The sequence below is a fragment of the Copidosoma floridanum genome, unplaced genomic scaffold (assembly GCF_036245765.1).
Source record: "Copidosoma floridanum isolate Cflo_tuat_1 unplaced genomic scaffold, Cflo_Japanese_pri ptg000040l, whole genome shotgun sequence".
NCBI lineage: Eukaryota > Metazoa > Arthropoda > Insecta > Hymenoptera > Encyrtidae > Copidosoma > Copidosoma floridanum.
Genome location: NW_028321917.1, coordinates 5,526,330 through 5,670,508, shown reverse-complemented (window position 1 = coordinate 5,670,508; position 144,179 = coordinate 5,526,330). Strand labels below are relative to the sequence as shown.

At 33.8% G+C, this 144,179-nt stretch overlaps 5 protein-coding genes and 1 pseudogene across 6 annotated transcripts; 3 read left to right on the top strand and 3 right to left on the bottom strand.

The window, feature by feature from the left end:
* Positions 1-57,327: 57,327 nt before the first annotated feature.
* LOC149373137 (uncharacterized) lies at positions 57,328-58,389 on the bottom strand (annotated as a pseudogene).
* Positions 58,390-79,298: 20,909 nt separating this feature from the next.
* LOC106641531 (uncharacterized) lies at positions 79,299-92,256 on the top strand. Its single transcript, XM_014355982.2, has 5 exons — positions 79,299-79,659; positions 81,544-82,538; positions 83,758-84,614; positions 85,484-85,868; positions 90,900-92,256. Exons 2-5 carry the CDS (start codon positions 81,600-81,602, stop codon positions 91,023-91,025), a joined length of 2,307 nt encoding a protein of 768 aa, XP_014211468.2. The 5' UTR covers positions 79,299-79,659; positions 81,544-81,599; the 3' UTR covers positions 91,026-92,256.
* On the bottom strand, positions 90,735-94,308 carry LOC106641555 (coiled-coil domain-containing protein 124). 2 transcript variants are annotated; one of them, XM_014356021.2, is made up of 4 exons: positions 94,045-94,308; positions 92,696-92,863; positions 92,318-92,586; positions 90,735-92,112 (listed from the first exon to the last, which is right to left on the bottom strand). In XM_014356021.2, exons 2-4 carry the CDS (start codon positions 92,852-92,854, stop codon positions 91,917-91,919), a joined length of 624 nt encoding a protein of 207 aa, XP_014211507.1. In that variant the 5' UTR covers positions 92,855-92,863; positions 94,045-94,308; the 3' UTR covers positions 90,735-91,916. The 2 variants fall into 2 exon arrangements, with proteins under 2 accessions (XP_014211507.1, XP_089454078.1); XM_089597952.1 differs by lacking the exon at positions 94,045-94,308 and adding an exon at positions 93,490-93,566.
* LOC106641556 (UPF0235 protein C15orf40 homolog) lies at positions 93,762-96,410 on the top strand. Its single transcript, XM_089597953.1, has 4 exons — positions 93,762-93,985; positions 94,725-94,806; positions 95,935-96,062; positions 96,147-96,410. Exons 1-4 carry the CDS (start codon positions 93,866-93,868, stop codon positions 96,237-96,239), a joined length of 423 nt encoding a protein of 140 aa, XP_089454079.1. The 5' UTR covers positions 93,762-93,865; the 3' UTR covers positions 96,240-96,410.
* Positions 96,271-102,396, bottom strand: Vdup1 (arrestin family protein Vdup1). The gene is made up of 5 exons (XM_014356019.2): positions 101,935-102,396; positions 99,539-99,663; positions 99,225-99,442; positions 97,537-97,905; positions 96,271-97,241 (listed from the first exon to the last, which is right to left on the bottom strand). The coding sequence occupies exons 1-5, from the start codon at positions 102,045-102,047 to the stop codon at positions 97,050-97,052; spliced, it is 1,017 nt and encodes a 338-aa protein (XP_014211505.1). The 5' UTR covers positions 102,048-102,396; the 3' UTR covers positions 96,271-97,049.
* A 36,067-nt stretch (positions 102,397-138,463) lies between these two features.
* Positions 138,464-142,077, top strand: LOC106641547 (uncharacterized). Its single transcript, XM_089597855.1, has 5 exons — positions 138,464-138,582; positions 139,066-140,116; positions 141,209-141,363; positions 141,455-141,639; positions 141,748-142,077. Exons 1-5 carry the CDS (start codon positions 138,473-138,475, stop codon positions 141,918-141,920), a joined length of 1,674 nt encoding a protein of 557 aa, XP_089453981.1. The 5' UTR covers positions 138,464-138,472; the 3' UTR covers positions 141,921-142,077.
* Positions 142,078-144,179: the final 2,102 nt, after the last annotated feature.

The following is a 144,179-nucleotide window of genomic DNA, read 5'->3' as shown; positions in this document are numbered from 1 at the left end:
TGATGTTCCTATTTATGAAACGCACGAGCCCATTGAATTAACATGTAAATTTCATAACTGGGACTTGTGTTTCATAAATATGGACACAACTTTTTAGCTATTCCATAGTTATGGACATTTTGATCGTGTCAATATTTGCTTATAAAATTATTTTTTTACATCTAAATTTCATTTCAAAAATTCCAATTTGTTCAGAAAAGCATAGCGCTTCTATTAAAACCAAAAATTATGGACATATGACTATTTTTTATTTAATATTGGTCGATGAAACGTAACAATCGAAATTTGTATCCATAATACGTACTTTTACCTTACTCGGAGGTCCTACCTTAATTCAACGCAAAATAAGTTTTGATACGTATTAAAACATTATACCGGAAAATTTTATTTACTCAAAGCCCTGCCGATTTTTTTTTCTTTAAAAAAACCTATTAAAATCTTAAGCATCAGGTACAATCATAAAACATAAGTCATCCTACGATTTTAGGCTGAATCAGATCATAATTACTCAAGTAAGTCTAATAACTTAAATACGTACACACATTTCTCCATATACATACAAAAAAAAACTAACTCGGACCACACTAATAGTAAAAATGATTTTAAATATCAAGACATGCTTTTTATCTCAAAAAAATGTAAAGCACTTCTGTATGACTATATGTCTATAAAAACAAAAAAAAATACTAGCCTATTGTACATCAAAGAAGGTACTATCAAATCGATACTTTATTACTTCTTCATCAATATGTCAGTACATAGTCAAGCATTTAGAAAATTATTTTAAATTTTTAAATTTCAAAGCAATAAAACATTTTTTAAAACCACTGATAAAAATAAAATGAGTCTGTCTATCGAAATGTACATGCCTCATCTTAAAAAGCCACGTATAAGTTAATTAGGTAAACGAAAAAAATATAGACGGATAATACATCGAACAACGCTTGAGGACATTAGATTTCCAATTTGTCAATCCACCGTTGCCAAGAAAGATAACGTACGTTGTTTTAATCTACAAGCGCAAAGCTTTCCGTTTCATGCATCATTATCAATGTCCCTCTCATCACTTAAAATTTAACACAGTAGAAAACTGTATTCTGTGCTCGATTGCAACCGCGTGCGTCCTCTTAGTACACGTGCTACAACTATTTAACCACATTAAACACAATTTTAAATTTGTCTACGAGAAAATATATTCAAGTTTACAGTATTGAATTATTACAAAAAAGTTGGATAATCATCTATGTACTTACGGTTTTACATGTACTTATAATATTTCTATCTATTTATCAAACTTCAGTAACGTGTAAAGAGCACGTAGTTAGTTAATAGTTGAAAAAATGTCTATTATTTCACAAAGAGCCGGATGCATGATTTATTTTAAGGAAGATATTAACCATAAAAATTGCTCGTAAAACATTAAACATTCAGTTTCACAATTAAAACTCTGGAAATCAAAGGTAAGTTTATCGTTGTATGGATGAAGTAATTACTTATTATTTGACAATTGAAGTATTGACAACTTAAGGTGGCTTGGGCGGTTAGTGTCGTACATAGGGTAGGGTGCCATAGAGGCCCTTGTTAGATAAATGCCTTCCAGAAGCTAAATTTTCAATAAACATACTTATTATGTCAAAAATATAGTAGATTAAGAAATTGTGAGAAAAGGGATGGAAAATAATAATTGCTGAAATTGAAAAATTTGTTTGAGGCACCTACTTACAGTCCTTTTTTAAATATTTTTTTTTCTATTTTTTGAATACTTCCTTTTTCAATTTTTCCTAATTGAAGTGGATAAGCTCACGTTTAAAACAACTCGATGAAATCTTCATAAAAAAATATGTGAATATTTTCAATTTTTGAGATTCATCATTTACTTCCAAAGTTTTAGTCAATTTATAATGATTTCCATAAGACTGCAGGTTAGAGTTGCAAGCTTTTAGGAGAAAATAAAGAGGATAACCATGAAATTTCTTTATCGCAAACAAGTTCGGCATACTTTGTAAAAAAAAATTATCTGAACTTCATAGATTTTCATCACTTTAGTAAAAAAACGCCCATGCCAACTTAATCAAAATATGAATTACCTAAAAATGGGATGAACAAGAAAATTGAGTTAATGAGTTAGAAAATAAGCACTTCCTATGAAAAAAAGCTTTTTCAACATAACTTCCTCCTCTTGCGTTAAATAAAAAGTAAGTTATTTTATGCTTTTTTACCATATCTCCGCTGGAAGACGACTTTTTTCCCTGAAGGAATGAAAGTTTTACGTTCCTCCTGGGTAGGAATTCATATTTTTTACTCATACAAAAGTATTTTAGCCAAAATCTGGGGGGGGGGGTCCGAAATATTGACAGTTCACTTTAACTTTGTAATTAAACTATGAATATTTATTCCAGCGACATGTATACTGACGACAGCGATAGTTCAGTGCAACAACTGTTTATTATTGTGATAGCCAATCACAAGACAGTTCACTTTGACTTTCTACTTATACTGCTTCGTGATTGGCTGTCAAAATGATGAACAGTCGCGGCACTGAGCTATCGATGTCGTCGAAATACACGTCGCTAGGACAAACATTCATCATTTCACTTAAAAATTGAAGGAAACTGTCGTTATTTTGGGCCCCCCCCCCCCTTCTACCAGATATGAATTACCGTCCGAGCTGGAGGAGAGGTTGGCAAACACCTGGAAGATGATGCAGTACTTTCTTTCGAAGGCTTGTAAATGTTTTTTTTTCTCTTCCATTGCCCAAACCCGATGTTTTCCTGTGAGTTCAGGGAGAAAAAAGGAACACAATCTCTCAAATAGAAATTGCATTTACTGCTTATTAGGAAAAGCATTTTTGCATTTTCTACAAGGAAATAGAGAAACATACAGAGGATATCAATAGTTATTTAGGTTACTAGTGCGGAAAAGACCAACTCGTGGCCGGTGGCGGTAACTCGTACCTTGCGATCACACTAGTGCTACGCACTCGTGTGCCCTACTGGTACTCGGTCCGGTCAACTCCAGCCACTTGTGTGAGTCAATCACTACAAGGTTTTTTGCAATGTGTGAGGGAAATAGGTACAAATTAGGTATGAATTTTGATTTCCAGTGTGTAGCAAAATTTTTTTATCGGTGTGTTGCAAGACCTTTATCACACACTGCGCGGCAAAAGCTTTCCGCACACTATGTGGGAAAATCGATTTTCCACACTAATACCAGTGCGGGAAACACCCATTTTCCGGACGCTTTCGCGTAATAGTAGTTTTTCTACGAGTTTGAAAAGTCTTTGTTTGCAAACCGAGAGGTTTGCGGCCCGAGCCGATGGCGAGGTCCGTAACGAGGTTCGTAGCGGAGACTTTTCGAACGAGCATCGGAAAACTTCTTTTTTGCCCGAGGAAGTACCAGCCTCCCAAACCCACCTGAGGGCGGAAAAATACTTTAACTACAAGCAGAACGTATGATTTTCTACCTGGAAGGAATGTTTCACTTTGCTACTTGAAAACAGAGAACAAAGTCGTTCTTCCGGCAGAGATATTCCATATTCTCTGTTTTTGGCGGAGGTATGGAAAAAAAAGTTTTTGCCTCCTCTAGGCCTAAATTGATAAACTGGGCGCAAAGTGTGTTGACGGACGCAGAGATGCACTTTGTGCCTTTAGTACAAAAAACCATGTACTTAACTTGGGCACAAATATACAACAACCACACCCTTTGGGTGCTCATGTTTGTACTTTGTGCCCTAATGATATAATGCATTATTTTTTAAGTATGTAAGAGCGCTGGCATTTTAAGTTATTGGATTCAGTCATCCCATTATTAAATTTATAAATTGTAAATTGTTCACATAATTTCTTTTAACTTAAAAAAAAACACTATTGATGCATCATAAATTCATTCACGTAATAAAAATATAAATCGTATAATAACAATTACATCTTGTCCATGTTAAACAGAGAAGCAACATATCAACGGAAACGTCCTCGACATCTTATTACAACAAGAGCATTACGTACAGTATGAAAAATAATCAGTACAAGGACAAAAATACTACTCTTAAGTTAATGAAATCACCACTGATGTAAGTTTCTGTATACTATCCTTCACAAATACTTATGGCCGAAGAAAGCAGTTCTTACACTTGCAATGTGTGCAGTAAAAGTTGTAGAACAAATGGTTTCCTGAAAGAGCAACACCTCCATACTGGTAATAAGTCATATTGTAAAGTGTGTTACGAAACTTTCATCGTAAAAAGTTATATTACAACAAACGAGAAGACTAATACGCAAGATAATCCCTACAAATGTAAAATATGTTCAAAAAGTTATATTAGTAAATCATATTTTACAGCACACCAGCGGATTCACACTGGCGATAAGCCATACATATGCAAACTTTGTTTAAAAAGGTTCACTTTTAAATCAAATCTTACAGAGCATGAGCGGATTCACACGGGAGATAAGCCCTATAAATGCAAACTGTGTTCAAAAAGTTTTAATCAGAAATCCAACCTAATAGTGCACCAGCGTATTCACACGGGTGATAAGCCCTACGAATGCAAACTATGTTCAAAAAGTTTTCTTAATAAATTTAATCTTACACAGCACCAATCGATTCACACGGGAGATAAGCCCTACGAGTGCAAACTATGTTCAAAAAGATTTACTCAGCTATCAAATCTTATGAGACACGAGCAGGTCCATAAGGGCAGTAAGCCCTACGAATGCAAAGTTTGTTCGAAAAGTTTTACCCGAAAAGAATATCTTACGATACACGAGCGGAATCATACAGGTGATAAGCCCTACGACTGCAAACTATGTTCAAAAAGATTTACTCAGCTATCACATCTTACGAGACACGAACAGGTCCATGAGGGCAGTAAGCCCTACGAATGCAAAGTTTGTTCGAAAAGTTACACCCGAAAAGAATATCTTACGATACACGAGCGGAGGCATACAGGTGATAAGGTTGCCTACAAGAGTAAACAATGTTCAAAAAGTTTTAATAGCGAATTACATCTGAAAGTACGCGAAAGAAATCATATGAGCATGAAGCCCTACATCTGCAAAATTTGTGGGCAAGATTTTAATATTAGGAGCAATCTAGTTGTGCACGAACGGATTCATTCGAGTAATAATTTCTGCGATTATGAACAGTGTTCAAAATGTGCCACCCAGAAAAATCATTTTGGGAAACACGAACGGACTAATACAGATGATGAGCCCAGCAGCTGCAAAATGTGTTCGATAGGTTTCATGCGGAAAGAATGTCTCATAAGCGATGAGCGAGTTTATTCGGAGAATGAGTTCTACGACTGCAAGCAATGTTCGCAAGGGTTTAGTTATGAACCAAACCTTACAAAGCACGAGCAGACTCGAGCAGATAACTCGCTAGGGGCATGTTCGGTATTGCCTTCATTTTCCAGTACTTTTTACCTAAAATCATCCGGAGTGAAATTTGCGAAAGCGGCTGCCGTTGGCGTTATTGCAAGACTTTACGACAATAGCACATGTTAAAGTGACATCCAGTACCCACCTTCCACTTCAAAGACAACGAATAACTCTCCAACAGTAGCTTCAATTTTTAGATATTATAGCTTCAATACCACTGTAATAATATCTAGGAATATACTAGAGTAAAAAATTTTGAGGAAATAATTGTAGACATTCACGTCATCGTTTGCAAGATTAAGTCAAGGAGGAAGTTGGAGTTCGAAGTAATCTTGAGAAGATTAGATGGTAACAAAACAGCATGAAGTACTCAACTAAATTTTCTTTTTAACCCTAGCGTCAGCTTCAGAAAAATGTAACACATTACTATATTATTTCTTACTTTTGTTGATTATGTAGAAAAAAAAGTACTTTTATTCGGAAAACGAATTTCGGCACTTTAGATGATTATCTGCTCAACGCTAAATCCTGTATTATTGTAATAAAAGTACTTAACAAAAAAAAGACTTGTTTGTTTAATTTCATGAACTGCTTATGAAGTAGTACAGTAGTAGGACATATATTTGCTTTATGGAAAATTTGACATCCACAGAGGTTATGTAATGGAATCAGCAAATATAAATTACATTTTCAACTTGCCGTGGAACGAATATTTGTACCTTATACTAATGTACCCTACACTTTGTGCAATTGGTGCAAAGTACAACTTACATGTCCCAAGGACACGATTGTTGTATGTTTGTGCCAGAGTCGCGAGGAGTCATTTTTCTTATAGAGGGCACAAAGTGCTATTTTGCGCCTGTAGGTACAAAGTCGGTTGACCACTTTGCATTGTAGGAGAAAATAGTAGTTTTCAGAGCATTTTTTATCACATTTGGACGTTTACTGTGCCCTCGGAAGAAAAGATAGTGCTCGCTACAAGCGCCACCCAACTGAAGCTACCTTACGTCCTTACGGTCCCTTGGGCCACAAAATAGCCATGGTGGCGGCACTGGCGATGGCGCTTCTATGGCGCTAACTACTTATTTCTATCGGTTGGTATGGAGTGCAGCCAGAGAGAGCAAAGCGATTGTTAATACACTTTGTGCCGTCAGTAAAAAAACCATGTCCGTAACTCTTACCGAGTTCGGGCTTCATTCATTTTTTAAAATATCAATAGTTAACGTCAACTCATATTTTTTCGATAAAATAGCTTATTTTTTGATGAATATATAATGTCATAAAACTAGAGAAACAGATTGACCTTATCAATAAGGTAAGAAAACTTCAATTATCTTTGGACTTTCTTTAAGCATTTTTATCATTGGCGAGCATCTTCTTCGCAAGTAGCTTTGGGTCCGGTGATTGCCCTGGAGTTAATTAGGTAACATAACGTAAATATTTAAAGAAAAATTTCATTCAGAGAATCTGTTGACTTCGAAAAATTCATGTGTCGGGTAGCATTCAAAATTTTTCAATAATACTAGGTTCCATAAAATTTTATCGTTAATTTATAATTATTATTTCCTGCTAGAGATTCAGGACAAAACTATGGAGAAAAAATATTTATGGGTCACATTAAATTATTTTGAGTCAAAATTGTTTTAAGCGATTTAATTTAATTCATTCTAAACACATTTTCGAGTTAAAAAAGTTTTTTGTAAGACCGTAAGGTGAAAAAACCAAGCCAAAATATGTCACAAACTTAACGCGAACCACTTAGAAATCTAATTTTCAGCAGCTCATGGCGTCTAGTCATTACATTTTTTATTTTGTTTATTCTTTCTAATCCAAAAGTTTAAAGCATTGGAGTAGATTTGTAGTGTAAGATTAAATAAATAAAAGATGCAGTTAGTTAAAAACAAATAAAAATAAGTATATGAAAACTATGAGTTGAAAAATAAAGCAACAAAAATTATTTTAAAAAAAAGTGTAGGAAAAATATAAACAGTGGTAACAAGATCTGATGGGTAAACTGAAATATCTGAAAAAAAGAAAAGAACTGAGATCTGATGTTGTGCTAAAAAAAGAAAAAAAAAAAACGATAGTAACTAGAAGGAGAACAGATGAAAAAAATAAAGTATTAAAATGACGTGAGCAAGCTAAATAAAAACCACCCTTATTCGAGGTAAATCAACATTTTGACTTCAAACTTCAATAGAACTTGGGTTCTTAATTCTTATCAATCCCACGAAATTTCAAGACAATTGAATGCAAACTTTTTGCAAACCGAAAATAAACCTTCCAAAAAACAGCTCTAAAAAAGTTGTTAGATCAGATAGAGCCGTTTTTCAAAATGTTGTCCCTCTGTAAGTAGTTAATCTAACAGTAGTTAAATTTTCGTATGCCTAACTTTTTCGTAAATATCCTAAAGTTGTATCGAAAAATAGTGTTTGTTCCCAAAGTACCAGCTGCAGCGCTGTCATGAGCGCACCGCTGATTTAGACCACGCCCTCTTCCTCGTAGTGCAGTCGCTGCGGCGTTTTCGAGCGAGTTGCTTCAAACTGACGTGGTTGGCAAAATTATCGATGTTGATCTGAGCATCGTCAGTTGACAATTGTATTTTTTAATACGAAGTAGCTTGTAATAATAAGGTTGCACGTGTCAACGATATTCTTGTAATAAAAGTGAGGAAAATTCTCTAGAAAATTTAATCATTCTATAATTGCATTCATCTACAATTCTAAAATTTTATTACTGGAATTCGGAGATATTACAATTGTAGTAGTAGAATATAGAGAAGCCTCCATTGATTTGACCAATGTAATGGTAAAAAATATTTAAAAAGTAGGCTTCGATTTAAACGAAAAAAAAAAAAAAAAAAAAAACGAGTACAATGATTTTAAAAAGGGTTAGTCATGGTAACAAGAATAAACGTTTAGTATTTTAATATTAGTAAGATCAAAATCAACTTTGGTTATTATTATTCATTATTCGTGCAACGCCTACGCAACAATATCATCTATTACCACAATAGAGAAGCTAACTACTGCAAAACTATCCTTTATCTGCCTCTTACTTATTAAAGACTTTCTTGCTACAAAAATCCAACACAGTGTTTTCGGGATCGCAGCTGAACAATAAAAAACAACGGAGTTTCTTTTAAATTTACAGCACTGTAAATCTAAGTGTGTTAAAGTACATGTTTAAAATGTGTAGTTGAAATTAGTTTTTTTTTGTATAATCATGGTGGTGTGGATAAGAATTCGAAGAACTACCAGATCTATGGTGCACCAAGTGATTAGTCAGTTTCACTAAACTAGACGCTTTCGAACAGAAAAAAACCAACAAAGGGAGGCTATGGAGTAAAAAACTTGGCTGTCACATACTTAAAACGTTTACAAGTGGGTAAAATCTGTGACAGAAATGTTCTATTCACCATACCCGAGCCTTCTTGTGTCGATCATTCAAGAAAAAAATTTACGAAGCATCGATTTGATTTTTTTTAAAACATTTATCAAGACTACTGCAATACATTTTGTAAAAAACACTAATACGCTTCAAACATGTACTTAAATACACTTGGATTTACATTGAACTTTTCTTAACCTTACATTATTCGTAAATATCAAACTGATGTTAAGGCTATTGTGTTCTAACTCATTTTATTAGCTAGTTTTAATGATTAATAAATTTTGAAGCCTCAAAATCATCAATTCTGCTAATAGAAAACAGTAAAATTTCTGCTCATTTTTTTTTTGTAAATCAACAGCTTTTACTTGTATAAAATTTTAATAGCCGACTTGTGAAATGGGTAAAAAAAACTTAACTTTTTTTGTGATTGTTCCACGGAGAAAAAAAAACAGAAATGTTTAACGTAAAAGCGACGGTAAAAGAGTGACGCTGTGACAATGACTATGTTTATCTTGATGTGACTGTAATTTTTCTTGTAGTAGCAATTGTAATTTCTAGCCTGATGGGGAGGTAAAGCTAAAACCACGTGCTATAGGGGAGAAGGACAGAACAGATTCCTGAGCTACAAAGCTATAGTGATTTCAAGGTAAATTTTACTGAAATGAAAACCACCCTCAAACTACGGTAAAAAGTAGGTATAGTGGTTGATATATATTTCAACACAAAATCGTTCTAACAAAATCTCTAACTTTTGTCAACTATGCATAACTTACGGACATATACTTGTATTACAATATCAATGCATTCCTATTTGCACTTATAGACATTTGGATTCTACGGTCATTAACCTTTCAGAACCCTTTCGATCAATAAGGGGCCATTTGCGAGCATTTTGCTAGCCATATTCGTTACAAGCGCACCCAAAAAACATGGGTACATCAATTATCACTTTTTATCGACGTAATTTCTAATCGGAAGTTCATCCCGAATAAATGTTACGACAGATGTGTGTGTGCGTGTGTGTCATACATAGATCACATAGTTAGACCAGTCTTCATAATTTAGTACATACAAGAGAAGAAGAAAAAGGCGTACAACCTAAAAAGTAATAACTTCCTGCAAAGCCATTATAAAGTTTTTACGGTCACGCATTAGTAATATGCGTGTATGCGTCTTATCATCAAATTGGTCATTAAAATGAATCACACGGTTAGGATGGTAATTAAAATGCCCACAGGAATGGCTTAATGAGCTCAATCACGACGAAAAGTACCTATTTGTAAACATGCCATAAAAATTGTACAATCTTATGCTATTTAAGTCGTAGGAACTCCAATTAATCGTCTAATTTTGTTATTAAAATTCAAAAGCATCAAAATCCTATAAAACTTGTGCTATAATTATGAACCTTTCGAGCCGAGAGCCGGGGGTAATATCCTCGGAGCACAATATACTCTGCACGGGGTGACATTCCAAAGTATTATATGACCACAAAAATCAGTGTGCAAGAGTATTTTCCCTATTATGAGCAGCTTGAAGCTCGTCAGAGCAGTGTATAGTAGTAGTCGTAACCACCCTCGTCTACAAAACGTTGTTATTTATACCACATTAAAAAAGAACAATACGGTCCCTCCAACTGAGCCGAAGTCTACATTTTCCGGCGGAGTCAAAAAGACGAGCAAACACGACGGAAGCGTCCGGAGCAATAAAGCAAGGCGCCACACGAGCGTGTCGATAGCTTTTCCGAGTTAGCAAACTATACTTATCTCTCGCGTGATACCCCCACATAGTCACGAGAGCGTGGGCAGACAGGCGGCAAGGGAATTACTTAACATGAAGGGAGAGTCTAGAATTCGTCTTTGAAGGCGCCTCGTCTTCTCGAAAGAGAGAGAGAGAGAGGGAGCCGGGCGAGGAATTCGTAGTATGCAGCTGGTCCGAGTGAGGATAGGTCGGCGAACGGTAACTCCTTGTTATTGGCGCTCGTACTTTTATAATATCTGGCACGGTAGGTACGAGGTGTTTTCGCGTTTCGACACTTTTTATTGCAGAGGAGAGCTCGTTTTTACAAACGCAGACGCAGTGGCAAATAAGGTGTGTCGTTGCCTCATCGGGCGTCGTTTCAAAAACCGGACAATGCATTATGAGAATATTAATAATAGGTATCGCGCGCTTGTGTGACAATAGAATACACGTGGGCGCACCGTTGTTTTACGACGTCTATGTTTATTCGAAGGATAATGAAGTTGTTGTCGCGCGTGAGGTAATTTTATTGAAATTTGATTGGTATATCAGCCGAGAAACGGGTGGATTTGGAACCGGACGAAAAAAATAAAATGTATTCGTTCACTATTTTTCATGCAAATTGTTCATGTATACAGGCTGCATGTGTTAAAAATATCTCCTGGTAGGTATGTGTTACTTACGATCATTTTTATACTCATGCAGTTTCGTTGGTTCGAATAAAGAAAATTGCTTGTATACCTGAAACAAAAAAAAAAGATGGTTAGGCAAATTTATATAATTTTAACATTTCATTTTATTTTTTATTTTATTCATAACCAGAGTATACAAAACATACAGAGCAACAGAAAATGCAGAGGTACATGCAAATATCTGATCGCAGGCTAGTTTACCTTAACTTTAATTACAATGTATAAGAAAAAAAAAATAATAATAATAATCTTGTAACCTACCATAAGCTTAAGTGCCAGTTTGTCCAACATAAACAACAAAATAACATAATGGTCTTTGGAAGAGTTAATGCAAATTTTTATTTAATATAATTAGTTAGTGATAACATTACTGTTTATGATGGAGCTAATATGTTTACAAAAGCTTATTAGTGCATATATATCTACATATATGCACATTAATGGATGACATTTTACGATTACTGAATTTTTCAAGATAATTTGTGATTATATGCAGTGATTACATAACTACGAGAGTTCGAGTTTGCATACGCATGGTTGTGTAACAACGCTGATATTAGAAAGCGTTGTTTAAACTTGGAACTAGACGGCGCCGTGGTTCTATGCAAATCCCAGGGTTTCGTCATACGTGTCGACGCTCTAAAATTGGCGCATTATGTCAAATTAGTGCTCGATAATCGGATATAACAGCTGTTTCCTCAGTCTCTCGTCAATGTTTCGATTGCTAAGTGAATTAGAACCACCTACGAATCAATTTTACAAACCCCGACAAATCGATCGAGTATCGTTTTTTTTTGAGAATAGTACCTGTTGACTAAATCGACAAAACATGCAACAATTCAAACGATGTTTATTTTCCAAGTTCTCCGTATGCGCTTGGCAAAAAATATAAACAAATCCCAAAAAAAAAAAAGAAGAAAAAAAAAAAATGTTGAACAAAACAAAGAAGCTCGAGTAAGAGCAAGAGTAGCAACAAAACTTGGGAGAGTTCAATAGCTCTCGGTGAACAAAAGCCATCCTTTACCTATACGCGCAGGTATACCCACATAGTATTCGCTTCTCATAATTGAGCTCCCAACGTACTTTCGAGAGCCAGCCCATCCATGTACAGCCTGGACTAGAGCACTCGAGACGCAGCTTGACGTGTAGTTATTATACTCTCCAACGATGATTTCACGGATGACCGAATACGCACTAAAAAAAAAAAAAATTAACTCGAGGGCAGAATAACCAGTCGAGAGAGCAAACATCACATGCACGCCGTGGTCTCACTTTGTACACGCTTGCATTTGGCTTTTGTTTGAACGTTGTCGCACAGAGCTCGGGATAATCGGCAGCACTCCTGCTTTTTAATTAAGAGGAATAAGCTTGTGCCTCTGTCCGCGGAGCGCATACATACACCGATGTAAGCAAACATTCCGGTGTTGTTTCGCGGTGTCGGTTATTACTCGTTGATAAATTTTTTGTTTTTTCTTCAGAGTCGGGAGTTGCCAATGGGAAGTCACGAAGGTGTCGCTGGGATGTAAGAGCACGTGCATAGGTACCGCAGCTGTAATTACAGGAATTAATCGTTGGAACTGCACAGTTACATGCAACGCGCGTGGACGTGACTTGCTCAATGTGCCAACGGGTGGAAAAAAAAAGACTACCCACTCAAATTCTAATGCACCCAATCGAACTTACGTATATAATCCGGTGAACCAAGTGTTATGTACCCTCATCCAACAGTGGAGGGAACCTGTCTGTGACAGGATGTCACGAATCCCTCGATAGGCCCGATAAAATTACGTGACAATATAAAGTGAATATAACATGAGGTGCAGCAATGCACTCCTGCACTATCGAATACGCCAATAATAGACGCATGTGAGCACCGTACATCGCAATAGTTGCACATGTAGCTTATTGTTGCAGAACACAAAGCGTATACCGGCGTATACAGAGATGATTTCCTTGACTTGAGACTTCATTTAAACATTTACAAAAAATGAGCATTTTGCGATTCTTCGTTCATTGAGTTGTTTTTTACAATGAAACAGCGGAAATTGAGTTCTTAACATGGGAAAGATGGGAATTGTCATACCAAATCGTGACAAATATAAAATATCTCGAAAACGAGATTTACATTTGTATGAAATTTCATCTTTACTGGAGAGAAACAAATTATTAAAACTACTGTTCTAGAACGGCAATCTGGTACGTAGTCTGGAGATTTTTTTTTTTTACTGTTTTGCACAGTGCCTAAAAATTACTGTTCAACCAGTAAATGGTGAAAAGTAGCTGACCAAAAAACGGAAAAGTAGTACCACATTTCCATTCTAGCAAAGTAATTTTCATAATTTTTTTTTTTCTCAGTGTACCGATCAAGAGTTGAAAGACCATGACATTTCCAAAATCATCTGTTTGCAAACAAAGAAATGAGAAAAAAAAAAAAAAAAAATAGCTCGTCACCATATCTGCTTCATGGTAACTTAATTTGAAATTTGATGCGCTAATTCTGATATTCTACAAGAATACTGTGAATACGAAATGTTTTTGACTTTACAAAAACTCCTAACGCACTTGGCTGGTTACAAACAGGTTATACAATTTTTCCGAGTAAAATGAAAGGGAATCTAAAATCTTCAGACACAATTATTAGGAAATATAAGAGCATCTCTGAGCATTTTTTAATATCAAATTGCCAACTGGCAAGATGAACATCATTCGAGACCTGACCAAGGAAATCACCTCAATCGATGAAGAGCCAGTGAGAGACCTAAAATAGTTTCCCCAATTTTTCCCAATAACCCATAATAAAATCCAAAATCTCAACTTTGCGCAACACACACAGTCGCTAAACAAAAGACCGTCTACGTCCCAATCCCAACATCAGCCCGGCAACGTGCGTATAGATCAGAGCGCAAAAGCTGCAAAACAGCCTAAAGCTCGTCACCCCCGAACAAAGCGCTCCCTTTCTCTCGACTGCTCCCGAAAGAAGCCCCAATCCCATTAAACGCAACGGCCCTCCACGGCTTCCCCGAGACGTTACACAGCCACGCGCGCTTCTATACACCCCGTGTACAGGTAATACGCCACCTCCCATGGTCGGTTCGTTCGTCCCGGACCTCCTTGTATATACTCGAGAGGCCCCACCCCCCTCGTCCAACTCGCTGTGGTGCAACAATAGACCCACTTTTCCCACCGGAGACACGCAAAAAGACGACAGATAGACGAACGGATGGGCGCACACGCGCGTCAAGAACCGGACGCCGCAAGAGTCGGCATGTCGTGTACATGGGGGACCTCCGCGAAGGAGCGGAGTACAAGGGAGGAGGGGGGCACGTGCCACCGGAGTAAGTATATATATACACATGTGGGGCCGAGTTGTACTCGATGCAACGGGTGGCATGGTGTATATATATATATACAAGCACCGCAGTCGAGCATGAAAATTTAATAATGTCTCCTCCTCCTCCTCCTTCTCCTGTTATGAAGTGCATACACGGGCAAGGAAGAGGACGAGAAGGAGGTACCCTTTGCCTTCCAGGGGGGCGGACTCGGCTCGCATCCGGGCTAGGGTAGCGGTCTTGTACAGTTATGCGCTCGCAGATGTACCTATATATACGTTTATTACATGGTATACATTATACGTATACGTATACACACCCAGACCCTTTTCTTCTCTCTTTGTCTTCTTGTTTTCACTATTTCATTATTACATGATGCCCGACATAACCGACGGCTCTTCTTTTGTCCTCCTCCTTCGAGACTGACTGAGTGACTCCGGGGACTACTGCATCAGGTATATATATGGAGAGGAAGGGAAATATTATATATGACACGTACGTGTACTTGGAGTGACGTTTGGAAAGTCGGTTGTCGTCGACGAGGGAGAGACACCGTCGTTTAATTTTGTAAGTGCGGTCATCAGCTTATATAGAGACTCGAGCCGTTCGTGACGAAGTATAATTCGTATACTTATACTCCCCGAGGGGTATGGAATTGAAGGAGAGGCATCGGGGGTTAGCGTATATATACAACTACTCGATGAGACAAAGCGAACGTGTGTATAAATATGTATACTACATATGGAGGAGGAATTAGAAGAATCGATGTTACAATAGTCATCGACGGTCGCACGATTGAACTGCGGTTCTGGGGACATGCACATCGATACGTTTGAGTGGTATACTTTCATGACGCGTCAACGGATGATTGGGAATCATGGTAATGTTGTTAAGTTCGAGGATTCATCAACTGCAACGTTCAATTTATCACAGATCTTAATTTTATTTCATTAGTTTTATTGATGATGATGGGAGGGTGGTATGAAAACTGTGCAAGAACTAACATTTGCAAAAATTCCATCAAATATGTTTTACTAGGTGACTGAGGTCAAAATCTGTCCAGAAATTGTATAGATGCACGGTCACCAAGTATGATTTTTATGTCTATATTGCATAGCAGAAAGATAATAGCTTGTACCTTTTAGAAGACACTAACTTTGTCTAGGAATGTCACAAAAACTTGTGCTACAAGATACTGGGTTATTGAAGGCGGTAAAAAAATCAAATTTTTGAAGTAAACTATTTTTAGTAACAGCATAAATTTACAGGGAGACCGATGATTTGCTCGACAATGGAAAATTGCCGTGATAAATTTTTATTCATCCTATACGTATACCTACGTTGCGAATATCGCCATTGCTCAATTATTGGTTGCACTGTAATAATAATACCGTAAGTTTTATTGGCCAAATCAGGTTAACCTTCAGCTGTACTGAACAGCAGAATATTTTTGCTAAGATTTTCCAAACTTTGTAGGAATTCAACAGCTGCAGTGATTGTTTCTCATTAAATAAAGGTGTTAAAATAATATTTCTAACTTTAATTTTTGTAAACATCTCATGAAATTCAACAGCAAAATTACACAGCCATCGTTAAATCAAAGGTTCATTAAACCAATGATTTCTCATATAACATGCATACACGTAGCTCGGAACAATTACAGCAAGTGCATCAATTCAATTAGTGAGAAATAATTGCTCTAACACAAGCAATACGGGCCACTATTTGACAATATTCACGAAACTCCCTCTCACGTATATGATTTAAAACTACAACTCATTTATATTTGCCCGCGAGTGCAAACAATGGAATTTCACAAATAACGAAAACAACAACAACAACAACAACAGGAACAATAACAACCAATACAACCGAAGCACAGCCATCAGCGCCGGCGCGGTTAATTTATCGATCCATTGTGAGCGATAAAAAATTTTCCCCCCCGTGCAATAATAAAGCGAGCCTTTGCTACGGCTGCCAGCGGAGTGCTTGCGTGTATTATACATGTATACCCTTATGCCCACAGATGCAGCCATGCACGCGCGTAACTGTAAAAGCGCGAAAGATCCGCATAACTCTTCGAAATCACATCGGCCGATGCCGAGTGAACTGACCATTAAAAAGTGCACACCTAAATGCGCCGATACGTATACATGTTAGGTATATACATATATGCACTGCACGCGCGAAGGAAGATGTTATTGCGCGATACGCCTCGGATTGTAAAGTTGAATCTCCTGCGAAGGCTTCATCGACGTCTTTTTATTTATTTATCTTTACACATAATATGCCTATAATATGTACACGGGAGATCATCCCGCAAGTTCATCGCATAACTTTCCTCAGTCCGCCAGTGTATATGCATGCAGATGTCTCGTTGCTGCCGGCATTCCCACGACTGACTGAAATAACTAGAGAAAGAGAGAGAGAGACACTGATGTGCTCGATCACTTTCGCTATTATCTAATGCTCGCGAGAGACGCTCCGCATCGCGTGCCTGGGACGTTACGAAAGCATACACTTTTAAATATATGCCCAATGGAGCTAGCGCGTTATACCCTACATACACATCCTACGTTGCGTTACGGGTTCGCGTGTCGGATGGATTTTCATCTCCGTGGCTATAATATAAATATATAAACTTATGTTACCTGCTTGGTTATATATACCTATATTACACACTTACATGCGTTGCGATCCTCATATTCTTCTGATGCACTTGCATTCGAAAAGTGTTAATACATAATATAATACGTGGTGGTGTTGATTTCGTGATTCTGATTTAACATGCTTGCATGCATATTTGTTGCAGGCAAATGTATACCAAAAGGTATGTGGTCTCTTGTATAGCATAAAAAAGGAGGGAGGGAGGACGGAAATTTCTGAGCGCTTTTACATGTGCTCCTTATTGAGCTATGAAAATATATTGTGGGTATAATAACAGTACACGCTTACATTAGGCATACTCGTATATAATGTGCAGTGATATGGATCTACGATTTCGAAAAATGTTGCGTGGCTAATAGGCATTTCACGCGAGTGTGTTGAATAAATCTTGGGGTCTCATTCAATATGTTAAAACAGTTTTGATCTGTTGAAAGCGCTGGGTGAACTAAAAATTTATGATGCCCAACGATGATGCAGATTTTTTTTTTTATCAAAAGTGTAAAAAATATAATTCTGAAAGATGCATGTACAATACTGTTAGGTCATCCGAATTGGTTACTTGGTGTACGTATGTATATGAGCACCTAATCAAGTTTTTTAACTAACTCAAATAATTAAAGTAATATTACTATTTGAATAGGCTCGAATTGCGTAGGTAGCTTCAGAATCAACATTAAAGCTGATTGTTTGCATTTGGAAAGTTTTTAGCAAATACAAAAATTTTGTCAGCATAATTATTTACTGTAAAAGTTTAACAAGGAAACACTTTTTCGTTATATCTTCTTTCACGTACATTTTAAACGTTTGCGTTCAGAGACAAAGTTGTAGGCCACAATACAATAAAACTTTTTCGTATCATACGTCTTCGTCTAGTGAGCAACTTCGATTATACTGAAAAATAGATACGAAATCAGCGAAAAATAACTTTTATTTCCGACGGAAGATAGAAATTAAAAATTTACGACAAACTATTGAATAAAAAAGTTATACAGGTTCTTAAAATAAATAATTTTTATTTCGTAAATTTTTCTCTGCGGTGTCAACACTCAAAATGGCTAAAACCGTTTCAAAAAGCCAACTCGCATCATCTTTCCACATACCAACTTTTCTAAATAGTATTTGTACTCAGAATGATAAATACGAAAGTTATAGATTTTATAAAAATACGCTTTTCTGCATTGACCATTTTTGTTCCCATTATTTTCCTAATACTTCAATAAAAAAAAAAATGGGTTAGAACAACGAAATAATCGTTTACTAGCATATAACTTGTTTTTTTATCTTATTTGCGAACAAAATTTTCCATACAAAACTTGTAGATTCTATTGAAATACTTTTTTTTGTGTTTGCCGTTTTCATATAGTGCAGTTATATCACAAAAATTAATGAAAATCGTTTTAAAATACGGGAAAAATCATTTTGTGATAAGTTTTTAGGCACTACCAATGTATGGGAGTGCCTTGTAATTTTATCAGAGCAAAAAGTGTAACAACTTAGAAATCGTCTATTTTTAAAACAATATCAAAACGAAAAAAATAAGTTTTAGGCTGCTAGAGATTTAGTACAATTTTGTTCAGATGCTGAAAGCTTTTTTTTATTTTTTAAAGAAATTCTTCCCGGTATTAATAATCCAAATGAATTATTTAGAACTATCATGAAAGTCATTTTATAAACCACGTTTTGAAAGACTCATTCATCCCATGTATCTGAAAGATAAAAAAAGATGCAAATGGTTTATTGAGATGATAACCAATAAAAATTAGAGCCAAAAGCCTTTGATAAGGCAAAATTTGAAAATTTTTTTAATCAATGCTTCCTTTTTATTCAATCAATATACGTCAAGTATTTAAAGATTGCGCTACTAAACATAATGTACCATATGAAAATATAAAAACTATGCAAATCAGATGCACTTTGTATTTTATGAGAAAATGCAAAGAATTCATTGGAAGGATTCCTGAAAATTTGAAAGTAGTTATCAACTGCAGTATTTAAATCCTTACCAAATCGTACGAAAGGATACATCTAATAAAAAAATTTTGAAAAATCGCCTGGTTAATGAAATCGTATGTACGTCAGAGTGTAAAACATATTTTTTTTAAATCTCTTCATAAAAAATTAAAATAACTTTGTATTTTCACATAATTTCGATGAAACTTTTTTTATAAATTCAGTGATGCTGTTTTTGCTCATTACGATTATACGATATTTTGCCTGACTTACATCTCTGATATCGTCTGATTAGTAATTGGATTCTGTTAAGCTTTAAGTCGAAATAAAAAAAAAATTAAAAAAAATTTTAATGGACAGCATGCTTTCTAATAGCATAAAAACATATTTTTCGCAACTTGTTGTACTGAAACATTCCTTGCCGTATACTTGGATACTCAGCCTATAGTACGGAATTCCAACATTTCCAACTCGCTTGCCCTGATCTAACAATTGTGATCAAACATCAATCGACTTTATTTTTCCGAGATGCCGAAGATCTAAATTTGTTGATAAAAATCTTTAGAACTATTGTGTAACTTTTTTTTTTAACAATTTGTGTTAAATGACATAAGTTTTATTTTAATAATGTTAATTTTAAAAAGTTGAGATCAAAATTTTTCAAAAGTATTTTATTTATTGCCAGTATACAAAGGCTGAAATGGTGCGTAACTAGTATTAATCTTGGCATGAAATTTCAGACTTTAATACATTATATTTATAGTATAATTTATTAAGGTGTCGAAGATAACGTTGAAGAGGCCGCATGGGGCCTATTGATCAATACATGAATTCATCAACATATTCATTAACTCATTACAGCTATACAAAAACAAAGTAATCTGGAAGCTGTCGTTTCTCTGGTCTTATGGCTGTCATCTTACGCTGGTCTCTCTTCAAAAGGTTCCAAAAGAGTCTGAACTTACAAAAACTGAGGGTATCTATCCCACGCATTCCCTCTGGAAGTTGATCGGACATAATAAAAAGATTATTTTATATAATAACGTAGTAATTTGAATCGAATCGAAAATTTATTAGACAAAAAGAAAGAAAATAGGAAAATATAAAATATTCACTATAATGTTCAATAAAATAGAAAAAGATATTCACCTTTAAGTTTTTACTGCAAGGAGAAGTGTATGAAGAATTTTCATAAATACACTGATGTCTAAGATTACAGAAAATATCCATAAAATGAAGGATCTCTCAGGATCAAGAATATAAGGATACTGAATTCGAAATAACTTTAACGTATAATGTACGAATAAACAATAGACAATTGCTTATAGAAATTGGAAGATAAACAAGACGGTATAGAGGTCCCAGTTTAGATAAGTGAAAAAACAAAAAAAAAACAGATGTACTAATACTTCATATAGGTTTGCAGATATGTCAGGATTAACAAGTTACAGATTAGTGTCACAAATGTGTGAATTAATTTGAAATGCGTACGTTTGTTTAAACAATAAAATATCCTTATGCCTTGTGATTGTGTCAGAATACGTGTATGAACCGCATAAACCAAATTACGATATAAATATAGGGTGATAAGCGCGTAAATTGATAGTCAGAGAGCACGTGCCTAAAGTTTGTCGTGAGCTGACACTTTGCTCAGTCATTACAGACAAAGGGCAGATGATATCTAGCCACATGTAAGGGCCAGTTTATAAACATGTGATGCACAAATAACCGATGGCCAATGCAACATGTCTGAAGTAAAACTTCTTACGTTGGGCCGTGAACTACCGTATGAGGGTAAATGCGTTACAAAAAAAACGTAGCCATCCACCCTGCTGCCCATTGCTTCGTTCACACATTTTACTACCCATCAGGTGGCCTCAAGCGAAATTTAAAAACAGCGCCCTCCAACGAGGAACTTGAGAACGATTTGTGTGTACACCTAGCACCTTACCAGTATATCTTTTTTTTTTAATATATATTCAAGTGTACTGACCCACTGGGTATGTTTACTATATACCCAGATAGCATCACGTGGAGAGCAGGGGGTGCGCTTGTGTGACCGCATGCTGTGCTGTCAGTCTGTAGTCATGGTGCCGTCATAGCGTGTCAAAAGCATACCGTGCCGTCAATCTGCAGCAGGTACTCCGTACGATGTGCAGTAGCCTGTGCGCGCACGCAAAAGCATTTCGTGCTCCAGATAAGTTGCAGATCGTACCTTTAGGCCCTTCAGCCGTATATCGCATCGCGCGGAGAAGCAAAGGAGAAACGATCGAGGAGTACGAAAAAACTTCCGCAAATTATAATTTATTGATCGTCAGGACTATTGGCAAACATTTGCAGGTCATCGGAACGTAGTAACGAAGCACACGCAAAAGAAAAGTAAGTGTTTTTATTCTCAACACATGGCTTATGAAAGTTTTACACGGATTTATTGCTAGAAGAGGTTATGATCTCTCTCGCAAAAGCTGAAATTTAATCAACATGCCAGACAAGAGTTTATAAATGTATACTCAAACCGAGACAGCGTCACGGCTGCAGAGTCATTTTTTTGTCGTTGTTAACCTTCGTGAATGGGATAGCTATAAGTATTTCTTTTTATCTCGTCGTCGTGACCGGAAGATGTGCTGGAGGCAACCCTAGATTTCATGTACTTTGTTAGGCTTCAGACAATACACCGGGTCGTTCTGCATGGATTTTTTCTGAGCGGCTTCCTCACCCACAGGACTTGTCTGCATTAAAAATTTTATTTGTGAAGAAATGAGCCAAAGATTAGAACGTCTCGAATTAAAAGTTGAGTAAGTATCCATATAGAAGCAATCAGTTACAATAACAGCATTGTAGCTTATAAAATATAAATACATCTAAACATTTCAGGGCCAATCACCAAATGATGTCACGATTAATTTCAACAAAACGAGGAGGGGCAAGAGCAGAGCCACAGTTTTTGCACAACATAAATACTTTTGATGCTTTTGATCAACCTTCTCCATAAAGAAAAGAGTAAGTTTAATTAATAAAATCAATTTTAATAAATTTTCTTTTAATGATTGTGACATGGTTTTGCTCATGAAATAAATTATTACAGGGCTTAAGTAAGCTCAAACTTCTATAAATCCTAAAAACGAGATTGGAGTTAACTTTATACTTCATTGTGGCAGTGCACTTTAATTTAAGTTTCAGTTTTTTTACTCAACTTTATTTATGTATCATACTGTGAACAAAAACTTGTAATATTATAATTTTAATTATCGCATAGACGTACGGTTTTGATTGTCTTGTAAAATACAGTGCAACATTGCTGTACTTAAAAATATAAATTATTTTATGTGTAACAACTTTTTTTTTATTTACAATACCCATGTAATTATTTACTAATAAAAAGAGGTTATGTCGGCTACACACGGCATGCATACCACCTCGCGTGAGCGCACACTGCAGCCCTGGTGTACGCACAATGCAAGCAGTCTGACAGCATAACGTGCTCTTTCCACACCATGCTTGCAGTGTGCGCTCAGAAATTACGACAGCTGGACGTCACGGTGCTGCCACGCGTGCTACACGCCGTGCTCCACGCTGCGGTCACAGTGCCGTCACGATGCTATCTGGGTACATATTACCAGTGTATCTATATGACCGACTGCAGACACGTCGGTCGGACAGATAGATATATTGACTACAACGCTAAGCAATTAACACATTCACAAGTGTCTTGCTTAATGGCATTTTTTATCTATGCTAGCTTCAGAACGACTATTTAACGAATTGGAAAACAAGAGCTCGGTGGTCGAGTGGTTAAGCGCGTATGAAGGCGCTAGTCATATTAAACATTGAGTTGCCAGGAGATACCGATGGTACGTGACCCGTCTAGGGGTATAGAGAATCTTGTCTCAGATTATACCCCTCTTTGCGAACGACCTCACCTCTTCGAACCCCTTGTGATGCACCGAGTGCACACACATTTTTTTGTAATCAATTTATTTATTTATTTTTTTTCCTGATAAAAACGCACTCACATGGGGTCGAAACCCATCAATGACCAAATTTTTTTTCTCCTATACATATTTTTATGCGACATCACTTAAAAAAAAACAAAATTTCTAAATATATTTCAGTTTTTTCTGCAAAAAACGAATTACTTTTATTTTTTCTGAACAAGGTAATTCCATAAGTCTTACTTTAGACACTGTTTTTCGAGATAAAGTAGTTTTAATGTTGCAAAGAAATAATATTAATAACTAATCGTGCAGGTTCTCAGAGCGAGGATACTAATCTCGAAAGATCTCTTATGTTTGTCCTAATGGATGCCTCAAGAAATAAAAATTAATGGTCTCGTACAGATTTTAAGCACTGTTAATCGTCTCCATACTTTTTTTTCAACATGAATATGTTTTAATCATCTAAGCATCATTTTTACGGGGAAGCGTGTCAAAAAATTTGTTGTTAGCTATTCGTTGCATTCATCAAAAGTAACTTCCAGTGGGCAGAAGAAGGGGGTCAAATTCATCTGAGACCTACATATTAGTTAAATCTTCGTTTGAATATGAAAAAAAAATATAGTCTTTATCGGAAATTTAAGTATTATTCAAAGCATTAGCTTCTTTTGTCATGAATTGGGTGACTATTTCGTCAACACAGCAGCTTTACAAAAATGCCTTATATTTTGACACAATGACACATTTTCTAAGTACATATATATGCTCATTGGTCGTTAGAGAAAAATATGATTTAACAAAAAGGTTTTGTGCACTGTGTGTGAGTGCATACAAATTATTTATATCTTTACTACAAAGATGCCAATGCAAAGGATGTAAATTCTAAACGAAGAATTTTCCATATTTTTATGTGCTTTTTTCCAAAGAGTTGCTTGATACCCTTAAAACTGAAGAAGATATGTGCACACATGCAATATTCATTATTTTGCTACAATTTGTTTTACATTTATCACTGGTCTAAATTAAAAATGATATTTCTCAACATTTTTGTAATACTATTTTAAATTTCAAACGTTATTCTTACAAGTCGATCTACAATAAATAATAGGGCGCTATGCACTTGAGCCCATCTACTGAAAAGATACGCAGTGGTGCATACATCGGAATACGGCATTAACAGACGCGGAAAGTTATTTAAATCACATTTCTAGTGATACGGCAGATGTTTTGGTTTACCAAACAATGATGGGGTTTAATTTTTCATTAATCATATGCCTGATCACAGATATTTATATATAAATTTACAATTATTTTTTATTCTAAACGTTATTTTAATTGTTTGCTAAAAAACAGTATAAACCCGGGCCGGCAAGTTATACAGATTTATTAACTTTCCAAAATGTTGACATTTTTTGCTTTTATAATGAAAATAAAACATGAGGCTTGACTATTTGTTATTCAGTACCTTAAAAGTATCATAAAAATTAATACATAACTTATTTAAGTATTAAAATATATATATAATGTCAAAAACTTGACTTTTACTTTTACATCTCATTACTTTCTAAATCTTCCATTTCGTTTTGTGAAATTTTTAATGCACTCAGACATTTTTATATAAATTTTTATTTAAATACTGAATAATTTTTAGTAAATTATAACTCTTTCATGTATCTTATAACTATTATCATTGTCATTGTCATTATCTTTATTGATTAATATTTCATAGTATGTATAATCTTACTTGGAAATATGACTTAAGTTTAATGGATTGCAAGTAAATTAATCTAGGTTTTGTCTTGTCGATGCAGAACCACAAGTAGTATAGTAAGTTCTGCAATCCAAAGAGTAAGACGAGCGTAAACGTGGCTCGCACCCATTTAGTGTAATCCATTTTTGTTTTTTGCTGCCGTTCGAGCTATAGTTTCATCTTTACGTACCAAACTCGAGATATTTGAAGAAAAAAAAAAAATCATCTGCCAAAGGATTTTATAAAATTGTTTTCGTTCATAGCTAAGAAAAATTTTTAATTAAAAAAATTGATACACTCACAGCAAAAGTCACAAATACTGCCAAGGCAATGAATATGACGGTAATGTCGTGCTTTACCCAATAGACATCATTGAAGGAAGAATAAAGATGCAATATTATACATGGAGTGGAGTACAAAGCTTTTTGAGCATCACAGATCGTTCTTTGTCAAAGCTGCTACATTGCCAAAATGTATGTTCTATGTCATCTATATATACACCACATTCACATAAATTGCTGTTTACAATATTAAGTCTATACAAGGCACAGTTGAGTGACGTATGGCCACTTCTTATTTGATTCAATGAAACGATGGCTTTGCGTGAAATGTTAAAATTAAAGAACCATGGTTTTAATCTAGGTTTGTGAAATGATTTGTAGTACCAAGTGCCTTTTGTTTCAAACATAGCTAACAAGCTCGACTCATTATACTTTTGACACATCTTTCTAAATCTAGTGATAAGATCAGTCGCAGGGATTTCAACATTGAGGGGAGGCCCGTTATCCCCTGCTAATTTGGCTAATTTATTATTTTTTTCATTTCCTACTATACCTAAATAGGCAGGAATCCAAACTAATCGAAAATTCCTATTACGTTCTTAAGCCTCGTAAATTATAAGAAATTCGAGGGCTTTTAGTAGCGCTAAACATTCTGCTAAGAATATGATTTACTTTTATAACGTTAAAAGAAGTGGCTCCATCTGCAGGGGTAGGGGGACTACATTTGATCGTAAGAAAGAGGCGCGTAATACAAAAGCTATAATTGATAATAAAGTAGCTATAATCATGTGCAAGTAATAAATATTAAAAGTAGGTGTTTGCAGCTATAAATTTCGCGCGAATTTCAAACAACAAAATTCATTTAATGATCCGTTTTTTTTAAGGTATATCAGCCAAAGTAGACGCCATTCTCCGTATGATAACACCAAATCGGGGGGGTTTAAGTATCTATTAACAATAAGCAAACAAAAAACAGGTTTGCTGTTTAAATAAATGACTGATGTAGTCTTAAGACTCTAATTTTGACGTTACTAAAGTGATTTTCGCATGTTTCAGTGTTCTTCTTGTAAGTTCTACTAAAAATGAACATCAAAATCAACTATGAAGTCTTCTTCAAGGAAATAAAGCAATATTTGTTTCGTGTGGTTTATTTTAAATTTGTTGTTTTCTAATTTCGTGGTGAAAAAAATGAAGCACAATGAAATATCAACCTATTGTAGCAAAAAACAACGTTGGCGTAAGTAACGCAACCTTACCCAAGCGACTTAAACAGTATACTTGTGTATAATAAACTAAATAAGGATAATTTCATAAAAATACCTTAATAAACCTGTAATTAAATTATGGTAATGCTGTTCTCTTTCTAAAGCAACAAACAATCATGTTTATATTACGTCAAGTTTTTGTAAACTTTACGAGCCATTATGTGGGAAAATTTTTTGTCTCAAATTTATTTCACTTGGTGAAGTCAAACATCCTACAATACATTTTAAATACAACAAATCGCTAAATGCTGGATAATAATGTTGTTGATAAGAATAATAGCCAATTACCGACTCACTGAAAAAAAAGTTTCAATTCCTTACAGTATAAAAAACAAATGGTGTCCAAAATATAAATAGGCTTGTAAATCAACAGCTTAAATGCTACTGACATTTGGAAATAAATGGACATTTTCTGAATATGGACTTCTGATTTAAAAAAAAATTTTTTTTCTCAATTTTTTAAAGACATCTCCATTACAAAAATAATCATTGAAGATACTGTTACGTAGGATTATCGTTACTCGGGTGAGTCAATATGATATGCCCAGCATATCGTACGTAACAATACAAAAAATTAAATTAAATCCTGTGAATCGAAAAACGCTTGTAATGGTCAAGATCTTCGTTACGTTACAAATACATAAACACCTTTTTTTTTTAAACTGGAGAGAACACCAAAAGTATGGTTTTTTTATTAATTTCATTTCATTTTCGGAATTTATTTTATTTCAATTGAAACGTGATAATGAGTCTAAAATATGTATCAGGTGTAGATAACTTTTTTTGACAAGTTGGCGCTTAGTACGAAAATAAAGATCATACCGTTAAGCTGCTTAACCTTATATTATTATATCATTATATTATATATTATCATTATATCATTATCTATATACATAACAAGATAGCTTATAAGTAAGAAACTAATTTTACTCGCAGTTTCACTAAAAATGACTCAAGAAATCTTCCAGTATTTAATGAGGAAATTATTTTCAACTTAATTGATAATGATTTTCATTTCAATTTATCATAAGAACAAAGACTAAAAAGTGCTGTGTAAGTAAATATATTAAGTTTTATTGTGTTTACTTTGATAAAACTTCAGTTATTTCTTTAATTGTAGCTCTGCGAAAGAAAGTTATCGATATTATAAATATGCTGTAAGTGACGTATGTGTCAAAAGAGAAAATTACTAATGTACCCTAAAATCTCACATTTGACTAGAAATAAAATTTTCATAGTAAGAGCTATATTGTGGAAAAATATAAGTATTGATATAGAAATAATTTTTTTTTAATATTTTTGTAGATTATAATGTCTTGAGACGTAAGTCGAGCGTGATCAATCATTAAAATATGTGAAATGTATTCATATAATTGTAAAGTCGATTATTCATTTTCTTATTTATTTGACGTGAAAACTAATCAAATACATTATGGGACTCGGGAAATGTGCATGACTCAACTTACGATTTTGTCTGCACATGCGTACAATGAAAATCTGTTGGTTTTTTCTTTGCAATTCAATTTAATTATTAATATATGGTTGTGTTGCAGGTATCAATGAAAATTTTTAATTAATTTTAAATTTCATAACAGTTTTGTTGATGACTACATGACCGACTGCAGACACGTCGGTCGGACATACAGATATATTGACTACAACGCTAAGCAATTAACACATTCACAAGTGTCTTGCTTAATGGCATTTTTTATCTATGCTAGCTTTAAATCGACCATTTAACGAATTGGAAAACAAGAGCTCGGTGGTCGAGTGGTTAAGCGCGTATGAAGGCGCTAGTCATATTGAACATTGAGTTGCCAGGAGATACCGATGGTACGTGACCCGTCTAGGGGTATAGAGAATCTTATCTCAGATTATACCCCTCTTTGCGAACGACCTCACCTCTTCGAACCCCTTGTGATGCACCGAGTGCACACACATTTTTTTGTAATCAATTTATTTATTTTTTTTTTTTCCTGATAAAAACGCACTTACATGGGGTCGAAACCCATCAATGACCAAATTTTTTTTCTCCTATAAATATTTATATATTTAATTTTTATACGACATCACTTAAAAAAAAACAAAATTTCTAAATATTTTTCAGTTTTTTCTGCAAAAAACGAATGACTTTTATTTTTTCTGAACAAGTTAATTCCATAAGTCTTACTTTAGACACTGTTTTTCGAGATAAAGTAGTTTTAATGTTGCAAAGAAGTAATATTAATAACTAATGGTGCAGATTCTTAGAGCGAGTATACTAATCTCGAAAGATCTCTTATGTTTGTCCTAATGGATGCCTCAAGAAATAAAAATTAATGGTCTCGTACAGATTTTGAGCACTGTTAATCGTCTCCATACTTTTTTTTTCAACATGAATATGTTTTAATCATCTAAGCATCATTTTTACGGGAAAGCGTGTCAGAAAATTTGTTGTTAGCTATTCATTGCATTCATCAAAAGTAATATCCTGTGGGCAGGAGAAGGGGGTCAAATTCATCTGAGACCTACATATTAGTTAAATCTTCGTTTGAATATGAAAAAAAAATATAGTCTTTATCGGAAATTTAAGTATTATTCAAAGCATTAGCTTCTTTTGTCATGAATTGGGTGACTATTTCGTCAACACAGCAGCTTTACAAAAATGCCTTATATTTTGACACAATGACACATTTTCTAAGTACATATATATGCTCATTGGTCGTTAGAGAAAAATATGATTTAACAAAAAGGTTTTGTGCACTGTGTGTGAGTGCATACAAATTATTTATATCTTTACTACAAAGATGCCAATGCAAAGGATGTAAATTCTAAACGAAGAATTTTCCATATTTTTATGTGCTTTTTTCCAAAGAGTTGCTTGATACCCTTAAAACTGAAGAAGATATGTGCACACATGCAATATTCATTATTTTGCTACAATTTGTTTTACATTTATCACTGGTCTAAATTAAAAATGATATTTCTCAACATTTTTGTAATACTATTTTAAATTTCAAACGTTATTCTTACAAGTCGATCTACAATAAATAATAGGGCGCTATGCACTTGAGCCCTTCTACTGAAAAGATACGCAGTGGTGCATACATCGGAATACGGCATTAACAGACGCGGAAAGTTATTTAAATCACATTTCTAGTGATACGGCAGATGTTTTGGTTTACCAAACAATGATGGGGTTTAATTTTTCATTAATCATATGCCTGATCACAGATATTTATATATAAATTTACAATTATTTTTTATTCTAAACGTTATTTTAATTGTTTGCTAAAAAACAGTATAAACCCGGGCCGGCAAGTTATACAGATTTATTAACTTTCCAAAATGTTGACATTTTTTGCTTTTATAATGAAAATAAAACATGAGGCTTGACTATTTGTTATTCAGTACCTTAAAAGTATCATAAAAATTAATACATAACTTATTTAAGTATTAAAATATATATATAATGTCAAAAACTTGACTTTTACTTTTACATCTCATTACTTTCTAAATCTTCCATTTCGTTTTGTGAAATTTTTAATGCACTCAGACATTTTTATATAAATTTTTATTTAAATACTGAATAATTTTTAGTAAATTATAACTCTTTCATGTATCTTATAACTATTATCATTGTCATTGTCATTATCTTTATTGATTAATATTTCATAGTATGTATAATCTTACTTGGAAATATGACTTAAGTTTAATGGATTGCAAGTAAATTAATCTAGGTTTTGTCTTGTCGATGCAGAACCACAAGTAGTATAGTAAGTTCTGCAATCCAAAGAGTAAGACGAGCGTAAACGTGGCTCGCACCCATTTAGTGTAATCCATTTTTGTTTTTTGCTGCCGTTTGAGCTATAGTTTCATCTTTACGTACCAAACTCGAGATATTTGAAGAAAGAAAAAAAAATCATCTGCCAAAGGATTTTATAAAATTGTTTTCGTTCATAGCTAAGAAAAATTTTTAATTAAAAAAATTGATACACTCACAGCAAAAGTCACAAATACTGCCAAGGCAATGAATATGACGGTAATGTCGTGCTTTACCCAATAGACATCATTGAAGGAAGAATAAAGATGCAATATTATACATGGAGTGGAGTACAAAGCTTTTTGAGCATCACAGATCGTTCTTTGTCAAAGCTGCTACATTGCCAAAATGTATGTTCTATGTCATCTATATATACACCACATTCACATAAATTGCTGTTTACAATATTAAGTCTATACAAGGCACAGTTGAGTGACGTATGGCCACTTCTTATTTGATTCAATGAAACGATGGCTTTGCGTGAAATGTTAAAATTAAAGAACCATGGTTTTAATCTAGGTTTGTGAAATGATTTGTAGTACCAAGTGCCTTTTGTTTCAAACATAGCTAACAAGCTCGACTCATTATACTTTTGACACATCTTTCTAAATCTAGTGATAAGATCAGTCGCAGGGATTTCAACATTGAGGGGAGGCCCGTTATCCCCTGCTAATTTGGCTAATTTATTATTTTTTTCATTTCCTACTATACCTAAATAGGCAGGAATCCAAACTAATCGAAAATTCCTATTACGTTCTTAAGCCTCGTAAATTATAAGAAATTCGAGGGCTTTTAGTAGCGCTAAACATTCTGCTAAGAATATGATTTACTTTTATAACGTTAAAAGAAGTGGCTCCATCTGCAGGGGTAGGGGGACTACATTTGATCGTAAGAAAGAGGCGCGTAATACAAAAGCTATAATTGATAATAAAGTAGCTATAATCATGTGCAAGTAATAAATATTAAAAGTAGGTGTTTGCAGCTATAAATTTCGCGCGAATTTCAAACAACAAAATTCATTTAATGATCCGTTTTTTTTAAGGTATATCAGCCAAAGTAGACGCCATTCTCCGTATGATAACACCAAATCGGGGGGGTTTAAGTATCTATTAACAATAAGCAAACAAAAAACAGGTTTGCTGTTTAAATAAATGACTGATGTAGTCTTAAGACTCTAATTTTGACGTTACTAAAGTGATTTTCGCATGTTTCAGTGTTCTTCTTGTAAGTTCTACTAAAAATGAACATCAAAATCAACTATGAAGTCTTCTTCAAGGAAATAAAGCAATATTTGTTTCGTGTGGTTTATTTTAAATTTGTTGTTTTCTAATTTCGTGGTGAAAAAAATGAAGCACAATGAAATATCAACCTATTGTAGCAAAAAACAACGTTGGCGTAAGTAACGCAACCTTACCCAAGCGACTTAAACAGTATACTTGTGTATAATAAACTAAATAAGGATAATTTCATAAAAATACCTTAATAAACCTGTAATTAAATTATGGTAATGCTGTTCTCTTTCTAAAGCAACAAACAATCATGTTTATATTACGTCAAGTTTTTGTAAACTTTACGAGCCATTATGTGGGAAAATTTTTTGTCTCAAATTTATTTCACTTGGTGAAGTCAAACATCCTACAATACATTTTAAATACAACAAATCGCTAAATGCTGGATAATAATGTTGTTGATAAGAATAATAGCCAATTACCGACTCACTGAAAAAAAAGTTTCAATTCCTTACAGTATAAAAAACAAATGGTGTCCAAAATATAAATAGGCTTGTAAATCAACAGCTTAAATGCTACTGACATTTGGAAATAAATGGACATTTTCTGAATATGGACTTCTGATTTAAAAAAAAATTTTTTTTCTCAATTTTTTAAAGACATCTCCATTACAAAAATAATCATTGAAGATACTGTTACGTAGGATTATCGTTACTCGGGTGAGTCAATATGATATGCCCAGCATATCGTACGTAACAATACAAAAAATTAAATTAAATCCTGTGAATCGAAAAACGCTTGTAATGGTCAAGATCTTCGTTACGTTACAAATACATAAACACCTTTTTTTTTTAAACTGGAGAGAACACCAAAAGTATGGTTTTTTTATTAATTTCATTTCATTTTCGGAATTTATTTTATTTCAATTGAAACGTGATAATGAGTCTAAAATATGTATCAGGTGTAGATAACTTTTTTTGACAAGTTGGCGCTTAGTACGAAAATAAAGATCATACCGTTAAGCTGCTTAACCTTATATTATTATATCATTATATTATATATTATCATTATATCATTATCTATATACATAACAAGATAGCTTATAAGTAAGAAACTAATTTTACTCGCAGTTTCACTAAAAATGACTCAAGAAATCTTCCAGTATTTAATGAGGAAATTATTTTCAACTTAATTGATAATGATTTTCATTTCAATTTATCATAAGAACAAAGACTAAAAAGTGCTGTGTAAGTAAATATATTAAGTTTTATTGTGTTTACTTTGATAAAACTTCAGTTATTTCTTTAATTGTAGCTCTGCGAAAGAAAGTTATCGATATTATAAATATGCTGTAAGTGACGTATGTGTCAAAAGAGAAAATTACTAATGTACCCTAAAATCTCACATTTGACTAGAAATAAAATTTTCATAGTAAGAGCTATATTGTGGAAAAATATAAGTATTGATATAGAAATAATTTTTTTTAAATATTTTTGTAGATTATAATGTCTTGAGACGTAAGTCGAGCGTGATCAATCATTAAAATATGTGAAATGTATTCATATAATTGTAAAGTCGATTATTCATTTTCTTATTTATTTGACGTGAAAACTAATCAAATACATTATGGGACTCGGGAAATGTGCATGACTCAACTTACGATTTTGTCTGCACATGCGTACAATGAAAATCTGTTGGTTTTTTCTTTGCAATTCAATTTAATTATTAATATATGGTTGTGTTGCAGGTATCAATGAAAATTTTTAATTAATTTTAAATTTCATAACAGTTTTGTTGATGACTACATGACCGACTGCAGACACGTCGGTCGGACATACAGATATATTGACTACAACGCTAAGCAATTAACACATTCACAAGTGTCTTGCTTAATGGCATTTTTTATCTATGCTAGCTTTAAATCGACCATTTAACGAATTGGAAAACAAGAGCTCGGTGGTCGAGTGGTTAAGCGCGTATGAAGGCGCTAGTCATATTGAACATTGAGTTGCCAGGAGATACCGATGGTACGTGACCCGTCTAGGGGTATAGAGAATCTTATCTCAGATTATACCCCTCTTTGCGAACGACCTCACCTCTTCGAACCCCTTGTGATGCACCAAGTGCACACACATTTTTTTGTAATCAATTTATTTATTTTTTTTTTTTCCTGATAAAAACGCACTTACATGGGGTCGAAACCCATCAATGACCAAATTTTTTTTCTCCTATAAATATTTATATATTTAATTTTTATACGACATCACTTAAAAAAAAACAAAATTTCTAAATATTTTTCGGTTTTTTCTGCAAAAAACGAATGACTTTTATTTTTTCTGAACAAGTTAATTCCATAAGTCTTACTTTAGACACTGTTTTTCGAGATAAAGTAGTTTTAATGTTGCAAAGAAGTAATATTAATAACTAATGGTGCAGATTCTTAGAGCGAGTATACTAATCTCGAAAGATCTCTTATGTTTGTCCTAATGGATGCCTCAAGAAATAAAAATTAATGGTCTCGTACAGATTTTGAGCACTGTTAATCGTCTCCATACTTTTTTTTCAACATGAATATGTTTTAATCATCTAAGCATCATTTTTACGGGAAAGCGTGTCAGAAAATTTGTTGTTAGCTATTCATTGCATTCATCAAAAGTAATATCCTGTGGGCAGGAGAAGGGGGTCAAATTCATCTGAGACCTACATATTAGTTAAATCTTCGTTTGAATATGAAAAAAAAATATAGTCTTTATCGGAAATTTAAGTATTATTCAAAGCATTAGCTTCTTTTGTCATGCATTGGGTGACTATTTCGTCAACACAGCAGCTTTACAAAAATGCCTTATATTTTGACAAAATGACACATTTTCTAAGTACATATATATGCTCATTGGTCGTTAGAGAAAAATATGATTTTACAAAAAGGTTTTGTGCACTGTGTGTGAGTGCATACAAATTATTTATATCTTTACTACAAAGATGCCAATGCAAAGGATGTAAATTCTAAACGAAGAATTTTCCATATTTTTATGTGCTTTTTTCCAAAGAGTTGCTTGATACCCTTAAAACTGAAGAAGATATGTGCACACATGCAATATTCATTATTTTGCTAAAATTTGTTTTACATTTATCACTGGTCAAAATTAAAAATGATATTTCTCAACATTTTTGTAATACTATTTTGAATCTCAAACGTTATTATTACAAGTCGATCTACAATAAATAATAGGGCGCTATGCACTTGAGCCCATCTACTAAAAAGATACGCGGTGGTGCATAAATCGGAATACGGCAGTAACAGACGCGGAAAGTTATTTAAATCACATTTCTAGTGATACGTCAGATATTTTTGGTTTACCAAACAATGATGGAGTTTCATTTTTCTATCATATGCCTGATCACAGATATTTTATATATAAATTTACAATTATTTTTTTTTCTAAACGTTATTTTAATTGTTTGCTAAAAAACAGTATAAACTCGGGCCGGCAAGTCATACAGATTTATTAACTTTCCAAAATGTTGACATTTTTTGCTTTTATAATGAAAATAAAACATTAGGCTTGACTATTTGTTATTCAGTACCTTAAAAGTATTATAAAAATTAATACATAACTTATTTAAGTATTACAATATATATGTAATGTCAAAAACTTGACTTTTTCTTTTACATCTCATTACTTTCTAAATCTTCCATTTCGTTTTGTGAAATTTTTAATGCACTCAGATATTTTTATAAAAATTTTTATTTAAATACTGAATAATTTTTAGTAAATTATAACTTTTTGATGTATCAATAAACTTGAATAATTTTAACTGATCTCATCACTTTTCAAACATTCAATTATTTTGTGAAAAAATTTTTATTTAATTAGATATTTAAATTAAGATATTTATTCTAGTCATAAATAATTTCATGTTTATAAAAACTCTTTGACGTGGCAACAAAATTGACTTTGTTTTGTTGATCTTATTACTTTTTGAATATTTTATTTCGCCAAATATTTTTAAATAAGTATTATTAGAAACATATTAACTGAAACACTTGGAGATATTACAGTCTTTGCTATGAAAATAACTTTTTTTTTACTGTATAACGTTATTAGTTTTGTAAATATAATTATTTTGGATGTATTTGAAACAAATTAAACTCGCCTAACCTTTTACTTTATATAAAAGTTAGTTTTTTTATGGGGATTTATATAATACTCAATTGAACGGAGATTGCGTTAGAGTAAATATTGAGAATTATAATTACAGTGTTGTTTCGTAATACCAGCCCAGATTTTAACTTTCAATATCAATTTCAAATTACATATTTTTGAATCTTTTTTATCTAATATGTACACAAAATAATAAACATAAACAATACAATTTTTTTAACAAAAAACTGAAAGAACAATGTTATTTGAAAAAAAAGTATGAATCTTTATGCAGCATCAAAATTTTAACTTTAGTTATTTTTAGTGTAATTAACGTGATTTCTTTTGACTTTTTTTTTTAACGTTTAAACGTTTAACTTTTTTCACAAGGATTATTTTCGCATCAATTTACGAGTACATAAATATCTTTTCTTCAGTTTTGAATCTTGATAAGAATACATATATTTGCGTAATAACTTTTCAAAATGCGCAATCATTGATTTCCATTGAAAAATTGTCAAATAAAAATAGACAGTAGTAGAAAAAAAAGAGACCTGATTTGGCCGGAGTTTATAGGCTGTACATGATCATTAAAAATAAAATGTATAATTTCATAGTTTAAAAAAAAAACCAAGCATACTATACACCATACAAAAATCCACAAAAAATACGTGTAAAAAATCCTACTGTATACATTTTACAATAAATTTTCGCCCTTAATGCGAAGAAAATCGATACATATACTTTATGTTATTAATAAATTATACGAATTACGGGAACAAATATAAACATATTTCCTCAATCAACAGAAAAATTGTGCAGAAAAATCCACTAGTCCTATTGAATCTGTAGAAATACAATTGTACGAAATAATGAGAATGATGAACAACTAGTAAAAGAATTAAGTGTAAGTAATGGCCTACTTTCAAATTTTCATACTCATTTGGAGATTGAATTTTAATTTATATATTACTCGTGCCTAAAAATTTATACGGATTGTAGATACACTCGAACTATAATTTTCTATTTATCTTTTTTCCAGTTTTTTACTTTTAATTTTTTCCTTTGATGTCTCTTTGACAATTATCCTTTAGAGAGATGGGATGGTCTGATATTTTTAGTATTGTTGTTATTATTATTTGACGAAAATAAATTTTCCCTCATAACTGCTTGGACTTCGTCGTTCAAGAAGCAGTAGATAAAAGATACGAAAGCTCCCTGAAAAACAATATTCTTATAACTATTATCATTGTCATTGTCATTATCTTTATTGATTAATATTTCATAGTATGTATAATTTTACTTGGAAATATGACTTAAGTTTAATGGATTGCAAGTAAATTAATGTAGGTTTTGTCTTGTCGATGCAGAACCACAAGCAGTATAGTAAGTTCTGCAATCCAAAGAGTAAGACGAGCGTAAACGTGGCTCGCACCCATTTAGTGTAATCCATTTTTGTTTTTTGCTGCCGTTCGAGCTATAGTTTCATCTTTACGTACCAAACTCGAGATATTTGAAGAAAGAAAAAAAAATCATCTGCCAAAGGATTTTATAAAATTGTTTTCGTTCATAGCTAAGAAAAATTTTTAATTAAAAAAATTGATACACTCACAGCAAAAGTCACAAATACTGCCAAGGCAATGAATATGACGGTAATGTCGTGCTTTACCCAATAGACATCATTGAAGGAAGAATAAAGATGCAATATTATACATGGAGTGGAGTACAAAGCTTTTTGAGCATCACAGATCGTTCTTTGTCAAAGCTGCTACATTGCCAAAATGTATGTTCTATGTCATCTATATATACACCACATTCATATAAATTGCTGTTTACAATATTAAGTCTATACAAGGCACAGTTGAGTGACGTATGGCCACTTCTTATTTGATTCAATGAAACGATGGCTTTGCGTGAAATGTTAAAATTAAAGAACCATGGTTTTAATCTAGGTTTGTGAAATGATTTGTAGTACCAAGTGCCTTTTGTTTCAAACATAGCTAACAAGCTCGACTCATTATACTTTTGACACATCTTTCTAAATCTAGTGATAAGATCAGTCGCAGGGATTTCAACATTGAGGGGAGGCCCGTTATCCCCTGCTAATTTGGCTAATTTATTATTTTTTTCATTTCCTACTATACCTAAATAGGCAGGAATCCAAACTAATCGAAAATTCCTATTACGTTCTTAAGCCTCGTAAATTATAAGAAATTCGAGGGCTTTTAGTAGCGCTAAACATTCTGCTAAAAATATGATTTACTTTTATAACGTTAAAAGAAGTGGCTCCATCTGCAGGGGTAGGGGGACTACATTTGATCGTAAGAAAAAGGCGCGTAATACAAAAGCTATAATTGATAATAAAGTAGCTATAATCATGTGCAAGTAATAAATATTAAAAGAAGGTGTTTGCAGCTATAAATTTCGCGCGAATTTCAAACAACAAAATTCATTTAATGATCCGTTTTTTTTAAGGTATATCAGCCAAAGTAGACGCCATTCTCCGTATGATAACACCAAATCGGGGGGGTTTAAGTATCTATTAACAATAAGCAAACAAAAAACAGGTTTGCTGTTTAAATAAATGACTGATGTAGTCTTAAGACTCTAATTTTGACGTTACTAAAGTGATTTTCGCATGTTTCAGTGTTCTTCTTGTAAGTTCTACTAAAAATGAACATCAAAATCAACTATGAAGTCTTTTTCAAGGAAATAAAGCAATATTTGTTTCGTGTGGTTTATTTTAAATTTGTTGTTTTCTAATTTCGTGGTGAAAAAAATGAAGCACAATGAAATATCAACCTATTGTAGCAAAAAACAACGTTGGCGTAAGTAACGCAACCTTACCCAAGCGACTTGAACAGTATACTTGTGTATAATAAACTAAATAAGGATAATTTCATAAAAATACCTTAATAAACCTGTAATTAAATTGTGGTAATGCTGTTCTCTTTCTAAAGCAACAAACAATCATGTTTATATTACGTCAAGTTTTTGTAAACTTTACGAGCCATTATGTGGGAAAATTTTTTGTCTCAAATTTATTTCACTTGGTGAAGTCAAACATCCTACAATACATTTTAAATACAACAAATCGCTAAATGCTGGATAATAATGTTGTTGATAAGAATAATAGCCAATTACCGACTCACTGAAAAAAAAGTTTCAATTCCTTACAGTATAAAAAACAAATGGTGTCCAAAATATAAATAGGCTTGTAAATCAACAGCTTAAATGCTACTGACATTTGGAAATAAATGGACATTTTCTGAATATGGACTTCTGATTTAAAAAAAAATTTTTTTTCTCAATTTTTTAAAGACATCTCCATTACAAAAATAATCATTGAAGATACTGTTACGTAGGATTATCGTTACTCGGGTGAGTCAATATGATATGCCCAGCATATCGTACGTAACAATACAAAAAATTAAATTAAATCCAGTGAATCGAAAAACGCTTGTAATGGTCAAGATCTTCGTTACGTTACAAATACATAAACACCTTTTTTTTTTAAACTGGAGAGAACACCAAAAGTATGGTATTTTTATTAATTTCATTTCATTTTCGGAATTTATTTTATTTCAATTGAAACGTGATAATGAGTCTAAAATATGTATCAGGTGTAGATAACTTTTTTTGACAAGTTGGCGCTTAGTACGAAAATAAAGATCATACCGTTAAGCTGCTTAACCTTATATTATTATATCATTATATTATATATTATCATCATATCATTATCTATATACATAACAAGATAGCTTATAAGTAAGAAACTAATTTTACTCGCAGTTTCACTAAAAATGACTCAAGAAATCTTCCAGTATTTAATGAGGAAATTATTTTCAACTTAATTGATAATGATTTTCATTTCAATTTATCATAAGAACAAAGACTAAAAAGTGCTGTGTAAGTAAATATATTAAGTTTTATTGTGTTTACTTTGATAAAACTTCAGTTATTTCTTTAATTGTAGCTCTGCGAAAGAAAGTTATCGATATTATAAATATGCTGTAAGTGACGTATGTGTCAAAAGAGAAAATTACTAATGTACCCTAAAATCTCACATTTGACTAGAAATAAAATTTTCATAGTAAGAGCTATATTGTGGAAAAATATAAGTATTGATATAGAAATAATTTTTTTTTAATATTTTTGTAGATTATAATGTCTTGAGACGTAAGTCGAGCGTGATCAATCATTAAAATATGTGAAATGTATTCATATAATTGTAAAGTCGATTATTCATTTTCTTATTTATTTGACGTGAAAACTAATCAAATACATTATGGGACTCGGGAAATGTGCATGACTCAACTTACGATTTTGTCTGCACATGCGTACAATGAAAATCTGTTGGTTTTTTCTTTGCAATTCAATTTAATTATTAATATATGGTTGTGTTGCAGGTATCAATGAAAATTTTTAATTAATTTTAAATTTCATAACAGTTTTGTTGATGACTACATGACCGACTGCAGACACGTCGGTCGGACATACAGATATATTGACTACAACGCTAAGCAATTAACACATTCACAAGTGTCTTGCTTAATGGCATTTTTTATCTATGCTAGCTTCAAATCGACCATTTAACGAATTGGAAAACAAGAGCTCGGTGGTCGAGTGGTTAAGCGCGTATGAAGGCGCTAGTCATATTGAACATTGAGTTGCCAGGAGATACCGATGGTACGTGACCCGTCTAGGGGTATAGAGAATCTTATCTCAGATTATACCCCTCTTTGCGAACGACCTCACCTCTTCGAACCCCTTGTGATGCACCGAGTGCACACACATTTTTTTGTAATCAATTTATTTATTTTTTTTTTTTCCTGATAAAAACGCACTTACATGGGGTCGAAACCCATCAATGACCAAATTTTTTTTCTCCTATAAATATTTATATATTTAATTTTTATACGACATCACTTAAAAAAAAACAAAATTTCTAAATATTTTTCAGTTTTTTCTGCAAAAAACGAATGACTTTTATTTTTTCTGAACAAGTTAATTCCATAAGTCTTACTTTAGACACTGTTTTTCGAGATAAAGTAGTTTTAATGTTGCAAAGAAGTAATATTAATAACTAATGGTGCAGATTCTTAGAGCGAGTATACTAATCTCGAAAGATCTCTTATGTTTGTCCTAATGGATGCCTCAAGAAATAAAAATTAATGGTCTCGTACAGATTTTGAGCACTGTTAATCGTCTCCATACTTTTTTTTCAACATGAATATGTTTTAATCATCTAAGCATCATTTTTACGGGAAAGCGTGTCAGAAAATTTGTTGTTAGCTATTCGTTGCATTCATCAAAAGTAATATCCTGTGGGCAGGAGAAGGGGGTCAAATTCATCTGAGACCTACATATTAGTTAAATCTTCGTTTGAATATGAAAAAAAAATATAGTCTTTATCGGAAATTTAAGTATTATTCAAAGCATTAGCTTCTTTTGTCATGAATTGGGTGACTATTTCGTCAACACAGCAGCTTTACAAAAATGCCTTATATTTTGACAAAATGACACATTTTCTAAGTACATATATATGCTCATTGGTCGTTAGAGAAAAATATGATTTTACAAAAAGGTTTTGTGCACTGTGTGTGAGTGCATACAAATTATTTATATCTTTACTACAAAGATGCCAATGCAAAGGATGTAAATTCTAAACGAAGAATTTTCCATATTTTTATGTGCTTTTTTCCAAAGAGTTGCTTGATACCCTTAAAACTGAAGAAGATATGTGCACACATGCAATATTCATTATTTTGCTAAAATTTGTTTTACATTTATCACTGGTCAAAATTAAAAATGATATTTCTCAACATTTTTGTAATACTATTTTGAATCTCAAACGTTATTATTACAAGTCGATCTACAATAAATAATAGGGCGCTATGCACTTGAGCCCATCTACTGAAAAGATACGCGGTGGTGCATAAATCGGAATACGGCAGTAACAGACGCGGAAAGTTATTTAAATCACATTTCTAGTGATACGTCAGATATTTTTGGTTTACCAAACAATGATGGAGTTTCATTTTCTATCATATGCCTGATCACAGATATTTAATATATAAATTTACAATTATTTTTTTTTCTAAACGTTATTTTAATTGTTTGCTAAAAAACAGTATAAACTCGGGCCGGCAAGTCATACAGATTTATTAACTTTCCAAAATGTTGACATTTTTTGCTTTTATAATGAAAATAAAACATTAGGCTTGACTATTTGTTATTCAGTACCTTAAAAGTATTATAAAAATTAATACATAACTTATTTAAGTATTACAATATATATGTAATGTCAAAAACTTGACTTTTTCTTTTACATCTCATTACTTTCTAAATCTTCCATTTCGTTTTGTGAAATTTTTAATGCACTCAGATATTTTTATAAAAATTTTTATTTAAATACTGAATAATTTTTAGTAAATTATAACTCTTTGATGTATCAATAAACTTGAATAATTTTAACTGATCTCATCACTTTTCAAACATTCAATTATTTTGTGAAAAAATTTTTATTTAATTAGATATTTAAATTAAGATATTTATTCTAGTCATAAATAATTTCATGTTTATAAAAACTCTTTGACGTGGCAACAAAATTGACTTTGTTTTGTTGATCTTATTACTTTTTGAATATTTTATTTCGCCAAATATTTTTAAATAAGTATTATTAGAAACATATTAACTGAAACACTTGGAGATATTACAGTCTTTGCTATGAAAATAACTTTTTTTTTACTGTATAACGTTATTAGTTTTGTAAACATAATTATTTTGGATGTATTTGAAACAAATTAAACTCGCCTAACCTTTTACTTTATATAAAAGTTAGTTTTTTTATGGGGATTTATATAATACTCAATTGAACGGAGATTGCGTTAGAGTAAATATTGAGAATTATAATTACAGTGTTGTTTCGTAATACCAGCCCAGATTTTAACTTTCAATATCAATTTCAAATTACATATTTTTGAATCTTTTTTATCTAATATGTACACAAAATAGTAACATAAACAATACATTTTTTTTAACAAAAAACTGAAAGAACAATGTTATTTGAAAAAAAAGTATGAATCTTTATGCAGCATCAAAATTTTAACTTTAGTTATTTTTAGTGTAATTAACGTGATTTCTTTTGACTTTTTTTTTTTAACGTTTAAACGTTTAACTTTTTTCACAAGGATTATTTTCGCATCAATTTACGAGTACATAAATATCTTTTCTTCAGTTTTAAATCTTGATAAGAATACATATATTTGCATAATAACTTTTCAAAATGCGCAATCATCGATTTCCATTGAAAAATTGTCAAATAAAAATAGACAGTAGTAGAAAAAAAAGAGACCTGATTTGGCCGGAGTTTATAGGCTGTACATGATCATTAAAAATAAAATGTATAATTTCATAGTTTAAAAAAAAAACCAAGCATACTATACACCATACAAAAATCCACAAAAAATACGTGTAAAAAATCCTACTGTATACATTTTACAATAAATTTTCGCCCTTAATGCGAAGAAAATCGATACATATACTTTATGTTATTAATAAGTTCTACGAATTACGGGAACAAATATAAACATATTTCCTCAATCAACAGAAAAATTGTGCAGAAAAATACACTAGTCCTATTGAATCTGTAGAAATACAATTGTACGAAATAATGAGAATGATGAACAACTAGTAAAAGAATTATGTGTAAGTAATGGCCTACTTTCAAATTTTCATACTCATTTGGAGATTGAATTTTAATTTATATATTACTCGTGCCTAAAAATTTATACGGATTGTAGATACACTCGAACTATAATTTTCTATTTATCTTTTTTCCAGTTTTTTACTTTTAATTTTTTCCTTTGATATCTCTTTGACAATTATCCTTTAGAGAGATGGGATGGTCTGATATTTTTAGTATTGTTGTTATTATTATTTGACGAAAATAAATTTTCCCTCATAACTGCTTGGACTTCGTCGTTCAAGAAGCAGTAGATAAAAGATACGAAAGCTCCCTGAAAAACAATATTCTTATAACTATTATCATTGTCATTGTCATTATCTTTATTGATTAATATTTCATAGTATGTATAATCTTACTTGGAAATATGACTTAAGTTTAATGGATTGCTAGTAAATTAATGTAGGTTTTGTCTTGTCGATGCAGAACCACAAGCAGTATAGTAAGTTCTGCAATCCAAAGAGTAAGACGAGCGTAAACGTGGCTCGCAACCATTTAGTGTAATCCATTTTTGTTTTTTGCTGCCGTTCGAGCTATAGTTTTATCTTTACGTACCAAACTCGAGATATTTAAAGAAAGAAAAAAAAATCATCTGCCAAAGGATTTTATAAAATTGTTTTCGTTCATAGCTAAGAAAAATTTTTAATTAAAAAAATTGATACACTCACAGCAAAAGTCACAAATACTGCCAAGGCAATGAATATGACGGTAATGTCGTGCTTTACCCAATAGACATCATTGAAGGAAGAATAAAGATGCAATATTATACATGGAGTGGAGTACAAAGCTTTTTGAGCATCACAGATCGTTTTTTGTCAAAGCTGCTACATTGCCAAAATGTATGTTCTATGTCATCTATATATACACCACATTCACATAAATTGCTGTTTACAATATTAAGTCTATACAAGGCACAGTTGAGTGACGTATGGCCACTTCTTATTTGATTCAATGAAACGATGGCTTTGCGTGAAATGTTAAAATTAAAGAACCATGGTTTTAATCTAGGTTTGTGAAATGATTTGTAGTACCAAGTGCCTTTTGTTTCAAACATAGCTAACAAGCTCGACTCATTATACTTTTGACACATCTTTTTAAATCTAGTGATAAGATCAGTCGCAGGGATTTCAACATTGAGGGGAGGCCCGTTATCCCCTGCTAATTTGGCTAATTTATTATTTTTTTCATTTCCTACTATACCTAAATAGGCAGGAATCCAAACTAATCGAAAATTCCTATTACGTTCTTAAGCCTCGTAAATTATAAGAAATTCGAGGGCTTTTAGTAGCGCTAAACATTCTGCTAAAAATATGATTTACTTTTATAACGTTAAAAGAAGTGGCTCCATCTGCAGGGGTAGGGGGACTACATTTGATCGTAAGAAAAAGGCGCGTAATACAAAAGCTATAATTGATAATAAAGTAGCTATAATCATGTGCAAGTAATAAATATTAAAAGAAGGTGTTTGCAGCTATAAATTTCGCGCGAATTTCAAACAACAAAATTCATTTAATGATCCGTTTTTTTTAAGGTATATCAGCCAAAGTAGACGCCATTCTCCGTATGATAACACCAAATCGGGGGGGTTTAAGTATCTATTAACAATAAGCAAACAAAAAACAGGTTTGCTGTTTAAATAAATGACTGATGTAGTCTTAAGACTCTAATTTTGACGTTACTAAAGTGATTTTCGCATGTTTCAGTGTTCTTCTTGTAAGTTCTACTAAAAATGAACATCAAAATCAACTATGAAGTCTTTTTCAAGGAAATAAAGCAATATTTGTTTCGTGTGGTTTATTTTAAATTTGTTGTTTTCTAATTTCGTGGTGAAAAAAATGAAGCACAATGAAATATCAACCTATTGTAGCAAAAAACAACGTTGGCGTAAGTAACGCAACCTTACCCAAGCGACTTGAACAGTATACTTGTGTATAATAAACTAAATAAGGATAATTTCATAAAAATACCTTAATAAACCTGTAATTAAATTGTGGTAATGCTGTTCTCTTTCTAAAGCAACAAACAATCATGTTTATATTACGTCAAGTTTTTGTAAACTTTACGAGCCATTATGTGGGAAAATTTTTTGTCTCAAATTTATTTCACTTGGTGAAGTCAAACATCCTACAATACATTTTAAATACAACAAATCGCTAAATGCTGGATAATAATGTTGTTGATAAGAATAATAGCCAATTACCGACTCACTGAAAAAAAAGTTTCAATTCCTTACAGTATAAAAAACAAATGGTGTCCAAAATATAAATAGGCTTGTAAATCAACAGCTTAAATGCTACTGACATTTGGAAATAAATGGACATTTTCTGAATATGGACTTCTGATTTAAAAAAAAATTTTTTTTCTCAATTTTTTAAAGACATCTCCATTACAAAAATAATCATTGAAGATACTGTTACGTAGGATTATCGTTACTCGGGTGAGTCAATATGATATGCCCAGCATATCGTACGTAACAATACAAAAAATTAAATTAAATCCAGTGAATCGAAAAACGCTTGTAATGGTCAAGATCTTCGTTACGTTACAAATACATAAACACCTTTTTTTTTTAAACTGGAGAGAACACCAAAAGTATGGTATTTTTATTAATTTCATTTCATTTTCGGAATTTATTTTATTTCAATTGAAACGTGATAATGAGTCTAAAATATGTATCAGGTGTAGATAACTTTTTTTGACAAGTTGGCGCTTAGTACGAAAATAAAGATCATACCGTTAAGCTGCTTAACCTTATATTATTATATCATTATATTATATATTATCATCATATCATTATCTATATACATAACAAGATAGCTTATAAGTAAGAAACTAATTTTACTCGCAGTTTCACTAAAAATGACTCAAGAAATCTTCCAGTATTTAATGAGGAAATTATTTTCAACTTAATTGATAATGATTTTCATTTCAATTTATCATAAGAACAAAGACTAAAAAGTGCTGTGTAAGTAAATATATTAAGTTTTATTGTGTTTACTTTGATAAAACTTCAGTTATTTCTTTAATTGTAGCTCTGCGAAAGAAAGTTATCGATATTATAAATATGCTGTAAGTGACGTATGTGTCAAAAGAGAAAATTACTAATGTACCCTAAAATCTCACATTTGACTAGAAATAAAATTTTCATAGTAAGAGCTATATTGTGGAAAAATATAAGTATTGATATAGAAATAATTTTTTTTTAATATTTTTGTAGATTATAATGTCTTGAGACGTAAGTCGAGCGTGATCAATCATTAAAATATGTGAAATGTATTCATATAATTGTAAAGTCGATTATTCATTTTCTTATTTATTTGACGTGAAAACTAATCAAATACATTATGGGACTCGGGAAATGTGCATGACTCAACTTACGATTTTGTCTGCACATGCGTACAATGAAAATCTGTTGGTTTTTTCTTTGCAATTCAATTTAATTATTAATATATGGTTGTGTTGCAGGTATCAATGAAAATTTTTAATTAATTTTAAATTTCATAACAGTTTTGTTGATGACTACATGACCGACTGCAGACACGTCGGTCGGACATACAGATATATTGACTACAACGCTAAGCAATTAACACATTCACAAGTGTCTTGCTTAATGGCATTTTTTATCTATGCTAGCTTCAAATCGACCATTTAACGAATTGGAAAACAAGAGCTCGGTGGTCGAGTGGTTAAGCGCGTATGAAGGCGCTAGTCATATTGAACATTGAGTTGCCAGGAGATACCGATGGTACGTGACCCGTCTAGGGGTATAGAGAATCTTATCTCAGATTATACCCCTCTTTGCGAACGACCTCACCTCTTCGAACCCCTTGTGATGCACCGAGTGCACACACATTTTTTTGTAATCAATTTATTTATTTTTTTTTTTTCCTGATAAAAACGCACTTACATGGGGTCGAAACCCATCAATGACCAAATTTTTTTTCTCCTATAAATATTTATATATTTAATTTTTATACGACATCACTTAAAAAAAAACAAAATTTCTAAATATTTTTCAGTTTTTTCTGCAAAAAACGAATGACTTTTATTTTTTCTGAACAAGTTAATTCCATAAGTCTTACTTTAGACACTGTTTTTCGAGATAAAGTAGTTTTAATGTTGCAAAGAAGTAATATTAATAACTAATGGTGCAGATTCTTAGAGCGAGTATACTAATCTCGAAAGATCTCTTATGTTTGTCCTAATGGATGCCTCAAGAAATAAAAATTAATGGTCTCGTACAGATTTTGAGCACTGTTAATCGTCTCCATACTTTTTTTTCAACATGAATATGTTTTAATCATCTAAGCATCATTTTTACGGGAAAGCGTGTCAGAAAATTTGTTGTTAGCTATTCGTTGCATTCATCAAAAGTAATATCCTGTGGGCAGGAGAAGGGGGTCAAATTCATCTGAGACCTACATATTAGTTAAATCTTCGTTTGAATATGAAAAAAAAATATAGTCTTTATCGGAAATTTAAGTATTATTCAAAGCATTAGCTTCTTTTGTCATGAATTGGGTGACTATTTCGTCAACACAGCAGCTTTACAAAAATGCCTTATATTTTGACAAAATGACACATTTTCTAAGTACATATATATGCTCATTGGTCGTTAGAGAAAAATATGATTTTACAAAAAGGTTTTGTGCACTGTGTGTGAGTGCATACAAATTATTTATATCTTTACTACAAAGATGCCAATGCAAAGGATGTAAATTCTAAACGAAGAATTTTCCATATTTTTATGTGCTTTTTTCCAAAGAGTTGCTTGATACCCTTAAAACTGAAGAAGATATGTGCACACATGCAATATTCATTATTTTGCTAAAATTTGTTTTACATTTATCACTGGTCAAAATTAAAAATGATATTTCTCAACATTTTTGTAATACTATTTTGAATCTCAAACGTTATTATTACAAGTCGATCTACAATAAATAATAGGGCGCTATGCACTTGAGCCCATCTACTGAAAAGATACGCGGTGGTGCATAAATCGGAATACGGCAGTAACAGACGCGGAAAGTTATTTAAATCACATTTCTAGTGATACGTCAGATATTTTTGGTTTACCAAACAATGATGGAGTTTCATTTTCTATCATATGCCTGATCACAGATATTTAATATATAAATTTACAATTATTTTTTTTTCTAAACGTTATTTTAATTGTTTGCTAAAAAACAGTATAAACTCGGGCCGGCAAGTCATACAGATTTATTAACTTTCCAAAATGTTGACATTTTTTGCTTTTATAATGAAAATAAAACATTAGGCTTGACTATTTGTTATTCAGTACCTTAAAAGTATTATAAAAATTAATACATAACTTATTTAAGTATTACAATATATATGTAATGTCAAAAACTTGACTTTTTCTTTTACATCTCATTACTTTCTAAATCTTCCATTTCGTTTTGTGAAATTTTTAATGCACTCAGATATTTTTATAAAAATTTTTATTTAAATACTGAATAATTTTTAGTAAATTATAACTCTTTGATGTATCAATAAACTTGAATAATTTTAACTGATCTCATCACTTTTCAAACATTCAATTATTTTGTGAAAAAATTTTTATTTAATTAGATATTTAAATTAAGATATTTATTCTAGTCATAAATAATTTCATGTTTATAAAAACTCTTTGACGTGGCAACAAAATTGACTTTGTTTTGTTGATCTTATTACTTTTTGAATATTTTATTTCGCCAAATATTTTTAAATAAGTATTATTAGAAACATATTAACTGAAACACTTGGAGATATTACAGTCTTTGCTATGAAAATAACTTTTTTTTTACTGTATAACGTTATTAGTTTTGTAAACATAATTATTTTGGATGTATTTGAAACAAATTAAACTCGCCTAACCTTTTACTTTATATAAAAGTTAGTTTTTTTATGGGGATTTATATAATACTCAATTGAACGGAGATTGCGTTAGAGTAAATATTGAGAATTATAATTACAGTGTTGTTTCGTAATACCAGCCCAGATTTTAACTTTCAATATCAATTTCAAATTACATATTTTTGAATCTTTTTTATCTAATATGTACACAAAATAGTAACATAAACAATACATTTTTTTTAACAAAAAACTGAAAGAACAATGTTATTTGAAAAAAAAGTATGAATCTTTATGCAGCATCAAAATTTTAACTTTAGTTATTTTTAGTGTAATTAACGTGATTTCTTTTGACTTTTTTTTTTTAACGTTTAAACGTTTAACTTTTTTCACAAGGATTATTTTCGCATCAATTTACGAGTACATAAATATCTTTTCTTCAGTTTTAAATCTTGATAAGAATACATATATTTGCATAATAACTTTTCAAAATGCGCAATCATCGATTTCCATTGAAAAATTGTCAAATAAAAATAGACAGTAGTAGAAAAAAAAGAGACCTGATTTGGCCGGAGTTTATAGGCTGTACATGATCATTAAAAATAAAATGTATAATTTCATAGTTTAAAAAAAAAACCAAGCATACTATACACCATACAAAAATCCACAAAAAATACGTGTAAAAAATCCTACTGTATACATTTTACAATAAATTTTCGCCCTTAATGCGAAGAAAATCGATACATATACTTTATGTTATTAATAAGTTCTACGAATTACGGGAACAAATATAAACATATTTCCTCAATCAACAGAAAAATTGTGCAGAAAAATCCACTAGTCCTATTGAATCTGTAGAAATACAATTGTACGAAATAATGAGAATGATGAACAACTAGTAAAAGAATTAAGTGTAAGTAATGGCCTACTTTCAAATTTTCATACTCATTTGGAGATTGAATTTTAATTTATATATTACTCGTGCCTAAAAATTGATACGGATTGTAGATACACTCGAACTATAATTTTCTATTTATCTTTTTTCCAGTTTTTTACTTTTAATTTTTTCCTTTGATGTCTCTTTGACAATTATCCTTTAGAGAGATGGGATGGTCTGATATTTTTAGTATTGTTGTTATTATTATTTGACGAAAATAAATTTTCCCTCATAACTGCTTGGACTTCGTCGTTCAAGAAGCAGTAGATAAAAGATACGAAAGCTCCCTGAAAAACAATATTCTTATAACTATTATCATTGTCATTGTCATTATCTTTATTGATTAATATTTCATAGTATGTATAATCTTACTTGGAAATATGACTTAAGTTTAATGGATTGCTAGTAAATTAATGTAGGTTTTGTCTTGTCGATGCAGAACCACAAGCAGTATAGTAAGTTCTGCAATCCAAAGAGTAAGACGAGCGTAAACGTGGCTCGCAACCATTTAGTGTAATCCATTTTTGTTTTTTGCTGCCGTTCGAGCTATAGTTTTATCTTTACGTACCAAACTCGAGATATTTGAAGAAAGAAAAAAAAATCATCTGCCAAAGGATTTTATAAAATTGTTTTCGTTCATAGCTAAGAAAAATTTTTAATTAAAAAAATTGATACACTCACAGCAAAAGTCACAAATACTGCCAAGGCAATGAATATGACGGTAATGTCGTGCTTTACCCAATAGACATCATTGAAGGAAGAATAAAGATGCAATATTATACATGGAGTGGAGTACAAAGCTTTTTGAGCATCACAGATCGTTCTTTGTCAAAGCTGCTACATTGCCAAAATGTATGTTCTATGTCATCTATATATACACCACATTCACATAAATTGCTGTTTACAATATTAAGTCTATACAAGGCACAGTTGAGTGACGTATGGCCACTTCTTATTTGATTCAATGAAACGATGGCTTTGCGTGAAATGTTAAAATTAAAGAACCATGGTTTTAATCTAGGTTTGTGAAATGATTTGTAGTACCAAGTGCCTTTTGTTTCAAACATAGCTAACAAGCTCGACTCATTATACTTTTGACACATCTTTCTAAATCTAGTGATAAGATCAGTCGCAGGGATTTCAACATTGAGGGGAGGCCCGTTATCCCCTGCTAATTTGGCTAATTTATTATTTTTTTCATTTCCTACTATACCTAAATAGGCAGGAATCCAAACTAATCGAAAATTCCTATTACGTTCTTAAGCCTCGTAAATTATAAGAAATTCGAGGGCTTTTAGTAGCGCTAAACATTCTACAAGGATATGATTTACTTTTATAACGTTAAAAGAAGTGGCTCCATCTGCAGGGGTAGGGGGACTACTCACTACATTTGATCGTAAGAAAGAGGCGCGTAATACAAAAGCTATAATTGATAATAAAGTAGCTATAATCATGTGCAAGTAATAAATATTAAAAGTAGGTGTTTGCAGCTATAAATTTCGCGCGAATTTCAAACAACAAAATTCATTTAATGATCCGTTTTTTTTAAGGTATATCAGCCAAAGTAGACGCCATTCTCCGTATGATAACACCAAATCGGGGGGGTTTAAGTATCTATTAACAATAAGCAAACAAAAAACAGGTTTGCTGTTTAAATAAATGACTGATGTAGTCTTAAGACTCTAATTTTGACGTTACTAAAGTGATTTTCGCATGTTTCAGTGTTCTTCTTGTAAGTTCTACTAAAAATGAACATCAAAATCAACTATGAAGTCTTCTTCAAGGAAATAAAGCAATATTTGTTTCGTGTGGTTTATTTTAAATTTGTTGTTTTCTAATTTCGTGGTGAAAAAAATGAAGCACAATGAAATATCAACCTATTGTAGCAAAAAACAACGTTGGCGTAAGTAACGCAACCTTACCCAAGCGACTTGAACAGTATACTTGTGTATAATAAACTAAATAAGGATAATTTCATAAAAATACCTTAATAAACCTGTAATTAAATTATGGTAATGCTGTTCTCTTTCTAAAGCAACAAACAATCATGTTTATATTACGTCAAGTTTTTGTAAACTTTACGAGCCATTATGTGGGAAAATTTTTTGTCTCAAATTTATTTCACTTGGTAAAGTCAAACATCCTACAATACATTTTAAATACAACAAATCGCTAAATGCTGGATAATAATGTTGTTGATAAGAATAATAGCCAATTACCGACTCACTGAAAAAAAAGTTTCAATTCCTTACAGTATAAAAAACAAATGGTGTCCAAAATATAAATAGGCTTGTAAATCAACAGCTTAAATGCTACTGACATTTGGAAATAAATGGACATTTCCTGAATATGGACTTCTGATTTAAAAAAAAATTTTTTTTCTCAATTTTTTAAAGACATCTCCATTACAAAAATAATCATTGAAGATACTGTTACGTAGGATTATCGTTACTCGGGTGAGTCAATATGATATGCCCAGCATATCGTACGTAACAATACAAAAAATTAAATTAAATCCTGTGAATCGAAAAACGCTTGTAATGGTCAAGATCTTCGTTACGTTACAAATACATAAACACCTTTTTTTTTTAAACTGGAGAGAACACCAAAAGTATGGTTTTTTTATTAATTTCATTTCATTTTCGGAATTTATTTTATTTCAATTGAAACGTGATAATGAGTCTAAAATATGTATCAGGTGTAGATAACTTTTTTTGACAAGTTGGCGCTTAGTACGAAAATAAAGATCATACCGTTAAGCTGCTTAACCTTATATTATTATATCATTATATTATATATTATCATTATATCATTATCTATATACATAACAAGATAGCTTATAAGTAAGAAACTAATTTTACTCGCAGTTTCACTAAAAATGACTCAAGAAATCTTCCAGTATTTAATGAGGAAATTATTTTCAACTTAATTGATAATGATTTTCATTTCAATTTATCATAAGAACAAAGACTAAAAAGTGCTGTGTAAGTAAATATATTAAGTTTTATTGTGTTTACTTTGATAAAACTTCAGTTATTTCTTTAATTGTAGCTCTGCGAAAGAAAGTTATCGATATTATAAATATGCTGTAAGTGACGTATGTGTCAAAAGAGAAAATTACTAATGTACCCTAAAATCTCACATTTGACTAGAAATAAAATTTTCATAGTAAGAGCTATATTGTGGAAAAATATAAGTATTGATATAGAAATAATTTTTTTTTAATATTTTTGTAGATTATAATGTCTTGAGACGTAAGTCGAGCGTGATCAATCATTAAAATATGTGAAATGTATTCATATAATTGTAAAGTCGATTATTCATTTTCTTATTTATTTGACGTGAAAACTAATCAAATACATTATGGGACTCGGGAAATGTGCATGACTCAACTTACGATTTTGTCTGCACATGCGTACAATGAAAATCTGTTGGTTTTTTCTTTGCAATTCAATTTAATTATTAATATATGGTTGTGTTGCAGGTATCAATGAAAATTTTTAATTAATTTTAAATTTCATAACAGTTTTGTTGATGACTACATGACCGACTGCAGACACGTCGGTCGGACATACAGATATATTGACTACAACGCTAAGCAATTAACACATTCACAAGTGTCTTGCTTAATGGCATTTTTTATCTATGCTAGCTTCAAATCGACCATTTAACGAATTGGAAAACAAGAGCTCGGTGGTCGAGTGGTTAAGCGCGTATGAAGGCGCTAGTCATATTGAACATTGAGTTGCCAGGAGATACCGATGGTACGTGACCCGTCTAGGGGTATAGAGAATCTTATCTTAGATTATACCCCTCTTTGCGAACGACCTCACCTCTTCGAACCCCTTGTGATGCACCGAGTGCACACACATTTTTTTGTAATCAATTTATTTTTTTTTTTTTTTCCTGATAAAAACGCACTTACATGGGGTCGAAACCCATCAATGACCAAATTTTTTTTCTCCTATAAATATTTTTATATTTAATTTTTATACGACATCACTTAAAAAAAATAAAATTTCTAAATATTTTTCAGTTTTTTCTGCAAAAAACGAATGACTTTTATTTTTTCTGAACAAGTTAATTCCATAAGTCTTACTTTAGACACTGTTTTTCGAGATAAAGTAGTTTTAATGTTGCAAAGAAGTAATATTAATAACTAATGGTGCAGATTCTTAGAGCGAGTATACTAATCTCGAAAGATCTCTTATGTTTGTCCTAATGGATGCCTCAAGAAATAAAAATTAATGGTCTCGTACAGATTTTGAGCACTGTTAATCGTCTCCATACTTTTTTTTCAACATGAATATGTTTTAATCATCTAAGCATCATTTTTACGGGAAAGCGTGTCAGAAAATTTGTTGTTAGCTATTCATTGCATTCATCAAAAGTAATATCCTGTGGGCAGGAGAAGGGGGTCAAATTCATCTGAGACCTACATATTAGTTAAATCTTCGTTTGAATATGAAAAAAAAATATAGTCTTTATCGGAAATTTAAGTATTATTCAAAGCATTAGCTTCTTTTGTCATGAATTGGGTGACTATTTCGTCAACACAGCAGCTTTACAAAAATGCCTTATATTTTGACAAAATGACACATTTTTTAAGTACATATATATGCTCATTGGTCGTTAGAGAAAAATATGATTTTACAAAAAGGTTTTGTGCACTGTGTGTGAGTGCATACAAATTATTTATATCTTTACTACAAAGATGCCAATGCAAAGGATGTAAATTCTAAACGAAGAATTTTCCATATTTTTATGTGCTTTTTTCCAAAGAGTTGCTTGATACCCTTAAAACTGAAGAAGATATGTGCACACATGCAATACTCATTATTTTGCTAAAATTTGTTTTACATTTATCACTGGTCTAAATTAAAAATGATATTTCTCAACATTTTTGTAATACTATTTTGAATCTCAAACGTTATTATTACAAGTCGATCTACAATAAATAATAGGGCGCTATGCACTTGAGCCCATCTACTGAAAAGATACGCGGTGGTGCATAAATCGGAATACGGCAGTAACAGACGCGGAAAGTTATTTAAATCACATTTCTAGTAATACGTCAGATATTTTTGGTTTACCAAACAATGATGGAGTTTCATTTTTCTATCATATGCCTGATCACAGATATTTAATATATAAATTTACAATTATTTTTTTTTCTAAACGTTATTTTAATTGTTTGCTAAAAAACAGTATAAACTCGGGCCGGCAAGTCATACAGATTTATTAACTTTCCAAAATGTTGACATTTTTTGCTTTTATAATGAAAATAAAACATTAGGCTTGACTATTTGTTATTGAGTACCTTAAAAGTATTATAAAAATTAATACAGAACTTATTTAAGTATTACAATATATATGTAATGTCAAAAACTTGACTTTTTCTTTTACATCTCATTACTTTCTAAATCTTCCATTTCGTTTTGTGAAATTTTTAATGCACTCAGATATTTTTATAAAAATTTTTATTTAAATACTGAATAATTTTTAGTAAATTATAACTTTTTGATGTATCAATAAACTTGAATAATTTTAACTGATCTCATCACTTTTCAAACGTTCAATTATTTTGTGAAAAAATTTTTATTTAATTAAATATTTAAATTAAGATATTTATTCTAGTCATAAATAATTTCATGTTTATAAAAACTCTTTGACGTGGCAACAAAATTGACTTTGTTTTGTTGATCTTATTACTTTTTGAATATTTTATTTCGCCAAATATTTTTAAATAAGTATTATTAGAAACATATTAACTGAAACACTTGGAGATATTATAGTCTTTGCTTTGAAAATAACTTTTTTTTTACTGTATAACGTTATTGTGACAAAATCAAAAAACGTAACAAAAAAATACAACGGCAATCCTTTGTAATTAATAAATAATAAACCATTATTTATGGTAAATAATAAAAACTTGTTTTCGTAGTTTAATAAAATTTAGATGGTTATATTTTATTCACTTTGTGATTTTGTGTCTATTCCTATGACTTCATTTTTTATTTTGTTAACTTGTGCATGTGCTTTTTGACGCCCGCCCTCCGACCTGCAAGGCCTCGCCCTTAAGTCAACACACACATGCACGGCATCCAGCAGCAAGCATAATCGAGCAACGAGCTGTCAGCTCGTAAGCTCATACTGGTTGCGCACACATCCTTAATACCTATACATATCAGCGTATGCAGGTATTATTAATTAAAAACGTACTTTCGACTAGGGGAGGGAGAAAAGTACTATACGACACTCGGCTGGACAGTTTGAGTCGATGGCATGCAACTTATAACGGCCCCGGCTTCGCCTCGGCCGTCATAACCTTGCAGCCATAAACTCCAACTTTCCAGCCTAGTGCCGTAGTCTACTATATGAATCTTGTTAGTTAATTAATAGGTTAGTTGTTCATACGTGGCCAATGTTAAATAAAAGTTGTATAAAAATTGTATTATGAAGTGATTTAATACAATTCTCAGAAGAAATGTAAATTGCTAGAATTCGCAAAAAATAAAATAAATTTTATAAATTTATATTTTTATTTGTTGACAAATTGTCAACATTGCAGAGAAATATTGTATGCCTTCAGCGATGTTATTCCGTTTTATTACACCTTGCTCTTTCAATTCTTTTGGAACATTACATGGCTCTAGATACATGGTTATGGTATCTGGAACAACGACTGGATATTCGAAGACATCTTTATTCAACAAACAAATGTTGTGCAGTACACAACAACTTAGTATGATGTATCGCACTAAATCTGTTCTTCTCGAGCATAATTTGTCAAGTAAACATCTCCATCGAATTTTTAACAGACCAATGCATCTTTTCACCATGATTCTTGCTGCTGATAATTTATTATTAAACATTATTTATCCATCACACATATGTCCATCATCAGGATAAGGTACCATTACACAATTATGGAGAGTGTAAGCAGAATTACCTAATAAATGACTATCTTGGAAAAAGTGATTTTCGTTACACATATCCTGCACGCCTGAATATTTGAAAACCCGCATGTCATGAACTGATCCGGGTAGGCCAGTATAGCAATGCAGTAAATGTAATTTTTTGTTACATATTACCTACAATTCAAAAAAATTAATGAGCAATCTAAATTGTGGATTATACAGAACTACGTCCATAATTCATAAATTTGTCACTGATAAAACCAGCATCAGTATTGCGTGCAATTTTTAACTGTTAATAACACAACTATTACAAGTATCTATCAGTTTACTTGGAGTTGAATCACATGCACTCCTTTTCGATTGAACTTTGTGAATCTTTTTTAGGAGCGGAGATTGTTATTTGGGCTCCATCTACTGAACCTATTACGCGTGGAAATTTATAAATCCAACATTATTGAAAAACTCCAAAGCTTCCTCTTCGCTGGGCCAGCGAATGAAAAAATTGCGAAAGAGACAAAGACCTTTAATTACTCGTATCACTGCTCGCCATGCTGTTGCTTTGCCTACATCAAATTTATTTGTAACTGACCTACAAAAACTCTATTTCATTACACTTAGGAAGTAGATGTCAAAATAGGAATAATTAATTACTTAAGGATTCATTGTGCTACCTGGAAGACTCAGGAGTTCCCAAGTAGTACAAAGGTATAAATAGCTGTTTATCTGGACTTACAGGTGTCCTACCGACTCCCTCTCCTTCTGAATATGGTCTGAGCAACATCAATAAGTATTCGAAGGTTGTTCTACTCATCCTGTAATTGAAAGTATTTTAATATTGCTTGCAAAATTCTCTCACTTGTTATCAAATAACTAAATGAGAGTATCATATTGAATGAGTAGTTATGGTATTCACTTAACCGATTATTTTCTTTAAACTCTTTAGCACTGTAGTAATTTATAACAGTTTTAATAAAATTTGCAACTCGTACTCTTCTTCTATCAGGTACTCTCTGTTCACATATTTCTGTCGAACTTCTTCATCATTGAAAATTTCATCATCAGAATCACTTGAGCTGCTTGACGAATCAAATATTAGCGTTCTTAAAAGCTCAATTTTCACTTGATTCATTATTATTTGTATTTGGAGAGTAACTACAACATTTCATAAGATTGACCAAATTCAGTAAGGCTTCCTTAGATTACAAAGTAATTGAAAAGTGACAGTTAAGAGCACCTAACCCACGAGCACCACTTCACGACATTAAAGTTGTTCATAGAAAGCAACGGGTTTGGAAAAAAGCGCAGTTTGTTTTGACATTTCGGACCTCAGCTCCAGTGGTCACTTTACCTGACATGACGATCTGTGACAACAGCGTTGCCATTTACACGACAAACTTGACTTTCGGAACGCACCCAGTATTTACCAGTGACTCCGTCACTTAACGCATGAAGAAACTGACTGGTTTTCGTCGACAGACGATTTCGTTTTAAACGAATACCCCATCAGACACTTAATATCATAACTTAGTCTTATAAAGCTGTAAAATAAAAATCTAGAAATAATCAAGTTTTCTTTATCGTATTTGACTCTATACTACTCGTTGTACTAATCTTTTCAGTATTTGTTCATGAAAGAAATCCAACTGAGTAATTACTACTTTTGACTAGTGCTGCGAATGTAAACCTTATATTTAAACGATCTGTATAATACCCTAACGTTTGTGTGTACTTAATTTAATAGCTGCATCTTTCACTTACGATGACCTGTAAGAAGAAAAAATCAGGCAGTTCTATTCACTTACTATGCTTACGTGGTTTTTCGTTTGTTTCTTTAAATTCCAAATTTACTCTTGATAGATTATTTGAAAGAGTAAAATTTTGCAACAGTACTTTTTTTCAACAACCTTTTATAATAAATGTATTTAATTATCCAAATTTGAAAAGTTATTATTAATGTAGCATACTTAAATCATCCGTAATTGTTTAACTGTAATTTATATCCTAAGAAAATGAAACCATTTCCCAAATAAATTTATGTTTATTATTAACGAAATTTCAACATTATTAGTTCTCGAAACTTCTTTCAAAGGTTGTTGCATGAAATATGCTGTAGCCAGGAGAAATTTAGAAACGTTGCTTATTTGAATGAAGGGATTGCGAATGAAGGAAATATTAGCATGACAAGCAGAAAATCTCCTATCGGTTTGGTATTCACTTTTGTTTTGTCTCACTTAAAATTTTGAGGTTAAAACAAAATTAATGTACTTTTTTCTAGTTCCTTAAAAGTAAGGAAAATGGAGATTGCCCTCAGATAGGTAATTAGCGTAGCAGCAGTGTGTTCAACTGACTGTAAATATCCAATGCCAATATGTCTATAGATGTACGTAATTGTATGCGTCAGGTACTTCTTGTCTACGCGCTCTCTATCTCTCCCTACTTCTTATGGTAATACAAGAAAAAATACGTTAGATTTGTTCGAGGCTTCAGCTTGGAAGTCCTTAAAGGCCTTAATTTAGATGTGGGTGATTCCGCCATAAGTGGCTCTGTTCTCGTTATTTTTATCTTGTTTTTCATCAAATCATTGTTATTGTCGATCTATTTGTATTCTTTACTTTATTTAAGTAAGCTAACTATCAAATTAAGCACATTGAACGTAAAGGAGAGTAAGTGTGCTAGGCCACACCACGGTGGTCACAGGGATCATCCGTGGGCGCTACTCTTTCCCTCGACGGAGGCCACAATTTGTCTGTTAGTTCGAAAGTTATTGTTAATAGTTGCTATGACAACTCTTGCTTTATTTAAATAGATCCTCAGGCGATTCTGGGTCATTCTTCCTTTGAAAGTCAAATGTGAAACGCTGTTAATTAATAAAAATCAGTACTTAAAACCTTTTAAAGCTCTCTCTTGTTTCAATTTTAGCGAGATTGATCTGTAACAGGCTCAAATTGTGTCCAGAGCTCGTACGACGTTTTGAAGCTAAAATTAATTATGCTTGCAGTGCCAAGACATGTTGAATGTTATGATTTCTCGATTACTTACAGATGTAACCGATTTCTTGTCCCTTTCACGAAGAAAATTGCAAAAATCACCTCAAAATGTCAGTTCCAACCCCTGTCCAAAACTCAACTTTTCAAAAAAAAAGACTCTTGCATACCAAAATAAAGCTTTTTTCCGGACTCTTTGCACCTACATTATAAATTGTAGGTATCATAGATTATATTTATACTGAAATTACCCATGCTTTTAGCAAGTAAGTAAGAACGTATAATGCATTATTTTTGTCCCTCGATTTACATGAATATTTGGATCAGCATATATAAATAGCTTTGAAAAATACTTAATTTAGTTCTGCAACGCCCCCTCATGCTCATTTTTCGAATTACATACTGGCACTAAAAAATTGGACTGGACAATATCGCTGAAAATTAAAATCGCCGGGACTGGCGAGGGATTCATTTCTCGTTTTTCGTGTGTAGAAATACTTTGGCCAGTTCCGACCCTCCCCTAAAGCAGCCACTAGGTTTACTTGAACAGGTACATAAACTGTACTTTCTTATACTATTTGGCGATGACAGATACTGTACAAGCGAAAAAGTCAGTATGTCTCGTTCGCGGATAATCCCAGAGCTTTAAAGCTCGAAATGTCAGTTCCAACCCTGTCAGTTTCGACCCCCTGAAATTGATAATCAATTGTAATTAAGTTTTGAGTAGCAGAGTACCCAAAGCCACTAAAATCGAAGCTGACTATATTTGTTGAGTAAATAAGTCTTTTTTACCAAATATCTTAGCAAACTGTACTTTCAAGTCAATTAACTATAATTTAGTATAGGAAAAAATTAATAGTTGATGAAAAATAATGTGTTTAAGTGTTTAAATACTAATTATATTAATATCAAATATTAAATATTACTAGAATCAATGATAAAAAACAATTTTTTTATAAGTTATTGTAAAGAAAAAACTTATATTCGTGGTAGTATAAACAAAATGTTGTGTATGTAGTTACAGTCTTTATATTTTAATTTGAAACTTTGAAATATTGAGTTTTCATTGTAAAAAAGCTAATAAACCATTCAAAAGTTATTTTATTAGTATTAACATGATAAATTGTATCCATACAAGTTCCTTTCGAGACTTTTACAGTTAAAAAACGAATTATAGATATTTTTTACAAATAGGTCAGTTCCGACCCCCACCTAAAATCATAAAAGCTGTAAAAGTTTTGACACTAATAGTTTGTAGCGAATTCATCGTAGACAATTTTGTTTTTTATGTACTGATAAGCAATAATCAGCCATAAAATATTTATAAAGTTCAACTCGAAAAACCAAAAATTTTAAACTGAATCTGAGACAGTTACGGCGGAATTACCCATATAAATTTCAATGTGAAACTACAATATCGAAGTAAAATTTCTGCAGGTGCGCCGTATATTGTATTACTATATTAAGCTCATGTGGGGATAAGCCTTCTTAAATATTGTATAGAAATTTAATTGGGAATTTAGATACTCATCACTATCAGATTTTTCAACACTCTTGTAAGTAGCATGATCTATGTAAATGGGTAAATAAAACTAAAAAATTTATTAAATTATCAGCGTAGCTGAATCATTTGGTAACATTAACGTTTTTCTCAGCTGCGGTTGTAGAGAACAAGGGCAGTTAGGACTTTTTTTCACTTGTTTTTAGGCCTTGACCACTGTGAGATGGCGTTTCATCCAAAAATTTCACCCACGTTCAATAAAAAAAATTGCTGTGCATCTCATTTCTGACCATCGTACACTTGCATTAGATGAAAACAGAATGATACACGTGATGGGAAAAGGTCACTATGGCAAGGTAGGAGTTGGTAAAGCCAGCAAAGTAAAAGAACTCACTGTTGTAGCAGATTTACTTATGTGCACAGACATCATTATGAGTCCAGAACAACCTTTTGCGATTTCCAGCAGTAACAGTAAGTGTTTTTATGTTTTTGAAGATGCTTCTGAAGGTATAAACACTTCAGATAAAAGAGTTGAGAAGAAGGAGGAAGTGAACGAATCTGAAAAGGAAGAGAGCAAAGAGAAAGAGGTAGAGGGCAAGAGAGAGAACAATAGCAAGCACTAAACGCCACGTTATATTTACGATCGCGTAAAAAACGTATGTATACAAAAACGTACCACTACCACAAAAAAATTAATAAAAAAACGTCCTTCTCTATCCTCACAGTCTACAATCCACAGTTCAAGAGCAAGACTTTTTTACAGTTTGTCGATAAATTATGGAGGCTTGGTTCAGCATTTTCCGGAACAGCATTCGAGACCACTCGCTCCCCTGCGGAGAGGTACACCTTCGGACTGTCAGGTGTGCATGGTTGGCACTGTTGGGGCAGGTGATGGTCAGCGCGAGAGAGATTTTATAACGTAAGTACAATAGGTATATATTGGCACTGTGGGTAAAAGTCGTAATGATCAAGCGCTGCCCCTAGAGTCAGGGCGACCCGAGTTGCGCTCCTGCAGTGTAATGGAGTTGGGCTCACGAGGGATTGGTGTACACAATAAATAAGCATGGTAAGTGCGCGTAGGCGTTGCAGAGGTCGACGGCCGGGGTTAACGTGTTTCTCCGGCTGGAAGAGTTAGTACGGGCTATTGTGTCGAGATAAGAATGTGCAATGATGGCTTCAAATGCGAGGTATGAGGACGCTGTTCGTCGACCCGAATCAGTTGCAATAATAGGTGGAGTGGGTTTTCTAGCTTTTAAACTGTGGCAGCGTCGTTGAATCATATTCGTGGAAAATGTCGTGTAAGTAGGTCTTATCGGTATAATTACAATGCAAAATAACACCAAATACAACTTGAAATATATTTGTAAATCTTACTACTTCTGTCCAACACATTGGGTGGATGATGTAATGAATGAAATAGTTATATTTTGAAAACTTTTGTTTATTTTACGTTAAAGATTTATGCACTTCAATATGTTACTTAATTTTTTTTTTTTAATTTCTTTTATAATAATATACTTGTTGAAGAAAGTTTTAATATTATTTCCTTTAATTTGCATTCATTATGAAGATATTATTCAATAATTAATGTATTATAAAGTGTGCAGCCTTATGGAGCAAAATTTCAAAAATCGGTTTTTTCTTTTTTCTAATATTCATACGTTTGTCTCCTACAGCATTTCAATGCCTAAGACCTTGTATACCTGTGCATGTACATGAATATCGTATCACACGTGTATGGCTATGTAAAAAATTACTTACCTCGCAATCTCTTCATCTCTTAATCCAAATAACTTTTTCACAGAGATCCCAGAGTATCAAGTTCTAGTGATTGCATACACACAAGCCACTTTGTACTCTTTGTTGCATTTTTCAGTAAATATCTAAGCCCAGGCGACAGTTAAAAAATTCTAAAAATTTGGGGGCACCCTATAGGGTCGTATACAATAACTTATGGAATTTTTTCGTGCCGAAAAAAGTGACATTAATACTAAATGTTGTTATGGCTAAGTTAACTATATAAGTCAAATACCTTAACGAGGTATCAGTTGATGGTGCTTTCTTTCTCCAATTTTAAGCAGATAGGGGTATTAGTATAAGGGCAGTACGCTCCATAACACAAGATTTAATCGAAATACAATATTCTCAATAAAAAGATGTACAGCCGGCCACTACCACCTAGCAGCCTTTTATTTCAGGGTCAACATTGCAGATGAGACTTTATGCAATGAATGAGGAGAGTGTAATAATCTTGACTATGTTATATGACAATGCCCGCTCTACATTGACCAAAAACTAATATGGATAAAAAATGTTTGTAGATCTAAAGTTCAATTATCATCAAACATTGACAATATCTTGTATTATTCGAACTCTACGTTTTGTTTTTGGGTGAGGTTGTTAGATATAATTAGTTGATCAGTGTAAAAGTTTATATGTATGTTTTGTTACAACTTTTAAATAAAATTAATAGCAGATGTAAGACTCAAACGTGCCTAGTAGTTCTTAAATAATAAAAAAGGTGGCATGCTGGGAGCCCGAGTGTCTGTGTCGATTAAAGCCAGTTGCATAATTTACTATAAAGTTGTTAACTGTATTGTTACCATTATTTAAAAAAAATATTTTATGCTTAATTCAGTGCCTCAAGCAAGGTAAAAACATTGAATTAGAATTCAATTATTTTTTTATCCAGTTAAACAATATATATATATGTCTATCATGATACAATATAAAATAGAGTATAGTATTTTGTATTTAATGTTACCTGTAAAAATAACATTGACGGTATTCTTATCACTAAATATTAAAGTAGCTTATCATAGAGATTCAATGATTTTCTTAAAATGCAGAGAAAATAGTAAAACTTTTGCCAATAACTATTTAGCGTATCGAGAAACCGAGTGAATTTTTTCAATATTTTTCTACCACAAATTTTTTTTAATAATGAATAACAGTCTATAAATTCATTGCTGTCATTTAAAAACATGTAGGAAATTGAATTTCATCACTAAAAAAATTTGTTTTACTACAAAAAGCAACCCATCTTCAATTGATGCTCACTCTCGGGTTAAGTTTATTAATAGAAATAAGGCACAATAGGGGTGAAATCGTTATTATGGATGAAAAAATTTTTAAACGAACTTTCTTCAAAAAAGCTTGTTTGAATATAGAATATAACAATCAATGATTATTTGACGGTGCTCATAAGAAAAATGAAAAAGACTTCTCTATTATTTGCAATCATAGTTCTAAAGATTACGAACTTTGTTGTGCCAGAGGCACCTGCTATTGCCGTATAATATAAGTCCTTAAAAGGCTGTCTGGAGCAGCGAAATGTTGGCCAAAAATTTTTTTATCAACAAAAAGATTACAGTTATGCTGTGTCTTATTTTTGTTAATACTAAAAAAAAAAAATTTTCCTATCTCGGGCATTTTTGAGAGGCTGGTGTGCCATCGGTAGAAAAAGTAGAATTCGACATCATTTCATGACTACATTACACAAAATAACCCCGGAAACAATGGCACTTATCTAACGAAAACAACTATTGTGATTTGAAATGCTTGCAAAATTCACAGTTCCCTGAGACTTTTAATACTTGTTCTTGACTTTAAATAATTGTTCTTTATTTCCTTACCATAGGCACAAAATGCAACTACCGCTTTGCACCGTCGGGGCTACATTTTGCGACCTTTTAATCATTTAACGCCCGCAGGTGCAAAATTGCACTTTGCACCCTGAATTGTTTTCGTCCAACTCCACGAGTTGGGATTGTTTTCGTCCGAACGTAACGAAGTGGGATCATTTTCGTCCGAACGTAACGAAGTGGGATTATTTTCGTCCGAACACGACGAGGTGAGATTTTTTTCGTCCGAACGCCACGAGTTGGGATTGTTTTCGTCCGAACGCAACGAGCTGGAATTTTTTTCGTCCGAACGCCACGAGTTGGGATTGTTTTCGTCCAAACGCGACGAGTTGGGATTATTTTCGTCCGAACACGACGAGGTGAGATTTTTTTCGTCCGAACGCCACCAGTTGGGATTGTTTTCGTCCGAACGCAACGAGTTGGAATTTTTTTCGTCCGAACGCCACGAGTTGGGATTGTTTTCGTCCAAACGCGACAAGTTAGGATCATTTTTGTCCGAACGTAACGAAGTGGGATTATTTTCGTCCGAACACGACGAGGTGAGATTTTTTTCGTCCAAACGCGACGAGGTGAGATTTTTTTCGTCTGAACACGACGAGGTGAGATTTTTTTTGTCTGAACGCAACGAGTTGGGATTATTTTCGTCCGAACACGACGAGGTAAGATTTTTTTCGTCTGAACACGACAAGTTAGGATCATTTTTGTCCGAACGTAACGAAGTGGGATTATTTTCGTCCGAACACAACGAGGTGAGATTTTTTTCGTCCGAACGCAACGAGGTGGGATCATTTTCGTCCGAACCTAACGAAGTGGGATTTTTTTCGTCCGAACGCCACGAGTTGGGATTGTTTTCGTCCAAACGCGACGAGTTGGGATTATTTTCGTCCGAACACGACGAGGTGAGATTTTTTTCGTCCGAACGCCACCAGTTGGGATTGTTTTCGTCCGAACGCAACGAGTTGGAATTTTTTTCGTCCGAACGCCACGAGTTGGGATTGTTTTCGTCCAAACGCGACGAGTTGGGATTATTTTCGTCCGAACACGACGAGGTGAGATTTTTTTCGTCCGAACGCCACGAGTTGGGATTGTTTTCGTCCGAACGCAACGAGTTGGAATTTTTTTCGTCCGAACACGACGAGGTGAGATTGTTTTCGTCCAAACGCGACAAGTTAGGATCATTTTTGTCCGAACGTAACGAAGTGGGATTATTTTCGTCCGAACACGACGAGGTGAGATTTTTTTCGTCCAAACGCGACGAGGTGAGATTTTTTTCGTCTGAACACGACGAGGTGAGATTTTTTTTGTCTGAACGCAACGAGTTGGGATTATTTTCGTCCGAACACGACGAGGTAAGATTTTTTTCGTCTGAACACGACGAGGTGAGATTTTTTTTATCTGAACGCGACGAGTTGGGATTATTTTCGTCCGAACACAACGAGGTGAGATTTTTTTCGTCCGAACGCAACGAGGTGGGATCATTTTCGTCCGAACCTAACGAAGTGGGATTATTTTCGTCCGAACGCCACGAGTTGGGATTGTTTTCGTCCGAACGCCACGAGTTGGGATTGTTTTCGTCCAAACGCGACGAGTTGGGATTATTTTCGTCCGAACACAACGATAAAGATTTTTTTCGTCTGAACACGACGAGGTGAGATTTTTTTCGTCTGAACGCAACGAGTTGGGATTATTTTCGTCCGAACACGACGAGGTGAGATTGTTTTCGTCCAAACGCGACAAGTTAGGATCATTTTTGTCCGAACGTAACGAAGTGGGATTATTTTCGTCCGAACACGACGAGGTGAATAAACAAAGAAAAAATTAATATCAAAGAAAAATCATCAAGACCCAGTATCGGGACACCAGTGTCCAGGACCAACTTAAACGGAAAGGAGGTTAGGGTAGACCTAATTTTAAAATGCTTTCTTACATCTCTCAACTACTCAATGATTATAATCTTTTTCACTATATGGTATAGTTTCTGGTCATAATTCAACTTTATTTTAGTTTTCAACAGTAACATTAACATGTTATATTCAGTAATAATCAATAATTTTAAGTGTTTTTTACGGTCCAAGTACCAGGTATAGGAAAAATCTTATGTTATCAAATGGAAGCTATTCTTGGTAACATTTTGTAAGGTATGTTTCGCATTTAAAACAAATATTTTTTACTTAAAAACGAAAGAGTTATAAAGATAAATTTTTTCATCAGGCATTATTATGCATTGATGGATTATGAATAAATTTTTTTTTCTTGTTTGAAAACGTCTTCTATTCGAAAATGTTAATTATATTGGACTGTCCAACTACTTGTGCTATTTTTGTTTTCTGTCCAACTACTGGGTACTTTACCTTAAAAGTCAAGCAAAAAAAAAAAGTAAATGTTATCAAAGCATATTAAAATTTCTTGTTGTATTTTACAAAAAAAATTATGAACATCACATAGGATGAAACACAAAATGCAAACTATTCACATCAGTAAAATAATACAATTTTATTCGGTTTCCTTGCGTTGTCTCCTCGCTGGGTATGAATATGGCGGAGCTGCAAAAGAAATCGATTCCTTGAAAAATTGTGAAAAAATAAAATGAAAAAATGAATTTCATAAATAGGAGAAAGTGGAGCTATTTCGCATACTTAATATAATCTTTTTTTTTTATTTATAGTTTGTCTATTTTTTAACTTCTTAAAAGAATTTTCTCGAGAATTTTACCGTCTTTGCCGTAAAAAAAAAAATTAGCACAGCAAAAAATAGTTCTAACCAAATTGTTCTTGATTTGAATTTATCCCATCAATAAATAAATGAATTTTTTGAAAAATGCTTTTTTCAATATAACATACTTTTAGATCACCGTTTGGTTAAAACCTTGAAAATTCGTATATAATAAATTTTAATACATTTGGTAATTTGGAAAAGCCCGATTTTTGATTCCGTTCACGAGGGTTCTAAAATACTTAACATTGCCATTCCAAATTATTAGTTAATACTAAATTTCTAATTAATTATTATTTTAATGAACAATGTAATTTAATCAAAATGTAATTGATACTTGAAAAGTACAAAAATTATCTTGTCTTATCTTGTCTTGTTATTTATTTGACGTTTGGGTACTTAATTGGACTCCGTTACGGCACTTCTCATGTTTGTTTTATTGAGTATTTAATTTTTGTACCGTTTTTATAACTGACTGCGACGGCACGTTATTACCACTAAAGAGCCAGAAGCTATCACAGTGATAATGGAACATGTGGAGAAAAAAAACCCACAGAGATGCCTCAAAAAAAGAAAGAAAAAAAATTATCAATTACATTTAATTGTTGTTTGTAATGACTTTTACATAATAATAAAATTAACTGTACACTACCAATGATTCAACGTAAAGTTTAACACCAAACATCGTTTAAATAAAAATTATGTTTAATTTTAATGAATATTGTTTTAAAAGCCATTTTAAACTTAATATGTGATTGAAAAAACTTAAAATAAACAATTGAAAAAAGTGAAAAATATCCTTTTTTTGTCCCCCTTAAAGTGTCTTGGACGATTAGTACCGTAGCTAGGGTAGGGCGCAATAAGGGCCCCTAAAAAATCAAAGCTTTCTAACGGTAAATTTTTAAATAAATATAGTTATTTCGATAAAACCAAAGTACAAGATCAAAAAATTGCCAGAAAAGTACCGTGAAATTATAATTGTGAAAATTGGGAGATGTTGCGAGGCAAGCCAGATTAATATTTGATACTTTTCATTCATTCACTTTTTCACTTTTGAGTAGGTGTTAAACTGGTGAACTCAAAAGTCTGATGCAAATTAGCCCCACTATTCCCTTGTCGATACACAGTCGCACTTACGTTTCTGAGTAGTGGTGCTCTGCGTATTATTGTGTCCTGGAAAACAGGAAGGGTCGCATCTGTATTGATAGAGGAAGCACATGGAACAGTCGACCGATGGTTGCTGGTTTATCATATGTTGAATCAAAATCACGTCAAATTATCATCAGGATCACACGAGGATAGTTCATTCGCGAAAACTACATACCGGTTGTGGATATTTTGGGAAACACGGCCACGGGTACATGCAGCCTCCAACTGGTCCAGCACCAAAACCAATGGTTATTTGAGGCATGGCTTGCCATGGATTGTACGGGTAATTATTGTTGCTGTTGCAATTGCATCCAGTATTAGCTGTGTGGTAAGACAAGATCAAAAGAACATAATTATGAACCAAGAACACTTATTAAGTCCAAGTGATAGATTTGTGCAAAACTTTTGAAACATATGTCCCTTACATCAAAACATGGGATGATCCAGAATACTTAGCATTTTTATTCTAAACTTGTAGCCAACAATCGAAATTCAAATTAATTTCTAGCGCTTGTACTTTGACCTCTTAAAACGATACCTATAATGTTTAAACCAGATATACAGAAAACCTGAAGTGAAGCTTAAAAACCAATCAATTCACGCGCGTACTTACGAACCTCTAAATTTGAGTCTCGCTAATTAAAGTGTTTAAGCTACTTGATGGTGTTTTAGTTTATTCTTTTACCTTTCATTTGATTTCATGCACTTGTATACTTTCATATTAGTGTTCTTTTTCATACACTGCTAACCAGTTATCCCATAAAATCTTAATCCGTAAGAGCATCCTACCCTCCTCATTATGTTGCAACCATGTACGATAATGTGTCTTCAGTTGATAAAATAAAATTCGAGTGCTACTTCTAAACTGCACATTTCGATATGTATCCTTACGAATTTTGTTATTTAAAACTGAATAATTTATGAACAAAACCATTTGATCACGAATATCTTCTTTGATATCTAGGATGTCACTTCAGCTGTCGATCATTTAAATCTGGTGAAAGACAAATAGATATTTGCATGTGATCAAGGTAAAAGCGCCAAAAATTCTTTCGATACACATTTATGTGTTTCAACTGTTCGTCACAAAGTGTTAAAGTTCAGGACCGTATAGCAAAATGATATATCGAAATTCATGACCCGGACCTTACAAGTCCTAAACAACGAAGCAACTTGAAATCCAGATCATTAACATCTTCGGATTTTGAAAAACAAAAACATCACCGATAATGAAAAACTCACACAAAAGCTGCAACAAAAGCATGCAAAGCACTCACGACACGGGCAGTCCTGGTCCCGCGATCCATAGTGGTTATTGATCTCGTTATGAATGTCAATCCTGGGTATACTGTAGTTCTGCCCACCGGGCAGTCCAGCGATTGGACCATGCCCTTCAACAGTAGTGGTACCCCCAGTGCCTCCTTCTCTTTCTCCTCCTCCTCCCCCTCTGGACGTCGGTCCCTGGAAGGTCGTCGACGCTTTGTCCGTACAGTTGGTCACGTTCGGCAGGATGTTGTGGATGTGGATGTTCGTGGTGATGTTGGGCACCACAGCGCCGCTTCCGCCCGTCTTGCACTCCTCGCCGTTGCAGTCGTAGATCGTCTCCACGACTTCCCGATAGGTAAGCCTCGTCCGACAGCGCTTGTAACAGTCCTGGATGCAGGCGCTCGTCGTACAGTTCGTCTCGAAACACTCGTTCAGACAGTTGCGCTTCAGGCCTCCTCCTGAACAATCATCAAGACGTCTTTTTCACACCGAGTGATCCGATTCGACGATACTCGCGAGTCAACTTTGCAAACTTTGAAAAAAGCATAAAAGCAACCCAACGTCCTACCTAGCCCATCGGTGTGCTGTCTCTTCTCGCGTTTCAGGCACTTGATGTACGTCCTGTAGTCCTCGTGCTGGCACTCGATCAGCAGCTTGTGTTCCCTGTCCGTCTCCCCCTGCATGTCGTGAACCTCGTTGTTGGCTTGGTGCTTGTGGCGCCTGTGGGCAACGTTGGCCTCCAGGACGCAGACGATCCCCAAGAGCACCCCGACCGCGAGATAAGCCCTCGAAAGTTTCATGGCTGGCGTTTGGGTCGCACTCCCGCGCCGACATGCCCGGGGCCCGCATTTATACGTCTCCCAGGACGGGAGGTAAACGACCCGAGGTGGCCGATTTTTATTTTCGCCCCGTGCAGCCAGATAAGCCGATTTCCCGTGTGCTCGCGCGCTGTTTGTTCAGCGTTTGTCTCCGCCTCCCCTCCGAAGGGGGTTGGCAAATTTGCACTGCTTATCATCCGCCGTGATGCGGAGGAGCTAGACGGGCCAGCTGACGTGCAGGCGCCTCCTGCCTTTGGATTGTACAACGCGGCTCTTTTTTCCCTCCCGTTCATATATAGGTACGCCCGAGTGATGTGTTTACGTATGCGCGCGTTGACAGAATACCTTATTATATATACTCACTTGGTTGTGTGCCTTTTGACTATCCTCCGCGGAGAGTCTCGCCGCGAATTTTGCGCGTTTATGCACATTCATGTGTGTGTGTAATACATCATTCGTGCTTGCGTTGCGTAATGTGAGTTCTCTGCGCGTTGCGTTATTAGCTAATTTTCGTTTGTGATGATTTATACACAAAAATTCGAAGTTCGAAAAATTATTTTTTATTTTAATCATCGGAAGCAGTAATTGTATGTGCATTAATTTGATGTTGGATTGTTGAAAATTTTATGGTCACATGGAAAAAGAAAAATTAATAACTTTCTAAAATTATAAACAGGAGCTTTTGGTTTGAAAAACAAACGTATCCTTACTTATAAACTGAGCAGAAGATTCGATTCCAGTTAAAAGCACTGAGCGGAAAAAAAGCACGCAAGTAAAATTGCAAAATTACCAGTCATGACTCTCAGTAGGTACGCCATCTTGGACACGTTAATTTATGCTCCATGGTTTTTTTCCATTTTTTTTTTCCTAATCACAGAAGCTGCATACGTTTCAGTACAAACACGTGGAGTACCTTTACGGTTTGTCTTGAGAAAATATGAAGGAGGAAATGCCAAGACTGGAGGCAGTATTCACTGCATATGTTTATAATTACGTTTTACAAGATAAGCTTCGGCAAGTATGCATTTCATTTTTGCGTTCCGCAAGAACTAAAACAACTCGTAGAGCGAAACGAACTGATGTCACCGGTAATTTTTGTTAATTATACAAGGTTGTGGTTGAATATTAATTAGAGTAGGAGGGCGTGTTTGTTTGTTTGTTACGGAAATAATAAATCTCAATTATTTACCAAATGACATTTTTAGGTCTACGTACGGATGTAATTTATGAAAATGTGTAAAATTTTGCACCTTTAGGGATTTTGTGCCAAAAGTTGTTTTCTCATAGAAATTTTGCTGGAGGGAGCATGCAATGCTTCGACTGCAAGACTAACAAAGAAAGAGAGGGCCCGTAAAGCAGGACATGCTTTCTCTCTCTTACACTCCGATGATTGGCTACATACTCTGCTGTCGTTTAACTAGTGGATGAACGTGTCAAAATGACACAAAAATTTGGTCTATCTCCATTGAGATAGTAAAGCCTAATATCTTCATTTTGTTACTATTATTTTAAAAAGCAATGAAAATGCGTGAAATATTTCTACGCTTCATACATCAACATATAAGGAAAGCTCACACTTTAAAAGATATTTGTTAATAATAATGCTTAAGTTTTTCCAAATGTAAGTTTTGTAATGTAAGTTGTGTTGTTGGGTATATTTCCGTATTAATTTTAAAAACCTATCAAGGATTTTTTTATAAAATAGATAACTAACTGTAAATTGTACAGGTTGGAAATGACTGAGGGGTGCTGAAATGACATAGGTACAATACATGTACATGTAATTTCTCCGATGGTTACGAGTATCTATATTGACTTCAACGTGAGTTAATATTTGACATCTTCGAGTTCCGGGTACATGAAACTTGGTGAAATATTTGATATTGCTAATAGTAATTACTATAACTATAATGTTTGTTTTCAAACAAAAGTGTAGATTACTCTAAGATATACACAAAATATTATTTTTTTTTTAAAAATCTGAATGTCTGATAGAAAATCCGAGAATAAACTCAATTTAAAGGCAGAAAATATTTTATTTTGTTATTGATAAAACAGATTAGAATAGTAAGTAAAACCATGCAACGATAAGTGAAAGTAAATGATAAAAAGTGCCTGTTATTTGTCCATGAACAACAGCAACGCCCACTAATAAAAATAATGATTTGTATTTTTCTCATGACTGATTATGATTGACCTAAAGAAGATACTCAAAGTACACGGATAACATCATGCACCTCAAGTAGTCCGAAAATTCAAATTCCATCGACAGTATGACCCGATTCTTTTGTACAGTTACCGATGATGGTGGCGATGATTCAGACGTTGGTAATATTCAGGTCGGACACACCAAGCCTTTTGTGAGTCAATAACCTTATTATGTATCCTAATTCCTGACTTGATAAAGTCAGATTAGATTCGTATCTATCCTTAGTGAATTATACGATTGATTGTTACAGTTCGAAAGTGAATAAGTTCAATTAAATGTAAAAGAAAATGAAAATCATAGTTATGATTTTTGTCGGCTGAAATTTAAGATCTGTTGGAAATATTACGTTATCGTTAAGGAGGTTCATCTCATAAAGTTATGTAGGAGAAGAATCGAACAAAAATAAAAAATTTCATATTTTAACATACGTAAGGCCTCATGAGAAACAAAAGTTTTTTGACTCGTGACAACGAAATTCAGATTGATGAGATGATGTATGATCTTGATAAAAATCTGGAGTCGTGTATCTTATTTAATGTTTCACTCCTGTAGTAATACATGTTGTGTTGGATGTGCCCGTAAATTCTCAATTATGTTTGAGCATGATTTTTTTTACTCATCACATATTGATGGAGTTATACTTTGAAAAGTAAACGACATTGCTTGTATCGTTCAAATTAAAGTCACTTTAATTTTCCGCCTTGGTTCTACACTATCAGACAAGTAATTGCTCCAAATATTATTAGTATTGGTAAAAAATGTATCGAAACAATTAATTCACTCGATTAGATTTCCACTGTTTTTCACTCAAAGTGTTTGTTAGTAAAAAAGAGCTTGTAACAAAAACCCTTCGACAGAATACCGTGCAACTTTATTCGGTAGGCGAATGAATTATCGTATAACATATTTGTTGACATACATCGAAGGGTGACATCAAACGAAAAACCGTAATTTTTCTCAACACCTCTTCAATCTCATCATCCCCATACCTTAATAAACCATCAAAACCAAGCCCGCCCAGATGGTCTTTGAAAATTCATCGAACATAATTCAGGTCAATCAGCCAAATCCGAGTGTCACGCCCTCTCCTCGCGAGCACGACTTATATATATATATGCCCATCCGCATCCGCACCAACTCAACATACACGCGTGTGCCTAATACCTGACCAGAATAACAAAAAGTCACTCACGTTCTCGCGTCTCTATATATACCGACGTGCTCCAGCCACACGGCTCCCGGCAGTTCTTCATACATCTACTCCGCGCGCTGTACGCATACTAATGCGATACAAAGCACCAAACTCGCGGACAATAGGCAAAAGTACATGCCCACGAGACGCTCTTTCAAGGCCCAAAGTCTGATGTACACATGCGAGCTCTCAAAGTGACATTTGCTCGCTAATTTTCGCCTCGTAAAAAATTGACTCCCGCGACACTTGTAAGCGCGAATGTTACGCAGCGAGTTGTCGTTTCAATGGGGAGCCTATATCTAGCGCAAACAATCGCTCGTATCGCGGCTGATCAGGAAGTGGGACGAGCACTGGCTCTCTCTGTGTTTTGTACATTTTTTTTTTTTTTCCATTATTTATTTCTCCGTCCGATATTGGCGAGCGAGGCAAACGCTATACGTGTACATAGAGTATGGGTGTAAACCGTTGTTGGCTGGCGAGCGAGCGTTATTAATTTTCAAGGGACGCAATTTACGACGCAATGAAGCACGAGTTATACGCGCCTTGTCTTCTTGTCCAGTTCTGCAGTCTGGCATTTTCACTCAAGTGATCTGGCGCGGTACACATCGAGGAAATTTTTCACACTGCGGGTATATAATATACATGGGTGTATTTGCATATAGGCGAATTTTATTGCGGGGTTTTGGTTGCAAATGAAAAGGGCGAAGTTGCTCGTTAAATCCTATTGCCGAGGCTGCTTTTTCTACCCACATTGAGTTAAAGGTACGCCGTGATCGAGTTTCGGTGACTTTTTCTTTTATTATACGTTAAAATTGTGGTCGTAAAAGATCGTTCGAAGGTACGATTCACCCCTAATTGTGCGGCAAACACACAACGATTTTTTACTAGTGTGGATTTCTGTAGATCCTTGCACCACGTGTATGGAGTAGTGTACGAAATAACAACTTCGTACTCTGATGTACAGAAAGGCAGTTTTAGTTGTAACCTTCGCACACGGAGCGTCAAAAAACGTAAGCAGCTCATGTTTTCGGTGATGGTCGTACTATGAACATCCATCCATCAAATTTTGCATCTACGTATTTGTAATTATTTTTGTTTTACTATACACTCATTGGAAATAATCTGACTTTTGATGAGCGTATAGTGCTAGTATGTTTTCTACACCATGTGGTAAGTTTTCCACAAACTTCGTAAATTAATTACGTCCACAGTATTGTCTTTTGTGGTGGTTTCTTTTTGTTCATCTCTAGATAGTTGATAAAGTAAGCAATACAAAAGGCAACTTTAATATTTCATTGTGCGTTGATGAGGAGACCCATACATTTTTTCCACACCTCACTTATCTTCATGACTTATAAAAAATATTTTTCAAGAGCACAACACGCTTAAGACATTTACTACACCAACATCGTCGATTTGTTGCAATATTAGTTTACAAAATTACTCTGTGTATTGTAGAAAAATTACTACGTCAAGAATAGGTCAGATTATTCCCAATGCGAAGCATAGTGACATCACAAAGGTGACATAGTATTTTTATTTAATGAGGAAAACTAAAACTACCAAGAACTGCAGTAATTTGTAAAAAATTGTCTTCAACATGCAGTACTCAGATATGCATCAGATTAATCTACTTTTTGGGGTACAAATAACGTGTATATTTAAAAATCAAGTTGCTACCCATCATCGCTCAACTTTTTAATCACTGCTCCAAACCAATTACTGTCATTAATATACGCGCGCCACTGGGAGACACGTATCTCTCGTTCTCTACATATGGATAAATTAATAATGTATACTGAATATGATCATGGAGTGATTCACACGCGGAACGTATTCCTCGAATTTGTGCAGCCACGAAAAAAGCGTCACCGCAACTTTTCCGTTCACCAATAAAACAAACAAATAAACAAAAAACAGTGAATCATCGCGACGTGCGTCAATTTATTTGATAAACACGTGCTAATTTTTCGAAGCAGCAAGATTTCATGAGTAAAAAATGTTAAAAAAGTCAGTCACCAAAACGAAAAACCCTTCGTCAAAGCTCGTAAAATCAAAGAAGGGCAGCGAGTGATTTTAATCGCCGCGGAGACTTGGGTGCACAGGAAAAAGCGTCCGAGCTCCACCTCATGGCTCATAATGGTATTCCGTGCGCGCTCGGCCGGTTATCGAGCACCATGGGTGCGAATGGGCGTATGATGCGTATGCTCTAACGGTACTTACGAGCCGCGCGTGAGCCGAGACGACGCCTCTCTGTTAGAATATAGCGATGCTTTGAGGATAGGAGGAAAAATTACGCGGTGGATGCAACTTTTCCGAGGAACCTGGAGATAACATCTTTATTTATTTCTTTTTTTGTTTTTAATAGAAATGTATATTATACGTGCCTTGATTTTCGTATGAATGGTACTGATTTAGGAACGGATTTTAAATTTTAAATGAAGACTCGCACGGGTGATTCAAAGGCACACGCCGTTAATGTGAGGCAATTTATAAATTCCACCATACGAATGGGTGGAGTAAATTTAGATATTTACACACGTATGCAAGGTGATGGGTTTCTTCGGTGAGTTGTTGAATGTGAGCGTAAGAACATAAATTGATAGGAGACTGGAATAATATACATGTCTTGGGTGGAAGGAAGTTTAGAAAAACAAGTGAAGTAATAATACGGATAATGTGTGTACACGAGGTGCCTGTACTCATACGACTTATTGTTTACGTAAGAAGATACGCGCGGCCGCCTGTAAGGTAATCCCCCTTTCCGTCCAGGGCACTTTTACTTTTACAATACAATGGAAAGTCACTTCATTGTGATTAGCAAGTTTTTTTAACATCTTTCTTTTTTCCCAACAGCGGTATCGATTCACATGTGGACGCGTTGCGTGGAAGTTTGTTTACTTATTTATTTATTTATATATTTTTGTACGCCACCATTACAACTCATACATACACAGTGAGATTACAAGATTCGTAAGAACTTGCTCGATTGACTGCATTGTAGATCTTGTATTTTTCAAGGAGGTATTGATGCACCTGTACGCAGTGGTGGTTTGAGTAAACGATGGCATAAGAACACAAATTTTATGTAAATTATGGGGCATTTACTAAATATGTACGTAAATTTCAATGAGAAGCATAAAAAATGAAACTTTAATTTGTGCATGATTTCTTTTTCATTCGATAATAAGGCGAGTTTATAAAAAATTAAAAAAAATCTTGTTTATTCTGAAATGGCCAATAAAATATGTGGAAGGTATAAGGCGATTTATTGGTTAATTTAGAATAATTTCCAACGTTCGAAACTTCACAAAAATATTGTAAAAAAAAAAGTTTTGATTTGCAAATTATTTTTTAAAATACAAAAAATTTTTTTATTCAGCCGGCTATTGCGATTTGTATCGCTTCGAGCGTTTGAATGACGTTTCAGAGACAATTGTACGTAATGAAAAAATTTATTGCTTATTAATCCACAACTTTATTATTAGACATTTTGTCACAAAAACTGTCCATTTATTTTTGTGTAGTAAAAAAAAAAAAGTGTTTTTATTTTATCTCATAGAATACGTCTGACAGAAATGTTGGTAACTTTTTTTTATTCTCATCAAACTTTTTACCTTAATTTTTATTTTATGTATTGATGAATACACAAAATTGTAGAACGAACGTAAAAAAAAAAAAACTGTAGGCGCATGATTCGCTGAAAATTATGTAAAACATTGTGACCGCTCTTACTGTATCAAAATTTTCTTCACACCTAAAATAGACAATTCAGGTTTTTTTTTTTTGTAAAAATATAAGGTTCTCCCATGAAAAAAAATCATTTTTAGAAACTATTTCGTGAAGAATATCGCGTGTATCCTTTCTTATCTGCAAAATTTCATCGTTTGTCTACAAAGGCTAACACATTTGGATCCCCACTAACCCAAACACATGAATGATTCATAAGGACTTCTCACGAAGTATAAAAACTGAAGAAATGAAAAAAAAAAAAAAAAAGTTCCCACACAGTAAAAAAGCGCTACAAATCACTTTAAAGTCCTACCGATCGCCCGATACAGCTACATGTATAAGCACATCAGTACATAAGTATACACCTACCAATCCTGAACGATTTCCAATAGAGTATTCATGTATACCTCGGCGGGAATGTAACATGGCGCGTTCGTCGACTCCAGCGCCGTGCTTTCTTCTAGCACCCCAGAAAGCACCTATACAGGTACATCCACGTATCGCGAATGCCCGTATACCTACTATGGTTTCTAGTCTTCCCTGGGCGCGTTCGAGTATCCTGCGGAAGAGAAGACTAGAGACACACAGGGGGCTGCATCCTTTTTTTACAATCCCCTTGACCATAATATCATATATACCCTACACAGGACTCACGCAACGCAAAGATACATACAAGCCACGCACGCTTTGGAGCTACAATATTTACACGTATATATATATATATATATATAGGTACTCCGACGCGCAGATACACACTCCATCCTACCCAAGTGCTTATGCACCGATCATCGGGAGAGCAAGTACGGGAGACAAGACGGAGCATAATACGTGAGTATAGGTATAAGGGGATAAGGAGAAGAAGAAGAAAAAAAGAAGGAAAGAGAGGCGCGGCGAGCGCCGGAGACAACGATGACGACGTCCACTACGCCAAGAAGGAGGAGGAGGAGGAGGAGAGCTGTTGTTGCTGGACAAGAGCGAGCCGAGCCTCTGGCGCGCCATCCTGAGCTAGTTGCTGCCGCGGCGCGCGCGCGGTACGTCCGCCTGCGCCGATGTTCCCGCACACCTACCCCACCGGACAAAAACACCAAAAGTGCCAGTGCTCTCTCGGGGCGACCATGGACTTACCCACCGCCGTGGCTATCCGTAATCGTACAGTCGAATACGTGCCAGCTCCCTGATACTCTTCACGGGCTGTCCATAGAGAGTGCGCTTACACCCGTTGTCAGTGCGAAAACAAAGCCCAAAGTGCTCATCATCGTTTCATGGGGGCAAAAAATCGGCAAGGAGTATCGGTGCCGACACGTGGTTCCTCGTCCTCCCGAGGTGGATGAACGACCGTCCATTGAGAACCCCTGGCGAGCAACAAGTGCCTGGTAGCACCTAAGCGTATGCATACGTATAGAGGTATATACCACTCGCGCCCAACAGCACATATATAACATAGGGTACGTAATAAATATGCTCTCTCGTGGGTCCCTCTCTCTTTCCGATCTTCCGCGGCTCGGTTCGGAAACCAAGTCCTCGCGTCGTGCGGAATCGTCGTCCGGCCATGGGGTAACTCTGGCTAACGGGTCGCCGATTTAAATCTCCATGGCGGGTTATCTCTCCCCGGGTGTTGCGATCGTACAGTTACAGGAATGTCGAGGGTCGCTAGGGGGGGGGGGGGTTAATTCGCACTTGTTGGGATATCGTAATGGTCCGACAGTCCGAGAAAAGTGAGGATCGAGGTGCAGTGACGGAACAAATGGAAAAGTGGTGTAAAGCGGAGAAAGCGCGCGATAACGACTTGGTATATCCGCTCCTTGAGGTTGGACACTCCCGGGGAAGACTTTCTCCGTTGTAAGCGCGTCCCGGTGGATCTTGTATCGGCCCATGTAAACCGATCTCCTCGGCGTTGGATGCTCGTTCCGCGCGAGTCGCGCCGCACTTTCGTTTTTTTCGCGCGTACACGGGATACGCGCGAGAGAAATCGGCGCGAGGGAAAACCACTGCAAGAGCTGCTGCTCGCGGGGATTCGAGGCGTGGAGTAGTTAGAGGCACATGCATACCTCCGGATGCTGCCGATACTTTGATTTGCGTGACGGAGCTCACAGGGAGTTTATATTAGCGTTTCAGCGGAGCGCGGCCGATTGTTATAGGGTACGTAAATGTTTTCTTGCATCTGTTTCACGTACACGTATAGGGAGTGTATTGATCTTCTTACACCAAAATGATACTTATGTAGCGCGCGTCAGCCGATTTTTGTCTCGATTTGTGTGCCGACGTAAACATCTATTATACTTTATAATAAATCCTGCAGGGCATTCTGTACAAAAATCTATGACAGACCCATTTCGCACTTTGTACAGATTTCGTTTGAAAAAAAAAATTATTTAGTTTATTACACATGGTCGAACAATCAAAGAACCGCCGATTTTATTGCTTGTAAAAACGTGGACCTCAACATACTTGGATTTACAGTGTTGCTGCAAATCAATATTTCATCATAACTGAACCAGTTAAACTACATAAAACTAATAAGAACAGAAGAAAATGATTGCGAGAATGTTGTCGAATTTGAAGAATGGCTTTACTAATTATTCGTGTAAATTGAAACCGGGCCGACACTCGTTCATTAAAAGTTAATGAACGAATGACTTGACGTGGACATTTATTCGTAAGTAATGCACCAACGTTTATCTAAATACGAATTAAAAAACTTTTCGAATTCGTAAGTCGCTTATAAACGATTTGTTTTCAATAAAATAAATTTAAGCAAAATATAAAAATAACGATTTCTTTTAGCAGATATCTATTATGGTTTTAAGTACATAATATGCGTTGTACTGATCATAACTGTTGTATGCATATATACACTTATTCACTAAAATTTTATTTTCACAGTTACGAAACAACCCAAACGCAATCATTTTCATATTTTCACGATAATTTAATGTTCATGAGAATTAAATATAAACTGTAAATGCACGATGCCCTCAGTAAATGTTCATTCCAACTAAGTCCCTTATCGAAAACACGATTCATTAGACACAAATCGTTTTCCCCACCATCATATTTTAACGTCACGTCGCAGACAACAGGAATCCAACTAGCGATTTACTCTACTTTTTCGTGCACAGCGGATATATCCAGTCGCGTCAATTTTCGCGTGGCCGGCAGCGTTTCTTATCGCCCCCGATCTCTTAATTACCCGCGAGTAAACGCTAGGCTGGCCTGCAATTCCGCGAACCGCACGTCTGAAATACCACGCGTGAAACGAAAACAAAAAAAAAAGATATGCTTCGTCGAATAGCAAAACCACTACGAAAATACTTCTGCCATTCTTCCAGCGTCGATTCCCACGACGATCTCCCAAAGCACCGCTCGAAGCCTCCCGAAAGCAACGATGGGCACGAGTCTCTGCTGCGCGGAGAGCCTCAAGCGCCTCGGCCGCCGGCGCAACCAGGTGCGGCCCACGACCCAACCGGCCGACCTGGCGGGCCGGGAGTTCTTCGAGGTGACCCCCCGGCGCGTCCTCCACGTCCTGCGCCCGGAGCCTAAGAGCGAGCGCTTCTACGAGCCACCGGCGGCCGACCGGCCCGAGTCCATAAACGACAACTTCTTCGCGCGCTGGGCTCGCCGGCCGCACCCCTCGGGGGACTGCCGGTGCTCGTTCAGGAACAGCAGCAGGCGGAGCACGCGCGGCGAGGCGGCCATCTCGCGGGAACTGCAGAGGATCCGGGCGAGCTTGTGCGAGGCAGAGGAACGCGGTCGGGGGCTGGAGGAGGTCGAGGAGGGCCTGGCGGTCGACCTGAGCCAACTGGGGGAAGCCGAGGTGGTGCCGGGGTTGGAACCTACGGACGAGGAGACGAGGCAGAGGGTCGTCAGGGGCCTGAACAGGTACATCAGCGATCTACTGGACGAGATTCTGGATGACACCATAAGGGCTATAGCCGAGGCTCCGGAGGATCCCTTTGGGCGTCGGGCGACGACTTTCGACATCAAGTTCTCGTTCCATAGTAACGAGGACGGGGACGAGGCTGGGAAGAGTGGGGCGGGGGTTGGCGAGGAGAAGGGTTACGTGAACCGGGGTTTCGTGGGCACGGTTGGGGATCCTGACACTCTGGATTTCCATCTTCGTCGGGATCGGGCTTTGGAGAGGGTCGACTGCACGGATTCGGGTATCAACAGCGTGGAAACTGTGGAGCTACAGGCAGAGCAGGAGCAGAACTTGGAGCAGTCGCTGATGGATATTATCGACGCGAAGCTCGGGGGATCCACGATCGGGAAGTCCCTGGAGAACCTTGGGATGGAGATGGACTCCACGGGCGACTGTGCGGAGGCGGTGAGTTTGTTGAGTTTTTTTTGGAGGGTATTGTGTTCGTGAAAAGAAATTTTGAAATAAGTATCAGATCCCTCAACTTTTATATAGTGTATAAGAGTAATCATGTTGACCTTTTGCTATTTTCATTTTAATATTCAGGGAGTTCACTCGCTAAAAGAATTAACGTCAATATATTGATAATACTCTGAACAGAGATGAATTAGTGTATAAAAACCCTTTGATTCAAATTTCAAGTCCCTTTACGGCTTATAAAGTGAGATATTGATAATTTTACTTTTGAACTGTTAACGTGCAGTACTGTTCTGATACATAACCTGCAATATCTGGATAATCAACGTCGAGATTTAATTGGAAATTTTTTGAAAATAGCTAAAAACTTGGTGATTACGTAGCTATAGTCTCATCTTCACTCGTAGCTTATGGAATGAACAATAAATTAGTGAATAAAATAATCCTCCTTTGACAGCTACCGTTAGTACGTCGCGTTATATATTATATAGTCATGCAGGTTACAACAAAGCCGATCTTATGCGTCAAAAAGATTGGGTACGAGTGAACTCCCTTAACGAGATTTATAGAGTAGAAAAAAAAATTACTGTTCTAGCACTGAAAACTGGTGATATTCGGTAGTCTATAGACTTTTTACATACTTAACTTCCACTGTCAGAAACAAAAAGATTTATTCTCACTACAGTAACTTTTACATGTAGATCATAGGAATTAGGTTCCAATCCGTATGAATTAGATTTAAAAAAGTAAAAAGTTGCTCGACCAGTAGAGCGAGCAGTAGAGTGACAGTGAATTTTACTAATTTTTTTTTCTTATTCCCTCTCGTACTCCAAAAAATAGGAAGCTTGTGGCTTCAATGATAGTCAAGTACAGAGTGCGTCGCATATGCGTCACATATCCGTCAAAAATCCGAATAAAATCTAAACTTTCTCGGCTTTAGTATTTAGTTGTAATAATCCAATCGTTAAATGGCTATTAAGAAAAAATCATCGAAAATGAATCACCTGTCTGATACTGAGATATGAAATATTCATGATTCATTCTTCGAGTAACGAGTTTTTGTATACGCTGAGAATTCTAACGTCTAAAGGTCTCATATTCTCCAAATTATTATTTATTTGTGATTGATCAATGGTTCATTTGAAATCTCACAAAAAATATGTTGTTGCGTGATAAATCTTTATTTATCAATAATTACTAAACTTTTCAGACCAAAAACGAAGATTCCACCGTCGCCGAATCGAGTCAAGAATCAAAATTTGGGGTTGGACCAGCCGTAGAAGAGAAAACGACAGCTAAAGAGGAAAGCAAACAAGAAGCCATAGAAAAGACTCCCGAAATTACACCTCATCGGCCTCACTCGATCACTTCCTTGGAGCGCGCATCGAAATCCCTCGACGACGTGATCGAAGAGCCGATCTTCAACAGCTTGCGCCTCGAGTTCAAACCATCCAGCAGCTCTCCCAAAAACCCCATACCCAAAGTCCGTCGGAGGGTCACCTCGAGGTTCCACAAGACACTCACCATGATCCACCGCAGGCTGCTCCGAAGGTTCAACGCAAACCGTCGCAAGCGTGACACCACCACGACCACCGCTACTAACAACAATAACAACAACAGCATCAACAACAATAACAACAACAACAACGACTCGTTAAACAAATCCCACAAGTCCAGCCCATCGTCCTCCTTTAAACACCCTTCGAGCGCTCGAACGCAGCTCCGACCGGACGACCTACACCGGCGACGCTTCCCCGTGCCACCTCCACGCCGGCCGGACAGCACCGATGGCGAGGTCACGCTGCGCCGTCGCAACCGCAAACCAACGATCATCTTCCTCCACGGCTTCGGCTCGTCGGCCGATGCGTTCGCGAGCCAACTGAGTTACTTCGCCGAGCTGGGCTACCCTTGCTTGGCCCCAGACATGCTGGGCCACGGTTTCAGCTCGGCGCCGAGGCGGGCCTCCGATTACCACTTTGACAAGCTACTCGGGGATCTCGAGGCTCTACTGCTCCACCACGCGTTTAAACCCGGCAAGAAGTGCGTCATCGTTGCTCACAACTACGGGTAAGTTAATTCTGCTGGCTCACTTTTGCTAGTCGCTAACACATTGTTTCCAACCATTTCAAACGAGGTATGCGACCACATGCTCGGGTACAAATTGTTCTTTTGAAGTCCAAATAAACGCTCCTTAGTCGTTTCAGGGGTCTGATGATGGTCTCGAAAATCTGCGATAGTCGCAATCGCGTTCGAGATAGACCGTCACGTTACCAGCGCATTTTTTCCCCATGGGTAAAGTGACGGTCCATCTCGAACGCGATTGCGACTATCGCAGATTTTCGAGACCTAAATCAAACCCCAGTTTCGAGATGACTTCGGAATCTACTCTTAAAGTCCATTATGTACGCGCAGGTGTACCCCCTTTACCGTGCACCTCCTCTTGCACTCTACAAACTTGAATCTGTACGACGCTAAAAGGGTATATTTTTGAAAAATGCCTGGCAAGTCGTGATTTTTTTTGTTGAGCATCTTCCTTTTGTACTTAGGAATCTACAAAACCGTTTTTTTTTTTTTTTTATTTTAACACATTTATTATATACCCTAATTTCAATGAAAAGGCAACTTAACCTTGTTCTCTCATAAGAGACCGTGTTAAACTGACAATATTTCATAATTTTTTTCTCGAAAATTTCCCCCGGTGAAAAATCTGAAAAAATTCATGTACTCCTTACATGCTAAAATATAACAGACATTTTTTTTGGTACGTTTTTCCATTTTGAACTTTTCTCCCAAACCTCCTTAAATGGCGTTCAACAAGTCTTTGCGTGGCTTCAGATGGCTTCCGAGAACTTTTGAAAGATTGGGTAACACGTAACCCGTCTTCAAATTCAAGCAACAGTCACTGGTCAACTGTCAATTTTTTTTAATCATTGCAGCTGCAGCTTCGCCACGGCTCTGTCCCAAAAATACGCGTCGAACGTACACCAGCTGGTGCTTATCGCGGGTGGAGGCCCCATACCCCTGGCACCACCCCCTCCTCGGGAAGGCCCGGGTCACTGCTGTCTCCGCTTCTTCCTGACGCCGTTTCTGGTCTGTGGGATGAGCCGCGGCTTCATGTACTCGGCACGCGGCAGACAACACCCATACTGCGGTCCCGAAGAAGCGCCCTGGGCCTCGACGCACATGCGCCACGTGTTGCGCGGGATGTCCTGGCCAGAGGGTGACCACGTGTTTTTGCGGCGAATCTGCACGCCTACGCTTTTGGTGCACGGACTGAGGGACTCTAAGGTCTCGCTCGTGCAGGAGTGCCAGATGGAACGGGTAATTATGTAACATTTAACGATTTTGTTGATTTGTGTCTAGGACATCGTACAAGCTGCGTATTTGGTTTAAAATTATACTTAATCTATGACAGTTTATTTTACCTAACTTTGAAGTAACAGGTAGCTTAAATTATGAAAAATACTTTAGTTATGCATGTAAGGGCATGATCAATGCACCAAACTCTTATAAAAAAAAAAAAAAAAAAAAAAACACATTTTGTGGAGCCCCTCCCAAAATAATTTCTAAAAATTCTTTTTTTACATTTATTATTTTACACCACACCTAGGCTCTGTTCGGAAATGATGCGTTGGTTAAGTATTAACCTTGCTTAACTAACTCACCGTGTGTTCGCACATGTAAACAATAGTTAAATAATCAGCTGGTCACGTTTTGGCGCACTTTGAGCGCTTTCAAGTCCTCTCTTTAACCTTAAAAGCGCTATCAGCATGTTATAAAATATTTAATTTAATATTTACTTCGCATAACAACTATTTGCATACACCTATCACTTCGTACTGCGCATACAGTAGTGGATAAGAGCAGAGATAAGAGCCTCTTCCCCTAGCTTTGCATATTCTCCACGAGGGTGCGTACTGACGGAGTTAAAATCTCAATAGAGATTATAAGAACAACACAATTTTTTTTTTTTTTTTTTTTGTTACATTATACATATTATACTTAGTGACTCGACGATAAATTTATAAAAAAAAACATGAAAAAATACACTATTAAATACAGGGATGAACAAAAGCAAGAGTATAGAGATATAAAGATTAAATCTTTTATTCATGCAAAAGCACAAACGGAGACTAAAATTGTTTTAAACTTTGACAAGCAAAACCATGAACCTCTGAGACACCTTGACGGTCACATGGTGCTACTTCATAGATTCCGTTAAAGACTTAAACAGCACTTTATTATCCTAACTTATCAATTAAAACTTAAAAACACTTTGTAATAATTGTACATTATGCTATCAATTTTTTCACACGAACAGGTGCGAGCAGAGGGTAAAGACATACTAGAATATAATATGTTCTACTTTTCTGTACTGATTTAACAAATTCTCAAATACAATAAAGCTTCTGTTGGACTGCAGTAAACTTTAAATTGATATTATAAAAATGTAACACGTAAATGCAATTACAAAAGTAATCTCTTACATGGACTCATACTTAACCTTACTAAATGCCAAATCTGCTTCTTAACGAAATCTTTACTAAAATGCTTGTATTTAAACCACTTACTATACAATAGACCTATTGAATGCATTTAAAAAATAAAAGATTTTTCCGCCCTCGGGTGGTTTTGGGAGGCTGGTACTTCCTTCGGGCAAAAAAGCAGTTTTCCGATACTCGTTCGAAAAGTCTCCTTTACGAACCTCGTTATGTCCCTCGCCTTCGGCTCGGGCCGCAAACCTCTCGGTTCGCAAACAGAGACTTTTCAAACTCGTAGGAAAACTACTATTGTTATTATCTTCGATCAACATCAATTTTCAAAACCATGACATCCCTCTGGAACGATAAAATAATGAAACAAATTTTGTAAAAACTACTCAGAATCAATTACTTTAGATATTGCTCTGGATGAAAATATTTATGGAGTTAATAATCAGATTCAAACGAAATATTAGTTAATGGTAAAATAATACTGGAGAACAATAAAAGTAAAATATTTACACCGATTGAGTATTTAAAAAAAAAAATATAGTACAAGTTATTATTTTTACAAAACATTGCGGCAAAATTTGGAACTTCGATACCAAATTCCATTAAAAATATGTGTACGCATCCGACACTAGCGCCAAATCCACATTAGCGCTAGTGTCAGGCGAATCACGTCACGTATTTTGAATATGATTTGGTATTTAAGTGCCAATTTTTTTCGCAAGGTGCACATAGTGAATAGAATACCAATTTAACTTCTGAGGTTACGCAACTCTTATTATGTTTTAGAGACTTTACAGCTGTAGAATAAGAGTAATGAGAACAAAAAATTTTAATATGTTACAAAACTTATAAGAGTTTTTTCTACATTTATAATAATTTTAAAATAGCTAAAACTTTGGTTAAAAAATAAATAAATAAATTATAGTTTACATTGAGGTAACATTTATATCGTAATAAATAAATTATTTAATCCTATTAAACAATTTAACACATAAACACTTTCCGACAGCTGTAAATTGTATTTGACTTGCTTTTAACATTGTTTACACAACATTTTGTAAGAATTCTGCAATTTGTTTAACTACTCTAAATTTTGTTACTTTAATAGTTTCGGTTTTGCCTTTTCCAAAGAGATATAATAAACCTGGAAGTTTATTGTATTTATACCAACTGATTATTAAAAAATCGAGTAAATTATTTGCCAAATAATTTTTTTTTATTGCTTTTATTCATGTACATTGATAAGCTTAGTTTTCCAAGATCCTGATGCATTTCATCAATTAATGTTTTCCTTTGAATTGCTTCTTTCTAAGGTAGTATGATTTGAAAGTAGTATACGGTTTTTGTTACAGTTTCTGCTAACATTCAATTTGTTAATAATTTTTTCAAACATTATGAGATCATCAACTAGTACTTTAAACTGTTGCACCAAATATCCTAGAGTATTATCATAAAGTTTTAATTATTTTCGTCAGTGACAAAGTATCGCAAAAACCAAAAACCCTAGCTCCAAAATGCTTTATGAAATAACACCTGCGTATTGCTACCATCATCGCGGATAAATGGCTATATAAATTTTTTACGAATGTCAATAAACGTATTTAAACATCCTGGATAATCAAATGAACAGTTGTGCATAACTGATATGTATGTATTTTAATGTCCAACTGTAGTAAATTCTCTGACAAATGAAGTTAGTAAACAACGAATCCTTGAAATATTTTTTGCTTTGGATCTATTGTAAACTAAAAAAGACTGATGATTCATATTTAGCGCCTAGTTGTTAAATACTTGCAGACTTCACAAAATCTCACGAACCTCCAAAAAAAAATATGAGTACTGGTAAACTGTTCGTCATTCTAGAAGCAAGTCAGATTTTAAAAAGTCCATATGCGATCTGTATATTTTTGAACCATCAGTAAACCCCTCTTATCGCATTCCATTTTATTGTTTAACTTTAGTAAGAGATTTTTCTAAATCTCTTACTTGATTCAGGATCTGTTGTACTCATGCATGTGTAATTTAGTATGTTTGGCTGGGGATTTTCTTCCATAAAGATTTGTCATCGCCCATCGCCCCCCATCGGCTTTGGGGTCCAAATGAGGGCAGCACCGGTCGTGCATCTGACCTGCAAGTCTTGATGTTAAGGATTCACTAGCTATTACATGTTCAGACTTTGATTTGCGTTATTCAAAATACTAGCTACGAATCTATCGATCTATCTGACTGGCAACAATTATACAAAGATATTTCAGTTTTTCAAACTTAGTTATGTGTTTATGGTCTAATACTGGAATATTAAAAAGTGATAATATACTGTTGAGATGAGTCTATCTGATAACTGTGTTTGGTGAACCTATCACAACAATGTATGCATGATTAAATATATTGTTTAAAGTATCAATATCAAAACACAAAATGTGCCCAAAAAAAAAAAATAATAGTAATACCTACTGCTGCTTTTGTATTGATATCAAAGTGCAAACTGCATTTCCAGTTTTTTGTTTCCTTTGCTACTTTGTGCCTTTTATTTAGAGGAAGCTTCCATGCATTTTTTGCATTTTACAGAAAATAACAAAGACAGTACTGTATAATTGATGTTTTAAAAATGTTATCTAACAAAGAAATTGATTCTCCAGATTTCCTACAAAATAATCCTTTTGCAAGAGTTCTAACATAAATTTTTTTGACATTTTTCAAATACTTTCTTGGTAACTCTTTTCCCTTTCCATAAATATCTGTTTTCAATTTCACCCATTTTTAAAAATTATATTATAACGGTAGCAGAACGCAACATTGTACTTTTAAGATTCTCGGCTTATGAAAACAGTATAGTGTCGACTTTCAAACAAATTATAAAATTAGCTCTCTCTCATACACATGCAACTTAACATCCCATGCCTTTCAATGCTACATTATCCCCCACTAAATTTAATTTAAGTTAATTAGATTTAACGAAAATTAAATAAATTATTCTAACCATACTTGTACCTATTGTACTAATTATTCCTAATAATTATATTAATTTATAAGTTACTTATACCAACGCCATAACGTTATCCAAATTTGTACATCTGTTATCGTAATCTTATGACATGACAGGAATCTCCCGTTCTTTATAATAAATAATTATTACGAAAAGGTATCGTGAATTCAAAAGCTTTTTGGGGAACAACAGTGAATTATTATAAGATTGAATGTATTTTACTCAATTTTTTGACTTCATTTGTATGTATGAAAAAAATTATTGATTGGTTTACCAAAAAAATTGTACTTACAAAAAATTTGCTTCGAAACAGCCGAAAATTTATTCAACTTTATACTTTTTAACGTATCGTTTCCAGATAAAATGAATGATACAAAGCTAATAGATCTTTTTGGAAAAAGACTTTTTGTGTTTGCTCTTTTCATCTAGTGTCAGCCTAACACAGTAAGAAATGAAAGGCTTTTTAAAATTTCTGAAAAAATCGTTTTGTAGCAAGTAATAATATAAAATTTACACATAAAATAGTGATGTAAAACTTGCTTTGATACCATATTAAACTGTAAAAATGGTTTCCAAATAAAATCCTATAGTTTAGATTACACTTTTACAAATTCAACCTTTGGTTGAATCTGGTTCAGGATTGATAAGGATTTTTTTTTTAATTTTTTTTTTTATTTAACATAGTATTTGAGTAATGTAATGTAATTCGCCCACCCATGTCCATGAATAAACTTCGATCACTTAATGCCAATGAATTCATGTAAAGCAGAAATTTATTCAATGTTTTTTTCGAGACGCAAAACATTAATTCTTCTCTTATTGATCAAAGATACAAACACTTTTAATTAAATAAGAAATTGTTATCATTTTCAGACAATAGGAAAAGCAGTACTGGAGGCGATTCCAACTGCAGGCCACGTACCAATGATCGATTGTCCGGATCAGTTGAATCACATGATCCACTGTTTCATCGACTTGTGGAAAAATAAAAAGTGGTGAGCTAGAAAGTATTCACCGAGCAGAGAAATAGATGGAGAAAAATACTCGGCGACGTTCGCTACAAAATCGATGAAACCGGTGATATGAACAAAACGAGACTCCCATTCGTGCGGATTTTATATAAATCGCATTGTGCCAAAATAGTGAAAGAGTAATACTCACTTACTCATTTTTGGAAAGAATTAATTATATTCAGCGAGATACTTATAATTCTTCGAAATCGCATGGAAGATGTCGTACCAAAGATGTGATCTGTTTTGTATTTCTTTCTTTTCATTCGTTTTTTATACGTTTATTGTTAATCTCATAAACTGTTGATCCAAACGTGTTATATTGCGCACTTACTATGAACAAGTAAATAATATGCTATCTGTAAAATGTTCTGGAAAAACACGAAGAAGTTTTTTGCGCGACATTGTGCGTGAGATTTAATTTTACGTATTACATTTAGCTACAATGATTCACAATGACTACATCAGCATACGCACGAATTACAAAGTGTTGTACAAGAAAAGTCTTAGTTTTACTGTATTTTTTATGCATGCATAAAATTACACTTTATGCAACATCCATGTCTGAATTACTACAATCATGCATCACTTCTGCAACCCATAAATTTCTAAAATAGCAAATCAATGTTACGCATATAAACATACTCTACATGTTACGGTTATTTAATCGCATTGATTCAAACTGCAAACTTGAGGTATGCACCTCACGTTTGGATTAACAGTTATACTCGGCACGTGTTATTCTAAGTTAAATATAAAAAATTTACAACGAAAGTGCATATAAGGTCACAAGATCGGACTGATTGTATGCATGTGTATAGTATATTCGCGGATAGAAGGAAGAGGATGAACAGAGGTGTCCCAGCCTCGTGGCTCTTCATTAGCTGTTCTGAGTCTTCGCATTGAACGGATTCTCACTCGACTTCATCCACTCTTTGCGCAGTAGCTGCTTCAGTTGGCTGAGTCGAAGACTCGGATTTTGTTCCTTGAGGATCGGCATCATGCGCTCCTCGAAGCTCAAATAGGCGGCCTTCATTCTACGTTCCGGGTGCCGATCGAGCTCCTGATCTTTCGTACTGCAAGGACATTGTTAAGTTTTATGTACTCGATTTAAATAAATGTTACGTAGTAGTTAGAGACGTATTTTTGCAACTACAAATGTAAGAGCCTATAACAAACGATTTGTGTACGAGTAAACGAAAATAACGAAAAAAAAAATTAACAAGCACATTGAAATGTAGTTTATTATTTTTCCTTGACATGATCAGTGTAAATAACCACCTCAAAACAGTCAGAGCCTCGTCGATTCCGTGGGCTGTTTCTCCCTCGAGCACAACGCGATTTAGATTTTCCTCGATAGGCTTCTCCTCTTCCTTCTTCTTTAAGGCGACTTGGTTTCGTTTCTCCGTAACTGCCACGATCTCGGCACGCGTTACTTTGGCGATCGGCTGCTTGCCACCGACCTTTAACGAGCTCATCTCCTTCTCTAACAGAGCTTTGGCTTCCTCTTTTTTCTGCAACTGCTGCTGCCTTTTTCTTTCCGCTTCTTCCTAAAATTGAAAAAAAAATGCATTACTATTATGAATTTTTTTCTTTTTTTTTTATGTAGAGTAAGATTAAGATTACGAAAGTAGGTGCCCTTTTAAAAAGTTGCATTACCTGCTTTTGTTTTTTCTTGAGAAGCTGTTTGTCGTCATCCTGCCAAGCTTTGTCCTCAGCTTCCTGGACCTTTCGAGTCTGTTCGGCCTCTTTGGCAGCGGCTTTGCGAGCCCTTGCCACTACTGCCTTGCTGTTCTCGCCCACGAACTTTTTAGGCATCTTGCACGACTATAGATTTTGAAAATCACATGTGCAGTTAACTGACATGCATAGGGGTATTTTGTGCATGAAAATATGATTAAAAAGCACTCAACACATTGGCTACGATGTGAATGCAACAAGACTGATGGTGTCACATTGGGATTGTACAAACTTTACTTTGTTAATACTTTTAAAGAAGTTGGTAACCTCTAGTCGTTCTTTATTCATTTAAGAATAATTTTCACAGATAATAGTGTTAATTCACGTCAATTTGTATTAAAAGCTAAAAGATGTAAGATAACATGTAATGATTACATGTAAGTTGTCTATGCATTTCTGAATCAAAGTATTGTCATGACGATGGAAGATTTTTAACATCCGTTCTTTACACGTTTAAATAAGGCTTATCTACACCTTAAGAAAGTTTATTCCAAAAACAAAAGTATGAAAACTCATAAATGTTATTGGAATCTATCGATGAAATTTCCAAAAAGCTTGTGTTTAAACTTTAAAGTGAATAGCAACAATTTTTGAAAAAATTATTGTCAAAGTCATGACTTTGTACACCAGCTTTTTTGAAGGGCACAAATTATGTTTTTGTTTGTTTGTTACCTAACTCATGAACTTTTAAAGGTGAAGTCAAGGGAACGAACCTCCTCAAAAACTGTGTCAGCAAGTTCTCAAAAATTATATAAATAGTGCCTAGATGAGTCTTTGGCCCTAACTCTCTGGCCCAACCACCACCAAGATGGTTAGCAACAGTAAAAAAGTAAGAATTCGTGATTCAAACATAATAGCGCGCCTCGCTCAGCTGATCCCGCCGGCAGCAGACGAAAACAGCTGGGACGCACGCGCATTGCCAGCTGTTTTCGTTTCTCGTTATCTCGTTGTGTATTATTTTTTTCTTTTCTTCGCTTATCGGAACCAAATAGAGGTTAGATCCACATCCAACAAACAAATCAGAGGGTAAAGTAGCTCTGAAAAATCAGAAAAATCGCGATCGAAGCGGAGAAATGCATGTATAAATAAATGTTAGCCAAGGGTCTCGGAGCAGAGCTACTACGGAGAAGTATGGCGAGCAAAAGCGGAAAGAAGAAAGGCAAAGGAAGCGCAAACACGACGACTCAGCAAGTACCAGTAGTCGCCGGGGTAAGTTTTTTTTTATTGTACTTGCAAGAATGTTCACTTAACTCTTAACGAGAACTTACCGGGCACTCGGATTCCAAGCAGCTCACCACCAAAAAAAAGGACCCCGCACACCTTCCGACCCGTCGCCTCGATCACCTGTCCCGGGCGTACTCTGACATATTTATGTTTATTATTTGCCTTACCGACTCTTTTTCTTTCGCACTTATCACGCGTTCACGGCTAGAAATCAGTCAACTGTCACCGCATTTAAAATGAAACTTGTTACTCTGCAGACCACTGGACCATGCACTGTTGCGCTCGGGGAAAAACTCAGAGCATGTCGATTATCCGTCGACGGCTGCAAAATGAAAATTTTGACAGTGCGCGTGCGCGGTTTGTGTTCTCTAAGTTCTCTTTCTCTCTCTAGTTCTCTTTTTTCTGACAGATCGAAATTTGAATCGTCAAACTTTTCAAATTGGTTCGATATACTTACTCGCCAAGTTTTTATACATTATAATCCAATGTATAGTAATTTTTTCTGTTGTTCGAATGATTTTTTCTGTTATTTAAATAAATATATGTTATCATTGATTCAAAACTGCCTTAAAATAGTCAAGGTTTTTTAAAAATTCCTAAAACTTGTGTACTATTGCAAAACTTTATAAATTATTCATTGAGTATAAGATCTGGTAAAATTTTTTCGTAAAACGTATGTACATAAATTTCCAACAGCAAAAACAGGAAGGTTTTTCATTTGCAGGGACCAATCGGCACTGACAAGAGTGGCAATGTCACCATCAAAGTTCAGGCTAAGCCGGGAGCAAAACAAAACAATATAACAGGTACTCGTTTTAATGATCCTTTTTTTAACGTACAACGTTTAAAGTTGAAATTGGATTTACAATTTGGAGGTCAAAATGAAAAATCTCCTAACAGATAGCCAATAGATCATGAAAAAAGAAAAACTGCATTATTCCATGAAATTTGGAAGATGGATTTAATTATTTCAAGTTGGAACATTTTTTAAAAGGTGCGCGTAAACTAATTTTCCCTAAAAAAGATAAGGAAAGTTAAGGAAAACTTTTTGAAGAAAAGAAAAGGCCAGAACATGACTAACGCGAAACAATAAAAGAATTTCATTTTTCGTGGCTTATAATGCCTATGCATTTTTTTCTATTTTTCCTGCGGTACTATATCCAAAAGTCTGAGTCTTGGAGCTTATTTTCTCATAGTTTATAAAAATAATAATAAATTATAAAATACGAGACGTTTGTTTAATATAGCCCAATGATTGATTCTTGGACACTTGGAATAAAATATTACGATAATGATCTAGAATTTTATTAAAATTGCGTTAAAATTTCCATAAAATTGAAGGAAATTTAAAACTCTACTTTCTGTAACTATTATAAATACATGAAATAAAAATCAGAAAGGTGAAAATATTTTGGAAACATTAATTTACCAGTGTAGGTACTTGGCAGTGAAAACGCGGGAGGAACAAAAGAAAAGATCTTGAAAGTTTTCAACTGCAACTAAAAAAACAGTTGGATCCGTGTGGGAAGGCAAGTACTCGAAACAATATAGGGACTTGAATAACAAAAGCTGAGAATTCAGGATTAAATAATAATGATTTGCCAAATGAAACTCTATGCAAGTGCATAAAATTTCCCAAAGATACATCCAAATCAGGGGCTGATAAACAAAATCGAAAGAATAACTGATAACAAAGGATATATTACATGTGTACGCACGTTACGAAAAGTATATTTTTATGTTAACATAAACGTAAATATTGTCAAATGCTTTGTTATCAATGGTGTAAAGAGAACTAATTTTTAAGTAAAATCCATGAATAAAAAAAAGAATGTAAAAACCAGTACAAGAGTCAAAGGAACATCACTAAATGAGAAATATTTTTACAACGGGAGTATTAAAAATCGTTGAAATATTGTCTGTTTTCTTCAAAGACTTCTCGGACGAAGCGGTGGGTGTGGCGATATCTGCACCGCCGCAGGAAGGCGAGGCCAACGCCGAACTTGTCAAATATTTAGCGTCCGTGCTAAGCGTGAGAAAGTCGGACGTGAGCTTAGACCGAGTGAGTACCAGATTTTTTTTTTTTAATTTTTGGATCAAAATGTGTTTAGGAAACAGTTATGATTGACTGATTTTTGTTTCTAAGGGCTCGAGAAGTCGGCACAAAGTGGTACTGGTGTCCGGAAGCAGCGTGGAAAAAGTCACGGAAAAACTGAAGGCTGCCGCAGCTGAAGAATGATGTGAATAACGTGTGGAAGTTACGAGGGAACTTTTTTTACATACGATCTTTATTATCACAATAAAATAATTAATTGTCTTCGTGTGGTGTATCTTATCAACTACATGTCAAAACTTGTATTAATTTTATGCTTAGTTCTACATAATTTTTTTAAAAAGCTGTTACTTTCTGTATGGCATTGTCGTCCTTTGAAACGACTTATTGTATCATGTATATGTACATAATTTCGCAACAAAGATTAATCGTTTAACGTACAAAATTCTCGCTCTACAAAATTTTTTCACTCCATAACTGTAATTTTAAAATACGTATATATAATTATATACACATGTAATACGTTAACAGTATATCGAGATTTCAGCTGAACTTACTACAACTAGTTTTAGTCAAACGATGTTAGCAAACTGTCATACTCGTTAAATATTCAAACTGCACCAAGTACAATACACGCTTTTAGTGACTTGCTTCGGATTGATGTAGTTTTGTGACAAGAATTCGGTCAGCATGCGACGACACCGCTATGAAGCACAACACGTTGCAAAGCCACGGTTTGGAAGGGCTACATAATTATGCCCATTCAATCGACGCGACATTTACACAGCAAAAATAACGTTCCTAACACCAATTTCACCATATTTCGGACTGTAATATTGCAACAAGAGCCACGTGGTAATTATTTTACACACGCCCGTGCCTATTTTCACGAGACGCACCGGCAAATCAGTTCAATGATGTACACCTCGTCGTCACTATATAAAAAAAAAAAAAAACACTTTCAGCGACTATATGGACCCCAGAGTTGGCGGCATCCTAATCCTCGACGTCGAAAGTCTTGTCCTCGAGCCAGGGTCGGAAAATCGGCAGAGTCGAAGGGTAATGGGCGCCACGCTTCGAAGGAGCCGTTCCAACGGGGGCGCCTTCCTGTCTCAGGGGATACGTCGCCAGGACTATGGGGATCTGGAGCTTGATCTCCTTGTCCAGACTCTTGGGCGTTATCACGAACTGCAAACAACGTTACGCGGGCGATGTTTTACCTGCTTTATGAATATTCACCGGTGCCATTTGGCTCATCGGGAGCCAAACCAGGGGAAACAGTGTTCTGCCGGCAAAGGAGAAATCCATTTTGGGACAAAAAAATGTATAAACTTAAGGTGCCAAATAAACAACAGGATACACATTATCATTTGTTTAATAAAGGCGGGCGGGTTCTTCCTTGCGACAGCGAAAACTGTTTCACCAGGTGTGACGAGGGATCGTTCGTTGTCTCTCGCTTCTGGGGATTGTCCACCCGACTTACGTATACGTGATAGAGGACATTGATGAGGTGGCAGCCCCTCAGATTGGTCGGGGGGAGGGGGGGCACGTAGAGCTGCTCGTTGAGCCACTCCTCGCCCTCGCCGGGTCGGATTTTGCCCCTGGAGACGCTGGCCAGCTCGCGCGTCTCGCTGGCCAGGACCTTGCCGCGGCACAGGTACTGGATGGTCTCGGTGAGCGAGGCCTTGGTCGACTTCATGGTCACCTTGCTGCGGTTGCTCACGGTCGCCGATATCCCGATGCTCTCGCCGGGCACGTAGCCGCCCCTGTCCAGGCTCACTCGGCAGAAGACTGGGCCCCCCGAGACGCACGACACACCCACGTGCTGCTCCACCTCCAGTCTGGCTGGTTGCTGAGGAAAGTTTGTTCAAAATCATTGGTTTTTCCAATTAATGGAAAGAGATTGGACTTGGGACCACAAGTTATAGGGATGTGCTTTTGGAAAAACAGAGAGAAAAAATTATATTTTTCTGTAAAATACATGTCATAAATCCCAGGGTACTAAAAAAACGTGCTCTTTTCGAATGGACTGCTCCCTTTCATTTATTTATTTTACGCAAATAAAAGTGTGTCTCGTAACAGGCGACATTTCGGGAGTCGCTGTCTCGGTCAATATTTTGTGAGAATCCTATAGATTATTGGAAAGAACTGCTCTTGCGATCTAAAAAATCTTTGTATCATCAAATTTCCATCATGATATTGTACTGAATTTTTGGAATTTCGCCCGTAGGCTGCATGTATCTGTATGATTTAGACAAAGAGTCCTTACATCTTTTACATTTACAGTTACCACTACAAAATTTAAGATGAATAAATTCCTTCAACTTTGCTACTTATTCATTCTTAACTAGAGTTAGCTGATGCTTCTTTTGCCGAGCTATGGATAAATTTGATTCGAGCCAAATTAAGATTGATGGTAATCTTTGAATGCCAATGTACATCTCCAAAATGGTCAACAAGATAAAAATACACAAGAGTTTCGTGAGTGACGGACATTTTTCGACACCGTCTGGAGAAAGCAATCGTCGAACTCTTCCGCGAACTGCGTAAGATGAGCTATTTTTAACGCGCCTTCGAAAGTTGCATAATCGGCGACCATAATTGATGAAATAGTGCGAATGATGAAACGCGTGGGCGGCCCTGATGACATCGGATTTCCAGAACCAATACGTGAACTACTCGCATACCCGTCACCCATACATATTATACGCTTACACGCGTGCGGATGAAATAGCACTTTTCTTACACAATAAATGCACAGAGACGACCCGCGTGGAAATAATCCTCACGGGCAACATATAATATGGCTTCGTTATAACGATATATAGGTAGAAATATGCAAAAATAAAAATACCCCGTTTCATCATGCTAGTGATGAATAAAATTTGTATAAAAATTGCTCAACTGTATCCAAAATATATTATGTTGCAATTATTGGTAATACATGGAATGGTACTATATTTAGCAAACGGCAGTGCGACATTTCGGCAAAATAGGTAGTTTTCCTCAAACGTTGACACCCAAGTCTAACGTTTCCAAAACTATGTCACCAACGGGTATTATTTTTCGCGTGAAGGTTATCAGTATCCTATATATAGGTAGCCATCCAGACCATCTATCTGCACGCACATCCAACCTCGTAAGAAGCAAGTAACCCCCCTGCAGTCTTACCGCTAAAATCGGCGGCTCGAGGTTCAGATCTATGGGATTCATGACTATGAAGACCTGCTGGTTCTTGTGCACGAGGCCACCGGGCTCCCTGAGCGCGGCCTTGCAGTAGTACTGCACCCAGCCGTGTTTCCCGAGGAAGGTCGAGGGTAGGCCCAGAGGTAGTCCAAGCTTGAAGGGGAAACTGTGGATGCCCGGCGACAGCAGCGACGGTCCGTCACCTTGGAAAATCGGCATACCGATGTAGCGTTATAATATATGTTCAAAACAACAAGGTGGTGGTAAACGAAACGAAAAAAAATTAAAAAGTTGCTCACCAGGCTCGCCGAGCAACCGCATCCGAAAGTCGATGTAGTTCTCTTTGTCGTAGACCCGCTCGGCCCTCTGGCTCCGTACCCGCACTACTCCCTCGCCTATCACGTGGAAGTGGAGGCCGGACACGCTAAATTTTTTTTTGGTTTTTTTTTTTTTTTTTCACAAAAAATGACAGATTGATTATTGATCATTCATTGGGAGCACTTGAAACTATCTTACACGTTTTCAATGTAAAAAGTAGTCCTACGAGGTGATGCACTCTCATATATACGTATAGTGATTGAATATCATCAGATATTTCCAGTCGTGCACCTACGCGGGAATTTGTATAAGCATCTATTCATACAAACGCACATTAGTTCAAGAACAAAAAAAAAAAAAAAACAAAAAAAAAAATTTGAATTAAAGATATATAGGCTCTCATTTGCATGATCGCATGCATGTTATACACGTATATACCTGTGGGTGAACGGAGAGGCGATGAGGGACACCGTTACGACACATTCGCATGTAATATGTAATAGTGAACCTGTCGCGCACCCGCGCATGCATATTATATTTGATCGGGGGGGGGGGGAGGGGGGAGTTAAACTGAAAAATATAGTATGTTTTCTAAAATAAATAACAGCACCATAATCGCGTACAACAATTATTAACAGCACGGTACGGGAGTAGGTATGTATATACATATGTGTGAGATGTAGCATAGGTGCCCTTATCCATGTATATATATAGCCTTGGGGTCCGTTTTGCGTGCGCGTATGTATACATGTGTGTACGAGCATGTAAGTACGGAGAAACCGAGCGGCGTATGCACTTACGGTATATAACGCTTCTTTTCCTGCATCACGGTTGGCCGGCTGCAGGAGAGCGGTCCTTTCGCACGCCGCTCGGGAGAATCCGAGGAACGCCATGGCCGAGCCCCACTATACTATATATGGGATGGATAGCGTGTTTGGTGGTGGTTGTTGTTATTGTCATTATTTCGCTGTCGCGTTATGAGTACATTAATTTGTCAGAGTTGGAGATGGGGAGATAACGCGCGATGTTGTTATCCGATCAGCTGGAGGGTTTCATCGGCTGGGGGTGCTGTGTAGCTTTTGTGGATGCGTTGCATCATGGAAAATAAAAGAGGGATTATTTTGGCCGAGCTGTGATTTTTCGAGAATTGTTTGTTGTATCGTTATTTGTCAAATTTTTTAAAAGTATCGAAAGATGAAAAGTCACTTTTCATCGTGTTGCAATGTATCGTTTTCAGCTCTTCGCCCATTTTTTGGTTTTCATTGAATATATTATTTGTGGGAGAAAATATCCGACACAGTCCATTAGGTTCTTCAGGTTGGTTATCGAAAAATGTGACCCGAATGATCTGTCTTTTTTCACATAAAAATTGACGAAGAGGTAGCCTGGCCTGTTCGTTCGATTAATGAAACGACGTAACTCAAAACTTTATTGAGCTCCATGCTTATTCATCAGTAATTGTTTATGTGAAAAAAAGAGAAATTAGTGTGTCTTATATTTTTTGATCATCAACCTGACTAACTTGAAGGATCACTGAATCGAAAATTGTTTTTGTAATCCTTCCTTGTTGCGTGTAAAAAAAGTATGTAATGGGACGAGAGTTTTTTAAATTATATGTTAAATCGTTTGAGTTTGGTGATTGCACTAATTATAAATAAATCGTCTGTTAAGACTTGGATTGTTTACGAACACCGACAGCTACCAAAACGGAACGCATTGGAGTCTTACAGCTTCGTTCGATAAGAACAACTAAATGCTTGTGTTTAAAATGAAAATAGATTCAACGCGCGCGACAAATTTCACTAAAGACTATTAAAACATTGATTCCTAATCGCACCTTTGCAATGATCAATATAAAAACATTTTCACGGTGTCGGATAATAAATGCACCAGCGAATCACTCGATCCGCGATCGACTCGAGTCTACATCACACGAAACTTTCGGCGTATACGTGAAGGTGCCCGAACAAAAAACACCGCAAAACCGCTTCAACGCACGTCTCGGCTTTCGGATATCTCCGAATGTAGCCCCATTATACGAGCGACGGGCGAAAAACAAAGCACCTGAAATTGATTCTCTTCCCGCGAGTATAATCGCAGAGAAAGCCACGCACCTGTTTCTTTTTTTTTTTTTTTTTTTTTCAACCGAACCACCATTTACCCGTGATAATTCATTCGTAGAAAAACACAATGGGCATCGCGATCGGCAACTCAGCCTCTCCGTGCATCACTTGGGTATATTACAAAACCATACCTACGCCCGTGCACACCCACACACCGTGTGTTTACACACGCAGAGCCAACTCCTCGGGCGCACGGTACTTTTTCTCATCCAATCATAACTCAAGGCTTAGAGGAAGACAAAGCAAAAACTTACAGGGCCTCGTCGTCGAGTTCGATAAGTACGCGGCCGGACAAAAAGTGGCCAGGGAAGTACAGGAGGTTCGTGTTCTCGAACAGGATGAGGAACTTGCTCAGTTTGCGCGTCATCCTGCCGCCGTAGGTTATAAAATAAATGTACAAGGCTGCGCCGCTCCTCGCTTTGCTGTGTCCCCTTCTCTGGTGCGCGCGACCCGATCGCCGTCCTTCGTCACCGATACCTCGTCCTGCGTTTCGTAACGGTGGTCCACTCGATCGCCCAGCTACGGGCTCGCTAACCGGGCCGTCCGACACTTTTCCGGAGCCGATTTTCCCATTATGAGCAACACACTGTGGGTTTACTGTGGAATAAATCCCCAACGGGGATCGGCACGTATCCACACACGGGCGCTCGGCGATCTCCTCGGCACTGGTGCTGCCGCGGTGGCTCCTCCGCGCCTATACCTGGCGCGTACATCCACTACTCCGCCGTATCTTTTTTTCTTTTTGTTTCCTTACCGAGCGCGTATGAGTCTTGTATATAAGTACATGGGTAGTGCAGCTCGCGGACACCAACGCTATCCGATCCGTCTGTCGTCCCCTCCTCCACCTCCAAACTCGTATACGACTATATATATATATACCTACGCCGCTCATTCTTGGCATTGAGCTCACTTTCGCTTCTATTTTACATTCCAGGTGTACACTGTGTATGTAGGGATGGAGCGTTGCGTGGAGAGGATCAAAGCATGATGCGTGTATCGTGCGTTATATACTAGTGACTGGTCCGTGACCGTATTGTTACTTAGGCCTTAGACCAACTGAGGTTTTATCATGTATGGGATGACGAAGCGCGGACCACATGGGGTTTTTTTAAAATAAAAGTTCTTTCAAGGGCTGTATTTCTCGCATCTCTCTTCAATGTTCTTTTTTTACGAATGACAGTGGTTTGTTGGAAAACGTACACTCGAACACGCTCCGAGTCGTCGTTGGGTTTGCAAACTTTTCTAAAATAATGGATGTTTCGGGTTTGTTCATAGAATTTCAGGGTTACACGTGTAATGATGGATTGGTACAACTGTTAGTTTTCACCCAGAAAATATGTGGACGTTGCTGGCTTTTTTAATGTATCAAGTAGTGCAAGTAAAACGACACAACATTAAATAACATTTCGGTGGGTGCAAGAAAGAGCTGTATCGAATGGAAATGTAAAAAGTAGTTATTACGAACTGCAATTTTAAGCAAAAAGTAGTAAATTTAAAGAGTATTTTTTTTCTACTTTTCTTTTTAGGCGATTTTTTTTGTGAGCACAATGAATTTTAAGATATCATCTTAGTATTTTTGCTTTTAGGGTTTTATTCGGTTGTCACAATGTAATTTGAGAAAAAATAAGGCTAATCGTAGAGTAACTGCTCATCACCTTGATATAATTTGTGTTTTTATCATTTATTTTTTTGTTCTAATTGATGATTATCATCGCATATAAAATTGTAATAAAAATAGATATATATTCACACCAACGAGTTAATGCGTACCCTTGACACATTTGTTTTTATTTGTATAAAAGATTTTTCATCTATTTTTCTTAAAATATTTTTGATACTGTTAATGTTTTGTTTAGATTTTTCACTTAAATAAACAGTTTTACGATTTTTGGGAGGAAAAATACAATGTGTTTGTACTAATTATATCTTTATAAGACATGAAAACTTCTCGTTTTCTATTTTTGAATTGTTTAAATACATTTTAATAAAATGAACATAATTTTTAAACATTACTTTTACTTAAAAAAAATTTTCTTTTCAAAAACTAGTATTCCGGATAACAATATATATATATACCCTAAACCCTTTACAGACATTCTTAAACAATTTATTTTTTTTTTTTTTTTATTTAAATTTAAAACTCTATTAACAACTTTTTTACAAAATTAAGATTTTAAGTAATAATTCTACTTAATTTACGATAGTTGAAGATGTATACAATAACGTATAAGAAAATTCATCCATATCAAAAGTATAGTAAAATTATGAAAAGTTTTCGTGATTGTCTATATTATGGTAGCCTTAATTTCAAGTAAGGAATTTGGATGATTCTGACAAAATTTTTACGTAAAACATATTCATACAAATAATACATTGTACAACACACAGAAAAAGTCTACGGGATCAGCTAGTGTTTTAAAAATTTTAAAAGTACTTCTCTGCCCGCCAGGCGCAAAGTAATCACAATTCTTTGTACACCATAATTCATACTTTTTCTGTACTAGTCTGCATAAAATGGGCTTTTTTCACATTATTTGAAGTGCCGAAAATCAAATTTCCCACACTGTACATGAAAATAGTGTGCAAAACATATAAGTATGAGTTTTTCAAAGTTATATAATAATGTAAAATAGTATAATTTTGAAATATTTTAATTCTGTAATGAGTTTTTAAAATTAAATTATCAAATTTGAATGAAATCATATTTATATACAATTTTTGAAGAATAAAAATGGATTTTTTTTTTAAGAACAAACGGTTTATGTTTTGTAGTCGCGGGGCGAAATTCTATAAGTTTTCGAAATTAAATTGTAAAATTTGGATGAAATCATATTTATATACAATTTTTGAAGAATGAAAATGGATTTTTTTTTTTAAGAACGCACAATTTATGTTTTGTAGGGCTTCGCCCTCCTGTACCCCCCCCCAAACGGGGGCTTCGCCCCCTGGACCCCCACCAGGGGCTACTGCCCCTTGACCCCGCACAACCTGTCTCACGAAATATACCTTTATTCCCCTTAGTTAAAAGCAATTTAATGCTACCATCTTTGAAGTCAGCACACTTATATTTGAAAAAAAAATGTATACACATATATCAACTCAATATCGAATATTAGTAACTGTGTTACCGTCGAGACTGAAGACCATTTTTAATACTACTAGTGCCAGTATACACATACATACCGCTACATTGGCAGGCATATCGTAAATTTTATACTATGCACTCTAAAAAAAGCATGGTTTTTGGCAATGGACATAACGCAAAGCAGCAATATCGGCAGCCTAGGCTGCGTTCAGACACAACGGCAATATCAATCTGCACGCAATCTATTTGAATGCACGGGTGCGAGAGAGAGGGCGAACGATCCGTCATCTCTTCGCCTCTCTCTATCGCACTCGCGCATTCAAATGGATTGTAAAAAGTATTGGCGTTGCGTCTGTACGCAGCCTTACAACATATATCTACTGGAGTTAGCATATATATGGCAATGCTTGCACACTAATTTGAGGTTTATAAACTTTAATGAATTTTTTTATTATACATGTAGAGTTGATAACCTCACTTTGCACCCTTAAGGAGAAAAATAATATACGCTACTCGAGCGCAAGCCTTTGCACCCTTGGGCGAACTTTGCGCCCGCCGACTACTTTGGGCCCGTGGGCAGAAAAGTACTTTTCCGCCCTGAGGCGAAGTGACACTTTGCGCTCTAGTGGCGTAATGTACTATATTATTACGTATTCAAGCACGCGCCTGCATAAAATACATATGTACTTATTCATACTACTTATGTTACACATGATTCGTGCATTCTAAGTACTTCCACGTTTGTTATAATATATGTATTAATACATGTACAAATTGTTGGTCATAAAATGCAGAACGAAACAAAAACTTTCACCATAACCACCATACTACTGAAAAGAAAGTACTTTTGTCAAGTTACGTAGGACAAAAATTCCTTTTATTTAAAATTACTATTCATGCATTTGATGACATAATATATATACACACAATTCTTGTTGGAATCGCTGAACACGACAAATAAAATTTTTTTTTAATTTTGGCTACCGTAAAAGTAAAATAAATAATTTATTCTATCTGATTGAGATTAAAGAAAACAATAGACATACAGCTATTTTCCATTGTATAAAGTTGCAATTTGTTATGCAATAAGTTTTCTATGATTATTTATAAATTAATATTAAAATTTACCCGTGCTTATAACTAATTTTTACTAATCTCAACATTAATAATAAGAATATAGGTTTTGATCACGTGAAAGTTTTTCTTATAATACATATAATAGAGAATAGAAAATAAATCAATTTATAGGTAGGATATGAAGGATGTAGCTTTGCCTTTGAGCTATGACTTATATTATTTTTAGAATTACAACTATTGTTTGTATGAATCCGTGTAACATATATTTTTGCACCTCGATAATTATTTTTTATACGTGAAATTATTTTTGGCCTATCTGGCTTCCTTTTCTAGATATGACTGTTTTTCAAATTTCGGAAGGTTATATTGTGTCAAAAATTTTTTGAAGATTTTGTGAATGCCCATATTAATTTTTCAAACACGGCATAGAGAAGAAAACATTTTTTTACTCGTTCGTTTTAAGAACAGTCAAAAAAGGAAATAATTGAGGTTATGTTTGTGCATAGTCCAACCCCTCTATATTCGTGTACCTCAATCATGTAGTTCCCCATTAGGATATCCGTAAAAATTGTTATTTTTAGCCAATTTTGCTTTCCTTTAGAGATGCAGCGTTTTTTTCTTGTTATTAAAGGTTAAGTTGTATTATATACACACCACATACCTAAAATATATTTGTATATATAGGTATATTAGCAGCGTGAGGGGAAGGGAGCGAGCGGCGTACATTCGAGAGAGTAGAGTAGAGTAGAGTAGTTTTATTAGACTAAGGACCAACGGTCCAAAGTAGCCTTGCAATGGATACATAGCTGTTTCAGACAGCTTACAGAGGTTTAATAAGGAGATAGAGAGAGAGACGGAGCGGAAGGGAGTGTGTAAGAGAGAATATAAGAAGTTTCACTTTAAAAAAAAACATAAAATTCTGTACTAAGGTATAAAACTAAGAAAACTAAATACTGTACAAAATTTTTGGCAAAGTACTTAATATTCATATCACAGTGTATTTGGCCAAGCCTTATGCTTAACCATGACACATTGGTTATTAAAGTGTTTCCAGTCACGACAAATAAGGTAAACGACACACTTGAACAATGATTTGTTATGAGACATAGTTTTATTTGTACTTAAAAAAATAAATCGCGCATTGCTTCAGCGGCTGTACTACAAACGCGTACTTATTATTTTAAACCCAAGTATTGGAACAAAAATCCACAAAGAATTAGGAGAAAATACTAAAAATACCTATGAAAGAGAAAAAAATCTAATCTATCTTTAGTCGTACTCCTTGCATAGTGTAAATAATAAAATAACATCAATTACCTCCATTCAGTAGTGTTTTTGCTGAGTAAGTAAATCTCTCAGGAAATTGACACCGAGCAGGAAGAGGCCATCCGTAATGATATATGTAATACGCAAAAGTGGCAAATAACATTATGGCAACTATCAACAGTTTGGTAGAAGTGCTATGTTAATAAAATATTATATATTTAATTATACATTTCGCACCATAAGTGGAAAATACACCATAGGCACCCAAAAAAGGGTGAGATTGTCCCACAATAAAACATTTCCGAGCCACGAACTACATTTTCCCGACCAAGGACGAAAAATGATGTTCGAGAATATTATTTTAACGTATGACTATGTTGTCGGTGATTGAAAAAAATGTTCTCACTCATCACAGTACAGCAGCAACACACGTGACACATGTTGAACTCGTAATGATCGATGCACTGGACGACTGAATTTTTACACTCCTTAGCTGTCGAACAACTGATGCCGAAAATCGCACTGGCAGTTGAGTTTGGACTCGTTTCAGTTTTCGGATTGGCCGTAGGGAAAGTCGCAGGAACACAGTCGTATGGCTGAGTGCTATGTGTCCTTGCCGGTAGGGAAATTTTACTTTCGGAGTCGGAGGGAGGGAGGCTCTTCCCGGCTTGTGTATCGATGACACACCTCATGAGATTCAGGTGGTTATTCTCGAGCCAAAATTCAAAATTTCGATATTTAAAACTGCATCGTTGTTTTATTAAAATTATAAGCAAAATAATAAATTATAGTTGACTAGACTACTAAAAAAATGTCTAAAAATTATTTACAATTCATGTACGATTGCGCGTGTGATTACTTTAGCAATGCCGGTTGTCAATAATTTAGTATGTGCAATATTCAAATATCCATCGAACAATCATAAACGAATTTGAAAAGTAAATATAACCAGAGGATAGAGGTTTTAAATACATAATATTCTACGTAAAAATTTAAATTTAAATATAACTATTAAAATTGTAAATGAAATAAATACTTACTATGTTTAAGAAAAAAACAATAATAAAACATAAAAAAATATCACCAAAAAAGACCATTCTGCACAATAAATTGAATGCAAGCTGGCAAAAAAATGAAAAAATTATTATTAGAAACTATAAATATTATTATTTTAACAGGTAAAATTATAGTTTGAATAGTTAGTATTATAGTTAGAACAGTAAGAAATTTTATGCCAGAAAGTAAGATTTATTAAACGATTTTTTTTAGGTTTACTGTTCCAGCATAGTAATTTTTACTGTTCTAACCGTAATTTTTACTTTTCGAACCATTATTTTAGTTGTTAAAACATTAATTTTTACTGTTAAAAATAATGTTTTTTTTTTTTGTTTTTTTTTGCCAGCTTGCATTCAATTTACTATGTGGAATGGTTATTTTTTCTGGAATTACTCTGTTAATTTTATTATTTTCTTTCTTTGAGATGTGACATACGCAATGAATACTGCAATACATTCGTAATTTGCTTATATATGCATGTATGTACATAAAAGCCAGCAAAAATATAATTAATTAATTTTTTTCGCTCATTTTTTGGCATACTTCAATACGAAAGTATTTAAATTGGTGACATCAATTGAATTTATCACAACACACTATCAATAATATTAAATTAATAGACATTAGAAGTGCAATAGAAGTGATCTCGTCTGCCCTACGCGCATAGTAGGGTAGGGTGGGGCAATCAGAGATTTTTTTCACAGCCTCATTTTTTAAACACTATTACTGGAAAGATATTTTATTTATGATACTAAAAAAAATATAAATGATATTTAAATAACTTACAAATAAATGAAAACATATTTTATTTCTCTATCTGCACTTAAAAATATTTTAAAAAAAATAAAAAACCGAAATTAATGCCAGTTTAGAAAAAGTGGGGCAATCGATGCGGTTTGCGTGGGGCATTCGAAGTGATTTTACCTCGGGTTTTACAGTTGATTTTCTTTTTTTTTCAACAACTTGACATAAAAAATCGCTTTTCTTTCTTGATTACTAAATTACAAATAATTTGGTAAATTAATAATATAGACGCAGTTTTTATAAGTAAGAAACAAGCTGTGTTTCATCATGGCTACATTTCTTTTTTTGAGGTTAGAACAGACAAAACAAACATTACGAAACCGCTCCGATTGCCTTCAAATTATCATTTTGAAAAAATTTGTTAAAATTTTTTATAAACATTAAGCTAATATAATGAATTTTTTCTATAATAGCTACAGTAAAGTTGTGATCAAAAAGTCTTCACTGTAATTTTCACCACAGCTTCACGATAATTTTTTTGTTACCGAAAGATTTGACTGAGTTAGATAAACTTTGTACCGTAAAGTTGCGGTAATTTTTTCTCTGATTGATAAAAACTTGACGTTAAACGTCGATAATTAGTTGACGACATCAAGACCAACATTAATTATTGAATTTATTCATGAAAAATTTATCTATACTATTGACTAACTGCCGGGGTCTTCTCAGTCACAGCTTTACCGCTGCTTTTGCGATAAAAATTTACTTAACTTATTTCTCCATGTGGCTAAATAATTTATCCGTTTAAAATTGCGTGGTTATTGTTATTAATAATTCAGTACGTGTTAAGTTTAAATGTTTATCCTATGGTCATAAACAATACCAAAGAGTAGATATTATGAGTGGATGGAGTTTTTAAATACTTCATATTCCACGTAAGAATGTAAATTCAAATATAACCATTAAAATTATGAATATAATATAAATACCATTTAATAAGACAGCACAACTAGATGCTTAACATGTCCGTAGTTTGATTACATGTGCATGTACATTCAAGCCAGCAGAGACATCTTTCATTTATTTTTTTTAACTTACATTTTTTAGCATACTTTAAGGGGGCTCCTACGACTACTGCTGAGGTCAAAGACAAACAAAAAATAAATTTTTGTTTTTCAGTAAACAAATGTGTCTAAAAATCATTTTGATATTTTTAATAACGTATGAAGTGGGAAAAATGATATTTATGTGTGCAGTTTAACTTTGTACGAAAAATTAATTATTGTTTTGACCAGTCTAGTGCATACGAGGGTACACCACCAGACCAGACCACCTGTGTTGGTGTAGTATAGCGATGTAATATATAGGTATATGGTATATACATGTCCTGAACAAGTACGTCTGCTACCCACGTGACCTCCTGACCTCCCGGACACTATTTATTTATTTCCATCACAAATATCTCGCTAAAATGGTCCTTTATCCACAATTTTTAATACAGCATATTACAGAGGAAGACTTCATCTACAAAACGTATATATTCAGTCTGCTGGGAAATTTAATTTAGTTTTATTATAAACGAAAACAAATTGTTTTTCACGCTGCCCCATAGGAACACGTGCTAGTAGTTACAACTTTGAGCTCGGATTTCTCAAAATTTTGACCCATTCGAAATATAATTTAGACCACCATTAAGGAGGCTTGGGCGATTTTGAATTAAATGCTGGCTATGTCTGAAATTCAGAGATTATATAGATAAAGTTTGCTAGATTTTTTTAGGAAAACAAAATAGGTAGGTCAACACATTTATTTTCGAGAAAATCGCTTGTGAAAATTCGTCATTTTAACACGCAACCTTACGGAACCCGAAATTCAATAGACTACCGTACCGCAATAAAAAGCTGTGGGCCCACACATTAAATTGGTACATGTACTTGAAAGTATAAAGAATCTATTATTAAAAAAAAAGAATAGGATCAACACGTTAAATTTTGAGAAAATAGCGAGGAAAACATCGAACATGAGAATTGTTTTGTTCAGGTACTGTAAGTGCGCATGCGCTGTACATTCATAAACATACAAGCATGAAAAGTTAAGTCTAACACAAGTATAGGTATATAATAGCAGATGAGAGCAAGAGAGTACAGTGTTGTCAGCTTTATCGTGGCAGGGCCGTCATCTTTACACAAGGTACCTTGGGAAAACTAATAAATTTTTTAATATCGATTTTCCGAATGACTTTTCCACGTATTATTGCTATTTTGTTCACACATGTGTATAATCAAAATGATTATAAAAAAAATATTACAAAGAATCATTTGTATGACAAGTACCCCACAGGGGCCCCTCAATAGATACGACACCAAACGCCCAAGCCTCCTTAAATTCAGTAGACTTTTATTTACAAGAAATAATATATCTCTGTTTGGGGACTTTCGCGAAGGAGCCCCCTTAATAGAAATGTTTTAAAATTTATGACATCAATTAAATTTCTTACAATTACATCGAAATTGTTTAAGTTAAAATTTATTCCGGTCCTGTACAAGTGATACATACAAGCATTAACAGCATTTTTGTAACAATAGACTAAGAGTGAACCGCATATTTTCGGGACTATAATCGTTGCGGTTGTGAATGAGAATGATATTTTTATAAACTCCAATTTATCTAGTATTAATATGCCGACCTACACCACGAAACTATTATAAAACGCATACATGAAACTGACCAGTAATACCGATAAAAAAGAATTCTAGCAGGTTTTCACTTATCTAGTGTATTTAGTAGGTGGTTAGGTCAATAATTGTTTATTCAATTGTACATAAAAACTTCCAAGGATTCTACTCTTCTGGTAGTAAATAGCCGTTCCATGTGTTTTATAATAGTTTTATGGTGTACGTCAGTACATACTTAATTAATTGCAATTTACATAAAATATCAGAGGATGTTACCCCAACAACATTCTAGTCTTCGGCTTCTCTTGTTAAAATATATTGTTCACAACTGTAACGGTTCTTGTCTAGGAAATTTGCGTTTACCTTTTAGTCTATAAAATCCTCAATGTTAAAATAATATGCAGACTAAGGTGCTGTTTAATGCATTATTTCTACTGTGTTTATAAATATTCTAACCATTATTGACATAAATAATTTCACGATTAGGACTTAATTGTTTGAAGATCTTAATTTTTAAGTTGTGACACAAACCAGTAAAGTAGTTAGCACTCGGTATTAACCCGGAAAAAGTTGAAATGTTCGATCAATAGCAAATCAAGTGTTTTATCTACATAAACAAAGTGAATTTGGTATTAGTAATCCACTTTACGTTTATCGAAGGTTCACAAGTTTCACATTCAACCCTTCCGCTTTAATACATGTATTATCTTTTAATTATACTGTTTTAATTTCAAGCTCATTTTCATTGTAAACTGACTAAGAAAAGATTATAGTCTAGTTCTTTTGCTATTGATGAAAAAAAGTACGAATTTACATTTTAAATTAAACTACAGGTTAGGATTTAACAGCTTGCAAAATGTCTGGCCAAATACTTACTAGTCTAATCTGTAAAAATAAAAATTTTCTAAATAAAGCTGCGTGTTACTTTGATAAAAAATCCCTAAGACTGTTAACGTTTTTCAATTTTAAATAAAGTTTTATATTCAATTCTTTATATTAAACTATATAAAATACGATTATTAGTATATAAATAACTATACTTATTTAGACACTCTGGCAAAGTTACTGAGATATTCAATTACAAATTTAGTACGTAAAGAAAGGAAATTTTTAAATTATGCTTTTATTGTGTACATCATGAATGACTTTTATTTGTGGTAAAGAAAAAAAATTTTTTAAATTTTTATTGTTTTCATCCAAATCCAAGGTAAAAGCGATCATTTAATTTTTTTACTTATTCAACGATAGTTTTCAATTATTTTTAACACCTGATTTGCCTTTTACTTTTATAACACAAGAAAAAAAAAAATTTCGTTCCCCTTGGTTTCAATTCAAAGACAATTATTATAAATTATAGATCATGTTGTTAAATTTTTTTAGTAGAAAATTTTTTCTCAAAAATCCTAAACATTTAATTCCACTGGTTTACATGGCAAAAATTTTACACATCAGGGAAAGTAGTTTTCTTGCTATGTAAAAGTTCGATAGACCATGAAATTACATTGATTATAACTGCGTCTTCATGAACGTACTTCATTAAATTTATTCTTGAGCACACGTTCAAATAAGTGAAAAGTTATTCTATAGGTAATGCTTAAGTATTGAAGCATTAATAACTAATGTAGACGATGCCATTAATGGGCTGATAAAAGCATTTTTGGAATAACCTAGCACTATTAAATGTTAATCTTATCTTGATATATATTTAGACACAGCAACTATGACTGCACATTTTTACTACTTTACCAAAATTCTACTGTTATAAATGTTTAAAAATACTGTACACAACTAAAGCCTATCTTAATCACATATATCGACGGAAAAAGCGAGTTTTAAAATAAATACATGATTATATCAGGAGGTTTATTTTCCAATAGGATACAGAAACTGATCTATAAGCACCAACAATCTTTCCTTTACACGGCACAAACAGACAAAAAGAACAAAAAAAATTTTTTTCACACATATATTTTTACACCTATTTAAAAAACGTTTAAAATCCTATTATAATGTCATAACGATACTCCTCGCATGGCAGACTACAGAAGTGTGAAATTGAAGAAATTTTGTGTATTACTTTAGTAGCTCTCGACTACTTAGGTACTAGGCGACTGTATTTCTCAAGGAAGAATTGGATTTAATAGAACCAACAAGAAACTGTAAGTACCTAAACAAGGCTATAGAAACATTTAATTATGTGTTTTAGGTTGCTTTAGTGCTCATTTTAGCAATAAATAAAATAGTTTTACTGCAAGCACTTGAAATTAGAAAGTATATGCAATGACAAACATTCAAGTATAAAGTTTTAGTCAATTTCAAAACATCTTATTTATTATTTTTACTTTTAAATACTCAAACTACTCCAATAATGTAAATTGCTTGTTGACTTTTAATCTCTGTATGTTTTTTTTGACTTATTCGTTTCATGCGATTGTTTAACACTTGACTTTTATTTTTTTGAAAAATTTAAATATTATAAAAACGGTTTAAGCTACTCGTAAAGCAGATAGAAAGAATACGCAAACTGTAATTTAATTTTTAACCACAAGTGAAAACAGATACATAGAAATACATCTACAAAAATATTGATGATCTCAACTTTTTAGCTAATTTTTTAACTCAGTAGAATGATAAACTTAAAAAAAAATATATAATACAGGACAATACATTTTCTAAAATGTGTTAAAAACTAATTTCAATTTTTCCAAAAAAAAAAAATTTTTGTAACGTAGTGCCTTTATCTTTCAATCACAGTTTTATCATTACCATATCAACGAGCCAACGATAGTAGCAGTAAAAAAATTGTGGAGAGTGCTTAGTACTCCAGTATACTTAGCAATGGAGCAAATTCCCGGAGTAAAAAAAAAAGGCACAGTTACTAAAAAAACCAGCACTCCCATATACAAGTTTCAATTCCGAGGAACCACCATATACCGTTGCAGATATTGTGGGACAAATTACACAAGCGAACCCGACTTGTTGAGACATCAACTTGGACATGAGAGCACAGCTCTTATATACTATCCCAAAAAGCCCATGGAGGAAAAGAAGTAAGAACAATTCTCTCAAACACTTTAAAATTGAAAATGCATCGGACTACCTTCTTAATTTATTTATCAAACAATAAAAGTTAATGTTTTGGAAATCATAGTACTCGAGAAATTACAAGAAAAGATTTATTATATTCAGCTTGATTTCGGATCATGAACCTACGCCTCTGGCAAAATAATTACCATATCGCATTTATACGAACATGTAATACATTTATTTACTCGTAAAAATTACCTTAACACCATGCAAATTTACCGTGTATGCATAATTTCAAGCCTTCATGGCCACAATTATTCTCCTCTACGTATCTCCCGCCCCACTAAAAGCTTAGGTGCTTCTGATAAAAAATGTCTGTATCGCGCTTCCGGAAAATAAAACTAGATGTGAATATAATAATTTTCTGTACAATGATTTAAACATGCTTCAGCTGAGTATAAGTTTGAGTGACATAGTCTTGAAAATTGGTTTTATCCTTTATATAAGCGCCTGGACATCGAAACTTGGAAGTCTTTTTTAGATTGTTTCATAGTTACTTTTACATTATTACATAAACTCACTAAAAACTCGTCAACATGTCGTAAGCCCATTTATTCATCTACGTTAACGAGTTTCTAGCCAGCAGTAATTTTCTAAGAAGGCACATTTTATTTTTAATTCGAAAATTCTATTAACAAAAAAAAAAAAAAAAAAAAAAAAAACAGAAGCACACCTACAAAACATGCCGTTTTTTATACATACATCCTGAAATGTGAGAAAATTCGTGAACATTTAATAAGAGGAGGGTGACAAACTTTTTTAAGATTTTTATAAAAATGTATGATCCATCCGAGCGATCTCCAAAAAAGCCACTTAAATCCGCCATAACTCTTGACCATTTAAAAATTTTTTTACGTTACCAAACCTCAAATAAGAGGATTTTTAAAATAATATCAATTAAACTTTAATTTGTTTAAAAATATTTGGTAAAGAAAAAATTATGGCTCGAGTCTTAATTTTTTATGAAATAATTTCGATTCTTGACGATTTTCGATATGATTGTTAAGTAGCTATAACCATTGATATGATTGTCACTTTTAACTTTGTCAAAACGTGTAATGAAGTGATTTTACTAAGCTTTAGTTTTAATCTTAGTGAAGTCAAAAACATTTATCTAGTCGAAAGTTACAGCTAGAGTAAGCTTTCTAATCGGAATAATACGTTTCTATCGATTTTTCGTAAAATTACTTAAACTTACAAGGGACTTTTCTTCAATTATAACTTTTAATGCTATTGGATTAGTCCGGTAGCTGAAGCATAAAAAAATAGCCAATAAGGAACAAATCGGAGATAGCGTCCAAACTTTGCAGATCGCTTCGTATTATGGTCTGTAAACATGGAAAAATAGTTTTGTCCAACCAAACCACGGGCTTCAATTGTTATTAAACAATTAGTAAAAATTTACCATTTTTTTTCTTAGTTTTTCTCATATTACTTTTTTTGTGGCTGTCGGATTGCAAGAATAGCTAAAATATTTTGTTCGTTATTTAATTATCTACCGATCTGTGTAAGTTAGATCATTGGAAGACTTTTTTTCGCAAAGTTATATTGCAAAAAAATGCAAAAATCGTCGTTATAAATTGTCATTTTGAAACATCCATAACTTTTATTATGTTTAATGAAAATGCTTCAAAATTTGGTATTCGATAGTTCTTATAGAGATCTTAAGCCATGCCAAAGGTTTTTCTTTTATTATGAAAAATAACGTAAATAAACTATAATTAATTAAAAAATTCATTTGATTGACCTGATCGTTAAAATTGAGCTAGACTGAAACTTTAAAATGGATTTCATTCAAAATACAAAGGACTTCAATTTTGTAAAAAAAAAAAATTTTTTTTTTCAATTTTTACCCCGATTTTTTCACAAAATTTAATTTTGCAATATTAACAAATTAACATTACTCGATCATTTTTTATTGTGGAGAAGTAGAACTAGTTCCATCTAATAGTGTATATTTTTACACAAATTTAAAAAAAAAATTTTTACGATATGATGTTTTTAACTATAGTTATTAACAATTTAGTGTTTTTTGCAATTGTTTAATTTCTATCGGTTTTTTCGATTTGAAAAAAATATTATAGTATCTACATAGCATCTGTTGTTGTAATATATGATTTACAGATTTTTTAACAAATAATTGAAGTTAGAAAAAATTACTTAATTGTACAGTTTTACGTGCGATAACGGCTTGTGTACGGCGGATTTCATATTTCAGGCGTTTCCACACCAGTTCGAAAAATCATATTATTTGATCTTTTATTTTATTATTGTTTTGTAATAACTAAAAATACATAAACATACATTTTCATACAAAATTTATTATGTGAATGCAAGAAAATACGATGTACATGATATTTGTTGCATAAATTTTTTATAAAATACTATTTCTTATATTTAACGTTATTTTGTTACTGGTGTGTGATCACTATCACTCTCGGTGTCATCTTCTATTTCGGCGAACAAGATGTCATCAGAATCGTCTTCTAATACTATATAATTAGGAAAAGCATTTTACTGTGAAGGTAAAAATTGTGCTAACATGGAAGACAGAATAGTGTCTCTTAGTGAAGATGAAGATGATAACGACATTTACAGTACTCAGAACGTACAGCATGAGCAAATTCAAATCCAGATGAGTGAATTAGTATTAGAAGACGATTCTGATGACATCTTGTTCGCCGAAATAGAAGATGACACCGAGAGTGATAGTAATCACACACCAGTAACAAAAAAACGTAAAATATAAGAAATAGTATTTTATAAAATATTTATGCAACAAATATCATGTACATCGTATTTTCTTGCATTCACATAATAAATTTTGTATGAAAATGTATGTTTATGTATTTTTAGTTATTACAAAACAATAATGAAAGTAAAAGATCAAATAATATGATTTTTCGAACTGGTGTGGAAACGCCTGAAATATGCAATCCGCCGTACACAAGCCGTTATCGCACGTAAAACTGTATAAATAAGTAATTTTTTTTAACTTCAATTATTTGTTAAAAAATCTGTAAATCATATATTACAACAACAGATGCTATGTAGATACTATAATATTTTTTTCAAATCGAAAAAAATGATAGAAATTAAACAATTGCAAAAATCACTAAATTGTTAATAACTATAGTTAAAAACATTATATCGTAAAAATTTTTTTTTTAAATTTGTGTAAAAATATACACTATTAAATGGAATTAGTTCTACTTCTCCACAATAAAAAATGATCGAGTAATGTTAATTTGTTAATATTGCAAAATTAAATTTTGTAAAAAAATCGGGGTAAAAATTGAAAAAAAAAATTTTTTTTTTACAAAATTGAAGTCCTTTGTATTTTGAATAAAATCCATTTTTAAGTTTCAGTCTAGCTCAATTTTAACGATCAGGACAATCAAATGAATTTTTTAATTAATTATAGTTTATTTACGTTATTTTTCATAATAAAAGAAAAACCTTTGGCATGGCTCAAGATCTCTATAAGAGCTATCGAATACCAAATTTTGAAGCATTTCCATTAAACATAATAAAAGTTATGGATGTTTCAAAATGACAATTTATAACGACGATTTTTGCACTTTTTTGCAATATAACTTCGCGAAAAAAAGTCTTCCAATGATCTAATTTACACAGATTGGTAGATAATGAAATGACGAACAAAATATCTCAAGCTATTTTTGCAATCTGACAGCCACAAAAAAAGTTATATGAGAAAAACTAAGAAAAAAATGGTAAATTTTTACTAATTGCTTAATAACAATTGAAGCCCGTGGTTTGGTTGGACAAAACTATTTTTCCATGTTTACAGACCATAATACGAAGCGATCTGCAAAGTTTGGACGCTATCTCCGATTTGTTCCTTATTGGCTATTTTTTGATGCTTCAGCTACCGGACTACGGTGTCATCTTTTATTTCGGCGAACAAGATGTCATCAGAATCGTCTTCTAATACTAATTCACTCATCTGGATTTGAATTTGCTCATGCTCTACGTTCTGAATACTGTATATGTCGTTATCATCTTCATCTTCACTAAGAGACACTATTCTGTCTTCCATGTTAGCACAATTTTTACCTTCACAGTATTTACACACGTCTGAGCAATGGATTTCATTGTTCTCTATCCGTACGCAGTAAAATTGAAAGGTAGGGATTCTCAAATACGTTCAAAAAGAAAATTATCGTTCACATGCGTCGACGCCTGAAACATGCAATCCGCCGTACACAGGCCGTTATCGCACGTAAAACTGTATAAATAAGTAATTTTTTCTAACTGTCAATTATTTTTTAAAAAATGTGTAAGTCATATATTACATCAACAGATGCTATGTAGATACTATAATATTTTTTTCAAATCGAAAAAACCGATAGAAATTAAACAATTGCAAAAAACACTAAATTGTTAATAACTATAGTTAAAAACATCGTATCGTAAAAATTTTTTTTTGTAAATTTGTGTTAAAATATACACTATTAGATGAAACTAGTTCTACTTCTCCACAATAAAAAATGATCGAGTAATGTTAATTTGTTAAAATTGCAAAATTAAATTTTGTAAAAAATCGGGGTAAAAATCGAAAAAAAAAATTTTTTCTTCTTACAAAATTGAAGTCCTTTGTATTTTGAATAAAATCCATTTTAAAGTTTCAGTCTAGCTTAATTTTAACGATCAGGACAATCAACTGAATTTTTTAATTAATTATAGTTTATTTACGTTATTTTTCATAATACAAGAAAAGCCTTGGGCATGGCTTGAGATCTCTATAAGAGCTATCGAATACCAAATTTTGAAGCATTTTCATTAAACATTATAAAAGTTATGAATGTTTCAAAATGACAATTTATAACGACGATTTTTGCACTTTTTTGCAATATAACTTCGCGAAAAAAAGTCTTTCAATGATCTAACCTACACAGATCGGTAGATAATTAAATAACGAACAAAATATCTCAAGCTATTTTTGCAATCCGACAGCCACAAAAAAAGTTATATGAGAAAAACTAAGAAAAAAAATGGTAAATTTTTACTAATTGTTTAATAACAATTGAAGCCCGTGGTTTGGTTGGACAAAACTATTTTTCCATGTTTACAGACCATAATACGAAGCGATCTGCAAAGTTTGGACGCTATCTCCGATTTGTTCCTTATTGATTGCTTCAGCTACCGGACTATATTGTTGACCGTCTCTAGACTTAATGATGACTGTCAAATCATTATTAAGGAGGTTCTAGCGAGTAGAGATACCAACCCGCATCTTGAAGCTCTAATTTGCCAAAAAATCTTTGATAGTTGGCACCACTTCCGCAAGAAAAACATAGACTAACCTATACGGAAATACGACTAGTCGATCAATTGTAAATAGAATGTCTCAGAATGTTTTCCGGTTATCTATATTTTTCACGACGGCATTTGAAAAATAAGTACTACTGATAATACCCGACACTTTCGATTAGAGTTGAAAATCATTAGTCTTAGTCTACCTGCCATGAGCGCTGTAGTTGAAAGAGCGAGCTTCAAGCATGAATTCTCAAGATTTTGTCCGGTTAAGGATATAAAAAAGGTACCCTTAGATTCAGCGTAATCTAAACTATTTAATAACATATATTATGTCTAATATGGCGACACTTAGGCACTGGAACATGTACATAAGTCGAGGCTGCTCAGCATACAGTCTGTATCTGTACACATGTATTTTCAATACAAGAATGGTAAAAATGTATTTGTATATCACTATATGTATACATTCGAGACGCCATGATGGCTCTTTAGCAGCTATAGCGCTGCAGGTGGCAGAGTTTGGCTCCAAACATTCTCATTATTGTAAGCACCCAAAGAGCAACAAAGATTTGTTTATCTACGTACAATCTACATTCAAACATAAATCAGACGACATGCGTATCGACAATCAGAATATTGGCTATCATTAATTATATTACATTTTTTTATGCAGGCCATGTACAAACATAACTGTTAGAGAAAATTACAGTTCGTACACATAATTTCAATCAATATTTTATAGCGTTCACAGTATATTACACACCGAGAGGAGAAAGTACGGCATTCCCTACCCGGAATGTGAGTTGCCAAACATCCAGGAAACGATGCCATACTTTCTTCCCGAGGTCCGTATACGATTTGTCTCTTCCTCCCAACCTTTCAAGTGAAAAAATATACTGCGCACCTAGTGAGCGAGATTAAGAATGTCTTATATTTCACTTGCATAAATAAAAGTCATTAACGTGAAATCTCATAAATTTCTTAACCTTCGAACGTGGGGCGTAATAGTATATTGCGTACGAGTTTGCAAAGGCTTCGATTTACGAACCGAGAGGTTTATGGAATGAGCCAAAGGCGGGCGAGAGCCGTAACGAGGTTCATAAAGAAGCTTTTTCGAATGAGTTTCGTATACTATTTTCCGCCTGAGAACCCAAAATCAAGCGGCGAAGGTGCTATTTTGAGGTTAGAAGGCGGAAAAATATTTTTCCTACGTTGGGCGTTTTTGAGGGTCAGATGTGCCATCGGTAAGAAAAATAGGGTTCACACCTGGTGTGCATACAACCAGGGCAAGCACAAGGAGTCCCTTGGGCCCTGATTCGCAGGTTTTTTGGGCCTGGTGCTCGCCCTGGCAACATGCGCCACTAGGTACGAAAACTACCTTTTCACCAATCCTGCGCAGGGAGAAAGAATTTTTAAAATATTAGTAATTAAAATTCCTTCTTTCGGCGCAGTATAGTGGCAATTAAATTTACTGCTTATTAGGAAAAGTATTTTGGCATCCTCTGCGAGGCAACCACAAAACCAAAGTCATACTTTTGTCGGTGGTATAAGAAAATAGTATATTACGTCTAAGTTTGCAAAGGCTTCGATTTACGAACCGTGCGGTTTTGTAAAAGAAGCCTTTTTAAACGAGATTCGAATATCCTACTATTTTTCCGCCTGAGAAAATTTTTCCGCCTTCTAATCTCAAAAAATAGCCCAAGTCACCAACGCCGCTTCATTTTGGGTTCTCAGGCGAAAAAATATACAAAGGCTGCTTTACGAACCTCGTTACGGCCCTCACCTTCGGCTCGTTTTGTAAACTTCGAGTTCTTGTTTGTTCGCTTTCAAAGAACTTGCATATTTTATATCGAGTATTTGACAGAATTAGTGACTGTCACTGTGCGACTATCAGTGAAAATGAGTAGTTGCACATAAACAAATCATAAACAATATAGTGCATCTTGCACAGTTTCGGGTACATCTATGTATACTGTCATTTTTGTCATTTTTTTACTTGTATTTGTGCAAAACTGTTAACGGTAAACTGAAGAATATTATGCTTTTACCTTGCATTACAATAAATAATTAAAAATGTACTACATCTACACTTTCGATATTTTAAAAATATTGTTACTTCATATTTTGAATTTTATTTTATGGTATTAATATTTAAAACAACCTATTTGATTTCAATATTCGCAAATTTCTAGATCCTGTGTTTGCCTTATAGTGATATAACATTAGTTATTAAAAATAATTTTACAATTCTATCAACGGCAGGATTAGTCAGAAAATTCAATAATTTTCTCTTTTAATATAAAATAAAATGCATGACTAATGATTACAAAATAAGTAGAATTCTGCAGACATGCTTGGATTAAGTAAGACACTATGCTAGTGCACAATCATGGAAAAATAGTAATTAAAAAGGTAAATTTCAAAATAAATGCCAGAAAGAAGAGTTTAAATCGGTGGTAAGGCCTAAACAAAAGCTATGTTCTTGCACACTTACAAGGCATTATATTAAAAATTGTTAAGTTGAAAGAAAAAACAAGAACAAACATAAATTGCAGCCATTTTTATCAAAATAGCTAACTTCATAAAAATAAAAATTTAAATTAGGTTAACAGTTTTGAAAAGTATGGATTATTACAATAGAAAAAAAGTTACAACTACGATATTTTAATTCGTAAAAAAAAATAATAAAACTACGTACATGAATAATTTTAGGATTAAATTTATTTTCAAAGTAATTTTATACATTATTTAATGATTAAATACCACATTAAATTTGTTAACGTACGATTTACGTTACTCTATACACTTTAAACAATAAATAAAGCTAAAAATTTCTCTAGATTTTTGGTAAACTATTTTATGTACACACTGTATGTATTTATGTAATTGGTCGAGCCTCAATCTTCCATCCGCACTTTAATTATCACAATAACATAAATGCGTTATTAAACAAATCGTAACTGAAGACTTGATGTCAATTAAAAATGTTTAAGTTTAATTGATAAAACAACTGTAGTTAACTCGAGCATGTCACTATTAAATTCTTTTTACGACCAGGTAAAGTATATGAGACTAGAAGGCATAATTAATCGGACCTATAAATAAATAAATAAAAAGAATTGAGGTTTTCCGTCCCACTCGTCAAGTATTCTTATTTAACATTCTCTCAAATATTAAACGACTTTCTTACCTTTTGATGATTACTTCGCTGTATTTGTGAATCGGTTGGGACATTGACATCGAGTAGGAAAAGGCCATCCGTAATAATATACGTAATACGCAAAAGTGGCAAATATCATTATGGCAACTATCAACAGTTTGGTAGAAGTGCTATGTTAATAAAATATTATATATTTAATTATACATTTCGCACCATAAGTAGAAAATACACCATAGGCACCCAAAAAAGGGTGAGGTTGTCCCACAATAAAACATTTCCGAGCCACGAACGACATTTTCTCGACCAAGGACGAAAAATGATGTTCGAGAATATTATTTTAACGTACGACTATGTTGTCGGTGATTGAAAAAAATGTTCTCACTCACCACACTACAGCAGCAACACACGTGACACATGTTGAACTCGTAATGATCGATGCACTGGACGACTGAATTTTCACACTCCTTAGCTGTCGAACAACTGATGCCGAAAATCGCACTGGCAGTTGAGTTTGGACTCGTTTCAGTTTTCGGATTGGCCGTAGGGAAAGTCGCAGGAACACAGTCGTATGGCTGAGTGCTATGTGTCCGTGCCGGTAGGGAAATTTTACTTTCGGAGTCGGAGGGAGGGAGGCTCTTCCCGGCTTGTGTATCGATGACACACCTCATGAGATTCAGGTGGTTATTCTCGAGTCAAAATTCGAAATTTCGATATTTAAAACTTCATCGTTGTTTTATTAAAATTATAAGCAAAATAATAAATTATAGTTGACTAGACTACTAAAAAAATGTCTAAAAATTATTTACAATTCATGTACGATTGCGCGTGTGATTATTTTAGCAATGCCGGTTGTCAATAATTTAGTATGTGCAATATTCAAATATCCATCAAACAATCATAAACGAATTTGAAAAGTAAATATAACCAGAGGATAGAGTTTTTAAATACATAATATTCTACGTAAAAATTTAAATTTAAATATAACTTTTAAAATTGTAAATGAAATAAATACTTACTATGTTTAAGAAAAAAACAATAATAAAACATAAAAAAATATCACCAAAAAAGACCATTCTGCACAATAAATTGAATGCAAGCTGGCAAAAAAATGAAAAAATTATTATTTTAAACTATAAAGATTATTGTTTTAACAGGTAAAATTATAGTTTGAATAGTTAGTATTATAGTTAGAACAGTAAGAAATTTTATGCAGGAAAGTAAAATTTATTAAACGATTTTTTTTAGGTTTACTGTTCCAGCATAGTAATTTTTACTGTTCTAACCGTAATTTTTACTTTTCGAACCATTATTTTAATTGTTAAAACAATAATTTTTACTGTTAAAAATAATGTTTTTTTTTTTTTTTGTTTTTTTTTGCCAGCTTGCATTTAATTTACTGTGTGGAATGGTTATTCTTTCTGGAATTACTCTGTTAATTTTATTATTTTCTTTCTTTGAGATGTGACATACGCAATAAATACTTCAACACATTCGTAATTTGCTTATATATGCATGTATGTACATAAAAGCCAGCAAAAATATAATTAATTAATTTTTTTCGCTCATTTTTTGGCATACTTCAATACGAAAGTATTTAAATTGGTGACATCAATTGAATTTATCACAACACACTATCAACAATATTAAATTGATAGACATTAGAAGTGCAATAGAAGTGATCTCGTCTGCCCTACGCGCATAGTAGGGTAGGGTGGGGCGATCAGAGATTTTTCTCACAGCCTCATTTTTTAAACACTATTACTGGAAAGATATTTTATTTATGATACTAAAAAAAATATAAATGATATTTAAATAACTTACAAATAAATGAAAACATATTTTATTTCTCTATCTGCACTTAAACATATTTTTAAAAAAATTAAAAACCGAAATTAATGCCAGTTTAGAAAAAGTGGGGCAATCGGGGCGGTTTGCGTGGGGCATTCGAAGTGATTTTACCTCGGGTTTTACAGTTGATTTTCTTTTTTTTTCAACAACTTGACATAAAAAATCGCTTTTCTTTCTTGATTACTAAATTACAAATAATTTGGTAAATTAATAATATAGACGCAGTTTTTATAAGTAAGAAACAAGCTGTGTTTCATCATGGCTACATTTCTTTTTTTGAGGTTAGAACAGACAAAACAAACATTACGAAACCGCTCCGATTGCCTTCAAATTATCATTTTGAAAAAATTTGTTAAAATTTTTTATAAACATTAAGCTAATATAATGAATTTTTTCTATAATAGCTACAGTAAAGTTGTGATCAAAAAGTCTTCACTGTAATTTTCACCACAGCTTCACGATAATTTTTTTGTTACCGAAAGATTTGACTGAGTTAGATAAACTTTGTACCGTAAAGTTGCGGTAATTTTTTCTCTGATTGATAAAAACTTGACGTTAAACGTCGATAATTAGTTGACGACATCAAGACCAACATTAATTATTGAATTTATTCATAAAAAATTTATCTATACTATTGACTAACTGCCGGGGTCTTCTCAGTCACAGCTTTACCGCTGCTTTTGCGATAAAAATTTACTTAACTTATTTCTCCATGTGGCTAAATAATTTATCCGTTTAAAATTGCGTGGTTATTGTTAATAATAATTTAGTACGTGTTACGTTTAAATGTTTATCCTATGGTCATAAACAATACCAAAGAGTAGATATTATGAGTGGATGGAGTTTTTAAATACTTCATATTCCACGTAAAAATGTAAATTCAAATATAACCATTAAAATTATGAATATAATATAAATACCATTTAATAAGACAGCACAACTAGATGCTTAACATGTCCGTAGTTTGATTACATGTGCATGTACATTCAAGCCAGCAGAGACATCTTTCATTTATTTTTTTTAACTTACATTTTTTAGCATACTTTAAGGGGGCTCCTACGACTACTGCTGAGGTCAAAGACAAACAAAAAATAAAGTTTTGTTTTTCAGTAAACAAATGTGTCTAAAAATCATTATGATATTTTTAATAACGTATGAAGTGGGAAAAATGATATTTATGTGTGCAGTTTAACTTTGTACGAAAAATTAATTATTGTTTTGACCAGTCTAGTGCATACGAGGGTACACCACCAGACCAGACCACCTGTGTTGGTGTAGTATAGCGATGTAATATATAGGCATATGGTATATATATGTCCTGAACAAGTACGTCTGCTACCCACGTGACCTCCTGACCTCCCGGACACTATTTATTTATTTCCATCACAAATATCTCGCTTAAATGGTCCTTTATCCACAATTTTTAATACAGCATATTACAGAGGAAGACTTCATCTACAAAACGTATATATTCAGTCTGCTGGGACATTTAATTTAGTTTTATTATAAACGAAAACAAATTGTTTTTCACGCTGCCCCATAGGAACACGTGCTAGTAGTTACAACTTTGAGCTCGGATTTCTCAAAATTTTGACCCATTCGAAATATAATTTAGATTACCATTAAATTCAGTAGACTTTTATTTACAAGAAATAATATATCTCTGTTTGGGGACTTTCGCGAAGGAGCCCCCTTAATAGTAATGTTTTAAAATTTATGACATCAATTAAATTTCTTACAATTACATCGACAATGTTTAATTTAAAATTTATTCCGGTCCTGTACAAGTGATACATACAAGCATTAACAGCATTTTTGTAACAATAGACTAAGAGGGAACCGCATATTTTCGGGACTATAATCGTTGCGGTCGTGAATGAGAATGATATTTTTATAAACTCCAATTTATCTAGTATTAATATGCCGACCTACACCACGAAACTATTATAAAACGCATACATGAAACTGACCAGTAATACCGATAAAAAAGAATTCTAGCAGGTTTTCACTTATCTAGTGTATTTAGTAGGTGGTTAGGTCAATAATTGTTTATTCAATTGTACATAAAAACTTCCAAGGATTCTACTCTTCTGGTAGTAAATAGCCGTTCCATGTGTTTTATAATAGTTTTATGGTGTACGTCAGTACATACTTAATTAATTGCAATTTACATAAAATATCAGAGGATGTTACCCCAACAACATTCTAGTCTTCGGCTTCTCTTGTTGAAATATATTGTTCACAACTGTAACGGTTCTTGTCTAGGAAATTTGCTTTTACCTTTTAGTCTATAAAATCCTCAATGTTTAAAATAATATGCAGACTAAGGTGCTGTTTAATGCATTATTTCTACCGTGTTTATAAATATTCTAACCATTATTGACATAAATAATTTCACGATTAGGACTTAATTGTTTGAAGATCTTAATTTTTAAGTTGTGACACAAACCAGTAAAGTAGTTAGCACTCGGTATTAACCCGGAAAAAGTTGAAATGTTCGATCAATAGCAAATCAAGTGTTTTATCTACATAAACAAATTGAATTTGGTATTAGTAATCCACTTTACGTTTATCGAAAGTTCACAAGTTTCACATTCAACCCTTTCGCTTTAATACATGTATTATCTTTTAATTATACTGTTTTAATTTTAAGCTCATTTTCATTGTAAACTGACTAAGAAAAGATTATAGTCTAGTTCTTTTGCTATTGATGAAAAAAAGTACGAATTTACATTTTAAATTAAACTACAGGTTAGGATTTAACAGCTTGCAAAATGTCTGGCCAAATACTTACTAGTCTAATCTGTAAAAATAAAAATTTTCTAAATAAAGCTGCGTGTTACTTTGATAAAAAATCCCTAAGACTGTTAACGTTTTTCAATTTTAAATAAAGTTTTATATTCAATTCTTTATATTAAACTATATAAAATACGATTATTAGTATATAAAAAACTATACTTATTTAGACACTCTGGCAAAGTTACTGAGATATTCAATTACAAATTTAGTACGTAAAGAAAGGAAATTTTTAAATTATGCTTTTATTGTGTACATCATGAATGACTTTTATTTGTGGTAAAGAAAAAAAATTTTTTAAATTTTTATTGTTTTCATCCAAATCCAAGGTAAAAGCGATCATTTAATTTTTTTACTTATTCAACGATAGTTTTCAATTATTTTTAACACCTGATTTGCCTTTTACTTTTATAACACAAAAAAAAAAAAAATTTCGTTCCTCTTGGTTTCAATTCACAGACAATTATTATAAATTATAGATCATGTTGTTGAATTTTTTTAGTAGAAAATTTTTTCTCAAAAATCCTAAACATTTGATTCCACTGGTTTACATGGCAAAAATTTCACACATCAGGGAAAGTAGTTTTCTTGCTATGTAAAAGTTCGATAGACCATGAAATTACATTGATTATAACTGCGTCTTCATGAACGTACTTCATTAAATTTATTCTTGAGCACACGTTCAAATAAGTGAAAAGTTATTCTATAGGTAATGCTTAAGTATTGAAGCATTAATAACTAATGTAGACGATGCCATTAATGGGCTGATAAAAGCATTTTTGGAATAACCTAGCACTACTAAATGTTAATCTTATCTTGATATACATTTAGACACAGCAACTATGACTGCACATTTTTACTACTTTACCAAAATTCTACTGTTATAAATGTTTAAAAATACTGTACACAACTAAAGCCTATCTTAATCACATATATCGACGGAAAAAGCGAGTTTTAAAATAAATACATGATTATATCAGGAGGTTTATTTTCCAATAGGATACAGAAACTGATCTATAAGCACCAACAATCTTTCCTTTACACGGCACAAACAGACAAAAAGAACAAAAAAAATTTTTTTCACACATATATTTTTACACCTATTTAAAAAACGTTTAAAATCCTATTATAATGTCATAACGATACTCCTCGCATGGCAGACTACAGAAGTGTGAAATTGAAGAAATTTTGTGTATTACTTTAGTAGCTCTCGACTACTTAGGTACTAGGCGACTGTATTTCTCAAGGAAGAATTGGATTTAATAGAACCAACAAGAAACTGTAAGTACCTAAACAAGGCTATAGAAACATTTAATTATGTGTTTTAGGTTGCTTTAGTGCTCATTTTAGCAATAAATAAAATAGTTTTACTGCAAGCACTTGAAATTAGAAGGTATATGCAATGACAAACATTCAAGTATAAAGTTTTAGTCAATTTCAAAACATCTTATTTATTATTTTTACTTTTAAATACTCAAACTACTCTAATAATGTAAACTGCTTGTTGACTTTTAATCTCTGTATGTTTTTTTTGACTTATTCGTTTCATGCGATTGTTTAACACTTGACATTTATTTTTTTGAAAAATTTAAATATTATAAAAACGGTTTAAGCTACTCGTAAAGCAGATAGAAAGAATACGCAAACTGTAATTTAATTTTTAACCACAAGTGAAAACAGATACATAGAAATACATCTACAAAAATATTGATGATCTCAACTTTTTAGCTAATTTTTTAACTCAGTAGAATGATAAACTTAAAAAAAAATATATAATACAGGACAATACATTTTCTAAAATGTGTTAAAAACTAATTTCAATTTTTCCAAAAAAAAAAAATTTTTGTAACGTAGTGCCTTTATCTTTCAATCACAGTTTTATCATTACCATATCAACGAGCCAACGATAGTAGCAGTAAAAAAATTGTGGAGAGTGCTTAGTACTCCAGTATACTTAGCAATGGAGCAAATTCCCGAAGTAAAAAAAAAAGGCACAGTTACTAAAAAAACCAGCACTCCCATATACAAGTTTCAATTCCGAGGAACCACCATATACCGTTGCAGATATTGTGGGACAAATTACACAAGCGAACCCGACTTGTTGAGACATCAACTTGGACATGAGAGCACAGCTCTTATATACCATCCCAAAAAGCCCATCGAGGAAAAGAAGTAAGAACAATTCTGTCAAACACTTTAAAATTGAAAATGCATCGGACTACCTTCTTAATTTATTTATCAAACAATAAAAGTTAATGTTTTGGAAATCATAGTACTCGAGAAATTACAAGAAAAGATTTATTATATTCAGCTTGATTTCGGATCATGAACCTACGCCTCTGGCAAAATAATTACCATATCGCATTCATACGAACCTGTAATACATTTATTTACTCGTAAAAATTACCTTAACACCATGCAAATTCACCGTGTATGCATAATTTCAAGCCTTAATGGCCACAATTATTCTCCTCTAAGTATCTCCCGTTCCACTAAAAGCTTAGGTGCTTCTGATAAAAAATGTCTGTATCGCGCTTCCGGAAAATAAAACTAGATATGAATATAATGATTTTCTGTACAATTATTTAAACATGCTTCAGCTGAGTATAAGTTTGAGTGACATAGTCTTGAAAATTGGTTTTATCCTTTATATAAGCGCCTGGACATCGAAACTTGGAAGTCTTTTTTAGATTGTTTCATAGTTACTTTTACATTATTACATAAACTCACTAAAAACTCGTCAACATGTCGTAAGCCCATTTATTCATCTACGTTAACGAGTTTCTAGCCAGCAGTAATTTTCTAAGAAGGCACATTTTATTTTAAATTAGAAAATTCTATAAACAAAAAAAAAAAAAAAAAAAAAACAGAAGCACACCTACAAAAATAGCCGTTTTTTATACATACATCCTGAAATGTGAGAAAATTCGTGAACATTTAATAAGAGGAGGGTGACAAACTTTTTTAAGATTTTTATGAAAATGTATGATCCATCCGAGCGATCTCCAAAAAAGCCTCTTAAATCCGCCATAACTCTTGACCATTTAAAAATTTTTTTACGTTACCAAACCTCAAATAAGAGGATTTTTAAAATAATATCAATTAAACCTTAATTTGTTTAAAAATATTCGGTAAAGAAGAAATTATGGCTCAAGTCTTAATTTTTTATGAAATAATTTCAATTCTTGACGATTTTCGATATGATTGTTAAGTAGCTATAACCTTTGATATGATTGTCACTTTTAACTTTGTCAAAACGTGTAATGAAGTGCTTTTACTAAGCTTTAGTTTTAATCTTAGTGAAGTCAAAAACATTTATCTAGTCGAAAGTTACAGCTAGAGTAAGCTTTCTAATCGGAATAATAGTCCGGTAGCTGAAGCATCAAAAAATAGCCAATAAGGAACAAATCGGAGATAGCGTCCAAACTTTGCAGATCGCTTCGTATTATGGTCTGTAAAACTGGAAAAATAGTTTTGTCCAACCAAACCACGGGCTTCAATTGTTATTAAACAATTAGTAAAAATTTACCATTTTTTTTCTTAGTTTTTCTCATATAACTTTTTTTGTGGCTGTCGGATTGCAAAAAAAGCTAAAATATTTTGTTCGTTATTTAATTATCTACCGATCTGTGTAGGTTAGATCATTAGAAGACTTTTTTTCGCGAAGTTATATTGCAAAAAAGTGCAAAAATCGTCGTTATAAATTGTCATTTTAAAACATCCATAACTTTTATAATGTTTAATGAAAATGCTTTAAAATTTAGTATTCGATAGCTCTTATAGAGATCTTAAGCCATGCCCAAGGCATTTCTTGTATTATGAAAAATAACGTAAATAAACTATAATTAATTAAAAAATTCATTTGATTGTCCTGATCGTTCAAATTGAGCTAGACTGAAACTTTAAAATGGATTTTATTCAAAATACAAAGGACTTCAATTTTTAAAAGAAAAAAAAAATTTTTTTTTCAATTTTTACCCCGATTTTTTACAAAATTTAATTTTGCAATTTTAACAAATTAACATTACTCGATCATTTTTTATTGTGAAGAAGTAGAACTAGTTTCATCTAATAGTGTATATTTTTACACAAATTCACAAAAAAAATTTTTACGATACGATGTTTTTAACTATAGTTATTAACAATTTAGTGTTTTTTGCAATTGTTTAATTTCTATCGGTTTTTTCGATTTGAAAAAAATATTATAGTATCTACATAGCATCTGTTGTTGTAATATATGACTGACAGATTTTTTAACAAATAATTGACAGTTAGAAAAAATTACTTATTTAAACAGTTTTACGTGCGATAACGGCCTGTGTACGGCGGATTGCATGTTTCAGGCGTTTCCATACCATTTCGAAAAATAAAATTATTTGATTTTTTACTTTTATTATTGTTTTGTAATAACTAAAAATACATAAACATACATTTTTATACAAAATTTATTATGTGAATGCAAGAAAATACGATGTACATGATATTTGTTGCATAAATTTTTTATAAAATACTATTTCTTATATTTTACGTTTTTTTGTCACTGGTGTGTGATCACTATCACTCTCGGTGTCATCTTCTATTTCGGCGAACAAGATGTCATCAGAATCGTCTTTTAATACTAATTCACTCATCTGGATTTGAATTTGCTCATGCTCTACGTTCTGAATACTGTATACGTCGTTATCATCTTCATCTTCACCAAGAGACACTATTCTGTCTTCCATGTTAGCACAATTTTTACCTTCACAGTATTTACACACGTCTGAGCAATGGATTCCATTGTTCTCTATTCGTACGCAGTAAAATTGAAAGGTAGGGATTCTCAAATACGTTCAAAAAGAAAATTATCGTTCACATGCGTCGACGCCTGAAACATGCAATTCGCCGTACACAGGCCGTTATCGCACGTAAAACTGTATAAATAAGTAATTTTTTCTAACTGTCAATTATTTGTTAAAAAATCTGTAAGTCATATATTACAACAACAGATGCTATGTAGATACTATAATATTTTTTTCAAATCGAAAAAACCGATAGAAATTAAACACTTGCAAAAAACACTAAATTGTTAATAACTATAGTTAAAAACATCGTATCGTAAAAATTTTTTTTTGTAAATTTGTGTAAAAATATACACTATTAGATGAAACTAGTTCTACTTCTCCACAATAAAAAATGATCGAGTAATATTAATTTGTTAAAATTGCAAAATTAAATTTTGTAAAAAATCAGGGTAAAAATTGAAAAAAAAAATTTTTTTTATACTAAATTGAAGTCCTTTGTATTTTGAATAAAATCCATTTTAAAGTTTTAGTCTAGCTCAATTTTAACGATCAGGACAATCAAATGAATTTTTTAATTAATTATAGTTTATTTACGTTATTTTTCATAATACAAGAAAAGCCTTGGGCATGGCTTAAGATCTCTATAAGAACTATCGAATACCAAATTTTGAAGCATTTTCATTAAACATTATAAAAGTTATGGTTGTTTCAAAATGACAATTTATAACGACGATTTTTGCACTTTTTTGCAATATAACTTCGCGAAAAAAAGTCTTCTAATGATCTAACCTACACAGATCGGTAGATAATTAAATAACGAACAAAATATCTTTAGCTTTTTTTGCAATCCGACAGCCACAAAAAAAGTTATATGAGAAAAACTAAGAAAAAAAATGGTAAATTTTCACTAATTGCTTAATAACAATTGAAGCCCGTGGTTTGGTTGGACAAAACTATTTTTCCATGTTTACAGACCATAATACGAAGCGATCTGCAAAGTTTGGACGCTATCTCCGATTTGTTCCTTATTGATTGCTTCAGCTACCGGACTATATTTTTGACCGTCTCTAGACTTAATGATGACTGTCAAATCATTATTAAGGAGGTTCTAGCGAGTAGAGATACCAACCCGCATCTTGAAGCCCTAATTTGCCAAAAAATCTTTGATAGTTGGCACCACTTCCGCAAGAAAAACATAGACTAACCTATACGGAAATACGACTAGTCGATCAATTGTAAATAGAATGTCTCAGAATATTTTCCGGTTTTCTATATTTTTTACGACGGCATTTGAAAAATAAGTACTACTGATAATACCCGACACTTTCGATTAGAGTTGAAAATCATTAGTCTTAGTCTACCTGCCATGAGCGCTGTAGTTGAAAGAGCGAGCTTCAAGCATGAATTCTCAAGATTTTGTCCGGTTAAGGATATAAAAAAGGTACCCTTAGATTCAACGTAATCTAAACTATTTAATAACATATACTATGTCTAATATGGCGACACTAAGGCACTGGAACATGTACATAAGTCGAGGCTGCTCAGCATACAGTCTGTATCTGTACACATGTATTTTCAATACAATAATGGTAAAAATGTATTTGTATATCACTATATGTATACATTCGAGACGCCATGATGGCTCTTCAGCAGCTATAGCGCTGCAGGTGGCAGAGTTTGGCTCCAAACATTCTCATTATTGTAAGCACCCAAAGAGCAACAAAGATTTGTTTATCTACGTACAATCTACATTCAAACATTAATCAGACGACATGCGTATCGACAATCAGAATATTGGCTATCATTAATTATATTACATTTTTTTATGCAGGCCATGTACAAACATAACTGTTAGAGAAAATTACAGTTCGTACACATAATTTCAATCAATATTTTATAGCGTTCACAGTATATTACACACCGAGAGGAGAAAGTACGGCATTCCCTACCCGGAATGTGAGTTGCCAAACATCCAGGAAACGATGCCGTACTTTCTTCCCGAGGTCCGTATACGATTTGTCTCTTCCTCCCAACCTTTCAAGTGAAAAAATATACTGCGCACCTAGTGAGCGAGGTTAGGAATGTCTTATATTTCACTTGCATAAATAAAAGTCATTAACGTGAAATCTCATAAATTTCTTAACCTTCGAACGTGGGGCGTAATAGTATATTGCGTACGAGTTTGCAAAGGCTTCGATTTACGAACCGAGAGGTTTATGGAATGAGCCAAAGGCGGGCGAGAGCCGTAACGAGGTTCATAAAGAAGCTTTTTCGAATGAGTTTCGTATACTATTTTCCGCCTGAGAACCCAAAATCAAGCGGCGAAGGTGCTATTTTGAGGTTAGAAGGCGGAAAAGTATTTTTCCTACGTTGGGCGTTTTTGAGGGTCAGATGTGCTATCGGTAAGAAAAATAGGGTTCACACCTGGTGTGCATACAACCAGGGCAAGCACAAGGAGTCCCTTGGGCCCTGATTCGCAGGTTTCTTGGGCCTGGTGCTCGCCCTGGCAACATGCGCCACTAGGTACGAAAACTACCTTTTCACCAATCCTGCGCAGGGAGAAAGAATTTTTAAAATATTAGTAATTAAAATTCCTTCTTTCGGCGCAGTATAGTGACAATTAAATTTACTGCTTATTAGGAAAAGTATTTTGGCATCCTCTGCGAGGCAACCACAAAACCAAAGTCATACTTTTGTCGGTGGTATAAGAAAATAGTATATTACGTCTAAGTTTGCAAAGGCTTCGATTTACGAACTGTGCGGTTTTGTAAAAGAAGCCTTTTTAAACGAGATTCGAATATCCTACTATTTTTCCGCCTGAGAAAATTTTTCCGCCTTCTAATCTCAAAAAATAGCCCAAGTCACCAACGCCGCTTCATTTTGGGTTCTCAGGCGAAAAAATATACAAAGGCTGCTTTACGAACCTCGTTACGGCCCTCACCTTCGGCTCGTTTTGTAAACTTCGAGTTCTTGTTTGTTCGCTTTCAAAGAACTTGCACATTTTGTATCGAGTATTTGACAGAATTAGTGACTGTCACTGTGCGACTATCAGTGAAAATGAGTAGTTGCACATAAACAAATCATAAACAATATAGTGCATCTTGCACAGTTTCGGGTACATCTATGTATACTGTCATTTTTGTCATTTTTTTACTTGTATTTGTGCAAAACTGTTAACGGTAAACTGAAGAATATTATGCTTTTACCTTGCATTACAATAAATAATTAAAAATGTACTACATCTACACTTTCGATATTTTAAAAATATTGTTACTTCATATTTTGAATTTTATTTTATGGTATTAATATTTAAAACAACCTATTTGATTTCAATATTCGCAAATTTCTAGATCCTGTGTTTGCCTTATAGTGATATAACATTAGTTATTAAAAATAATTTTACAATTCTATCAACGGCAGGATTAGTCAGAAAATTCAATAATTTTCTCTTTTAATATAAAATAAAATGCATGACTAATGATTACAAAATAAGTAGAATTTTGCAGACATGCTTGGATTAAGTAAGACACTATGCTAGTGCACAATCATGGAAAAATAGTAATTAAAAAGGTAAATTTCAGAATAAATGCCAGAAAGAAGAGTTTAAATCGGTGGTAAGGCCTAAACAAAAGCTATGTTCTTGCACACTTACAAGGCATTATATTAAAAATTGTTAAGTTGAAAGAAAAAACAAGAACAAACATAAATTGCAGCCATTTTTATCAAAATAGCTAACTTCATAAAAATAAAAATTTAAATTAGGTTAACAGTTTTAAAAAGTATGGATTATTACAATAGAAAAAAAGTTACAACTACGATATTTTAATTCGTAAAAAAAAATAATAAAACTACGTACATGAATAATTTTAGGATTAAATATATTTTCAAAGTAATTTTATACATTATTTAATGATTGAATACCACATTAAATTTGTTAACGTACGATTTACGTTACTCTATACACTTTAAACAATAAATAAAGCTAAAAATTTCTCTAGATTTTTGGTAAACTATTTTATGTACACACTGTATGTATGTATGTAATTGATCGAGCCTCAATCTTCCATCCGCACTTTAATTATCATAATAACATAAATGCGTTATTAAACAAATCGTAACTGAAGACTTGATGTCAATTAAAAATGTTTAAGTTTAATTGATAAAACAACTGTAGTTAACTCGAGCATGTCACTATTAAATTTTTTTTTACGACCAGGTAAAGTATATGAGACTAGAAGGCATAATTAATCGGACCTATAAATAAATAAATAAAAAGAATTGAGGTTTTCCGTCCCACTCGTCAAGTATTCTTATTTAACATTCTCTCAAATATTAAACGACTTTCTTACCTTTTGATGATTACTTCGCTGTATTTGTGAATCGGTTGGGACATTGACATCGAGTAGGAAAAGGCCATCCGTAATAATATACGTAATACGCAAAAGTGGCAAATATCATTATGGCAACTATCAACAGTTTGGTAGAAGTGCTATGTTAATAAAATATTATATATTTAATTATACATTTCGCACCATAAGTGGAAAATACACCATAGGCACCCAAAAAAGGGTGAGGTTGTCCCACAATAAAACATTTCCGAGCCACGAACGACATTTTCTCGACCAAGGACGAAAAATGATGTTCGAGAATATTATTTTAACGTACGACTATGTTGTCGGTGATTGAAAAAAATGTTCTCACTCACCACACTACAGCAGCAACACACGTGACACATGTTGAACTCGTAATGATCGATGCACTGGACGACTGAATTTTAACACTCCTTAGCTGTCGAACAACTGATGCCGAAAATCGCACTGGCAGTTGAGTTTGGACTCGTTTCAGTTTTCGGATTGGCCGTAGGGAAAGTCGCAGGGACACTGATCGGGATCATCCAGTCGTATGGCTGAGTGCCATGTGTCCCTGCCGGTAGGGAAATTTCACTTTCGGATTCGGAGGGACTACATCATAAACTTATTCAATAAAGTAAAACTGAAAATGTTTTCCTCAAGTGTAGATTCCTCTCGGCTTGGACGTCGATAGCACGCTTCAAAGTAAATGTATTAAGTAGTACTTGATCGCCGTAGTACTTAATTATATGCACGCAAATCGCGTAAACAATAAGAAATTAAGGTTCATACTCTCATTTCGGATATATTTTAACACTACTGTTAACACAATATTGATAAGATCACTTCTCAAGGTGGTTCCTAATTGCACGCCGAACTTGAATCTATTAAGAAAATGGCTTTGGAATCACGGTAATTGTTGTAAATTGCGTAATTGTGTTAGTGGCCAAGTATTGGGACAGGTTTCCACCTTGGCCAAACTCTAGTACATTTATAAGGGTGTACATTATTAAAACAAAGGTACTTATACCTTATGTGGTTCAGGTGGTCATTCTTGTGGTGTCGAGATAACACAGTTATCTTATGGAAATTTCCAAAAGTTAAATTATATTTTATGCTTGTAGTGGAATACATTTTGATGATTTAACATTCAAATTCGATTGAGTATGCGTGGATCAGATTTTCTAATTTTAGTTGCCGTTAAATTCGTAAATACGCGATTTTAACAATAGTAATGAGAATAACCTTAAAGATAGTTTTTTTACAAGTACTCGTGTAGTTTTTCAAAATTCAACCCTTGTAATACGTGACAGTAAGAAAAATATTTTTTTAAATCGTATAAGCTCATGTCACACGATGCACAAAATTAATTTCAATTAGTTTTCAACTTTGGTTGTAAATTAACAACAGTAAAAAATATAAGTACAGTAAATGTAGATTTAAAAAAAGCGCCAAAACACAACATAAGTTGGTATAATGATTACCAACCTACGAATGCCAACTCGACTCTTGCATCTGCTGCATATGTATAGTATACTAGCTCTTGAGTTTTGCTTCTGCTAATTGTGTTATCGCGAGCGTGAGGATGGAGGCTCCCAAAATTAATCAAAAAGAGTACTTAAAGAAATACTTGTCGAAAGGTGATTCCGAAAAAAAGAAAAAAAAGAAAAAGAAGATCAAAGTCGGCCCCAAAACGTAAGTCTCTGATTATGTAGATGTATTTCAACTTAATCTTGTATCTACAGTTTTTCCTTATGTTTTAGGTTATGAATTAATACATAACATACACAATGCTTTTAAAAGTAACTATACAAATATTTGTAAGAAACATTTTTAAGTACTTAAAAAAAAACCAACGTTAACATTTACACGTTATCGAGTTACATTGATCTATGCGTTTTTTAGTACCCAACGCTTGTACCAAGTGTAGTCTCTCTCTTATCACTTGTAAACAAAAATTAATTAAAATTCACTTCAGATAGTTTTTTAACATCAGTTAGCAATACTAGTTATAGTTTTTACTAAGATGTATATATTTAATTACGTACATGCATCTTGAAAATTTACATGTCTGCACGTTAAATTGCATTGTTTGCTAGAAAATATTTCTTGAACTATTTTAGTTGAAAATTTCTTGTTATTCCTTTTATTAAATCGCTGATAAAACATTACTTGCAGTGTAACAATTATTGATGACGACATTGATCTGAACAAGCTCTCAACAGCATTCGATGATGACGAAATTAGTATTTTCAATGCCACCGAAGATGCACCTCAGATAGTTGGTATAGTTGATGAGCGTGGACCCCTTAATTTTGGTAATAAACAAAAATGGAAACTCATTGCTGATGATGGTACTGGAGACATATCTATTTCAAAAGTGGAAAATCCTCAAAAAAGCCAACAAGCAAACAATCACAAATCTACAGATAGTGCCAAAAGTACAAAAGAAGTCTCTAGAAAAAACAAAAGAAACCATAGCTGTAGCAACAGTAACTCTGAAAGCGATGATGATGACAGAAAATCTAAGAAGAAAAAAAAAGTTTCATTAAAGCGGAAAGGCAAAGACAAAGAACGTGATCATAGCTCATCTGATAGCTCAGACTCCAGTTCTGATAGATCTAGAAAAAATAAAAGAAAATCATCTAATGACTCTGATCTCAGTCCACCAAGATCTTCAAAAGACATGAAAAAAAGAAGACATGCTAGTGACAATGACTTGAGTCCACCAAGACCTATAAAAGATGTCAGTAAAAGAAAACAAGCCCATGTCAATGACTTGAGCCCACCAAGACCTGTGAAAGATGTCAGTAGAAGAAGACAAGCTGATAATGACGACTTGAGTCCACCAAGACCTTCGAAAGATGTCAACAGAAGGAAAAAAGACAGTGATAATGATTTTAGTGCACGGAGATCAAAGTGGGATAAAAGAGAAGAATACGAGGACTCGAATGCACCACGATCAAAGTTCATTTCTCACAATTCTCGTAGTAGAGATGAAAGATCAAACGAAAAAAGACAAAATAATGACTCTGACCTCAGTCCTCCTAGAACTTCAAGAAAGCCAATCAAAGAAGATGATCTTAGCCCACCAAGATCAAATAGAAGTAAGGATGACTTCAAACAAAGGAAGACACTAGATGGCAAATCTGCTGGTCTTCAGTCATTGAAAGCTCTGAAAGAAGAAGAAGAGGCACAAAAAAAACGAGAAAAAGAAATGCTGAAAAAAGTAAGTCCATTTTTCTTTGTATTACAACATAAAACTATGAGTTTTATTTACTTTGATTTTCGTATCTTGCTTGCAAATCTCATTTCATTTTTATAAGTATGCCATAAAGCCGTTCTTTATGCGACTTCTTAGTGGCACATTAAAGCTATGTACTCTCGTTCTCATTGAGTTGGCCCAAATCCCCCTTATGATTGAGTTCCAAATTTGCACTACTTTGGATCTGAACATAAATTATTTTCAAAAACGTAGGGCAAAGTGATGACAAGTATTAATTTTTTCATAGGAAGTTCGATTTAGCCGTAAATGTCACTTCATGCAACTTTTTTTTTTTTTATCCATTGGGCTCAGTGTCGGCAAGTATAAATTTTTAGCGTTTGGCAGTGTTTAAATACCGATGTAACTCGTCATAGTGAGTCTGCATCGCGAAAACACTTTGGATCTCCTCAAATCACAAGGTTTCTCAACTTTTGTGAGATTGGCGGCTGATATTAATTTTTTGTCTCATCTGTACCCCAGCCCTCAGCTCATCTAGGTCCACTATGCATATATATGTATTACTTAGTGTTTATTTCTGTTCATTGGTTATGTGACAGCATAATTTATGTCGGTCCTACATATGCGTTTATAGATTCGTTCACCTTACAATCCAGGGACGGTCGGGGACAGTCTGGGCGAGTCGGAGACGAAAGTGAACAAGTGCTCTTCTCCGATCGTCCCTGACCGTACGCGATGCGCAGTTTTACATGTTAGGTTAGGTTAATGCAAAAAGTAAACAAACTTTTTTGTATTTGCACTTCTTTATTTACAAACTATTGTTTACATACAGCATTAACCTAACCTAACGTGTACAACTGCGCATCGCGTACGGTCAGGGACGATCGGGGACGATCGGAGAAGAGCACTTGTTCACTTTCGTCTCTGACTCGCCCAGACTGTCCCCGACCGTCCCTGGATTGTAAGGTGAACGAATCTTATGTATCGTGCATTCCCTGAAAGGCCTCTTCTAATCCGAACAAAGAGTATGCAAGCAACTGATCAACCAATAGTGATTTGCAGAGTCAAAACTCTTTAACATAAATATTTACCTTGCAGATGAGTAAAGAAATGCAAAATAATAAAGAGCAAGTCGTCATACGTGACAGAAGAACTGGGAAAAGACGCAATTTAGAGAGGGAAGCTGAAGAAGCCAGAAAGAAACAAAAAGCCCAAAATGAAATTAATGCAAAGTATTCTGAATGGGGCAAAGGGTGAGTTTCCTTCTTTGAAAAAAAATATAATTTATAACTTTAAAAAATGATACTTCAATCATGATATTTCATCATTTTATTTGACCTTTAGTTTGAAGCAAGTTGAAGATCGCTCTCAGAAACTTCAAAGAGATCTACATGAAATGAGTAAACCTCTGGCTCGATATGCCGATGATGAAGATCTTGACAAAGAATTGAGGATGAGGGACAGAGATGACGACCCAATGTTGGCTTACTTTAAAGAAAAAGAAATTAAGGAAGGAAAAAGACCACCAGGTACAATATATACTTAGCCCTGTAGTATTTTCTTTGGTTGAGCATTGATTTTTGTAAACTTTTTCCTCTATTTCATATCATCTTGTAACTTTATCACACTATTTGCAGAAAAAATGAAATATCAGGGCTCATACATGCCCAACCGATTTGGCATCCCACCTGGTTGTCGATGGGACGGAGTGGACCGAAGCAACGGATATGAAAAAAAATGGTTCGAAGCTCAAAATAAGAAGAAAGCTGTAGAAGAAGAAGCCTACAAGTGGAGTTCAGCTGATTTATAATTTAGTTTATAGTGATTTCTTTCCATTGATACAAAAGTTTAATTTTGTAAAATTTGTACATATTTATTTTATATAAATTTATTTTTAATCGCTTAACAAAACTTGTTTTTCTTCCATCATTGTAATCCTCATGGCCTTTAATTTCTTTTATAGTAATTTTGACACAACTAATTTACACACAACTTATAAAAAGGAAGTACAAATACCGTTGTTTTCATGATTAATAAATTTAATATGAAATTTTGTAAAGTTATAAAGATGGAAATAAAAGTTTTAACTTATTTGGATAAGTTGTAGTGACCAATGATTGTTACGGCCATTTATTAGTGATAAATTACAAGTCAAATGAGCCTAGTTTTTTTTCAAAATGTCTGCAATTTCAAGAATCCCAGCAATTAAAATTATGAGTACAATTAGAGCTATTAGCATATAAAAGCTTGTTGTGTGGCTGATTTTTTTCACTTCTTGACTGTAAACCTGCAATGAATCGATCAAATTACACAACCTATATGTTTTTCAACTTGTTTTTGACAAAATACAACCACACTAAGACTTACTCTGGAATCCAATGTATCGGTACTCAAACGTCTCAGCAGTTGGATTCTGTCGCTTGTGAAATACATTTTCCCTTACAATGCGAAAGCAAATTTGGCAACGGCCAATGAATACTTCAATTCGCCAGTCTTGAATCAAATAAATCACCTAAACTCTACTATGTCAATATTTAGTTGTTAAAATTTGTCAAACAACATCTGTAATGGTGAATATATCATCGAAAATTCTATTGTGACGATTTTTTCAATCCTAGAGGTAACACCTAAAAGTATTGTAAAATAGTTTTTTTTTTCTTCAAATTATAATTGTTTATACGCCAATAAACTGAGCTTCATATGTTTTTGAAATTTTTTCGTAAATAAGTAAAATCAACATCTTGAAATACTAATTTAATTAAGTAAAAACTGCATAAAATACACATGAAATATTTTCAGAAAATTAAAAGTGCCAGCTTTTGAAACCAAATTAACTTAAATTCTCACAATGTATTAAATTTAATGATTGCGTTTTTCTAAATTAAATATTAATAATTAATGTGTAAGAAATATTGAAAAACAATATTTTATCATTACGGTGGATAGAGTTTTCGAAATTTTATAACACCCAAATAAGTAAATGGAAGAATTTTTCTAAAACGTTGACATTCATGTGAAATGCATGACTCATTTTATCAGTCACGAAAAATGTTAAAAAACACTGGAGGTCAGCATGGCAAAGAAACCACAGACCGTGCAATGTGAAAAACTTGTTGACGCGGTGCGTGCATCCACGCTCGAATGCAACGAGTACCGAGTTTCCCAGGAAAGCAATTTACAAATGCTCGAGATAAAGACCAGGATAAAACTAATCACTGACAGCCGCGCAACAGTTTATATTAGAACTGACTGGCCGAGGTGGTATAAAAGTGAGTCAATGGGCTTGTGGAATGGAGAGCAGGTATTTTGAGTCGGCGGCGGCTCACGCGCAACTTTGCCATTGGCTGGGAAAATATGGTGAGGCGGACTCCGAATAATACACGACGCAGAATCCGACTAAATAATAGATTATGGAAATAAAAGTAGGAGTGTTTTGATTGCGCAACGATTTCTGCAAAAAATGTGGCAATTTGGTTTAGTTTTTTTTTTTTTTTTTTTTTCCTCATAAAAAAAACAAATGGTAACTCTTCCGCTTACAAATAGAATCAGAGACTTTTAAAGAGTTGGTTGTTTGGAAGATTGAATGGAACACCTTCTTTACCTTTGAAGATGAGGTTTATTGCCAAAATCACGAGAAAAATTTATTTTAATCTATTGTATTGCAATCTCTCATGCAGTACTTGAGTTAATTCCGTGATTCACATTGAATGAAAAATAAAAATTATGAGAAAATATAACACATGAAAAAAAAATTAACAAACACCACGTGAATAATTAATAAACATAAATCTTATATGAAAAAAAAGCCTAAGGCATGAAAAAAAAAGATCACTTTTAATTTTCCAATGCAGGTTTACAGTAAGCGCAACTCAATCGAGAGAGCGCCGGGACCTCGCGATACTTAACCAATCGAGGTTACTATTGAGTTTTAGCCAATCAAGGATACATAATGGGACTGTTTCAAGGCCGATGCGACCATCTCTAAAAGGAGTTAAATGCAGTCTAATTTATTTTTTTATTTTTTTGTTTATTTTTCTAAAAACAAAGTTTTGAGTACTTTAATAACTAA

Excerpts from the sequence above, each read along its gene's own strand:
- Vdup1 (XM_014356019.2), bottom strand. The coding sequence starts at position 102,047 with ATGACGCGCAAACTGAGCAAGTTCCTCATCCTGTTCGAGAACACGAAC. Across the intron at positions 99,443-99,538 it reads GCGGTTGCTCGGCGAGCCTG|GTGACGGACCGTCGCTGCTG; the intron begins GTGAGCAACTTT and ends CGATTTTCCAAG. Across the intron at positions 97,242-97,536 it reads ATGTCCTCTATCACGTATAC|TTCGTGATAACGCCCAAGAG; the intron begins GTAAGTCGGGTG and ends CGTTGTTTGCAG.
- LOC106641556 (XM_089597953.1), top strand. The coding sequence starts at position 93,866 with ATGTTAGCCAAGGGTCTCGGAGCAGAGCTACTACGGAGAAGTATGGCG. Across the intron at positions 93,986-94,724 it reads AAGTACCAGTAGTCGCCGGG|GGACCAATCGGCACTGACAA; the intron begins GTAAGTTTTTTT and ends TTTCATTTGCAG. Across the intron at positions 94,807-95,934 it reads AAAACAAAACAATATAACAG|ACTTCTCGGACGAAGCGGTG; the intron begins GTACTCGTTTTA and ends TTTTCTTCAAAG.
- LOC106641531 (XM_014355982.2), top strand. The coding sequence starts at position 81,600 with ATGGGCACGAGTCTCTGCTGCGCGGAGAGCCTCAAGCGCCTCGGCCGC. Across the intron at positions 82,539-83,757 it reads CGGGCGACTGTGCGGAGGCG|ACCAAAAACGAAGATTCCAC; the intron begins GTGAGTTTGTTG and ends TAAACTTTTCAG. Across the intron at positions 85,869-90,899 it reads AGGAGTGCCAGATGGAACGG|ACAATAGGAAAAGCAGTACT; the intron begins GTAATTATGTAA and ends TATCATTTTCAG.
- LOC106641547 (XM_089597855.1), top strand. The coding sequence starts at position 138,473 with ATGGAGGCTCCCAAAATTAATCAAAAAGAGTACTTAAAGAAATACTTG. Across the intron at positions 141,364-141,454 it reads TATTCTGAATGGGGCAAAGG|TTTGAAGCAAGTTGAAGATC; the intron begins GTGAGTTTCCTT and ends TTTGACCTTTAG. Across the intron at positions 141,640-141,747 it reads GGAAGGAAAAAGACCACCAG|AAAAAATGAAATATCAGGGC; the intron begins GTACAATATATA and ends CACTATTTGCAG.
- LOC106641555 (XM_014356021.2), bottom strand. The coding sequence starts at position 92,854 with ATGCCTAAAAAGTTCGTGGGCGAGAACAGCAAGGCAGTAGTGGCAAGG. Across the intron at positions 92,587-92,695 it reads TCAAGAAAAAACAAAAGCAG|GAAGAAGCGGAAAGAAAAAG; the intron begins GTAATGCAACTT and ends TTTCAATTTTAG. Across the intron at positions 92,113-92,317 it reads GAGGCTCTGACTGTTTTGAG|TACGAAAGATCAGGAGCTCG; the intron begins GTGGTTATTTAC and ends ATGTCCTTGCAG.